The sequence below is a fragment of the Mesoplodon densirostris genome, chromosome 2 (genome assembly GCF_025265405.1).
Source record: "Mesoplodon densirostris isolate mMesDen1 chromosome 2, mMesDen1 primary haplotype, whole genome shotgun sequence".
Classification (NCBI taxonomy): domain Eukaryota; kingdom Metazoa; phylum Chordata; class Mammalia; order Artiodactyla; family Ziphiidae; genus Mesoplodon; species Mesoplodon densirostris.
Window position 1 is genome coordinate 144,011,472 of NC_082662.1, and position 142,958 is coordinate 144,154,429.

Below are 142,958 nucleotides of genomic sequence, written 5' to 3' on the forward strand. Positions count from 1 at the left end.
ATGCAAATGAGATCATGTCACACTCCTGCTTAAAATCCTTTGATGGCTATCCACTGCCTTCGGGATAAGGTTCAAACCTGTTAGCTTGGCTTATCACATCTTCATTACCCAGCCCCTCCAACACTCCAGTCCCATCTCTCGTCACTTCTCCAGTCACATCGTTTGCTCCAGTTATGCGGAACAACTTTATGTTCCCAAACAAGCCATTCTCTTACCTGCAGTACTTTCATTACTGCTTCCTCAGCCCATGTGGAAACTGTCTTGTCCCTAACTTGACTGGTAGACTGTTAGGCAACTTGAGGGAGTTTCCTTATTCACTGTGGTATTCCCAGTACCAAGCAGGCTCTGGCTCTTATTATCCCTTAATAACTTTATTGAACGAATTTAACTCTTATCCTTTATTTTGAAGAGAAAGCAAAAGGAAAACATTAATCAAATGAATTTAGGGTTGAAGATGTACATAGCAAGATTATCCCTGTATCCCCAAATCTGTAATGACCTGAAATCTTTCTAATAGCACTAATGCTTTTTATACCTTTAGAGGTTGGATTTGAGCAAATTCTAGCAATCACTGGCTAGGCGTTCGTCTGCTAATGACAGATTAGCTCAGTTACTAGTTTCAGCTTGCCTTCTTCTAGCCTCAAGACTACATTCAGTAAGGATGATAAATCTGCAGTACCAGGAATTAAGGTGAGCAGGATACAAAACCCAGGAAACAAAACATGGTATACAGTTGTTATTATTAAAAAGTAACTTTTGGGGGCTTCCCTGGTGGCGCAGTGGTTGGGAGTCCGCCTGCCGATGCAGGGGACACGGGTTCGTGCCCCGGTCCGGGAGGATCCCGCATGCCGCAGAGCGGCTGGGCCCGTGAGCCATGGCCACTGAGCCTGCGCGTCCGGAGCCTGTGCTCCGCAACGGGAGAGGCCACAACAGTGAGAGGCTCGCGTACAGCAACAACAACAAAAAAGTAACTTTTGGGACTTCCCTGGTGGTGCAGTGGTTAAGAATCTGCCTGCCAGTGCAGGGGACACGGGTTCGATCCCTGGTCCAGGAAGATCCCACATGCTGCAGAGCACCTAAGCCAATGTGCCACAATTACTGAGCCTGCGCTCTAGAGCCGTCAGCCACAACTACTGAGCCCACGTGCCTAAAGCCTGTGCTCCACAACTATAGAAGCCACCGCAATGAGAAGCCTGCGCACCGCAACGAAGAGTAGCCGCTGCTCGCCACAACTAGATGAAGCCGTGTGCAGCAACAAAGACCCAATGAAGCCAAAAAATAAATTTAAAAAAATAATAACTTTTTTTAAGAAGTCACAAAACATGGGAATGGTTGTGTGGACACAGAAGCTGGCCTCATCCTTGTCGCTAATGCTCCTTTTGCTTTTTTTGTTTTCATTTTTAAAATGCCATCCCTACTATTTCCACTCTCCCACCCCACCCCCAGGCCTCCTCATACAGGTGTATACTACCTATCTCTAGGGGGAGATCATTTGTATGGCAGCGTATAAAAGGTGCGCCCAAAAGTTGTGCGGTGAGCACCAATCTGTGACTACTATGTCACAGCCGTAAGCTCAGGACAACTGACCAGATGCTTTACCCACCTTAATGGCCTCAGCTACCAGGGAATGATCTTTTAAAAAGCAAGTGTGTATTTTGTGACAAGCCCTCAGTACCTTTCACACTAGTCCCAATTCAAAAACACAACAAAATAGAACCCTGCACTTGGCACCTCTTCATAAACTCAGTAGAGGCAAATCCATTGTCACCATTTGAAATCTCTTCAGTAGCAAAGAGGGTGGTGGACAGGTTGATATATTCATGGGTTCAGAAGAGTTTGGCAGTCTTGGGCCAAGAAGAGGGCTTGCCTTAAATCATTCTAGACATGCAGGTGCTACTGTATCTTCTCTAATTCTCAAGGGCTCTAGTGGGGGAAACTCGACAACTCGCTGCCTTAGCTCAATGCTAAAAATACTCTGCAAAATTTTGAGGTTTCCTTCAAGATTGGGAGCCTAAAAATGAAATACAGCAATTACTCTAATAGTTAACTGTGTGTATGTTGATTGGAGGTGGGGGGGATTAAAAGTTGTTGTTTTTGAGTACAATAACTTCTATTTATTCTCTTCATTCCTGTCAGACCAAAGACGATATAAAGACAGAAGACAAGATTTTGCTATATACAAAAACAATTACATATTTCCCCAATAATGACACCATGAAATGGCAAAATGAAAAATATTTAATACACAAAAAAGCACAACAGAATCAACAGATATTAAAAGCATTATATAGTGCAAACACCAAAAAGATACAGAGCTATTAACTTAGTGGTGCTTATAAAGATTAGGCAAGAACTCATGAAAATATCTCCTTTTCTCATTTGGTGGGCTGGTCACTATTCAGTTATTTTAAATTGCCTTTTTCTTCCCATTTTATGAAACCACATTTGCTACTCCTATTAATTATGACTACCTAATCAGATATGTTATTTGGAAAATTGCATGCTTTCTGTATACTGACTGCATTTTATGCCATCTACTCAAGTGCATGTAAGACAGAACTTTTTATACCAAGACCATAGCAAGGCAGTTGTAGCTACTAGCCAAATCTACACACTCACTTCTCTCAGAACCTAGAGGCAGAACTCTTCTAGACAAGAGCTCATGTCAAGCAAAGGATATCTGAGCTAGAGGCATGGGTAAAAGGAAGCAATATAGGCTCTGCTAGGCAGGCACAAAGGGGAGTTCGTGTTCAGCTTCCAGGACATGAGGTATTCTGAATATATACCCCAGAGCTTGGTCTACCAAAAGCGTAACAACTTCTAATATCTTATTCAAGGCAATTAGAGGTTCTATTGTGCTCCCACACTTAATCCCCACAACAAACTATGAGGTAGAAAGAGTAGTATGTGGACTCATTTTACAGATGAGAAAAATTGAGGCTTAAGAAGGTCAAGACTGGGACTCACCATGGTGGAATAATCTTACTCCTTATCTCTATCCAAGAGGCACTTAACAGCTCCTAGCTATAGACTAGGAGAGAGTTCTATTCAAGAGGCTGCCTTGCCAAGTGCTGAGGAAGCCAGAAACATTTCATTCCTCCTTTAAAACATGTTCTATAACTTTCTAAAGGGGGAAAGAAAAAACCAAAGGAGACATTTTGATTCGTTATGAAAAAGGAAGTGGAAAAAATGAGGCAAACTGTAGCGAACAAAATGTACACATTGCTATATTTAAAATGGATAACCAACATGGACCTACTGTATAGCACAGGGAACTCTGCTCAATGTCATGTGGCAGCCTGGATGGGAGGGGACTTTGAGGGAGAATGGGTACATGTGTATCTATGACTGAGTCACTTTGCTGTGCACCTGAAACTATCACAACTTTGTTAATGGCTATACTCCAATATAAAATAAAAAGTTTAAAAATAAATAAATAAAATGGATAACCAACAAAGACCTATTGTATAGCACAGGGAACTCTGCTCAGTATTATATAACAACCTAAATGGGAAAAGACTTTGAGAAAGAACAGATACATGTACAACTGAATCACTTTGCTGTACACCTGAAACACATTGTTAATCACTTATACTCCAAAATAAAAGAGTTAAAAATTAATAATAATCTTCCTGTAGGAAGAGGACAGGCTGACCTCAATTTCTAAATGCTGAGACAATAGGGGAACTAAATCCCCTGTTGCCCCATCATACACACAAATCCTCAACTACCATTGTTTTGTACTAGTTGGTAGTTCTGATGTCACATCTTTCCTTCTTATTGCTAGAATTTACCACCTAACTCTGCAAGAGAAACAATCCCCAGGACTGGCTGGAAAAGAGGAACCTTATCTAAAGATACTGTAGTTACAACCACCCAAGGGGTAATACAGAAGGCCTTTGGTATAAAAGCAATATCCAGAAGTAGATAATAACTTTGAACTCCAAGAAAAAAGAGCAACAGGATGGAAGGAAGGAAGGGGAAATGTCTGACATCAAAGTACTTACTGTTTAAAAAAAACACAAAAAACAAAAATGCCTTAGGATAAGAAATTAGATGCTCTAATAAACTGTTATAATAATGTCAATTTGCCAAATTACAGCAACTATTCGAGAAAGGAGTTGCTCTGACAGCACTATTTGGCCCTTTTTAGGATCCTTGACCCATCCTGCCCCAAGAAATGAGGAGTTCTACTTGCTGTGCCATGTTCCCAGAAGACATTTAATAAAGATCCTGAATGAAGGAAAACAATCTGAAGAAGCAGCATCTTGGATTTCAGATAAGCTACCAAGATATACTAACTACCTCTTTCTGCAGATACACTTCTTTCTCTGTAACATTTCAGTCATTGAAAAGGCTCTTGAAAGAAGTACAGTAAACCCAAGTGTAGGTTTATTATAATAAGTTCTTTAACAATGCCACATTCACCAATAGTAGAATTATTTGGGATTGCACGTTCATTGCATTAAAAGATCTCAAAATGCTAATAGGACATTCTCCCATAGGAGAGAAGAGATCTGTGGCTCTTAAAGAAAGAATATAGCAATGGCAAACAAGGAAAGCTCTATCAACAAAAAGGATATCTCAAGGCCATCTGAAAAACTGTCTTCAGATTAGGTCTGGGGAGCTATCTGAACCACTACCTCAGATAATCCTCATTTCCAGTTTAGCTTTAGGGTCCTCTATATTCCTCCTCAGTTAATCACAAATCTGGAAAATTCCAGCAAAGTAATCTCGGCATAGCGTATGGCAGTGCAAAATTTCAGACATTTGTAAACACTGTACATGCTACTTTTGGCACAGGGGAGAGCTTGCAGGTTCCTTTATCTTTGAAGTACAGATTGTAAACACAGCCAGTCCACAGACATTTTTAGCAAAAGCTTTAACAGTCTTGATAGTGTGTGCACACATGTACACCCATGAATGGAAGATCTGTCAAAATGAATTCTTTAGGACACGGGCCTGAATAATTTAAGCAGATATCTGGCTAAATGGAAAACAACAGATTCACAGTATCTAAAATCATACACTTTCAGAAGTTCATATAACTCTCTGTAGGAAAAAAATCAAACAGCTGGTTAACAGGTTTCCTCCTTTCTAAAGAAAACCAAGAGGTAACACTACAATAGCTTTGTAGAATGCGAGATCTTAACATTTACTAATTTCTCAGCGACTGTCAAAGGAGCCAACATTGCATCAAACTGACATTACAAAAGTTTACACATGATCCTGACCTTTAAAAATAAATTCTTACAAACAAAATAACGTCCCACAAAGCATTACATACATCTAAATATACATAAATTATTATTAAAACACAACTGAATATTTCAAATGCTTGGCAGTGATTCAATCTTATATTATACAACTTCATGGCAGTTTGGAAGCTGGTCTGGCTGGACACTGACCACTGTTCAAGCCTAGGATTGGGAACCTATGATATTCCATAGATGGACTGTGAAGAAATGCTTATCAGTTTAAAGCCTTGATCTACGATTTTTATAAAGTCTGATTTAAGTATTAAATACAAAAGCATACCAAATATTATAATTACGGTGCAAGTAAAATGAGCTAACAATAAGAGATGGAAGACATTTTTAGCTATAATCTAGAAATTCACTGCTTTTCTAAGGATTTGTCATTTCTGCACTGAACATTTTGTCTGGGATAACAGTGTCATAAATATTAATTTATATAACTAAAATAAGAAATTTGATGCTAATGTGGGATGATTTCATTAATCACAAGTCTATGGCGTGATGCAGCAGAAACAATAAACTCCACTGACACCTACTTTAACAGATCCTTTCCTCACAATTAAGATTTCAACCCAAGCATGGCTTACCTATAACTAGGAAGACCATAATAATTTCATGTCCAAAAGAAGACATTTGTGAATGAAAGGGGAGCAACAGAGATGAACTGGATAGGATGCTGAAAAATAGGGGTAAACTGGCACTGTCTCCAGAAAACCAGAGTACACAGTCACCCTAACTACAAAATAAATGGCAGTGTTTGGAAGTCAAGGGTTTCATCATTGCATAGCAGTAAACTATGAAGTCTTCAAATACAAACCATGTCTTGCTTATCTGTACCGCAGTGACATTGAAAAAAAGAACAAAATCAAAAACAGATCAAGAAGATGGCTTAGGGCTTCCCTGGTGGCGCAGTGGTTGAGAGTCCGCCTGCCAATGCGGGGGACACGGGTTCGTGCCCCGGTCTGGGAAGATCCCACATGCTGCGGAGTGGCTAGGCCCGTGAGCCATGGCTGCTGAGCCTGCGCATCCGGAGCCTGTGCTCCGCACCGGGAGAGGCCACAACAGTGAGAGGCCCGAGTAATGCAAAAAAAAAAAAAAAAAAAAAAAAGATGGCTTAAAGATTCTTGCGGGTAAAGAATTGCTCTGATAGTCCTACTTGGCCCTTTTTAGGATCCCTGACCCATCCTACCCCAAGAAGCAAGGAGTTCTACTTGCTGTGCTATGCTCCCAGATGACATTTAATAAAGATGCTGGATGACGGAAAACAATCTGCAGATGCAGCATCTTAGATTTCAGATAAGCTACCAAGAAACACTACCTACCTCTTTCTACAGATACACTTCTTTCTCTTTAATATTTCAGTCATTCAAAAGGCTCTTGATAGAAGTACAGTAAACCCAAGTGTACATTTATTGTAATACTTTCAGCTCAAATGCACAGCTTAAGATCTCCTAAGTAAAGTACTTACTGCTAATGGGGACAGTAAAAACCCAGGTGACCCAAGGGGAAAAGAAAGTAAGTAGAGTAACATAAAAGGATTCTGTGCTAGGCAAGGATGCACCAAATTAGCATCAAACATCTACACACAAACAAAAATTTAAAATTTTTTCTTAAGTTTTCTAAAAAACTGCAACTTTACAAGGAATCAGAGGGTACAAGTGCAGATCCCAGCTCTCCCTGCTCCTTGAGTTATCACTTGCAAAAGCAATTAACTGGCAAAAATAAAACAAAATCAAGGGCTATCAAACTATTATGAAGAGAGTAATGGCGGGGGGGAATTAGGGTAGAAAATTATTTAACTTTCTAAATATTTAGAGCATTTACCATAGTCTAACAAAACACTGAACAGTCTAACAAAACACTGAACTTGAAGAACTGGTTCTACTTACTGGGGTGAAAAAACCCTTGTCCCTAATGCCTGGAGAGAGCCAGAGACCTGAGTTTCATTCCCCAAGAAGAAAAAATCCTGGAGAAAAGAGTTCAGGTTCCTCTGCCATCTTTACTTGTCTTCTCAATGGGAGGAGTAACTTATCTGATTATATAAGAGAGCTTGACATTTACTGTGCCTTTTCTCTTTGGGGAGAAAGGGTTAAAGTCTCTGTTCTCTCTGAAGTCCTATTTTGGCTGCAACTCATATTCTCCAACAATATTTTAAGGTTATTAGTTGTTCCAAATTCAATAAGCACCACCATTTAACAAATAATTAGAAGGAAGCAAGTATGGTTTAAAGGTTTACTACAAGAGACAGATTCTAGTAATAGCTCTATCACTAGCTGTGACTTTCAGCAATCATTTATCCTTTCAGCCTCATGTGCAAAATAAAAGGGGTTGAGTAGATGAGTACATTCTGACTTTAAAGTTCTATGAGTTTAACAAAACTTCTCTAGAAATTAAATACAGTGCTAAACAAAGGGATCTTGTTCTACTTCTTGTACCTGAAAACACCCTTCCTTCTAGGGCACGGCAGGGCTTCCAAAAGTGTCGTTTGTGAACTTGCACCAGCTTCTCAGAAACACTTGTTCAAATGGAAATCCCTGGCCCAGACCTCAGGGATCAAAGAGTCTGTGTGTGCGCGCGCACTCCTGTGAGTGTATGCACGTGTGTGTGTTTGGGGCTGGGGGTTGAGATGGGCGTATAACAAGCAACACAGGTGATTCTTATGAGCCTTAACATTGATAATTCTAGGGCCTTGGTTTTCAAAATGACTACATTCATACCGGTACCCAGGCATATACCAAGATTTTTTCCACAGGGAAAGCAGACAAGAATATCTGTAAAGAAAACAACTTAAAGATCTTCAATTTCCACATGTATTATCCTAAGATTTACGTGATCAGATAAGGCCTCTTCAGAGCTATCATTTCTCTTTAATTACTTTCCTTTTCACAACTGCTATACTATTTTCAGAAGAAAGGCTGCCTCTCACCCATCTAAAATCTTACTATGGGGCATTGCCTCAGAATGTAAAAAAACCTCAGAGGCATCAAACAAAGACAAAAAACCCCTAGCGGACTCCCAAGAGACAGGAGGAAAGAGTAAAGCAAAGAGAGCTTTGGTTAAAAACTGTGTGCCTTATCTTTTTTAGAACTGTCGTTGAGAAGAGGTTGTGCCATAGATGTATATAATACATTTAACTGAATTAAAAATAAAGTCAAAAACTTTGACTGAAAATGAAATCTGATTTGGCTGATTAGTTTTATAATGAGGATAGGCTTTGTCAGTTTATATGACCTGACTTTTTCTATAAATTCAATCAGCTAAATCTACAGCTCCAAGGTTTGGGCAAAAATATCTTTAAAGGACATCTACAATATACTGGATGATACATCCTCTGTAAGTACTTAAATTTATTTTAAAAATTTAGAAGTCAAATTAAACATGTGCAAAAGGAAAACTAATCAAAGGTGAGAGCCATGAAATAGTGGAGCAACTGCCTGGAAAGTGGCACAAGAGAATATTCTGAGGTGACAGAAATGTCCTATTAGAAGGGAACACTTTGCTAATTATACCTCAATTTTTAAAGTATGCAAAAAGTCATATGTACTTTTTCAAAATTCTTTTTGAGGTACATTAGCAAAAATGTTTGCTACCACTGTTCTAGGCACTTTACAAAAATACTGGTTCCTGTGAACAATGCAACATAAAGTGATCTGCTTTATACATAAATTACTTATGTTTTTTCATTGTTAGCTTTAATATTTTTCTAATAGCCATCTTGGATTTTGAGGCCTAAGAACATTCCCTAACGGAAAAGAAGAGTAAGGAATAAAATTAACTAAAGAAATGATTAATCTTCAAGTAATTTGATAAATGAAAGAATGAATGTATTTCTATTTGTACTGGTAGTTGCTCCCTCCCAGATCCTCATTTTTTTTTTTTTAAATAACTTTCTTTTTTTGATATCTTTTTTTCTTTTTTAAAATATTTACTTATATTTTTGGATGCACCAGGTGGGAATCTTCGCTGTGGCATGCAGGATCTAGTTCTCCCACCAGGGATCAAACCAGGCCCCCTGCATTGGGAGCGTGGAGTCTTAACCACTGGACCACCAGGGAAGTGCCAGATCCTCATCTTTGAAGACAGAATGAAGTGATTAACTTCTCTTTTAATGTTAATGGTGTCTCCAAATTGATAATCTAGTTCGAAGGAACTTATTATCAAATTCCATATAAGTTTAGAAGCAAAAATATGTCCTAGAGTACAAATGTTTCCATGAATAAATGAAAGTATGAAATGGGTCACACTGAGTAGAGATGCTCAATACTGACATTTTGATACATGACCAGGCCCTGTTAATATTTGTCTGCAATTCACTGATTCAGCTATGCTATAAAAACCTTAATAACCAACTGAATCTCCTTCTTGCAAATAGGACATGAAGCTCCAGCCTTCTTTAATCTTCTGGCACAATGAAAACAAGTGACAAGATGGCCTGTCCTCCCATGAATTATGTTCCCGTCTCGTGGTCTTTTCTCACATAGACTACATGGCTTCAAGAGATTCTGGCAATCCTCCATGTTTTCTGTACCTGTTCTCTGCTCATAAAGGTTATCTGATTGTTCTCCCATGCTTGATATGGTCTCTTGGCTTTCAGAACTGTGAGCCAAATCCAAGAATTCCACTGAGTTGCAGGGACCAAAAAGTTTGGAGTTTTCTTCCTTTACAAATATATCTTTAGGTCTAACAACTGGAGCTGATATGGTTCTTCTGCAGTCAGGAACATCAATTCCTTCATTTTCTTGCTTCTCAGGTATGGCAGTGATATCAGACGTGGAGAGAGAATGGGTTAACTTAGAACAATCTGAATACCAATCCTTCCTCAAGGCCCAGCAACGAAAACAGTACCTCTTGCTTGGAGAGTTAAATTTCTTGCACTCAGTACACTGCCACTCATCCTACAAAGACAAGTGCAGCCAATTAATACTCACTCAGTGGAGAACATGATGCTGAGAAAAAGGGAAAGTAGGCCAAATTCTCATCATCTCACACTAAGCTAGTAAGAATCCAGACATTCCACACCAGTGGTCTAGCTTAGAACTTGAACAAAGTCTATAGCTACGTGTAAATAAGTCTTGAGAAGTTTTACAATGATAGTGACATAATTGCCATTTCAAGCCAAAATTTGATGTAGCTAATCTTTTTAAAAAAGTTAAATCATTTTAGCTTTCTATTTAGTCTGGGTAGAAATTACATCGTTTGCTTTTCCCCACTGCCTTCTTTTTAGGTCGTTTTTCTTTGTATAACTTACTCTTTTATTGAGCAAGAGGCTAAAGAATGAAGAAAAGATAATACTCTGTCATTCTTTCCTACTAATTAAGAAATGTTATAAAATTTGTCAAAAAGGAAGCTAAAATTAAAAAATGAAATTTGAAGACTACTACATTTACTCATGCTCTCTCACTGCTCTCAGGATCATAGGTAGCTAATTGTATGCCTAAATCACATTCTCTGAAAAATGAATGTTCTTGGCCTTGAACGCCAAGTAATTTTTTTCCTACTTCTCCATGTTCAAATTAGGAGATACCAGAGCTCAATGAATTTCAAATGCCTTTCTTAATTCAAAGGTAGCTACCTGGAACAAGTCAAGAGTATTTAATGTGGATAATTGCCTGGCTTTGACAGGATCAATGACTTGACACATGCTGACTTGATTACTTTCAGAATGAAGGCCAAGCACTTCAAGTTTAGAAGTCATAACTCAACTGCCTATACTGAGAGGCAGGGACACAACCATTTGTTAAACTGGGATGTTCTCCAGAGAGCCTCAGAACATTCTTGCCAGTTTAAGATCCTCAGATCTCATCTGAAATGCTATACAAATACCCAAACGAACTTCAAAGATTTGGAATTCATAATTGATGGTGTGTCACAGTCTAATTGGCATCACTTTTCTTTTTTAGTAGTACATAAAATAATAGAGCTTATTAAATTCCATGGCATCTCTGAATTGATGAAATATTGTCTATTTGCTTAATAGGTTTTCTGGGCCCAAGTAGCCTCAAAAGTCTGATTAAGATGGAAACACTTATCTCTGCTACTTGTATTATGGTCAAGAACACTTAATGGACCAATATATCCCACCTTATTACTTAGCTATGCACAAATAATTTGCAATGAATTACCATAATGGTTAGCAGTGGTGGGGTGTGAGCTAGGGGGAAGGATCAACACTAGAGACAACCTAAAATTTTTATAACCTTAAACAGCAAAATGTAAAATCCCCTCCTTATCCTTCCCCCCACCACACTTCTTCCCACAGTGAGTTAGCTGAGGGAAGTACTCAAAGGGAAATGGGGAACTAGCATGAAAAGAGAAAAGCAAGGTATACATTTGAATCTAAATCTGAGTTGCCAATTGGTGACAAATCCACACCTGCTATCTAACAGCTTAATACTCAATATTCATTTATCAGCCCTCCATTAATAGAAACCTGTGTGGAAATTAAGCCATTTTCCATTTGTTTCTATTTAAGAAAGCACTGAAAGTATTATACTTGACCAAGAATTTTAGATAGCTTATAGGCCTATCTTTGGGATTACAGAAAGGTGTTTAGTGGGAAAAGCAGTACAGGACTATTTTGAATAACTGTGTATCCACTGCATAATGTCCGAAGAGTTTTGAAAGCAGGGAGAAAGGCACACAGAGAGGCATTTAAGTCAACCCTTTTCAAGGCAGGGAGAGGATTAGATCAACTCATCCCCTTCTCTTCTCAAATTCCAATAAAAATCTAACAAGATGTAAAGAAACCAATACCTCTTAACACCTAGGAAAGGTAGATAGAAATGGGGGATATGGCATTCTTCAACACAAGTGAACTGCTGGAACATTAACATCTGAAGATGTGGGTGGTGTAAAACAGCTCTTTTACTAGAAACTCATACCTCAGAGGTAACTTCTATATCAGTATCATCACTTATGGACTTAGAGTCCTCAAAGTCATCATTTTTTCCCACTTCAATCACCTGAGAAAGCAAAGACATCTCATTAGCAAGGTTTACCTATTTTAGATGAGGTCATTACCTGAGAGCAAAAAAGACAGAAGAGCTTCAGTTTAAAACTCACATTCTTCTCCCAACACTAGCACTTAAAAAGGAGACAGCTTATATATGAGACATGATTCTGTACATACCTAGTTGACACTTCAGTAGAATAAAGCACCCAGAGGGGTTACCAAATATCTTTGGCATTCAGAAGAGAGAGGGTTCCCAAATTTATGCATTTAAATAAACAATATCAGAGTATAAATTACTGAATGGGGAAAATTTTTATCTTGAGAATCTATGTAGGCATTCACAAGAATAAAACAGGATTACATGAGAAAATGGAAGTAAAAAGCACCTTATAAAATGAGAAAATTAGATGTGAAGAATGAAAACAAAGTACCTTTTACTTTTCATATTCAAAAGTAAAACTAGTTATGTGATACTCTTGACTGTCCTATAAAAACATGCCCATGGACCAGGAAAAAAAGTCAAGAAATACGGGAAGTGTCTTTTAAATTAAAAAATTTTAAATTCTAAAAATTAAAATCCCAGTTTTGTGATCCAATGAATGGAATGAAACCAATTATGATACAATTATGAACCACTGTATAGCAACTTTCTCACAAAAGTTCAAGTATTTTAAGTCCCTTCTCTCTCTATAGAAGTTTCCAATGTCACCTCTGTCTTCATTCTAATCACTTGTACTCCCTCCTAATGCTACCAAAAAATAACTAGCTCAACAAAGACCAAGCATCTACCTGCCTCCCACAAACATATCAGGATATCCTTCAGGGACCCAAATTACTATGAAAAACCTTTAAATTAAAAGAATGACCCAATTTAGGTCTGGTTTTTGCAGTATTTATTCAATGGATATTTACTGTGAATCTCATCCGAGTCAGCACTGGACCTGCTGCCCAATACTTTTTGAGACTTGAGCATGTGCCTCTATGACTCTTTAACTTGGTGTGCTTACACCATGTGTACTATGAATTCTAACTCTCTTCCTTCCTCCTATTTAAACTCTAAAATATGTAGGAAGAGCTCATCTTTCTAGTTCCATTTAGGTATAAAGCAGGTATGGAAACTATTGAGAAGTCTAAGAAATAAAGATTTTTTTTTGCCCTACAGGATGTTGTGGCCATTGAGAACTTTGCCTTGTTAGCAAAGCAAGGTCTCCAGAAGAAAAAAGTCCACAATGAGATTAGACAAGCAGGAAAAGGGTACCTTATTGCTTCTAACAAACTAGGAGCTTTACCCATGAAGGCTTATCCTATTTTTAGGACAGGCTTAGTTAACTTAATGTAAATCTTGAAACTGGATATAGGAAAAGTATTAAAAAATAAAAAGGAGGGGATTACATGAGTCATTTGTTCTACAAAGCAGCACAGGGTCAGGTCACCAGATCCAAAAAGATTATACTATATGCGTGTAAATCCAATCAATGTGAAATTTTTCCACAACATACCTTTTTGTCTCTCACCTTCCCTACTTCTTCACTTGTTTGTTCAGGATCAGTAGCTTCAACTTTTATTCCAACACCAAACTGCTCTGATACTGACTCATTCAAAAACCACAGGTCATCTGTGGTGTCTGAAACAATGGCAGTACCTATATCCTAATATAAAGAAAACAAACATGAGTTTTTGTAGTCAGAGGTTTATTAGAGATGTTGAACCCAAGTAAATGAAGCCAAAACTCAATGTCCTCACACATCTCCAAAGAAGGCCTAGCCTTTCTTCTACAGATATGTATTCATTCAACAAATATCTACTTGGCAACTACTACGTATAAACCAATGGGTGGATATAAGAGCACCTGGCAAGGAATCTTCTATTTTAACAGTAAATCAGCCATTAACACCAGAGAAACAGCACTAAAGTGCTTAAAAGATAAAAACTCGTAGTTGCTCAACTAAATAGAATCTATCCCCTACACTCCGTTCTGAGGACCTAGAAAACTTCTATTAATTGTGACATATTCTTTCCTGTAATAGTCAGTGATGTTTACCAAAGAAATATGAGAAATACTGATGGTAACTCAAACCTCCTGTCTTCTTTCTGAACTTTTTTTTTTTATTTTGAGGTAAAGTTGGTATATAACACTTCTTTCTTAATTCTTAAACAACTTTAAATATAACTTTCTTTCTACATTCATCAACGGACATTTTATGACGTGTTTTCTACAATATTCATAAGAGGCAACTTATTATTTTGCCATTATTATACGTCCATTCACTTACTGAACAAATACTCACTAATTGCCTATTATGCGTCAGATACTGCCTATTGCTTCTATCTAGGCAACAGAATAGAGTGGTCAATAATACAAAAGCTCTGGACCTGTATTTCAATGGTGTCAAACAGACAACAGACACATAAACAAAATAAAATAATAGTTTTACAAAGTGAGAAGTAAAATGGAGAATATAAAAGAGCAGAATGGTGATAGCTTGAATTAGGCTGTGACAGTGAAAGTAATAAAAAATGGACAGTTAGATTTCAGGTATGTTTTAGAAAAAGAGTTGATAGCCTGAATGTGGTATATGAGAGAGAAAGAAATCAATGATATCCCTTGATACTTGGCTGGAATAACTGGGTGGAAGGCAGACTTATGAAAAAGGAAATGCTGAATAGGAGTGTTGGTTTAAAAAAAAAATCAAGAGTTCTGTTTTGAACATGTTAAATGTCAAATCATCTAAGTGTTGAGTAGGCAGCTGGATATGGAAGCTGGGCACTGAGGAGAGAGGTCAGCACTGAAGATACAGATTTGGGCAACACGTGCATAGAGATGGTACTTAAAAGTCATAGCACTGAATGGGAATTCTTAGAGGATGTAACGTATGGTTCGAGAGTAACCAAGAATGTTACTCTTTCAAAAGGAAAAAAAAGTTCCTCTTCAGATGTGAAATTCACCTGATTTGTCTGTAAGTCAGTTGAGCCATTACTTCTAGGTGTATAGTTATTTCTCAAGTTTCCTAAAAACCACCAAGGCAAGCCAGCTACATCCCACTCCTCAAACCCGAGGTCCAGTCTTGATGTCTCGTCTTGGGTTAAATTTGCTACCAAGTCTTCATCTACAAAAGTCAAATGAAAAGGATGGTAACTATGTACACAACACTTAAGAATCAAGACTCTCTTTATAATACTTACAATCTCTTGTGTAAGACAGGTAAAAAGAAATTCCTCTTCCCAGTAAGAAAGAATCAGAAGTCAAGTACCTCTCTCAGTGGCAGAGCCCAAATCTCCTTCCCCCCCGTTTTAGGCTCCATTAGCAAATAATGACACTAGAGATCATTATTCAAGGAATATAAACTCTGAAAGCATCCAAACAATGACATTGTTCTATTAATAAAAGGATTTCTAAATGGTCATTTATTGGCAATTTAAACATCCCTACCACTGTAATAACTAAAGAATGACTTGCTCTAGTACATGATACCTGACAATGGCTTGGTTCAGTGGACTGCAAGTGATGATGGCATAGTGGCCCAACCCTTGAGATAGAAACAAGGCGGTACAGACCATAATGGGCAATCACAAGGTTGCCAAGGCAGTCTCACTGGTACCACATATTTTTGGACATTTCTCAACAATTCATATGTTTTCATAGGTAACAACCACTATGAAGCACTGAACTCTAGGCTGTCCAAATAAATATATACGTATGCCCTTTCTGGATCAATAGGCTCTTTTGGAGTTAAGATATCTAAAATTTAGAAATACTGCAAATCCAAAACATATTAAGGGCCCACATGTTCTCAATAAAAGATCTCGTGTTATACATCTAGACGATATTCAAGGGAGTTACAAACATAAGTTTGTTGCTACCACATCAAATTCTTTTCCTTCTTTCCCGTGTCCCATCTTTTTCGTTGTGCTTTTACTCTTTTCCTACTTTCTTACTCTCCTCTACCTCTTCCCAATGCCCTAGGCATGCCAATGGCAACCAAAGGCGTTTAAATGTGCTAAGACACATACGGTTGAAAAAATGTCTGCAATAAATGGATCCCTGCCAAAACAAAAGGTTACCCTCTCTACTTACAAATTATATTGTTCTTGCCTATTAAAAGGCACACCTGTGCTCAGGGAAACTTCAACTATCTTTTTCTTACTCATTGCTGAAATTATGAGAAACCTAATTCCTGAGAGGGTGCCATATTAAAGTTATCTTCAACTATTCAAGCTCCATAACTTCTTGGGAAGGGAATGAAAAGAGGCCATTCTTTCCACATATAAATATTCTGTCCTTTCTACATGTACACCTCCCTGAAAATACTAAGCTATTTCTTCTCAAAATTTTCATCACAAACTTCATAGAGTCTCTTGAATTGGCTGTTCTTATATTCTAAACAGCCTTTTGAGTAGAAAATAAGCCAGGACCTGTATTTAAAGAAACAAAATTACACATTTAATACCATGCAGACTGCAATAAGCTCCAACATAACTAGATAGTCCAAAATTCAGTTTATATTCAAATGCAATTTGAAGAAGACAATCCAGCATGATAAACAGATTAAATTTGAATTTAATCATTTAAAATAATTTCAGCAGCATAATTTTCTGGGATGTTACTAGAGGTCTAACCTGCCAATTTTGCAAGTGTGAGTCAGGTACCTATACTAGAAACCATCGTGCCATAAAACACCTTTGAGGAATTTATGATTTTACATTATCTTTGCAGGAAAATTTTTAGGAAATGCTTTATAAAGTAGGGTTTGGGGAAAACTTCCAAAATGTTGACCAACTCACTTAACCTGACCATACTATATCTAATATGAATGGCAAAGATCTAATGACGACCATCCAAGGGCAAAGGAGGTACTAGGCTTCTTATGTCTCATTCTTGGCTGTGAGATATTAAGTATATTTTACCATCTTTGCAAACTTCAAAAAATCTATGAAAATTGGCCTTTGCCTCAAGAAGACAAATAAAAAGAAAAATTCTAACCAGATCAAATGTATAATAGGGATGCCAAGATTTAAAAAGCCAAGGCAGCTGAGTTACCAGGTGGCAAACTGATAAATGTGTGGCTATCTTCTGTTAGCATGCTAGCTAAAGGAAGGGTCTTGCTCCATCCAGTCATCACATGTTGCTAAAAAAGAACTACCACCTTCTTCAAAGTTAACAGTGGTGACTAGGGTAAAAAAAAAAAAAAAAGGTTTTCAGAAAAGAATGAAAAATAAGTATGACATATGCCCCCACTACTTCACATACAAAGAGACAGCATTACTATTTTTTGAGTTCTCTATAACGGTCTTAATTACTGCTAGTGCTTAATATGGATAGATGCCATTTCTAAAAGTCACCACTGGGACTTCCCTGCTGGTCCAGTGGTTAAGAATCTGCCTTGCAATGCAGGGGATGCTGGTTCGACCCCTGGTGGGGGAACTAAGATCCCAAATGCCGCAGGGCAACTAAGCCCGTGCGCTGCAACTACTGAGCCCACGTGCCACAACTACAGAGCCCACGAGCTCTGGAGCCTGCGCGCCACAACTACTGAACCTGCGCACTCTGGAGTTTGTGCACCACAACAAGAGAGCTCGCGTGCCACAACTAATAAGCCTGTGCACCACAACTAGAGAGAAGCCTGCGCACCGCAACAAAGAGCCCACACACCGCAATGAAAGATCCCGCGTGCTGCAACTAAGACCCAATGCAGCCAATAAATAAATAAATAAACATTAATAAAAAATAAAAGTCACCACCAAAAAAAAAAGAGAGAGAGAAACAGAGAGAAAAAAGAAAGGTCTACATAGCCTTAATCCAAAACTTACCTTCTCTAGAATTTCTGCATTTATGCTGTGAGGTAGGCAGTGCGGGAATATTGCCTTCTTCAGTTCTTTTCCTGGAATTGGAACCTTCCTCTACACTTTGCTGAAAAGAAGGGAAAGGTGTCTCTCAGTGCAGTAGAAATGACTGTGACCAGGGGATGTAGCAGTTCCATTCTGGCTCACCAGTTAGTGTGCGACACAATGGGTTACGCACAAGAAAGGAAAACTCTGGAGTTCACAACAGTCATCAAATAAAGGCAACCTCTCCTCAACCCACTGTGGGGAAAAAAAATCTGCACAAAAGGCCAAAATCTACTGTTAAAAACAGGCTATCAATATAAAGCCTCTAGCCTACACAAAATTAGGCATAATTCAGAAGAAAAACATATACCAAGATGATCAAAAAGTTTTCCCAGGTTTGGGGAAGCTTTAAGAAATGGCCTGACCTGAACTTAACTGCAACAAGCCTGTTAAAATTTAATAAAGCAATTTACTCAGACACCTACATACCTACACCATCACACACACAGGCACATACAAACCCTAAGAAAATGCAACTGGAAGAACTGAAGATCAGAAGTGCTACATCCCAAGGAAAGATTCAGAGACTGGAACTCTGTTATGGGCAGAACAGAGAAGGTTCACTCTGTCCCTAGTCTGTGAACTCCCAAGAACCTTTCCTGTTAAATTCTTACCGCATTCAGGGAAAGGTCTTGGGAGTCCAAGATCATAGGTACAGAGAAGGGGCCACTCTGTACAACAAAAGAAGTCACCGTGTGGTGATTTTACCTTCAGTTGGTCTTGACTTGGAATATCCATACTGTGATCCTGTGCGAGAGCGAGAGTCTGAGCAGCATCTGGATAGCAAGTAAAACAAAAGGAAAACCTTCCCTGGTAATAACCATTCTTTCCACACCAAAAGGACCTCAGCAAACAACCCTGGAGCCAGGTTTGGTCCCTAAAGATGATTCTGACCGGCCAAGGCTTTCATCCAAAAGGAAAGGAAAAATGAAAACTAATAAAAATGGCATAGATCAAGAGAGGCTATATTCAAAATATATTACCAAAATATAATCTGAAGAAAAATCAAAAATGACTAAAAAATGTTCTTCCATAGCACGCTTTCAAATTCAATACAGAAAGTGATTCCAAGCACAGAATAATGGAGAGTATTTTATCATCTATTCCTATAGGTGTATTTCCAAATTTGCCTAACTTGTTAACAATAAGAAAAAAAATTTGGCTTTTTAATTTAGTTTTTATTTTCAAGTGTTAAAGCTATACAGTATTATGAAATCTAAAAATCTGGGATTTTTCCCACTTGCTTTATGACACAATAGCATCCTCATGCATTCTAAGTGTCAATGATGATTTCACAGTTTAAATTCCCATCACCTGAATATAGATTAGTTTTTTTAATCAACCAGTCTTATTTTTCCCAGTTTCTATAAACATTTCCTAAGAAGGAAGAAGAAGCAGATAAAGTTTTTCTCAAGGCCAATAAAAAGAAGCAAAGGAAAGAATAACCTGAAAGAATTTCTTAGATAGAGAAAAACGTATTTCAAGCCCTTGAAAATTTTTCAAGCAGAAAAGAAGATGAAAACTTAGCTACAGGAAAAAAAAAGATGCAGAAAATTTAATAACCTGGATCACTCATTATATGAGGCTATTTGTAACTATATGCACCCAGGTAAGTCTACCATGGATTGGGTTCATCAGCTACTATCAGGTCCAGAAATAAGACACTTATGGAAAATGCCATCCTCATCCAATAAAGACTGCCAGAGAAAGAATACAGATCCTACAACTGGTCTGACAATTGAGCTGTTTGGCACAAAGCAAACACTTTCAAAACTGTAATTATAAAGAGCATTATTTCTAGAAGCATTTTTATAGATAAAATAGAGATACTGAGAGTTTCTTTCAAGAGCCAGCATTTTCTGACCACAGCAATCTTTCAAGATCAATTAATATACAATGCAGTGAAGCATTTCTTTAATAAAGTAATTTGATTACTATCATTTCTAGTTCTATGTACTACCTTAGGTTAAAACTATTTGAAGCAAAAAGAAATTATCGGAGAAAATTATAATGTACGAGGAAATTTTAAAATAGATACAAAATTTGTCATATATATTTCATTTTATTAAAATACATGTGGAAATTTGGAGAAATGATTTATAAAGAACCACCTTCATTTCTTCAATCGTCAAAATAAAAGGTTTATCTCATTTGCAAAGGTATAAGACAGTTGATATGGAAGGTGCTTTTCTCATTTGTCCTTTCAAATAAAACACATGCAACCCAATTTATGAAGATCAGCAGATGGTCAACCATAAGCACTAATTTAAGTTCAAGTCCAGAACAGACAACCACTCAAAATTACTTTGGGACAATTTCCTGGTTTTGATCACTGCACTAAGGTTATGTAAGATGTTACCATTTGGGGAATCTGGGTAAAGTGTATATGCAACTCTTTTTAATACCTTCATAACATTTTTGTAAGTGAAATTATTTCAAAGTGATAAAGAACAAAGAAAATGTTTCAAAGATTTAATGTTCAGATTTTTTAAATGTGTTAAAAAAATTAATTGAGGCAAATTCTGTTACAAGCAAGGGTTAAAGAGACATCAATGTGTGGCACAAAGGAAAGAGCAAGGACTGGACAGTCACAAATATCTGCTCTATCCCTTATCAGTGGCATCTCATCTTGGACAAGTTACTCATTCTATTAAAAAAAAAAAAAAAGCCCTTAGTTTCTTCACCTCCAGACCTTCCTCACAGGGTTGTTATGAGGATAAACTGAAATGTTTGCTACAGAAATGTTCACTTTAATATACGGCATGTTAAATTCTGCTGAGGAAGTGCAAGAAAGAAAATGAGAGAGAGAAAAAGTGAAAATTATACCCACTCTAGATATTCAGAGAACACATCAATCAGAAAGCAAATTTTAGTCAAAGAATAGATAAGCAAATATAAAATTATCTGTGTATTTCAAGCCTGTAGTGACTATCCCTGGAAAACCATACTATTTCACAAGTGACTGAATTTCAAAAAAACGCTGTATCATTTGCAAGGCCTTCCCTCTCAAACAGAAATTTACAGCTGGGTGAAGTGGGCAGGCAAATGGCTCAGTGAAACCAAGAGGCTTCAAAATTCACTGTAAGTTCAAACTCACATTTCAATATGAGAGCAAAGTCTCTTTGCTCTCACTTTAAAGAGTAAGTCTTTATTAGGAATGGATTTTTTTCAATCTATTTGTTTCAGTAAACTATTGAAAAATAACCTATCTAAAGGGATTATAAACTTGGGCTTTCTTCAAAGGACAATGTTACCTAAAATCTAATTTGAAACTCACAAAATGGCTTCATGTAGGAATGGAGAAAGAAGAAAGTTTCACTATTTGGAAATGAGTGAGAGGGTTACATTTTAGTTGTATCCAGTTTATTCGCTTATCTCTAACACACCATACTTCAGACCCCAAAGCAGCCAGTTTCCTGCACATAACTAATAAACTAAACTCAAAGGGTAGTATTTAAAAGATATAAAATCAAGCAAAAGGTTAGACAAATTGGCATTCAAATAACAGAAAGCTAAAACCTTTAGGTGAAAAGTTCCTGGGGGGATCTTTATAAGATGGATCAGGGTGACACCACATAAGCCCACAGAATCTTAACATCACTGAAAGAGGGATAGGTAGACCTTACAGGGCTCTGATGTGATGCAACAGATGTATAAAGCACCACCTATGAAACTTTCTCAACAGAACATTTAACCTTGAATCTATCCAAGCACTATTTGTTTACCAAAAACAGAAGAGATAGAGAAACATGTTAAACAACATCACAAGGATACAATCTGCAAACTAGAATGTGGGAAATTCTACAAGACAAATGATCTATTTCTTCAACAAATAAATGACATAACAAAAGGAGTGTTAAGTTTTATAGATTAAAAATACTTAACAGACATATCAGCCAAATGCAAAGTGTGGACTTTGTCTGGATCCTGATTTGAATAAGCCAAATGTAAAAAGACATTTCTGAAATAATGGGTTAATCATGCATGAACTGGCTATTGGATAGTATTATGGAGTTACTGTTTATTTTGTTTATTATTATTAATTTTGTTGGGTGTAATAATGGCATTGTAGTTGTGTTTGAAGGAAAAAAGTCCTTATCTGTTAGAGGTTTTTTAAAAGCCTGTGTAGATGAAGCAAATATGGCAAAACATTAATAATTACTACATCTAAGAGGTGGGCATTAATTATACTAATCTCTATTTTCACTATATTTGAAAATTTTCACAATGAAAAGTCAAATAGCACAGTAGTAACATTCTGTGTGACAGGTATCCCTCCCAGTCATGCCAAGACAGCATTCAATTTCCATCTTGATCCTCCTTGTTTTCCCATGATTTGCCCCCTTGAACTCAAAATTGTGATAAAGACTGAAGAAATATAATGAGACATACCTGTAGTAGCAGTAGCTAAAGTGACAAGATTCTTTCTTAGCATATCATAGAGAGGGCTGTCAAAGAGATAAAATTAAAAATTAATCCCATGGTTTTCCATTAACATGGCATCTCCCAACATTCTCTATAACATATGAAGAGGCAGAATTTTTCCCCCAGAATAGATTTTATTAAATTATTTAAGTATCAACATGTTAATACCCAAGCCCTTGTGTTACTCTGCCCCCATTTAAAAAAACTAATTTACGTTTTATTTCATAAGCTAACAGTAACCCAAGTGGGGAGATTTCCTTCAAGACGACTTCCTTCTAAGAATTAACTTTTACGTTTTATTGGGGAATGGAGGTGGGAGTCTTAGAAGAAACAGTCATCACAAAACTATAGAGAGAATGAGAACAATGACTTCTCAACTACTAATTAGCTTTTGACTAATTAGTCAATTGACTATGTAAGTTAATAACCATACACCCTGTGCAGCTGGAGAATGCCATGCAACAGGTCAGAATAGCTCTAATATGATTCTTATGAAGCCCATCGTTAACCTCAAACTGCCCAGCAATTCTACATTTCTCTCATCAGCTCACTCTTCCTCTCTCTATAACAACTGTTTCACAAAATCCTAATCCTGCCACATCAATCTCCCTCCTACCTAGGCCTTTACACATGATGTTCAATCTGCCAGAAGCTCTCCTTCAACCAGCTCCCTCTAACTGACTAATTATCCTTCAGCTCTCAACTCAAATATCACTTCCTCAAGGAACCTTTCTTCCACCCCTAAGATCCTAAATCCCATCCTCCAACACCGCCTCATGTACCTCTTTTATGTACCACTTATCATAATACAATTTGACCAGGTATCGATGTGCTAATTCAATTAAGATGGGGAAGAGTGTCTACTGTCTCACTCTACTCTTTAAGCTCCATAAAATTAGACACTGTGCTGCTCACTACTATGTTCTCAGTGCCTCACAATCACCTGATATATGTAGGCCCAACAAATATTTCGTGGACTAAAAGATTAAATAACCATTAATAACCTATGGAGATTAAGTGGTTAGGTACAAGCACCCCGAAAAGATAAACAAACCCTCACTCTTTTTACCTTGGATCTTTCACAGAGAAGCTCTGACGACCTAGTAGCTCTCCCAAAAGATCTCCACCACAATATACCATATGCTGCTCCTGCTGATCATAAAGCTGCTTCACCATTATATACTGGCCTAGGTAGTGCATGACCTACATGGGAATAACATACTATGAAGAGATCTGTCCAGCTGCTGCCCAAAACACAAATTGAATGAGGAGATAAGGTAAGTTAGTTTGCTAAAGAGCTAACATATAATGAACATGACTGTCAGTGCTTGTGTAAGGGGTCCTACAAAAGGACAGTTGCCCCCAATTACTCGATTCATCTACTTATTATCATTCTGGACACTATCAGACCCTTACTTTTTAGAATAAAAATGTACCAGTCTGATAATGAGAAAAAGTGGTGAATTTACTTAGTATCCCCTTAATGTTCTCACCAGTCCAAGTAAAGGCGTCTGTTCTATTACTAGAAGTAATAAACTTTAAATTTGCCTGGATCATAAAAATATTTTCCAAGTCCAGGGGCACATAACTACTATAGGCTTTGATGTATGATCACTTAAGTCTTTTTGGCAAATGAAGTACAATGGTAATAAGCCATCAGCACTGTAAGTGCATAAAACAGAATTTAAGTGTTTATCAAATAAAAATTTAGTCTACCTGACCTTTTTCACAGAGTTCACAAAATGGAAGGGAACACACACAAGTTCTTGATTCAAAATTTTTATGTTGTCCAATTTTCCTAATGTGATAGATTTTCCTCCAGCTGATAGATTTTTTTAAATTGCTTAATAGTTAAGTTCACTTAATGATAGTAGTAATTTTATCACAGATCACAAACGGACCAAAGCAGCTATCTTTATCTTTAGGCCCTGACTTCCCAAGAATTATTAGATATTTGCACAAAAATTTTCCCAATACTGTTTCCATTATATTGAAGCAATGATGCTCTTAGGCTCCCAGCCATCCCAGGCAGCATGTCCCAGTATTAATGGAGCTCTCATATCTAATCAAATATCTAGAGAAAAATAAGATGAGAAAGAACATCTACTATAAGAAAAAGGAGGACAGTTTGTTTGTTTGTTTTTGGCCATGCCATGTGGCATGCAGGATCTTAGTTCCTCAACCGGGATCGAACCTGTGCCCCCTGCATTGAGAGCGTGGAGTCTTAACCACTGGACCACCGGGGATGTCCTGGAAGTTTTATATTTATGTCTGTCCAACTTCCAGAAAAAAATAAATCCACTATAAGTATACAAAATAAGATCTTCAGAAACACTACCTCTGAATTTCTATATACTACTATTCTCATTATACCATACTGCCTCAATGCACATACTGATAACCAATATTTAAAAATAAAAAACTAGGAAATTCCTCTTTATGCACCAAGTAGTGTCAAGATTCATAATAAAGAGCTTACTGTGTAAACTGACTCCATCCAACATTTCCCCCCATAAAACATATGTAATTAACTCTGTCTTAATTCAGGCAAACTCTGCCATGCTACTGAAGGAGATAGCATAATGCATTATAACAACTTTATTGATATAAAAATCCACACTTTAATAACAGTTTGGAGAAAAGTCTTACCAGAATTTTAGATACAAAGTCCAAAATGACAAACTTAATTTAAAATGATAAAAGAAATATGAGTATTCTAGAAAATCTGAAATGCCTCCAGGTTTGTTTCCTTGAGAGGTAGAATGACTCAGGAGCATAGCATTGCTAACAGCTTTTATGAAAAGTCAAAAAGAAGCTTGAGAATTTTGTTTCCTCTGTTTAAGAAGGGTTCGATCTTCACCCTACTAAATCCAAGCAGTTCAAAGAGATTAACATTTTAATACTGAGTCTTTTCCACTTAAAGAATTCAATTTGTTTCTGTGTTAAAAGAAAACTTTAGAAACTAAATAAGTTATTTAAATGCATGTTTAAAATAACTCACAGTGCTCAAAAGAGTATTTGACAGATTTAAAATGAAAAACTACTGCATTTAATTCCTGCCTCACAGCATATCTTGTAAATCACAGACAGTGTCTTTTTTTTTTTTCATTTTTTTTTGGCCACACCATGCGGCTTGCTGGATCTTAGTTCCCCAACCAGGAATCGAACCCGTGCCCCCTGCAGTGGAAGCACAGAGTCCTAACTGCTGGACCGCCAGGGAAGTCCCTCGAGGGTCTTTAAAATAGAACAAAAGTTGCCTCTCCAGTACCACAGGAATAGAACTTCCTTTCTTAGGCCTGATTTCAGAACTATACATTCATAAGCTTCTATTATACTTCTCAGCTTTTCTTTAAGCTGAGAATTTTCTTTGATGGCTTACCTCTTTAACAGTGAACATTTCACCCTGTGCACCTGCTGCCTGCAAAATCTTCAGAAGTGGCAGTTTTGGTCGTACCTGATATAAACATAAAATAAATTTGCTATTTACATTTCAATTAGACTGGTTTCTGAACCCCAGGGGAAAAACAAATCTCCTTAAACTTTTTTTTTAACAAACCCTGGTTCATACTTAGCATCTAATAACTACAGAAGATCAGTTTATTACTTGTTAACTTCCTGAAAAATCACGTTTTCAAAAGACAACACATTCACACCCACTAGGATGGCTATAATAACAGGAAAAAAGGAAAGAAAAAAAATAACCAGTGTTGGCGAGGATGTAAAGAAACTGGAACCCTTGTGCACTGCTGGGGGGAATGTAAAATGGTGCAGCTACTGTGAAAAACGGTTTGGCAGTTACTCAAAGAGTTAAGCATAGAATTACCATATGACCCAGCAGTTCCACTCCTAGGTATATATCCAAAAGAACCGAAACCAGGGACTCAAACAAATACTTGTACACCACTGTTCATAGCAGCATTATTCATAATAGCCAAAAGATGGAAACAACCTAAATACCACTGACAGACGAATGGATAAACAAGATGTGGTATATACATACAAGGAATAGTGACTTTGTTTGCCATCTCTTGACTCTGATTATAGAGTCTGTCTTTAGTCACAGAATTTAATTTTTTTCATTTTATATGATCAAATTTGTCTCTCTCATCCTCTTACAGCCTCCTTGGTTTTGTCTTTTTTTTTTTAATATTTATTTATTTGGTTGCGCTGGTTGTGGCAGGCGGGCTACTTAGTTGTGGCATGCGAACTCTTCATTGCGGCATGCATATGGGATCTAGTTCCCTGACCAGGGATCAAACCTGGGCCCCCTGCATTGGGAGCATGGAGCCTTAGCCACTGCACCAGCAGGGAAGTCCCTCCTTGGTTTTGTCTTATTTAAAGTCTCTCTTATTCTAAAGTTTCAAAATACTTCCTAAATTTTCTTCTAATATTTTTTATCATTTCGCTTTTTACATTTAATTCTTTATCCCTCTGGAATTTGTTTTTGCACAAGGTTTGAGGTCTTCATTTGCTTCCTTTCAGGGATGGCCAATTACGTCAAAACCATTTATTACATAAGCCACATTTTCCCCCATCAAATCAAATTCCACCTTTATCATAAATTAAGGTACATAATATATATATGGTGCAATGTTTATGAAACCACAAAACAAAATTATGTATTTTATGTTACAGGAAAAGATCTGGAACGAGACACACCAAATTGATAATAGTGTTATCTCAGGGGGAAGGGACTTAGGCAGAAGAAGGGAGGAGATGGTCAAAGGAGTCTCTACAGATAAATACTTTATAAATACATGATAAAGATTAAATTTTTTATAAGAATACACTTACTATATTTACAATTTAAAACTGATTTTTAAAGAAAACAAACTATATACAATGAAGTGAGAAGGAAGACAAGTATATAACTTGGCCCCAAATCCTCCACTAGCCATCCATACCCTAAAACAGGATAGGTGTTTAAAATGTGCCATTTTGAGCAATCTGTAACCTCCAAATATTTATTTAATCAATGATCAATTCAAATTTATGAGCATTGATACTGTTTACTAGTTTCCCTAATATGACATTTAAAAAAGGAATCTTTTCTGTTCTGAATGAAATCCTACCGTCAGTGAAGTCAGTTACATGACCCAATTTAATTTTTTAAAAACTTAAAAGAAAAATAGAAATGCCTAAAAATAAGTTACCTGATTGGTTTGTTCTGGAGAGATCCTGCAAGCACTGTCAGATGTTGAACAATGGGCAGAGGTGGAAAATGTTGTCATTTTGGCAGTGGTGAAGTGAAGTCTGCTGATAAATCTAAAAGGAAAAAAATTGTAAAATCTCTTCTGAAGTAGAAAATTCTCTTTAGGATTTATAAAAAAAAGCAACCAGCAGAAGTAAAAGAAACACGTATATCACAGCACCCTACACAAGTGCAATATACCCATGCTGCGGTTCTTGTTACCCTTCTGGTCACTTTCTAGTTCAGATCCTGCAAAAAACTGAAGAGCTTCACTAAGAGTAAGAACCATCTATTCTTCCCTCAAGTGAAGCCTGCAAGAGAAACAGGTTCAGGCATGCTCCAACCTCTACACTGATGATAATGAGTAAACTGTTTTAGCTGAAAGTGAAATTTGCAAGCATTATCTCCCCCGTTCTCTGGTATCTCCTCCTCTCTTGGACAGTGCTCAAGAGCACCCCCTAGGAGACAGATGCAGGGCTGGGGGAATTACCAAGATTAAGTAATAGATTTAAAGACTCCAAGAGCACCAAGGAAAACCTCTGCAACATGTTGCAACATGTCTTGGCAAGAGACCACAGGAAAGTCAGAGTCAAAATATTCAGTATCAGTTAAAGCAGCTTTTAAAATGTGCCAAGCCCAAAGAGTAAATACCTAAATACCTATAAAGAGTAAATACCTAAATACCTATAAAATGGGTTAAACCAAGGTGGACATACATCATCAAAGGAAAGATATAGCATGAACTGAAATAAAGAGTAAGGTTTAATTAAAGTTCTTCACCTTTTAACTTTTGTCCTTAAAAAAAAAAAAGCTACAGAGAAGGAAAATAAATTTTTAAATAAACTTGAGTTTACCTTCAGAACTTTTTCTAGTAAAAAGGTGACAAAAGTCAGTGAAATTTATAAATAAAAAAATCAACAGAGTCTGGGGACTTCTCTGGCGGTTCAGTGATTAAGACTTCGCCTTCCAATGAGGGGGCTGTGGGTTCGATCCCTGGTCAGGGAGCTAAGATCCCACATGCCTCCCCATCAAAAATCCAAAACATAAAACAGAAGCAATATTGTAACAAATTCAATAAAGACTTAAAAAAAAAAAACTGGTCCACACTGTAAAAAAAAAAAAAAAAATCAACAGAGTCTGGTTTACAGATAACAAGATTCCTCACTCTTCTGAAAAGACTTATTAAGGACAACAAAGCATAAATTCAACCCTCCTTCTGAGATAGGAAGGGGGCAGGGCACAACTGTTAGGTAAACTGTTAGGTAAAACACTGACTGAAACCGCCCACCCTGGCCAAGCAAAGCAGTAACAATTTGCATGAGTTATTTTAGGACAGGAGATCCTTGGTAAGGAACTACCAAGCCACCACCAACCGGAATAATATGGGAAAGGTCAAAAGGAGAGAGGAGACGCCAGTCCACATGTCCTACTAACCTCTTAGAATCCTCCTCGCTGGAATCCATCTTGGCTGAGCAGTTGCGCGCCACCAAGAAAGGACCCTGAGTCAAAATGATTGGCCAACCCGGAAACTAATCCCATCACCATAAAACCCAAGACTGAAAGCCACTCGTGGCAGAGCAGTCCTCCTGGGTTCCCTTACCCTCCTACTCTGCCTGGGCGCCCCTTTCCAATGAAGTCTCTTGCTTTGTCAGCACGTGTGTCTCCTCAGACAATTCATTTCTGAGTGTTAGACAATAGCCCACTCTCGGGCCCTGAAAGGGGTCCCCCTTCCTGCAACACAACCTTTGAAACAATGACACAGCCTAAGAACATGACATAAACTGGTTAGAACCAACTAGATCCAAGATGGAGGACAAGTCGACTTCCACTAGACCTTGAGCCTCAGTATACACTCACTGTAACACATCAGCAAGCTAAATTACACCCCCACAGGTACCATGACAGTTCCAAGGCCGACCATAAAGGTCAGAAAGTAGGTGGTGGCCCAATTCCTGAAAATCCCCACCCCTTCCCCAAAATAGCTGGAATACTCCTCCCACTCATTAGCCTATGATATTACCCACCCCTATAAAAACTGACAACCCCATTCCCTGCTGCCTCTCTCACCTTCCGAGATGGCCCACACTCTCTCTACGGAGTGTGTTTCTCCCTGAATAAATCATCTTTCATTTTACTACGGCTTGCTCTTGAATTCTTTACTGCGCAAAGCCAAGAACCCATACTCGGACTTGCCTGAGACCTGGGACGTGACCATCCTCTCATGCCCCACTCTCTTTCCTGCAACACTTCTATCAGCTTCCCTTGCTACAAAATGGGAAGTCAAACAGGATACAAGCATAACTTATAGGGTTTTTTGGTAAATTTATTTATTTGTTTATTTTTTGGCTGCGCTGAGTCTTCGTTGCTACTCGTGGGCTTTCTCTAGTTGTGGCGAGCGGGGGCTACTCTTCGTTGCGGTGCGTGGGTTTCTCATTGTGGTGGCTTCTCTTGTTGTGGAGCACAGGCTCTAAGTGCTTGGGCTTCAGTAGTTGTGGCACACAGGCTCAGTAGTTGTGGCGCACGGGCTTAGTTGCTCTGTGGCATGTGGGATCTTCCTGGACCAGGGCTCGAACCTGTGTCCCCTGCACTGGCAGGCAGATTCTTAACCACTGTGCCACGAGGGAAGTCCCATAACTTGTCATTTTAAAGCAGCTAGCTTTTAACTGGCATTTCAAACCTTATTTTTAAAAAAACAAAAACAAAACTCATCTTGAGAACAAACCTATGGACACCAAGGGGGGAAAGCAGCAGGGGGGTGGGGGGGTGATGTGATGAATTGGGCGATTGGGATTGACATGTATACACTGATGTGTATAAAATTGATGACTAATAGAACCTGCTGTATAAAAACATAAATAAAATAAAATTCAAAAATTAAACAAAAACAAAAACAAAAAACATCTCATCTCCCTAAACCTGCTAGTGCTATAGTCTCCCCCATCTCATTAAATGGCAGCTCCACCCTTCCAGTTGCTCACGTCAATGACCGTGAAGCTATCTTCGATTCCTTTTTTTCCTCACACTTCACACCCAGTCTATGAATAAATTCTGAAGCTCTATCTTCAATATATATCCAAAATCAAAGCATTTCTCACTACCTCCGTTATCACTACACTAACCAAACTGCCCGTCTCTGAACTGCCTTAGCTCCTAAAGGTTTTCTTGCTTCCACCCTTGCCCCTCTGGCTCCTAACCTCCTCCTTTTGTCTTTGCTCAAAATGTCATTTTATCAATGAGGCCACACATTTTAAATGTGACTACACATTTTAAAAACTGCAACTCCCAACCCCCAGTATTCCCTATCTCCTTCCCTGCTTTATTCATCTTTTCTTCACTGTCCTTGTTACCAACCAACACACTATATACATTTTAATTTTTATCATGTAAAACATAAGCTGTAAGTGTAAATATTCTATTTATTTGTTCATTAATATAACCCCAGTGCCTAAACTGTCAATTATGTACATAGTAGAACAACAAGATGGATACAAATATTAATAACAGTTGGGACAGTTTCCAAAAATGGCCCCCAATAAACCACATCTCCCAACTGGCTACTCTACCGGACACCACACAAAAAGGCCACGTGGAGAGGCTGAGTCACCCAGCTGAGCTCAGCTTTCCAACCATACCCTCCAAAGTATCACACATCTTGGGACATTCCAGCCTCAGGTGACACCTAACTCCAGCTGCATGAGAGACTACAAGTGAGACCACCAGAACCAACGCATAGAATGGCATGTCCATCCCACAGAACTCAGCACATAGCATCATAAGAAATAAATGGCAAAGACTTATATAGAGCTTAATCTGTACCAGCACATATATTAATCCGTTTAATACTTAACTAATCCTATGATGTAGGCACTATTATTATCCTTACTTTATAAATGAAGCAAGAGAAGCACAGGGACATTATTTGCCCAAGATCACACAATTAGTAAACTGCTGAAGTCAAGATTTTAAACTCAGAACAGCTCTGAAGTCCCCACTTAGCAATATTTTTTTCCCATTAGACTTCAAGTACACAGAATTAATCACAATTCTTTCCTTCGATACACACTCTCATTGTTCATCCACACATGGCCCACTTTTACTTGAGTTTTCTTAGTAATGCAATAAACATCCACAAACTAGGACTCTGACAACAGTCTATATTTACCCATAAGATCCCCCTCCCATTCCCCTGCCTCCTCCCAACAATCATCCTGAATTCTGTTTTGATTTTCTTCCCTTCCTTTTTATGTACTTTACTCCACCAAAATGGAATCCTAAAAAGTACATATGTTCATTTTAGCTGCTTTTAACTCACAAAAAGAAGTATGTTGTATGTAACTTTAGGAATTTTTGTTTCACTAAAATAAATTCCTACTTTCGTGTCACTTGAGTTCCTTCATATAACATAAAGTTTACCATTTTTAAAAATTTTATTGAATAGTTGATTTACAATGTTGTGCTTAATTTCTGTTGCACAGTAAAGTGACTTGGTTATACATATATAAATTCTTTTTCATATTCTTTTCCATTATGGTTTATCACAGGATACTGAATACAGTTCCCTGTGCTATACAGTAGGACCTTGTTGTTTATCCATCCTACATATAATAATTTGCATCTGCTAATCCCAAACTCCCAGTCCTTCCCTTCCCTATCCCATTACCATTTTTAAATTTACAATTAAGTGACATGAAGTACATTCACAATGTTGTACACCATCACCACTATCCATCTCCAGAACTTTTTCATCACTGCAAACTGAAACTCTGTACTCATAAAACAATAACTCACTATCCCCTCTCTCCAGACCCTGGTAACCACTACCCTACTTTCTGTCTCTATGAATATGCCCATTCTAGGTACCTCATATAAATGAAATCATACAATATTTGTCCTCGTGTCTGGCTTATTTCATTTAGCATAATGTTTTCAATGTTCATCCATGTCATAGCATATTTTATGCTTTATTTACTTTGCTGTATATTTCCAGTGTGTAATGGACATTTGAGTTGTTTCTAGGCTTTCACTATCATGAATAGTACTATTAACGTTCTTCTACATGTGCCAAAAAGTATCTCGTGGGCATATCTACAAGACAGATTGCTGGGTTATGGCACATATGAATATTCAACTTTAGGATCTGACACCAAACTGTCCTCAAAGTGTTTGCACCAACTTATAATCCTATCAGCAATGTATAAGATACCCTGTGAATCTACCTCCTTTCCAACATCTGATGTCCTAAGACTTTTTAATTTTTCCCAATCAAATAGGTATGGGCTTGGTCTACAGTTCCCTGATCACTAATGATGCTATCTCTTTACATGCTTATCAGCCATATGTGTTCCCTCTTCTGTGAAATGTGTTGTCTTTTACACACTTTTCTAATTGATTTTGTTATACTTACTGATTTGTAATAGTTCTTTACATATTTTTAATATTAACCCTTTGTCAATTGGATGTCTTGCAAATATCTTCTCCCAATTTTTAATGTCCTTTCCATTTTCTAGAAGGTGGAAAAATCTTTTTGAGCAAAAGGTTAATTTTAATGAAGTCAAATTTATATTTATCAATCTTCTATTTTTTAGTCAATGATCTCTGCCTGGCTTAAACAATCTTTTACTCTCCAAGGTCTCATTTTCACCTAAACTTTCTACTAAGATTTGTGTGTGGGGGGGAGGGGGATGTCTACTAAAACTTTTTTTTTTACGTATTTTTTTTTCTTTAATTATTTGCACGCTTTGATACACACTTTTTTTTTTTTTTTTTTTGCGGTACGCGGGCCTCTCACCGTTGCGGCCTCTCCCATTGCGGAGCACAGGCTCCGGAAGCGCAGGCTCAGCGGCCATGGCTCACTGACCCGGCCCCTCCGCGGCATGTGGGATCCTCCCGGACCGGGGCACGAACCCATATCCCCTGCATCAGCAGGCGGACTCTCAACCACCGCGCCACCAGGGAAGCCCTCTACTAAAACTTTTAATTTTTTTTTTTTTTTTTTTTTGGCAGTACGCGGGTCTCTCACTGTTGTGGCCTCTCCCGTTGCGGAGCACAGGCTCTGGACGCGCAGGCCCAGCGGCCATAGCTCACGGGCCCAGCCACTCCGTGGCATGTGGGATCTTCCCGGACCGGGGCACGAACCCGCGTCCCCTGCATCGGCAGGCGGACTCTCAACCACTGCGCCACCAGGGAAGCCCTTAAATTTTTGTTTATGACATTTAAACCCTTAATCCGTCTATAGTTGACTTTTTTCTTTTTAGAGGTCAGTTTTATTCTTTTTCTATATGGATGGCCATTTTTTTTCCCAGCTCAATTTATTGAACATGACCTTGACTGACAGCCACCTTTGTTGTGTATCAACACGCATAAGTGTTTATGAGTTTTCTATTCTAGTCTACTGGTTTGATCTTCCTGTCTATACAATTTGACACTTTTTTTTAAATTTATTTTTTAAATTTTTTTGGCTGCGTTGGGTCTTCATTGCTGCACGCAGGCTTTTCTCTAGTTGCAGCAAGCGGGGGCTACTCTTTGTTGTGGTGCGCAGGCTTCTCACTGCAGTGGCTTCTCTTATTGCAGAGCACAGGCTTTAGGTGCGTGGGCTTCAAGTTGTGGCTCGCCATCTCTAAAGCACAGGCTCAGTAGTTGTGACTCACAGGCTTAGTTGCTCGGCAATATGTGGGATCTTCCCGGACCAGGGCTTGAACCTGTGTCCCCTGCGTTGGCAGGCAGATTCTTAACCACTGCTCCACCAGGGCAGCCCCTGACACTATCTTAATTCTTATATCTTATCAGGATTCTTGCTATCCCACAGGGCAAGTTTTCCCCTCCCGTTCCTTTTTAGAAGTGACCAGCTATTCTTGGGGCCTTAACTCTTCTATATAAAATTTAGCATCATCAAGTTCCATGAAAATCCCTGTTGGGATTATGAATGAAATTACATTTTATAGATCAAACTGTTTTTCAATTCATTAACATGACATATTCTTCTATGAAGATCTTATTTAATATCTCTTAGAAAAGTTGTACAATTTTCCATTTAGAGGTCTAGCACATTTGTGTTAGACTGATTTCTAAAGTTGATATTGATACTACTGTGATGCCTTCTCTTTCATTGTTTTTTTAGTGGTTTTTGCATACATACAGAAATACAAGTGACTTTCAATAATCTTAAATCCAGTCACCTGCTAAACTTACATAATTATTTTTAATAATTTGTCTGTGGATCCTTCTGTTTTCTATGTAAATGACCATATCACCTGCAGATAAAATTTTATTCCTTCCTTTCCAATTCTTGTGCCTCTAATTTCTTCTACTCGTCTTACATTACTGCTTAGGACTGTCAATACAATGTTGAGTACACACGGTATCAGGCATTTTTGTCTCTGATTTTAAAGGGACTGCTTCTAATGTTTCCCTACATAACATGTTTTCTCTATCTTTTTCTTATGGCTATTCTTTATCATTTTGGAAGGGTTCCTTTTGCTCCTCATTAAGAATATATCATGGGGACCTCCCTAGTGGCACAGTGGATAAGACCCCGAGTTCCCAATGCAGGGGGGTCAGGGTTTGATCCCTGGTCAGGGAACCAGATCCCATATACATGCTGCAACTAAGACTTCGAATGACACAACTAAGGAGCTCACCTGCCGCAACTAAGACCCAGTGCAACCAAATAAATAAATAAAGTTTTTTTTAATGTGGTTAAAAAAAAACTTAAAAAAAAAGAATATATCATGGGCATACACACTACTACATACAAAATAGATAACAAGGCCCTACTGTATAGCACAGGGAACTATACTCAGTATTTTGTAATAACCAGTAAGGGAAAAGAATCTGAAAAAGAATATATATATAACTGAATCACTGTGTTGTACACCTGAAACTAACACAACATTGTAAATCAACTATACTTCAACAAAATTTTTTCAAAAAAGGATTGTATCATGGAAGAGTGATTTAGAAAATGCTTTTTCTGCACCTATTAAAATGATCATGATTTTTTTGGTTTTTTAATCTATTAATGTGATAAATTTTGAATTTCACTTATGGATTTTCTAATATAGAAATCCTTGCACACCTGAGATAAATCCAACTTGGTTTTGGATATTATCCTTTTCTGCATACTGTTGGTTTTGATTTGCTAATATTTTGTTTAGGTTGTAAAGTCTCTACTAGCGAATGATATAAGTCTGTTATTTTCCACTGTCAAGTTTTTGTCTCATTTGGATGTCAGGGTTAGCTGGCAAATAATCCCTATTTGTCTACTGCCTGAAAAAAAATTCTGTAACAAAATTGAGATGTTGTAGTCTTTGAAAGATTTCTGACCTCACCTATAAAACTTATAAAACCCAGTGCTTTCTTCATGGAAAGATGAAGTATGTATGTATGTATGTATTTATGGCTGCGTTAGGTCTTCGCTGCTGTGCGCAGTCTTTCTCTAGCTGCAGCAAGCAAGGGCTACTCTTTGTTGTGGTGCATGGGCTTCTCATTGTGGTGGTTTCTCTTTGGTGCAGAGCACAGGCTCTAGGTGCGTGGGCTTCAGTAGTTGTGGCATGCGGGCTCAGCAGTTGTGGCTCACAGGCTCTAGAGTGCAGGCTCAGTAGTTGTGGCACACGGGCTTAGTTGCTCCATAGCATCCTGGAGCAGGACTCAAACCCGTGTCCCCTGCATTGGCAGGCAGATTCTTAACCACTGCGCCACCAGGGAAGTCCTGTGGGAAGATTTTTAATTGCTGCTTTAGCTTAGTAAATATTAGATTATTCAAGCTTTTTTCTTCTTCCATTTTGTCTAAGTCTTCAAAATTGCTGGCATATAGTTGATAGTATTCTTTTAATCTTTATTTAGTGTACAGTTGCATCCTTCTTTCCATTCGTGATATTGTTTAACGTATCTTATTACTTCTTCTACTTTAAAAAATTTATTCTGTTCATTTCCTGATTATTATAAATTAGACACTTAGTTTACTCCTTTTATAATTGAATATTTAAGGCTAAAAATTCCTTCCCCCTCCTACCCCAGCACTACTTTTTTATTAAGCTCATAGGTTTTGATACATAAAGTCTTCATTCTCATTCAGCTGTAGGTATTTTTAAATTTCCATAATTTATTTAATCCATGAATTATATAGCTATGCCTATGCATACTGTATTTCTCAAATGTATGTTTTTGTGATTAACCACTAATTTAGCAACACAGTGAGAAAGATCACCCTCTGCATAAAACTTGATCTTTGAAATTGTTACGGCTTTCACCATGGTCTAGTTGATGATCAATTCCATACTAAATGCGTGCAAAACTCTATGTTCATTAGGTTAAGCTTGTTGGTTTTTTTTTTTTTTTTTTTTTTTGCGGTATGCGGGCCTCTCACTGTTGTGGCCTCCCCCGTTGCGGAGCACAGGCTCCGGACGCGCAGGCTCAGCGGCCATGGCTCACGGGCCCAGCCGCTCCGCGGCATATGGGATCCTCCCAGACCGGGGCACGAACCCGTATCCCCTGCATCGGCAGGCGGACTCTCAACCACTTGCGCCACCAGGGAGGCCCAAGCTTGTTGGTTTTTTACAATCTTCTATTTCTACCAATTTGTCAGCTTGACATACAATTAATTAAGAGATGTAATGAAATCTCCCACCATGATGGTGGATTTCTCCATTGATCCCAGTGTAGTTCTACCAATCTCACTTCATCTGTTGTAAGGATTTTTAATCAGAGGCATTCATGCTTTAAACTGCTATATCTTCTTGGTGAGTGATTAATATATAGTGATTATAATTATGTAGTGTTTCTTTCCATCCCAATTAAGACATTCTGTCTTAAAGTATATTTTATCTTGTATTAGTATGGTCATGCCAACTTTCTTTTAGTTAGTACTTCCAGGTATGTATTTCCCCAGTCTTTTAATTTCAATTTTTGCGTGCCCTTGTAAAAAGCATATATCTGGATTTTGAGTTTTTTAATCCAATGTTTCAATTTTTATCTTTGGTGAATTTAGTCCATTTATTGTAATTGATATAAATCTGTCTCTATCATCTTTTTTCTTTCCTTTTTTCTTTTTAAGAACAAGTTTTGGAATTTCCAAAGAGTTCTTTTTTTTTTTTTAATATTTACTTATTATTTGGTTGCACTGGGCGGGCGCCTTAGTTGTGGCTCATCAGCTCTGTAGTTGCAGCACGTGGGCTCCTTTGTTGTGGCATGCAAACTCTTAGTTGTGGCACGCATGTGGGATCTAGTTCCCTGACCAGGGATGGAACCTGGGCTCCCTGCATTGGGAGCATGGAGTCTTAACCACTGTGCCACCAGGGAAGTCTCCCCCACTTTTTTTAAAAAAAATATTTATTTATTTATTTGGCTGCACCGGGTCTTAGTTGTGGAACTTGGGATCTTTCAGTTGTGGCATGCGGGATCTAGTTCCCTGACCAGAGATCGAACCCCGGCCCCTGCACTGGGAGCTCCGAGTCTTAACCGCTGGACCACCAGGGAAGTCCCTGTCTCTACCATCTGAATTTAGCATTCCAGTTTGTCCTAGTCTTCCTTTTACCTTTCTTAAAATTGTATCTCTGTCTCCCTGCTAATAAGATATGAACTTTAGCACGATATCACTTGGACTTTAAATTCTGGAGTAGATATCTTTTTCTCTCTCTTGAATTTTCCTTTTCTCTCTTTTTTTTTCCCCCTTTGGCCTTAGCCTTTACAACAATAAATGATAACAAGGTATCTGATTACCTTTATTTCATATATCTCTTGTAACATTTTCTGGATTTGAATCTCTCAGTACTTCACCTAGAACTGTCTTCAATGTGGGCCTTTAGGTGGCAATGCTTCCAATACTTCATATGCCTGAAAATATCTGTATCATCCCCTCCTATTTAAATAAATGTGGTTAGGTGTAAAACTCTAAGTTTCCCTACAAAACCCTAAAAACACTCTTTTGTCTTCTTGCATTTAGCAATGTTCTTCAAAACTCTGATGTCAATTCAATTTTTGCTCCTTTGTGTGTGATCTGTTCTTCCTGAGGCTCCTACAATTTTCTTTTGCTGTGATACACTTAAATTTCACTATAATGTGTCTAGAAGTGAGTTTTTCCTGACCTCTTATTTTTAGCACTCTAAGAAACCCTCCCATCTGGGGACTTTCTTTTTCCTTTTTAATTCTAAAAGAGAACAATTTTTCCATTATTTCTTCAATACTTCCTCCTTTTTATTTCTCTAAGATTCCTATTATTCAGATGTGAGTACCTCTACATCTATTCTCCTTCATTTATATATTTTTTTCTTTGTCCTTTTCTCCTTTGTTCTGGGAGATTTCCTCAATCTAGAATTCTAATTCATTCAATTGTATCCATTCTGTTACATCCATCTGATGTGATGTGCTTTATTTCAACCACTATATTTTTCAAGCCTACTATTTCTGCTTGGTTCTATCAGCCTCTGCTTATTCTTGTTTCAAGTTGTTAATATCCCTACTTCTTCTAGAATGATTATCAGTCTAACTTTAAACTTTTAAAAAATTTTATTTATTTTATTTATTTATTTTTGGCTGCATTGGGTCTTCGTTGCTGCGCGCAGGCTTTCTCTAGTTGCGGCGAGCAAGGGCTACTCATTGTGGTGGCTTCTCTTGTTGTGCAGCACGGGCTCTAGGCGCACGGGCTTCAGTAGTTGTAGCATGCAGGCTCAGTAGTTGTGGCACACAGGCTCAGTAGTCATGGCGCATGGGCTTAGCTGCTCCGCAGCATGTGGGAGCTTCCTGGACCAGGGCTCGAACCTGTGTCCCCTGCATTGGCAGGCAGATTCTTAACCACTAAGCCACCAGGGAAGCCCTAACTTTAAACTCTTGATCCATCTGTTCTATTATTTATGTTCCAATGAAGCCTATATATTGTTCTCCTCTTGAAATACCTGTTCTCTTCAACACTGTTATTTTTCCCTAGAGGACAGCAGCTATTCTGATAGGCAAAGCATAAGGGAAAAGACCAAATTCCAGCCAAAATCAGCCACAGGAAGCTGGAGTAAGGTAGGAAATGAACACTAAAGTAGAAAATCCCAAGCACCAGATAACCACAATCACTATCCATCCCATACAATCACTGCTCAGACCAAGGATTCACCTTTTGTTCCGCAGGGAGATACAGCATTATGATAGGGATTTGGGGAGACCTAAGAATTAAGAAGGTAACGGACAGGGCTTCCCTGGTGGCGCAGTGGTTGAGAGTCCACCTGCCGATGCAGGGAACACGGGTTCGTGCCCCGGTCTGGGAAGATCCCACATGCCGCGGAGCAGCTGGGCCCGTGAGCCATGGCTGCTGAGCCTGCACGTCCGGAGCCTGTGCTCCGCAACGGGAGAAGGCCACAACAGTGAGAGGCCCGCGTACCGCAAAAAAAAAAAAAGAAGGTAACGGACAGCGAAGTGACTGCCTAAAGTCAGTCATCACTTGTTTTTTTCCTCAACTCCTCCTCACAAGTATATGCTTCTGTAATGCCCTGATTTACTCTTAAGGAGAGCTGGACTAGGGCTGAGTCACAGCAAGTGTAGAAAAAGGTAATTCCAAGGTAATGAGGCAGAAGAGCAACTAGAGCAGTATTCCAATAGTTCCCTTCTTCCACAGTTTTATTCTCCTACAGCTATGCCTGGCTGACTCCTGTCCTAGGCCAAAGACCCACCCTCCTCCAACCCCCACCTCCACCCCACAAAGCAGTTCAAAAAAGTCCACATCACCCATTTGTTTCTCACAGTATTTTCCTTTTATAATCCCTCTAGGGATGATTTGAGAGAAAGGAGTCAGCAGTCATGCTAGTTCAGCATCTTAGTAGGAATAAGACTTGACCGCTTGGCAGCTCTGAAGAATTTAAACCTCAATAAGGGTTTAACATCTGGTAGAAAGTGTTGTGCCATTAAAAAGATACTGATATAAGGGCCATAGAAGTCCAGAGCAGGACAAATTACTTTTGATTGCAAGGCAGAGGAGGAATGAGAGGGAATGGCAATAGCAGTGGGAGGACTTTAAAATGGGAGAACACTGGAAAGAATAGGAGAGAAAAATATCATGAGGAAAGGAATTGTTCTCGGATATATGTGAGAAATGAAGTCAGTTGATGGGCTCTGAACCCAAAGCAAGATCTTGTCCCTTTTCCACCTGGAATCTGTTTTGAGTGCAACAGGGTTAGATACCGTTAGTCTCTCCTTAGTACAGAAAACTGAGGCTTAAAGAAGTCAAATAACTTGCCCAAGGCTAAAGCTTATTCTTTTACTTTCAGTTTCTCAAACCAGAAAGTTAGAGTCATCTTGATCTCTCCCTCTTCCCCCATTATCACATCATCAAACTTTATGGATTTTAACTCCTAAATCTTTCAAAACCATGCCCTCTCTTCATCTTCACCACCAATTCCCCAAATCAAAAAATTATTTCTTGCCTGTGTCACTGCAATAGACACTTAACTGTCTCTCTAACCCCACTTCAATCCAAACTCCACACTACAGCCAGAAGGATTAAAAAACCAAAATAAAATAAACAATCCTACCCTGCCAGGCGTTGCTCCACTGCTTGCTACTCTTCGAAAAATAAAGAGCCTAGGCCCTCAGCACCTTGCCAGTCTTTCCAACTTACACTGCTCTTCCCCACACTCCCTGCACCTCATACACACTGATCTTTTAGTTTCTCAAAGCGGGCCTTTGTACACATTGTTCCTTCATTTTGAACACAGTTCTGTACAAGACTGACTCATCCTAAACCTTCCAGTCTCCAGTTAAATGTCATCTCCTCAACAATCATTAATAGGTGTTAAAACCATATAAGTGAAAGATTGGGGGAAGGGGGGACTTAAAAACACATTGAGCAGGCTTACAGCATTTGACCCACTGACCAAATTTATCTCTAGAAAGAGCAGCATTCACACATCGTGTACTTCAACAGGAAGCACCCAGTACCTCCTATGAAGTATTCTTGGCCCCCCACCCCCAATCCAAATCTAATCAAGCTTCTAGATCTAACTAATATGTGTTTGTAGGGGGAAAAAATGGAGGGTGGAGGAATAAGTAAACAATACTAAAAGCAGGCAATTAGCCAAATCCAGAATGTAGGAAATTCTATAGGGTCTTGGGTGCAGCATTATTGTTGAAGTGGACAGACTGTTATAGAGACTTAAAAAACACAACCCTAATACAATGTGTGGACCTTGTTCAAGTCCTAATTCAAACAAGCCATCTGTAAAATGTAATTTTTTCCTAAACAATCAGGAAATTTTGAATTATGTACTAGGTATTAGATACTATTAAGAAGCTGTAAATGGTAGTAGAAAGGCACTGTGGTAAATTTTTTTTTAAATCCTAACCTGATAAGAGCTACATCCTGACATATTTAAAGGTAACTAAAATGACACATCTGTGAAACTTTAAAATATTTCATTAAAAAGGTGGGAGGGACTTCCCTGGTGCCACAGTGGTTGGGAGTCCACCTGCTGGTGCGGAGGACATGGGTTCGGGCCCTCGCCCGGGAGGATCCCACATGCCTCGGGGCAACTGAGCCCATGCACCGCAACGACTGAGCCCACGTGCCTAGAGCCCGTGCTCCTCAGCAGGAGAGGCCGCCGCAATGAGAATCCCATGCACCGCAACGAAGAGTAGCCCCCACTCGCCACAACTGGAGAAAGCCTGCACGCAGCAACGAAGACCCAATGCAGCCAAAAATTAAAAATAAATAAATAAATTAATTAATTAAAAATAATAATAATAAATAAAAAGGTGGGAAAATAGAAAAAACAATATTAAATTAAAACAAGAGGTTTTAATTACCTTATTGAATGGTACACAGCAAATGTGTAAGAAATGACAAAATTTCCATGTGTTTATCTATTGTATCTTGAAAAAACTAGTAATCTTGGAAATACTATTCCAGTTACCTCCTTGGTCAAGGCTTTTCTGACTCCCCAAAGGAAGCTGATGACACCAGAGCACCTCTATTAAAACACTCACAACATTATATTTATGTTTTTATGTGTGTCCCCTACTGGACTGAAATCACAGAGAGCAGGTACAGTCTTATACACCTCTCAATGATAACAGAAGAGTGGTTTTTACCCTACACTTAGTCCAAAAGACTCCTACACCTCATCTTCAAATCTCTATCTCTGAAGATAACTGTGACTTAAAGACTAATTAAAATAAAAGCTTCTTGTCAGAAGTCAGCAGAACTAATCATTCTTATCAATTCTTTAAAGCCCTAAGGACCTCTACTAAACACAAGTCTGATTGTCTTTCAACTAAATATGTAAAAGTAATAAAACCAACTGTTTTCTTTTAAAAAAAAGAAACTACCATTCAGATGTTGTTTTAGTTCTTACCAGGTCTGTTACACATCTAAAAAGGTGAAGTGTGTAGCAAGAGTATGCTCCAGCAGTTTGCAAAACAAACAATATGCTAGGAAACAACCTAAAAATCCATCAGTGGGGAGCTGGTTAAAGAAATTCATGTATAACCCTATAATTTAATACTACACAAGCCCTTAAAAGAAAATATTATATGTATACTTTATGGAAAGCTGTCCCTGATGTTATTTGAAAAATTTAAGGTACACAACAGTAGACACAAAATGACCCCACTGTTGTTTAAAAATGCGAATATGTGTGGAAAAAGTCAGGAAGGACACAATACCAAGCAGTTAAGGGTAGCTAGCTTGAGGAGGGGACAGGTTAGGGACACGTTAATGGACAATTAACTTTACACACTTCTGTACTGCGTGCTTTTTTTTTTCCTTTTTAACAACAGGCAAGTAGTATTTTAGTTTTTTTAAAAACTTTAAAATAAAAAATTGTGATCCTGACCGTACTGTGAAACAAAATATTCCGAAATAAATACTTCTAAACTAAATTAACTTTTCATAGCAGGAATCTATGAGGAGGGAGGGGACTAAACCCAAACTGAGATGTAGTAAAATTTAATACCAAAAGGTACCAAGTTATCTTTGATACTTGTTCCCCGTGCCCACATCCCAAAGCATGGAGCAGCTTCGTAACTAATAGATCTTCCCGGATGAAGAAAAACAGAAGCAGCATGTTCTCCGGGTGTCGCTTTAAAACAGTGGTTTTCAAACTTGAGGGTGTACAAGAATCAATTGAGAAATGTGCTGATTAAAATACATATTCCCGAGCCCCAGCTCCTGGTATTCGGTTAGGGGAAGTCTGGGTGTGGCCCCCAAATGAGCATTCTTCAAACAAGCATTCAAGTGCCTCTGAGACAGATGGTCCGCAGCCCTGAAGATTACTACCTTAAAATCTTGAAGACACCTCAAGGTCACTCTCTCCACCTCCCTCTTTCCCACCTTTCCTCCAAAGTGCCTCAGTCATCCTCATATTTTGCGTCCAATTAAGCATCGTCCATCTATTTCGATTTGGTTTGTAACTTGTTGGCCGACCTACATCACGTCACTCCACCTCCATTTTTGTCCTCTGCTGATTCGCATCTTATAACCCTTCCTCCACCAGCCCTTCTTCCGCCCTGTGCGACCGTCCCCACGCCGCCACCCACGCCTCTAGCTCCTCCCGTCGGCCACCCCGGCTCCGGGGCCTGCAGAACTGGCCGTGCCGCGCCCGCTCCCCACTCTCCACTTCCCACCCCCGGCCTCCCGGCACCCCGCCGACTAAACCCAAAAGCCACACCTTACGGCCTCTCCATTAGTCGCTCCCCCGCAGAGCCCGGGGGGGAGGGGGCGTCAGTCACAGGCCCTAAGGCCTCAGCAGCATTTTGAAACGGCGAGTAGTGAGGGCGCAACTTCCGGCCTCGCCAACCCATCTCCCATAAGAGCTTCCGGTGAGGCCTCCAGAAACCATAGATGGCCAACTGGATGGCTAGAGAGTCAGAAGGCTGAGCCGTCCCTACCATAGAGTAGGTCCAGTCCGGGGAAAGAGAGTCGCAGGTCCTGGACCACTAAGAGTTGTGAGGTTTCAACAGAGAACATTTGAGGAAATTGCAGGGTCTTGTGATATTCATAGACATGTCCTGGAAGATCAAAAAACAGGGAGGGGAGAAAGCTAAAAGCATAATCAGAGGCCACCTTTTCAGCTCTTCAGAAAGCTGAAAAGCCACTCTCTCTGTTTCTCAGTGTTAACTTATTCATTCTTACTCCCCAGAGGTAGCTGGAGCGGAGAAACAGCATCCTACTGTTGTCGCTAATTGGGTGAGAATAAGCCTAGTATACACACGAATCACTACAAGAAATACTAAAAGAGAGATGCAAAGGACAATGAGGTGGGGCTTGTTTGGATCACACAACCAGGTCATCTAGCCCGCTTTCTCCCAATACAAAAGTACCTTCAAACCTCTCAGGCAGGCTGTCTTCAACCTCTGCCAGTGCCAACTGGCATGACCTCCCACCAATACCTCATTTCGTTTATTTTAAGATGATTCTAGGTGTTAGAGGAATTTCTGGGCTGAAATACGTTATTTTGCCATTTCTCTTGGTTTCAGTTCCGCAGTTTGGAGAAGAGTAAGGCTTTATTCTTTCCAATATAAGTACTATTGGGTTTTTTTGAAGACAGTTATCATGTCCCATCTCTAACCCTCTCCTTTGTTTTTCTGCAGGCTGAAAATCCCCTCAGAACCTTCAACTATTTATTTGCCATGGCTTCAAGCCCCCTTGCCACCCTTCTGAACAAGTACATCTTTGTCCTATTTAAAATGTGGCTCCCAGAACCAGATATACACCCATGCAAAATAAAATGGGGCAATGACCTCTCTTAATTTGCACATTGCACCTTGCTCTATTTCTGGCATAACCTCCGACTTAGGTGGAGATCCAGAGTTCGGTAAATGAGCTGAAGAATTAATTCTTTTTTCACAGTTGCTCCCAGAGAGCTTTTTTGGGTGAACCACTGTCAACTATTTCTCCTCTCTTTTTCTGCAATTAATTTGAATCTTTGAAAAAATCCCAAACAGGAGTTTGTTTTCTATCTTTTAAATAGTACCTTGTTACTTTAGGTCCTTTCCTACTGTCTCCTGGACTCTTGGAATTGTGATCCTGTCATGCAATTCAGTTTGTCAACAAGTATTTGTTGAATATCTGCTGTGTGCCAAGCACCAGTGTAGAGGATTCTAAAACAAGTGACACCTGGAATCTGCCTAGAGGAGGCCTCAGACTGTCCAGGTAAAGAGAATGTGATAAATGCAATGATGAGCTGCAGTTAGCCTTGCCTGGAGAGTCAGGAGAGATTAGCTCTTTCACTTCTGCATTTTGCAAATTGTTGATTAACATATCTAACTTATTTTCATTTAAAGCCTTGGTAAATATGTTGAATAGGACATGATTAAGAATAGAGCTTTTCCCCTCATGGTTGACTCTGATTCATGATTAATTGTTCCTCTTCCAGGGTTATTCTTAAACCAATTATCCCACCTACTAGAGGTCAACATCTGGAAACATTCCTCTGACCTTTCCCAAGGAGTTCATAAAACCTCATTAAATGACTTGCTATCATGAAAACAAATCATAACTATAGTATTTCTTCTACCAGTCAAGTAATCTTCCCAAAAAAGAAAATGAAATTGGCTTAACAAGCTCATAACTGACTCAGTGATCACCGCTTCCTTCTCTAAGAACTGTGCTCACAAACCATTTATTCAATAAAGAAACAGGAAATCTGGGTTTAGTCTAGCTATTCTAGAAAGGAGAAAGTTACACAGGTCTTCAGTTTCCCGATCTGTAACATAAAATGGCTGAATCAGATGACTTTTCTAAGGCCCATTGCAGCTTTAAAGGAATTAGAAGCCAATGTTATTGGTCTAGAGCCTTTCTTAAAAGTTATAAGGAGTGGGCTTCCCTGGTGGTGCAGTGGCTGGGAATCTGCTTGCCAATGCAGGGGACACAGGTTCGACCCCTGGTCTGGGAAGATCCCACATGCCATGGGGCAACTGGACCCGTTCGCCCCAACTACTGAAGCCTGTGCACCTAGAGCCCGTTCTCCAAAACGAGAGAGGCCACCACAGTGAGAAGCCCGCGCACCGCAAAGAAAAGTAGCCCCCTCTCACCGCAGCTAGAGAAGGCCCTCATGCAGCAACAAAGACCCAATGCAGCCAAAAATAAATAAATTTAAAAAAAAGTTATAAGGAGTTACTTCAGACATACAAAAAGGTATAATGAAGAATATGATTTCCTTTTCCCCACCATTCTTCCTATAGAACAATACTTTACCTATACAAAAAAGTTCCCCGCAGTCCCTTCTCCGATGGCATCTCCCTCCTTCAACTGCAGAGGGAACCATTATCCTGAGTTTGGTACTTTCCCCTGCCATGCATTTCTTTAGACTTTTAGGTTATATACCTGTATATATTCCTTTCAAATATTTTATGCTTTAAAATTTTTTAAAATTTGTCTTCATGTTTGTCCCTCAGCACATTGTCTGTGTCCTAATCTCCTTTTCTCATAAGGACATCAGCCATATTGGATTAGGGCCCACCTGTATGACCTCATTTTCCCTTAATCATCTCTATAAAGAGCCTATTTGCAAATAGAGTGACATTCTGAGGTACTGGGGCTTAGAACTTCAACATATGAATTTTGAGAGGACACAATTCAGCCCCTAACAGTAATGAATGCACCACCATTTTTTTAATCCCATCTCTTCCTTTGACAAATATTTAGGTGTTTCCTATTGTTTGCTCTACAAACAATGCTGCTATCAACATTCTTGTATGTGTCTCCCTGTGTACTTTAGGGAGTAGAATTATTGGGTAATATACACATTACCAACTCAATTAGATCCTGATAAAGTGTTTCCAAGTGGTTGTAGAAGTATACACTCCTGAAAGGAGTGTTACAAGGTTTCTGTTGCTTCACATTTTCGCCAACACTTGTATAATAACCAAGTTTTAAAAAAATAGATGCGAAATGATTTCTCGTGGTGGTTTGATTTATGTGTCCATGATTATTAGTAAGTTTGAGTATTTTTTCATATTTATTGACTATTCATCTATAAATTGTCCATATCTTTTGCCCGTTTTTCTATTGGTTTGTCTTTTTCTTATTGATTTATGAGTTCCCTATATAATCTGGATATTACTCCTTCTTAATTATATGTATTACAAATAACATCTTCAAATCTATAGCTTGTTTTCACTTTTTGAATGTTGTCCTTTGAACAGAAGTTTTTTAATGAAGTCAAATTTATTCATTATTTTCTTTATTTTAGCTTATTTATTGTATATTATTTAAGAGGTTCTTTCCTGTCTATGAATCATAAAAACACTTTGTATATTTTCTTCTAAAAGTTCTAAATATTTGCTTTTCACATTTAAGCCTTTAACTCATTTGTGGTGAATTTTTGTGCATGTTGTAATGCAGAGATCTGATTTTACTTTTTCCATTACAAATTGAACAACAAATGTATGGCTCTATTATTGAATCTATAAACTGTGAGTCTATAGGTTCTTGAATTAATCTTTCCTTCCCATTTAACATAACCATTGAAGGTTTTGTAGAAGAATGAAGCCTTTAAGAATGAATAGGATTTCAAGAGGCAGAGGTGGGAGAAGTCGTTTGAAGAAATATGGCATAAATAATGAGGAGAGGGAGGAAGAATTAGAAGATTGTCTAAAAACCAGAGACAGAAAGAGTCTCCTTTGATTGAAATGTTGATTACTGTATAGAAGATTGGCACTGTATTGAATTACACTGTCCAATATAATAGCCACCAGGCACATGTGGTTTGAAATGTGGCTAGTCCTAATGGAGATGTGCTGTAAGTGTAAAATACACATCAGATTTCAAAGACTTAGTAGGAAAAACATAATGTAAAATATCTTAATAATATTTTGTATTGATTACATGTCAAAATAATATTTTGATATATTGAGTTGAATAAAGTATACAATTAATTTTACCTGCTTCTTTTTACTTTTTACTTTTTTAATGTGGATACTAGAAAATTTTAAATTGCATATGTGGTTTGCATTATATTTCTATTAAATGGTACTGGCATGGGGTGGATTTGCAGGCTGGATTTTGGATTTTGAATGCTGCTATAAAAAGTTCCATGTGTTGTTATTCAATAAGTAGCAGGGAAGAATCAAAGGGTTTTGAGCAAAGAAAGGTCAACCTAATATTCCTAATTTGATGACTCAACATCCCATCTACAGACAGCCACTTTTAGAAACCATTCTACCATTAGCCCTATGTGGATGATTAGCTCTTGTCATTTGATTCTTACAGAGAATACTTAATATGGTAGTCCTTGTTATTGTTTTTAATGTAACACGAATGGAACAAATCTAATGTGTGTTCCTTTGAGTGAGAAATTGGGACATTAATGAGTCAACATTTTAATAGCTCCCCATTGCTTAGGGGATAAAGTTATTCCTTTGCCCAAATTATTAATAACTCAATATTGTCAGCTTTCCAAATTCTCTACATCTCCCTCCACTCCAGTCAAACATATGTTAAGCCTTAAATCGTAGCAACGTTTTCTTAGGTCAGTCTCCCAAGGCAATAGAAATAAAAGCAAAAATTAACAAATGGGACCTTACAAGCTTTTGCTCAGCAAAGGAAACCATGAACAAACCAAAAAGACAGCCTACGGACTAGGAGAAAATATTTGCAAATGATGAGGCTGACAAGGGATTAAATTCCAAAATATACAAACAGCCCACACAGCTCAATAACAAAAAAAAACAACAACCCAATCAAAAAACAGGCAGAAGGGGCTTCCCTGGTGGGACAGTGATTAAGAATCCACCTGCCAATGTAGGGGACACGAGTTCGACCCCTGGGCTGGGAAGATCCCACATGCCACGGAGCAACTAACCCGTGCGCCATGACTACTGAGCCTGCGCTTTAAAGCCTGCGAGCCACAACTACTGAGCCCATTTGCCACAACTACTGAAGCCTGCGTGCCTAGAGCCCGTGGTCTGAAAAGCCCACGAACAAAGCCCACACACCACAAAGAAGACCCAGTGCAGCCATAAATAAATAAATTAAATAAATAAATTTATTTTTTTTTAAATGGGCAGAAGACCTAAATAGACATTTCTCCAAAGAAGACATACAGATGGCCAATAGGCACATGAAAAGATGCTCAGCTTCGCTAATTATTAGAGAAATGCAAATCAAAACTACAATGAGGGGGTTTCCCTGGTGGCGCAGTGGTTGAGAGTCCGCCTGCCGATGTAGGGGACACGGGTTCGTGCCCTGGTCCGGGAAGATCCCACATGCCACGGAGCGGCTGGGCCCATGAGCCATGGCCGCTGAGCCTGTGCGTCCGGAGCCTGTGCTCTGCAACGGAAGAGGCCACAGCAGTGAGAGGCCCGCGTACCGCAAAAAAAAAAAAAAAAAAAAAAAAAAAAACTACAATGAGGTATCACCTCACACCATTCAGAATGGCCATCATAAAAAGTCTACAAATAAATGCTGAAGAGGGTGTGGAGAAAAGGGAACCCTCCTACATTGTTATTGGGAATGTAAATTGGTGCAGCCACTATGGAAAACAGTATGGCAGTTCCTTAAAAAACTAAAAATAGAGTTGCCGTATGATCCAGCAATCCCACTCCTGGGCATATACCCAGAGAAAACTATAATTCGAAAAGAGACATGCACCCCAATGTTCATAGCAGCACTATTTACGGTAGCCAAGACATGAAAGCAACCTAAATGTCCATCGAGAGATGAATGGATAGAGAAGATGTGGTAAATATATACAATGGAATACTACTCAGCCATAAGAAGAATGAAATAATGTCATGGATGGAGAGACAAATATATGATATCATTTATATGCAGAATCTAAAATATGATAGAATGAACTTATTTACAAAACAGAAACAGACTCACAGACATAGAAAACAAACTTATGGTTACCAAAGGGGAAGGAGATTGGAGGGATAAATTAAGAGTTTGGGATTAGCAGATACAAACTACTATATGTAAAATAGATAAACAGCAAGATCCTAGTGTATAGCACTGGGATATTCAATATCCTGTAATAAACCATAATGGAAAAGAATATGAAAAAGTATGTGTGTGTGTATATATCTGAATTACTTTGCTGTATACCAAAAACTAACACAACATTGTAAATCAAGTATACTTCAATAAAAGGACAAATATGTGTTAAGCCTTATAGACAGTATGACTACAGTTAACAATTCTGTCCTACTTATTTGTATTGCTAAGAGAGTAGATCTTGAAAGTTCTATTACAAGAAAAAAAATTTTTTGTAACTGTGTGGTGACAGATGTTAACTAGACTTATTATGGTGATCATTTTGCAATGTATACAAATATCAAATCTTTAGGTTGTGCACCTGAAACATAATGTTAAATGTCAATTTTACCTCAATAAAAATTAATTTTTAAAAATATGTTAAACAATTGTTGAAGGTTGGGTAGTGTCAGAGAATGATAGAAAGAACAGAATCCATGCAGTCTGATCTTGTTATATCTTTGCTATTAACTCTTTATGTAACTTCATGAATGCTTATTACATGTCAGACACTATTCTAAGCAATTTATGTAAACTATCTTTTTCATTCTTGCAATCATTTTATTGTCCTGAGACAGAGAAATATCTTACTCAAGATCACAGAGTGGTAATAAGGATTCAAAAAGGGGCAGCTAACTTCAGAACCCAGGCTTTACGTAGAGCATTTATCCTTTCAGTTTTTCAGTGTACATATATGCACACTTTAAAAGTTTTTTAATTGACATATAGTTGATATACACTATTATATTAGTTTCAGGTGAACAACATAGTGATTCAGTGTTTTTAGAGGTTATACTCTGCTAAAAGTTATTAGAAAATAATGGCTATAATTTCCTGTGCTGTACAATATATCCTTGTTGCTTAAATTTTTTTATTTGAAATATTTCCTCACTGAACAATATTTTACTATTATTCCCAAGTTGTGTTCTTTTATATATGATTATTCCCAAGTTGTGTTCTTTTATATATGATTATTAATGGCTGCATATCATTCCTTATTAAGGCTGTACCATAATTTATATAGCCATTTATGTCATTTACAATTTTTTCTAATTAAAATGCTTTGACGTTCTCTCTTGTAATCAGGTCTTTTTGCACATCCCTGATTATTCCTTTAGGACAAATACTATGAGTGGAATTGCTGGACCAGAGCAATCACTTCTAAACCAGCTGGAATTAAGCAGATGGAATTAAGGCAAAGCAACATCAGCTAACGAAAACACTTTAATGTCTCACTCTAAGCCCCACCGAGGGTAATTCTCCGCGCCAACCCTATAGCAAAGGGCAGTGCTCAGATTACTGGTGGCTGTGGAACAGAAGAGCCTCCAATGCCAAGATCAATAAAATGTCTTTCTGCTGGCAATGTTCAGCTTTCCGCTCTGGTTTAGTAGGATTTCTGCCCTCAAGGCCATTGGGGGTGACCTACTCCAGGGTTTGCGTCATGTAAAATTACTTGGACTCCATTAAGGGACCTACAGGACAATCCCACTACCCCTCTGCAGGGTCCTTTCTCCCACTTTATACTACACAGTTCAATCCAATAGCTTCAGAACAGCACATCTGTATTCTCTCTTAGAGAGATTCATTTTTTGTTGTTATTGTCGGGTAGGTTTTAGAACTGATATCCACCCTATTATCAATAGCATAACAGATCTGGTGTCACTACAACTCTTCAAAAGTGACATACCTCGCCGTTCTGTTAATCCTGGACCTGTTAGAGAGGTTACAAATCAAAGAAGTCTACCTAATAATGGTTATTGGGCACATAAGTGTCTCGCAATTTTGAGTTAACTGGTAAGGCTGTTGAAAGGTGCATGATTTACGCCTTCTTGTTTTTCTTGGCGTATGAATACAGAGCTTTATTGGGCTTAAAACAGTTTCACAAAATGCCGGCGGAAGGAATCGATTACACAAGGTTCCTTCTTCTTCAATAAGACACTGTAGTACAAGCGCTTTTCGCGAGAGCCCGGATAGCTCAGTCGGTAGAGCATCAGACTTTTAATCTGAGGGTCCAGGGTTCAAGTCCCTGTTCGGGCGCTTAGATCTTATCGTTCTTTTCATTTTTGTTTTTGTTTTCTTTCTCAAGTACTAGAAACCTGAAGGAAAAAAAATTCCTTCCCGCTGGGAAACTACCATGCAAAACCTCCATACTCGCCAAGAAATTGAGTGATTTGGGGTAGTCGCTTTTTCTTCTCTGAGAATATGTTTATTTAGCATACTCCGAAATCAGTGAAAAATGAAATTGATTCGACTTAAGGTAGAAGTACGCTGTGGCATTTAGATTTTCGTATATGTAGTAAACTAAGAAAGGGACAAGAAAACAAAGAAACGCCCGAACAGGGACTTGAACCCTGGACCCTCAGATTAAAAGTCTGATGCTCTACCGACTGAGCTATCCGGGCACCTCTTGGAAATGCTCTCTCTTCTTTTTACTTGATAGAATTCTAATAAATTGCTTCTCAGATTAAATTTAGGTTTTGATTAGTATTAAAGTATTTTTTTCAGCAAGATGAAGAAAAACATTCACTTTTTTATATTTTTCTCCATTTACTTAATACATGTTTTCTTCAAGTTCTTTCATAGTTCGTGTTTTGTAAATTTCCAATATTTACTAAGCTCTCAAAACCAAGCGGTACTAAATTACAGAGATGGGCAACAAAGACGAACATTAAAAATTCAGACAGCTGCAACCTCTTTTTATTTCAATTCTTCTGTCTGCCATATATTACTTCCCTGATAGGACTTCTTAATTTTAGTTATAGTCTACTGAACCAGATTACAGTATTTTTCCCATATTGTTAATGAACAATATATTTCCCTTCACTAGATGATGTAGCTGTTAAACAAGCATTCCTTAGCACAAAAGAAGGAAAGATACATTTGATTCATGAATAGAGGAGCTAATATAGGAAAACAGAAGTGACTGTGGAAAGGCGGGTGTGAATTTAGATTGAGAGAAAGAGAGTTTAGACCTTTAATTTAGATTTTGATTCAATTTTTGCCTTTCTCCCTCTTCCCGACAAGTTTCAGTTTTCAAGTCAGACTCACAAGGTGAAGCCTTCTAAAGCAGTATAAGTGTGTACCAGTGGAAGCAACATGGAGTATTAAGAATAAAAATCTCCAGATCAGCCTAGTTTTTCCTAAAATCAACTTCATCAACCCTGACGCATAGGGTGTGGAACACAGGATTATGAAATTTCAAGACTGATAAGGGAATTCATTTTTGTTTCTGGGAACTTGAGGCTTCTGAACACAATGAACAAAATTGCCCAGCCTCAGTTGTAGGAGTTTGTTTCCTACAATTGTCTGATTCTTTTAGAACAAAGACTAACAAACTGTGTGATCCTAAACAGGCCTGGGTTTCCACATCTATAAAATGAGGGAAATTGATTAGATGACCTGTAAGATACCTTCTAAATCTAAAATTTTACTACTCTGTTACTTTTCCCACTGTGAATAAGATTAGAAGGAATAGACTCAAAATGCAACAGGAAAGAACAATTTAATTGAACAAACATTTATTGATCATCTGTTATGGCTTAGGTTCTGTGCTGGCTCTAGATAGAGTCAGAGATATATAGGACACAGATCCTGTTCACATGCTTTAAATGCAGTAATAAGAATTCAAGTGCAGGAAGTGGCAGGAGATGAGAATGGACAGAAAGGCAGTAGGTATAAAATGAGGACAGGGGTCCTTAAGTTTTCAGGATCGGAGTTGAGTTTCAACAAGTAACTGTCAGAGGTATGCAGAGGAGATTGTAATGAGCCAGACAGACATTTATTCAGACATTTCTTGAGCACTCATGTGTTAGATACAGAAAAACTTTTTGCTCCGTTTGTTTGAATGAGATGTGGAAATGTATTATACCTAACTTTTTGTTTGTTTGTTTGTTTGTTTTTTATACCTAACTTTTTTTTAAGAAAGGGAAATGGTGTCTGTCCAGTGTCCTAAAGGGGCAGAAGTAAAGTTTCTTTTTTCCTGCCCAATGGCTTTGTTACATCATATTGCCTTTCCTCCAGGATAATAAACCATTTGTTTAAATACACTGAGATTAACTCATGAATTGCTTATTGAGTACCTATTTCCACAGCAGTGAGCTAGACACAGTGGGAAGGAAAACAATAAGTCTGGAAGGAAAATGAGGAATGAAAATTGTGTTTAGGGGATGGTGAATGAATTAATCTGGCTGGAATGGAGGGAGGTAGAGAGGAAGTGAGGGGTTAGAGACAGGTGACGGGTTTATTTCAGGTGAAGGAGAATAATTTTATCATACAGGCAACGGCAAAGTTTGAAAGTCTAATTGAAATTTGACTTGTTAACATTGTAAAGTCCCACCTGAGGTAGCATGAACTGAATCTGCTTTTGCTATGTTGCATTACAAAACGCCACCAAGTAGTGCTCTCTTGTTCCTTTTTAGCATGAAATCTTCCTGGAGTGCTTCATCAAGCTTCTCATTCACATTGACAATTGAACTTATTTCTCCCACCAGAGGGCAGTCTAAACTCACAGATTCTATATTTGCGGAACCACGCCCCCCCCCCCGCACCCCTGCAAGCTAAATTTCTCCCACTAATTCTTAAAGCAACGCTCTTTGCTCTCCTACTCATCAGGCTCAACGGTCTTTGAAAATCGCCATCACCTCTGTATCAGAGCTGGGAAAGGGAGGAAGAAAGGGGTCCCCAAACCAATGCCTAATGTAACTGCCTACTCAGAGACCCAGTAGTTCACCATCACTGTATACAGTCTTCGAAGTCTGAGACCAGTACAAGGTACTGGGAGGATGAGTGGTACACAGAAGTTGTTCTGAAAAGTCTCCTTTTGTGGTTTTGGCCTAATAACTCCAAACTGAGAGCAGCCTGGGTTTCTGGTGGGCTCTCCAAGCTCTCTCCCACTACCCTCCTCTCTGAGAACACAGCAAGGCTAGCAACTCAAGGATCTCGCACAGCACCTAGAGCTCAGACACTGACTTCCTTGTCATTCCAAAGGGCATTTTCAGCCCTGCCCTCCTGGATGTCTCTGCTGCACTTGTGTCCCCATCCCTCTTTCCTGACACTTTCTCCTATCCTCCTTTCTGACACTCTGAGGTCTCATTTCTTCCTGCTATCAACCTGGCTATTTCTTCTTGATGATCTCTTTTGCAGGTCTCTTCCTTCTTCTATATGCCCACCTGGGTGATCTCATATATGCCCATAACCTTGTGGATCATCTATGAACTGAAGAGTCCAAAACTGATATCACTTGTCCACACCTCTACTTTCAATTTAGTTTCATAAATCCCAAGTCGGCTAGACATCCCCACCTAAACATTCTAGAGACACTGCAAATCCAACGTGTCCAAAATTAAAGTCATGGTTGCTCCCCCCACACCTGGGCCCTGTCTTACTACAGTCCCTCACGTAGTAAATGGCACCATCCACCACCAATTCCTAAGGCATCAAGTGGGGAGTAATTCTACATTCCTCCCCCTCTTTAATGATCCCTACATTCAATACATTATCAAATATTATTGATTTTTGACTTCCTGACTCTCTCTTGTATCTGTCTTTTCCTTTTCACCCCCCCGCCCCAGCTTTGAGATTCTCTGATCTTGCACTCTGAATGTAGACATGGCCTCCTTGTCGAGCTCCAAGCCAGTACTCCTAACCTAGCAGGATGCCAATGGCATACTCCAATTTGAAGAAACAGTTTACAAAGGGCTGGCAGGGTATAGGACAACCACAAGGAACAGTGTGCAGTACCCAGGGACCAGCAGGAAAAGGAGTTTCCACTCCCTGGCTTGAAAGTCAAAGGAAGGGAGCAAGTGATTATGTAAATGAAGAGAGAAGAGGAAAAGGAAGAGGGAGGGAGAGGGGCTGAGAGAGAGGAGGAAGCACCTGGAGGGAAGCTGTGATCTTTGGTTGAGGGTGGCAGCCAGCCCACAGTGAACCCAAAGAGAAAGATCCTGAGGAAGAAATATCCAGACCTTTTTGACCTCCCTCCTCCCACTATCCTGCGGTGGCTCCCCACTGGCCCACCCCTTCTAGGAAGCCAGAAGGCCAAGAGTGGATCTACAGGGGCAAAAGGAAGAAAGACATGCAGTGTGTCTTCCAAGTCCTCCTGTGTAATATGCACGTCACTGATCACATCACTCCCAGTCTACACCCTGGGTTCTCTGTCGCCTACAGGACAAACCTAAACTTTTTGATATGCCCTGGTTGCTCTTATAACACAAAACTTTATCCCTACCAAAATGCTTTATAAAGCCTTTAATATGATCCCCCAGTGACCCAGGCAGGCCTGTTTCCTGTTAGCTCTTCCCTGAAGACTCTTCACTCCAGCAAATTTGGAGCATTGGTGGCTCTATGCTACTCCGTTCTCTTAGGTTTCTGAGCTTAGCCTGATGACAGGCACACAGTAAGCTGTCACAAATATTTGTGTTGTGATCAAGCAGTGAATGAGTGAGTGAATGAATGCATGTTTTTATCCCCTGTGGCTCTTGAGGATCAGGAATAGCATCCTACAATAGCATGTAGACATCATGATACATGCAGAGCATGCTGCCTGCAGTCAATAAATGGTCCATTACATTCTTTCCTTTGATCTTCACAACAGCCCTGAGTGGTAAGCGAAGCTGATGGAACTGTTGATGCTCAGAGGGTGAATTGGACTACCCAAGGTCACGGCACCGTGGGTAGAAAAGAAACAGGAGCCTCTGTCACATCTCCTTTCATGAGCTTCTCCTCCCATTGTCTCATTCAAGGTTGCCTGCAATTAAGGGTCCTTTGCATTTGCCCAGATTTCACCTTATATGAGAACAGAACAATATCCCAAGAGATCCTTCTGAATCATGAACTCACTTTTTATTTTGCTTTCTTCCCCTACATAGGACTTCCTCTGGTTATTCAAATTCCCTTCCCAACAAACATTTATCCTCCTTTGAGCTCTGGAGTCTCTTCCAATTCTATAAGTCTATGAATCTAAGACTTGTGTTGGGTTTGTTGAAGTCTCATATTAGTGAAGAAATTTTAAAAGGCCCCTGATCTTTTTAAAAAGGCCTTTCCGACACCCTTAAAAAAAAAAAAAACCCACAAAACTCCAGTGAACCCAAAACCGGCTGGAATAATAGCTTTTAACAAATACTTAAAAGCTACTAGGGGCAGCTTTGCAGAGAAGCTGCAGAAGGGGCAGGTTTGCAGATGTTTCCCTGGGAACCCTGGCTGCAGAGTCCTGGGTATCTGATCAGAGGCTGGGAGTCTTGAGCCTTAGATACCTGAAGGGGACTGCAGGGGAGGGAGGCTGAGAACCAGGTGTTGATCATAGTCTGGCAAGAAAGAAAGAAGGAGGGCCCTGGGGGAGAACAAGATTCAAGTTTTGAGGAAAATGTACTTTGAGATCAGAGATGATAGTTATTATGCAAACCAAATGCAAATGAGGATCTGGCCAACTATTTGTTTCTTTGGGTGGAGCCCTTAAGAAAATTCTTCTAGAGACCACTGCTCAAACAAAGGTATTGAGTCAAAATTTTAAATATAACACACTATGAAAGATTTTTTCCCCCTGCGATAGTTGGGTTGGAGGACCTACTACCGCCGCTCCCCCCTCAGGTTGTAGATTGCTATTTTCTGGGGCTCGGGTCAGAAGACCCACTAGGGCGAATAGAAAAACGAATGAGTTTGAATGTGCAAAGCGCCGAGACAGCTTCCCCCAACCGCCCCCTCCATCCTCAAGGTAGTGTCTCTTTCCGGCATCTCTATTTTAATGATGGGGGGGAAATTCCGCAAACCGATAACTGGACCTCAAAACTCTGTCACTTCCAGTAGAATGATTTGGCATTCATCTGACACAGAGCAAAGGGGTCCCAGCAGAGAAAAGTAAAGACCATCTGCAAAAACCCTCACGCAAGTGGGAAGTGGAAATCTTGGCTCTTGGATTCCCGAAGCACAACTTGACGCCAGCGCTTTTCTCTTCCCCCACGCACTGAGAGGGGAGGGAGGGAAGGAGGGAGGGAGGGAGAGGAGGAGAGGAGAGGAGAGGAGAGCGGAGAGAGGAGAGGGGAGGGGAGGGAGGCAGAAGAGAGGAGAGGAGAGAGGAGAGAGGAGAGGAGAGGGGAGGGAAGGGAGGGAGGGAGGGGAGGGGAGGGGAGGGGAGGGAGGTCAGGGTTCCAGGACCCGCCCCATCCTCCCGCTCGCGGCGCAGTGGGCGCTGCGGGCTGGAGCCGCGGCTGGCGGCTGCCTGTCCGGGCCGGGTCTGGACGAGCCTCACGTCGCCGTGCAGTGCGCCGGGTCTCCGGGAGATGGCTTCTCCCCTCTCGCCCGCTGCTCCCGCTATTGTCTCACCTGGGGTTGCCTGACTGCGGGCTCGCTCACGCTCTCGGCCTAGAGGACTCCCCGCCCCCGTCTCCCCGCCGCTGCGAGCTGGTCCTCGCGCCCTCTCCTGCCTCTTTGCTGCCCCGGGAACCCCGGGGCCGGCGCCCGCCGCGTGCAGCCCGGAGGGGGAGCGGCCCGGGAGGAGGCGGTGCGCGGCCGCCTCGCGTGGGTGCCGGAGCCGCCCGGAGCCGTGGAGCCAGCAGCCCAGGTCGCCGAGCACACGACACGTCGGGTTTTGCAAGAAACCCGCAGTGAGCACAGGTAAGACGCGCACCCAGCCGGGAGCACCGGCCTGGGGTCTGCAGATTTCCCGCGGAGTGGAGCGAGCGGAGGTCAGGGGCTCTCCCTCCAACATGGCAACAGCCGAGGGGCAACAATGGAAGGAGCCGAAGGTTCCCGGTGGCGGGACGCAGACGCGGTGGGAACGGAGCTCCAGTCCCGGCGCCGAGCAGGTTGCCAGCCCCCACTGCTTGTCCGCTCCAGAGGTTTCGGGGCGTCTCGGACCCCGGGCACACTCTTCCCCACCCCTTTTCTTCTAAACACACTTCCTGGCTCCCAGCTGCTGCAAGGCGACCTGAACCAGCCAGTGGTTTTGGTATTTGTTTGTTTGTTTAAAATGAGAAATAAAAAGCAAAACCTGCCCTGGAGTGAGGGTGGTGGTGGGGTGCTTTCTCTTAGAGTGGGTGGAAAGTCAGCATCTAGCCTGGGAAATATATACATTTTTTTTTTAGCCAGATGGATAGTAGAATTGGCTTCTCCCTTATAAGGATACTGCAGCAAAAGGAGAAAGCTTGGGAGAGGGAGAGGGGCCCCCAGGCCTGAGTTCCGGAGCCTTGGGGGAGGCGCTGCTCTCCTGGCCTGTACTTGTCTCTCATTTTCAGCTCTGACATCGGTGGCTTTGATGCTAGGGAGCAATCGCAGCAGCAGGAAGCCCAAGGGAGGCTGCCAAGCTGGGGTGGGGTGGGGTAGGGTGGGAAGCCCAGGGGCTTGGCAGGTTCCTGGTTTGTGGGAAGAGGTTACCAAATGTATGAGGTTAGTGCACACACCCTAGCTGGCTGAGGGGCGTGTGTGAAGAATCTGCCATTGCTCGAACCCCTTCAGGCCAACCTTCTTTCTCTCCATCTCCAACCCCTTGTGGGGTCTTTGTGGCTTCCCTGCCCCCGTCCCACCAGTCGTACCTGGGGTGGAATCTCTATTATCTCGGCTGCCCTGATGTTTTTTCTCAATTCTATTGGAGAATTTTGTACCCTGTGCAGGCTGGACGCAGCATGGCCCAGATTCCTTAGCACACAACTACCCAGGGTCCCAGAAGTGGGCCAACATGCCCCTCCTTCTCTCTCTAAACTACCTGACTGTCTGGGTTGTGGCCAAACAGATGTAAGTAATTTGCACTGAATTCCAACCCTGTATCTGTCGCTGAATGAAAACTTACTGTATTGCTGCACTAGGCCTCGGAAAGATATTGGAAGAGAAATGGTCCAGGGCGTGGCAAACCTGATCCCCAAATACTCCTCCCTCCTCAGTTCTAGCTTTGGATCCCAGAACAGAGAGGTTATGATGCTTCAGAATTGAAGCTTCTTCAGAGCCTGGCGATCCCATCTGGGGTTGTGTCCATGGAAAAATTAAGTCGAGGCACAGTTTATAGCTCTGCCTGGCTGCCAGCGTCTGAGGAGATGGTGGCTCTGAGCCGGAACCCTGGACTGAAGCTGTGGCTGCTTCTCCTTTGGCCTTTGGGTGAGCCAAGGTTTGATTTCCATGGCTCTGAATTTACTGCTGAGTGTGCATGGGTGTGTGTGTCTGAATCTGATCAGGCTCTCAGCCCTGGCCAGAAGGGAGCTTGTCCATTTCCCTCTCCCTGGAAGCATTGGTGAGGGAGGCCCACAGGGTGTGCTGGGGTGAGGAAGGTTCAGTTTATCTGGGTCCTCAGGCTTTTCCCTGGGGTTCTCCTTTGGGATTGTCCTGGAATACCTGGAATACCTGTGCCCTTGGCCATGATGTAGTGGTGCTCTAGCAGATACCCCACACCCTTGTGGGCCTTTGGTCTCCTCTCTGTGGTTTCCCCACCCCACCTAGGCCTGGCCCTTTGCAGGCAACTCATGTGTATGGTCATTCAGCCTGGACAGCCCTGCTAGCCAGCAGGAGTAAAAATGAGGGATCTCTGTTCCCTTTGGGGGTTTGTAACTGACCATAAATTTCAGGCTCCTCCTGTTCCCAGGATGTGAACTTGGACGTGATAATGCGGAGTAGTAGAGAAAACAGTGGATGGGTTCAGCGTCAGGAGGCCTGGCTTCCTAGCTGTGTGAGCATCGACAACTTGTGAATTTAAGACTCAGTTTGCATATCTGTAAAATGGTGAAAAAAATACCCTTGGCTCGTAGGATTGTTTTAAGGATGAAATACACTGCTTACCATGAACTGAATAAAATCATGTATGCAAAAGCACTCTGAAAACCGCAGAGTACTATACAAATGTAGGTTATTCATCCTGAGTTTAGTCTCAGTAATGAGGGAGGGAAAGTTGGTGGGGATGGGGGGAGGGGTGGGAGGAAAGGGATATGAAATAGAGAATGTTCCAGAACCTTTCCTTTCTGACTAAGGGAAGAGTGATGTGACAAGGCCAAGGTAACTATTCTTTGGGTATTTCTCTTTAAAGGGTTGATAGAATGGGAACTGGGAGAGAAGGGAAATCTGCTTAATGATATTTGTAGGAAATCAGGGGGAGACATACACCCCCAAAGGCTGGCTACTGTCTATAGACAGGGTAGTACTGAGTTGGCAAATAATATAATAGCTGACACTTACTAATGTCAGCCAGCTAGTAAATGACAGAGAAGAGATTCAAAGCAGGCAATCCCACTCCAGACCCTGTGCTCATAACCTGGGTGCCACTCTCAGGGAGATATTGGGCCTTGGGAGAACAAAAAGGGGAAGCAGAGTTACAGAATTCATTCATACTGGATTCCTTGGTTTGAATGCTTGTGAAATGTCACCAGACTGGGACATACCTTAGATAACAGAAGCCCTGGAGGACAAATTTCCACCACCCAGCATAGTAGTTCCAGCGTAGTACCTCCTTAATTCTTGCATTTCCTATGATCACATATAGCTTTAGAACTGGGAAGTCATTTTCCTGCAAAGAAATGACTCTCCCAAGGTCACATGATTACTAACAATGCTGGAACTTGCCCCACAGATCACTTTACTACTAATGAAAGGACCTATCCTTTGGCACTTTAGAATGTACCTATCAGTGGCCTATCAGTTGACCCTATCGTTGTTGGGAAATTCTCTTCTCTGATGGTGATGGAATTCACTGTCCTCAAATCTCGATTTTGTTAAAGAGATTAAGGACACAGGACACCCGTGTTGGGGCAGAGGCTCTTGAGGTATGGAGAAGGAAGAGGAGAGGGGCTCCCAATAGCCCTAAGGCAGAATACAGAATCTATGACAAGGGATCTTTAGCAATTCATCTTTCCTCTTCTTGAGAACTTCCTGTAGTAGGTGTAGCCTTACCTAGCAGAGGCTTCATAGTGTTTCAGAGAGAAGCCAAAAATCATTTGCCTCTTTGGAAACTCTTTTTCCTTCCTCCTTAACTTTCACACCTGCCACTCTTCTTTCTCGAAAACATTGTTCAACTCCCTTCCTCCTGGACCTTTCTCTCTTAACCCTAGCCATCCCTAGTCACTGTGAGACTAATCTCCTGGGCAGCGGTTTCTTTTCTCCTTGGCAGTTCTTCCCGTCATGCTTTGTGCCTTCTTCTAATTCTCTGCCCCGTGGAGCCTGTCTTACAGGTTAGCTTCTCTTTCTGTATCCTCCCCACAGTGGAGGTGGGTGCCAGGCATGAGAGCTGTTCACACATGTTCCCCAGGCCCACCAGGAATAAGCTTGCATGGAGGCAACCTCTCCTGCCAAGTTTTTTCTCTCTTTCTCTCTTAGTCTACTTGGTACCCTTGACAGCAAACCAGAAGGCACAAAGTGAGGGGAAAAGAATAGAGAGCCAAAGAGATTCCATTTTGAGGAAATAGTACAGTTTGCTTTGCTAGGGCGAAGAAATAGATATGAGCTCTTCCCATCTCAGGTCCAAATTAACCTAGAACCCAGATAGGAGTAATGATGGAGCCCTGCCACTGTTGAGACATCTCTGAGAGCCCCACTTTTCTGAAAGCAGAGTGTCTGTCACATTCCTGACTTGCCATGCTGTTGTGTCTTCCAAAGGGTAAAAGAAGTTAAAGTACTAGGAGCACTATTACAGCGCATTTAATTCTGACCCAAAATGGAGAGATTTTTTGCAAATTGGATATTATGGGAACCTAGGAGGAGGCAACTATATTTTCCCCAAAGTATTATAACCAGGATGTCAGATTTTCACTTTAGGATTCAAGGAGGCAGATTGATTCCTTCCTTCCTCCTTTCCTTCCTTCCTCCTTTCCTTCCTTCCTTCCTTCCTTTCTTTTAAGAGAAAAGATGGATACAGTTCCCTGACAAGAGACTTTGAAAGATAGAGTGGTTCCAAAGGGTTGGCAATTCTCTGAAGTACAATTTTGATTATGCTGTTGTAGATGGTCCCAACAAGGAAGGCAAAAAGGAGCCACCTAAGGAAAAGTTCAACTACCGAGAAAGGCAAGAGCATGTGATAAAGAATAGCCACCAGCACTGAGTGTCTGTCTACCCGTAGCTTTTCAAATTTTATCTTAATTCCACACCGCCCCCCCCCAATCCTTGGAGGAAATGGATGATAATGAAATTGTCTCATCCCCATTTGCAGATGGGAGAACTGAGGTTAAGCTTAGGTTTAGATTCAAACCAAGATTAAGAAACACGGCTAAGATTGTACAACTAATGAAAGAAGAGCCAAAGTTTGAGTGTAGGTCAGGATACCTCTAGAACCTGTGTTCCTTCTGTGCTACACTGGAGGGACCTGTGAGGAAAAAGTGTCAACGAAGCCCAAGTTCTGCATGAGATGGGACTTCCCCAAGAGCCAGGTGACAGCAGCAAGTGTTCTTCTTAACGTCGTCTGTGGAAGAAATGATCACAAGGATAATGAAGGTCTGTCAGGTAATGTTTAAAAAGAGCTCATCCGTTGATTCAACAGATGTCTTGAGTGCTTACTTATGACTTTAGGTGCTTTCAGTGACTAGGACACACAGCCTTCCAGAACATATTGCTGGGCTGGGAACATAGACAAGTGAGTAGGCTGGGTGTAGGGGGTGGGGTAGTATGGGGTGCTTTGAGAACTCGTAAGCAGGGCATTTAGGGTGGTCAGACCCCCTGGAAGAAGTGAAATGTTAGCTGAGATCTGAACCATGAGTAGGCATTGGGGCGGGATGGGGGATGAAGCGAGTGGTGAAAGAGGTGGAGGGAAAGTAGTTTAATTTGGCCAGAGGCATTGAAGGAGTTTGCCTCTTACCTTTTATTCATCCATCCATCACCCGTTATGCATTGAATGTACGTGATGAACCTGACGCTCTCCTCAGTGCACAGCAGTGAAGAGGACAGACAAAATGAACTACCTGGAACAGTGCCTGATACATGGCAAGGGCTCAGTAAATGGTGGTGGTCACAATTATTTTATCCTCTTCCAATAGCAGGTTTGTGCTAAACCCTAGGGATATAAACTTGAGTTCAGTATGGCCCCTGACCTTGAGGTAACCACATTGTACTCCAAAAAATGCAAGTGAATGGATGAGTTTCTTTATGTAGTGCAGTAATTCCATAAGCTCAATATGAGTCACTTGTCCTGTGGCTGCCCCAAGAGTTGGTGTAATCTTTTTTTTTTTTTTTTTTTTTTTTTTTCCTGTACGTGGGCCTCTCACTGTTGTGGCCTCTCCCATTGCGGAGCACAGGCTCCGGACGCGCAGGCTCAGTGGCCGTGGCTCACGGTCCGAGCCTCTCCGTGGCATATGGGATCTTCCCGGACTGGGGCACGAACCCGCGTCCCCTGCATTGGCAGGCGGACTCCCAACCATTGCCCCACCAGGGAAGCCCGAGTTGCTGTAATCTTGGGTAGCATTTCATAAAAGTATAGAAGCTAGGACTAGAGTGCTTAATATTTTGGGGGTCTCTAAATTCTGAGAATCTAATAAATGCTATGGAGTATCGACCTGGAAAAACCAATGACAATTTTGCCTTCCTCATTCAGCTTCAGAATCTCTGATGCTACAACGGGGAAGTGATAACTCTTCTCTGGGTTGGTCAGACCACCCTCAGAACACAGTATTTAACAGCTCTGTGCCACGTGTAAAACATTGTATAGAGCATCGTGAGGAAGACAAAGATAAATAGGAGGTAATTTTTTTCTTAAGATTGATGGGCTTATATTTATACAGTGCTTTGTAACTATAAAGTACCTACATGGATAGGTTGTTTTCATTCTAATCACCAGTGGGGTAATACAAAACAGTATAAATGCAGTGGGATGCATTAAAAATTTTACAGATGTCCGAAAGAGAGCAAAGTCACTTTCAGTCGTAGGAGATGAAAGAAGGCTCTAATGTAAGAGCAGGTATTTGTAGAGGGCACTAGCATGAGTGAAGTTTTGTGGGAAAACATGGGGCCCTGGAGAATGGTTAATAACCATCAGCGTTTTGGGGGGCATGCAGGGGACTGGGCTGGGACTCAGTGTGGGAGGTCTTGGGTACCTGATAAGGAAGGGGAGAGACAACGTTTTTATTGGAAGAATGACATGATCAGAGCTGTACTGCAGGATTCCCTGGCACCGGAGTGCAGATACCTCAAGGAGTCAGCAGGGGTGACAGAGAGGCTAGCTAGGACGCTCTTCTAATGGTCAGGTAATAGAAAGGAATAATAATTTTTTGGTGCTTAAGATGTGCTTTCTAAAGGTTATTTCACTTAATGAAAGTAATCAGAATCTTGGAAAGGAATGGACCAATTTGAGAGAGGTTAGAACAGAAAGGCTGAGGGACTTTCTTCCCTGGAGGATTTTGGGAACGGACAAGATTGGTTGTGGTTCAGTCTGGAAAGAGCCCTTGAGTGGGGGTCTGAGACCTGCTTCCCGTTCCACTTCTGCCACTGACTACCTGTATGACTTCAGGCAAGTCATTTTTCCCCTGCGGTCTTTGGTTCTCTTATCTACAAAACTGTGGGTCTGGTTTTTAGGGTTTGTTTGCTTGCTTGCTTATTTATTTATTTGCTTGTTTTTTTCAGTGGCTTGAGACAGTGACACAGTGTGTTGGTGTCTGGGGAGAGCTTGGGGTGTACCAGAATGTCACCAATATCAGCTTGAACCTTTGATAAAATGCAGTATGCCTGGGTCTCCATGGCAGGATGGGAAAAAGACCTCAAACAGTTTTGGCCTCAAACAAGATTCAGTTTAACTTTTATTTATTTATTGTGATTTTAAATGTTATTTATTTTATTATTTGCTTATTGAAGTGTAGATGATTTACAACAATTTGACTCAGTATCTTTTACTACTTGTGTGACCTTGGGCAAATTACTCAGTTCCTTTTCTGTTTTCATAAAATAAGGATAATAATATGCACAGTTAAGGATTGTTACGAGGATTAAACAAGACAATACCTGGCACAAAATGCTGGGGTGGGTGGGGGAGGTCTGTTTCCTTCCTCCTGTTTCTGTGATGCTCGTATTCACTTAGCTTCCCTCTCTGTCCCCCCGCTACCCCAACCTACCTTCTCTTTCTTTTCACCAAAACAAAGTGTGATACCCTGACTCCAGGCACGACAGTGGACATATCCATGTAGTACTAATTTGACAGACTTTGTAATGGAGTTTACATACATTGCAATGGTATTTCAGCAAGGTAGCTAAGGATGGTTAGTTCCATTATGCCTGCACATTCAGTCACATTCTGGCTACTCTCATCCAGCTGCAGGCATGCAGCTAATCCCTGCTGAGAATGGCCTCTGACTATTGCTACCCTGGTAGACCCCGACTGAGGGTCACATGGGCAAGGGGCCCCATGTAGGTGGGGCTGGTGGGATGTGAGTGTGCTACACTGAGCAAGGTGGGCAGCTGGTCCACTCTTCTGCTGAGTGTCCCCATGCTGGGTATAGACTTGGGCTCTGTCTCCCTTGGGACCTTCCCATGTGAGTGGGGCATAGCAGATGGGAGAAAGGCATTAGGGCGTATACAGGGCAACACAGAAACTGACATGACCCCTCGTCTACTCCCCCATCCCCTAGGTCACTTCCTATTTAGAAAATAAATCTTCTTAACTCCTCCATGTGCAGAGATGCAGAACAGTTGTTTTAACACCATCCAAGGCAAATGTGTTGCTCTTGTGCCCCAGACACCGGTACCCCCATTTTAATCAGTCATGTCACCCACGCAGCATCAGAGTGTTTGGGAGACACTGAGAGAGTAAAAGAAGAAAGGACAGTTTGAAAGGGTTGACCAGGGAAGGTTTCTGAGGATCTTGAGTTGGGGTGGAAAGAGGAGAGAGAAAGCAGGAGGAAGAGAAAAGTGCCTCCAGCTGCATCCATGGCTTTTCAGGCCCTAAGAGTCAGGTGGGGCAGGCAATAGGACTGGGGAGTCTAGACCAGGGCACTGGAACTACCACTATGACAGGTCTAGGGAGTGACCAGGTTGAGGGGAACCTGTCTGGGATCCCCAGTGATCTAGCACTGTCAGGGTCACTGCCTTCTTCCCAGTCCCCCCATCTCAGTATCCCTTTCCCTGTGGTCTGGGGATCCTGGACACTGAGACCATCTCAAAGAGGATCTCATTTCTCAGTTCCCTCTTAGGGCCCTGCATCCTGAGTGGGGTTTCTCCTTTGACCTTGGTAAGAGAGAATCCGTGGTCTCTCTCCCCCAGGGTTCAGTGTCCTTGGCTGACTCGGAGCAGGACATCCTTCCGGCCTGCTACCAGGAAGAGTGGAGTGGAACTTCATGGCTACTGGGTGAGGCCAGGCTAACAGCAGCCAAGGCCAAGTATTGGGGGGTCAGTGACTTAAAGGGACAAGCTGCCTGATGGGTAGCGCTTGGGGGAATTGTGTCCTGGAGAGGGGCAAGAGATTCCTGGGGCTCAGGAACTGGGACCAGGGGAGGCCATGGACAGGCAAGGCCTATGCCAGAGATTCACCTCCCCTACCTTTTTTTTTTTTTTTTTTTTGCGGTACGCGGGCCTCTCACTGTTGTGGCCTTTCCCGTTGCGGAGCACAGGCTCCAGACGCGCAGGCTCAGCCGCCATGGCTCACGGGCCCAGCCGCTCCACGGCACGCGGGATCCTCCCAGACCAGAGCACGAACCTGTGTCCCCTGCATCGGCAGGCGGACTCTCAACCACTGAACCACCAGGGAAGCCCTCCCCTACCTTTTAATGGGTCATTTCTCCCAGTGCCACTAGAAATTTCCTTTACCACTTCCAGGTTCCCTTAGGTTGAGCACCCCTCTCCTCAGACTCTGCTTTTTAAATGCAAACGTCCCTGGGAGGGACTAACACTTTGGCCTCTTAACACCCCTGTGTAAATTAGTATCAGATGTTTGGTGGTGTTTTGTTTTTGTGTGTGTGTGTGTTTTTCTGGTCTGAAAGAAGAGGGCTACTTGAGAGCTGACACCCCTTTCTTTTCCCACCCTGGTTTGTGAGGACCCCAGGGCTTCTCCACTCTGCCCTGACCTAGGAAATAACACCTGTCCCTGAGGCTGTCCAGAAGCCAGGTGACCTTTGGGCAAAGGCCTTCCTGGGCTCTTGTGTCTGGAGTCTCCTTCCCTGGCATTTCCCTCCCCGGTGCTCTCCTTGCTGGCCCAGCCTGTCCCCGAATGCTGGAATGTGGACAGGGAAGGCCCAGAGCTGCCCCTGGAGCTTAGAGGTCTGTTTTCCTTTTTCTTCTGGTTCAACTTTCCGTCTACTCAGAGGCAAAAAATATACAAATCAATTTTCACTGCAAAGTAAAGGAGCTGTTACAGTGGAGGATTCCTGGACTGAATGTCAATATTATGACATAGTATGAGTGTGTTTCGTGTTTGGTAATTGCAATCATTGTTGCTTTTGTTGTGGTCATCCATTTACAATGCTTGGTGTCAGTTTATTTATCTCTTGTAAAAATAAAATACAGTGTGTGTGTGTGTGTGTGTGTGTGTGTGTGTGTGTGAGTTGTGGGAAAAAAATTATTAGATTTATAGATAGGATAAGATTTGTAGTCTGAACTTAAAAGCTTAAAGAAAAAAATACTTCATTATTTAAAAAAAAAACAAAAAAAGCAAAAAACCCCACAACTTTCTGTCTACTTTTCTCAGGCTTCTTTGCCAGTGGCACTAAGGCTGTTACCTCATGGTGACAGGTGACACCTGTCAGGTGACAGCTTCTTCTCCTGCCCTTAGGGAGCTAATGAGGGAGTGAGTCGGAGGGTGCGGGAAGGTGTGCAGTTTGTGTGATTACTGTGGCTTTGGGTCCCTGGGAGTGACTGCAGTCTATCAGGGATTTTCTTGACTTGGGGAGTTAGCAGTAACTGCAGATATTCTCATGTCAAGATTGCTAGTTTAGGGACTGTGGTGGGAGAGAGACAGTGGGCAGGGCTTGTGGACAGTGGCGCAGAGCCTCCCTACCAGGAGGGCGGGAAGGAGCTTGCCCTGGGCATGGTGTGGCGGCTGGTCTTTGCTCCTCCGAGGTTCCCATGGGTGACTGGCTCAGTCTTTTTCTGCTTGACTGCCTTTTACCCTCTTCCGAGCCAAGCAGGTGGCTGTCAGCTGCCCACACAGCCTGTCCTTGCCCCCTGGCACAGGCAGTGCCACTACACTGGGACTGCTGGCCCCACCTTCTCTACTCTGTAGAATTGTTCTGGGGACCAAGTCCCTCGGTCCTTCTCGTCCCAGGCTCTGGCACATCAGTGCCAAGTGTGTACTCATGGGATGGAGCGCAGGGCTGGGGCCATGGTTGTTTCTGAGGACCAGCACCAAGTAGCCTCCCCACACTGGTTCTGTGGGCCCTTCCCAACTCTGCCGTGGCTCCACCGTGAGACCCAGGGCAAAGTTGCTGACCCTTTGTGGGCCTCATTCTACTAGACAGTAGGACCCTGTCATGGAGAAGAGAGATTACCTTTTAGATGTCTAAGAAAGGTGCTACCAGAAAATAACCAAAGAATTGTTATAATTGAATGAATTGGAGACACTCCCTAAAGATCAGAGTGTTGATCCCCAGCAAAGATGTCATACTTTTGGAGGATGGTCTCACTGGCATTCTTCGGTAGACTCTGGTTAGTCTGATGCCTCTTTAGTTACCCTGAGATACATCCCCATCCCCTTGCAATGGGGTTGGGCTGTAATTTGAAGTCTGCTCAGGGCTGCCTCCTTCCTCCTTGCAGACTCTGATGGGTTAGCCCCACCTAGCTTGTGAGAGGACCTGGGGAGTCTGGACCTGAGCCGTGAGGTGGAGGACATTGCCTCTCATCTCTCCCCTCCAGTGAGTCCTCCAGGCAGAGCAGAGCCTTGCTGGCATTTTGGGTCCTCTCTTTGGTGCCCTGGCTGGACGGGAACAGCTGTGACCTGCTTTCTGGATTCTGCTTAATGGGCTGGCCTCGTCTAGCGAGTTTTCCCAGCCCACGAAGGGATCCTGGAGAACTGGATTCCAAAGGGCATGAGCCGGGGAAGCGGGACTGGAGATTCAGTTGGAGGTGACAGAGGCGACAGTCTGAGCCTTGCAGGAGCCCTTGGTTTGCAGCAAGCAAGTGGCACCGAGAAGGGCTGCTGTGTCCCCATGCCCTCCTCCACCCACTTTCTTACATCCTCCTCCCAGAGGGGCTTCCTTTATGCTTCAGGAGTCTGCAGGACCTTCAGAGAGGCTAAGGTTTCCTAGATGTTGCTGTTTGGAAATGTCAGGTTGTTTTTCTCATGTGGGTGGGCTGGTGTGAACTTTGCCTGTAAAGAAGTTTCCTCAGGAGTCCTCTCAACTGGAGGCCAAGATTATTAAGGGAAGGTCATCCTGGGAGCTCCTCCTTTCCACTGCCGTCCTGGCCACCGCCTTTCTCTGGAGGGTCGAGGAAACTGGAAGAGTAATTCTTAACCACCGTGCTCCTTGGAGGAAACCCGGCCGATCTGAATTAGAAGGCCTGGTTCTTGGGGCTGCGGTGGCTGAGGGCAGGGGGTGGAAAAAGCAGGAAGTGTGGACCAGACAGAGGGGAGATGTGGCTGTTCTGGCTTCTGGGATGGTTCCTGGCCAAGACCTTTCTTTCCTTTTTGCCAAACGTTCCATTCAGCTGATTGCCAGCTCCTGGTCCCGGTCCCTGCCATCTTAATCGCCAACTCTAGGAAGGAAAGTTTTGAGAGGAGCCACGAGCTGCCTCACCTCTTCCATCACTGACTCTCTTCGTACCCAGATCCCAAATCTACAGGGTGTGTGTTAGGAGCTGTGATCTCCAGGGATTCCGTGTGTGTGTGTGTGTGTGTGTGTGTGTGTGTGTGTGTGTGTGTGTGAACAGAACAGCTGCACAAATGGTTTCTGAGCCGGGACCGGGGACTCAGGACTCTGAATGCAAACCCAACTGATGTAACTGTGTCACACAGCCTCCTGTCCCTCTGCTCTCTTAGGACCCAGAGAGCCCTTTATTAACTCTTGTGTCCACTTTGGCTTCAATTGGTGGAGAGTCCAGGGTGGGCCCAGGAAAGAGAGAAATGGAAAGTAAGTTCCAGTAGCAAAACTGAACCAACATGGGGCTGCTTTAATTTGGCTGAGAGGATGCTAGAGAGGGGCTGTATGAGTGGGAAGAAAATGCAAGCAGTTATATTCAGTCTCCTCACATTCGGAATTAAGTGAGAACCACACAGAGAGAACATAGTTAAACAAGAGAAAGACTTTGTTGGTGAGTGTGACTCAGTGATGGGCCTGACATCAAAGAAGCTTGTAGAGCTGTATAAAACCTGTAAGTTTTCAATACGGAAGCAGGGATCAGCTGCACATCTGTTTGAGGCAGGGAGCTGACCTACTTGACTTATTGTTATACCTTCCTGCTGGAGGAGTCGTATTCCTGGCACAGGGCATGCTGACTTCCCTGTTGGAGCTGGGGCTGTGGGAGGGGAGAGGTGGAGCTGGGCAGCAGAGTGTGGAGTGAGGGGTGGGGGATGGGTACCTGGCTGCAAAACCAGTGGGATTTGGGGTCTGGGTAAGTGTGGGTGCTGGGGGTAGATAGGGGCAGGGTCCTCTCAGAAGAGAAAGCTCTGGGAGCCAAAGGGATTAAGTCCTTAACCCCTTGAACCATTCTGTCCTGAGAGGAGGTACTGAAGGTCTCTTCCTAGGGCAGTCCTAGAACTGAGTCATCTTCCCTTAGTAAAAACTACTAACAGGCTAGGGGCTTGAGACCCTCCATATTTTTCACCACCTTTCTCGATAGCTCTCTATTTCCCCTGCTCAGTGAAGATGGGTCAAGACGTGCAAGGTTCCCTGCTTTGTGCCCGAAAGGGGAGATTGAATTATTTATGATACATCTGTCACCTTTGTTAGACTGTAAGCTTCCTGGAATTGTGCCATGGTCATCTGAATACTTCTGGGTCTAGCATGGTACCTGGCACGTAGCTGGTACTCACCGCCCATTAGAATCCAGCTCTGTGGCTCAGGATTTGGGGAGATGACCGAGACCCATTAGTCTGTCCCAAGCAGGGTAGTTCTCATACGGTGCCCTCCAACAAGACAACAGGAAGCCCTCTCTACCACAGCTGGTGTCATCGCTGGGCCCTGGGGCCCCCCCCTTCTCTGGCACAGGCATGGAACAGAGCCAGCTCACTTAAGGGAGTGCCCTCTCCTTTGTCTCCATGCTCTGACTCTGAGCCATTGTGTGGCTCTGCCCTGACCCCCTTCCTCCCCCCGTGACCTCCAGCCATCTGTTGGCAGCTGTGTGGGCTGAGTTTGGTGCCGCCTAGACCCTGGCACCGACCTGCTTGGCCATAAGCATGCCCTCTTCCTTTACCAGCTGACTGCCTGGTGCTCTTTGGGGTTCCTTTCCCCAGTTCCGTCCTGTCTTCCTGGTAGTTCTGAAACCCTAGTCTTTGGTGTCAAACTTTGCTGCACATCTGAATTGCCTGAGGGGCTTTGAAATGTTCAGAATCCAGGGACTCACCCCACTGAATCAAACCCTCCAGGAGAGGGGCCAGGAATTTGTGTGTTTGAAGAACTTTCCAGATGATAATTACAAACATTCAAATGTGGACCCTTATTAGATAATATTATTGTTAAATAATAACAATTCCAATTTGACGTATTGTCAACGTTAAATTTAGCTGGTATGCTAACTGGCATTGTGTTTACATCGGAGAATGTCCTAGTTCTGTAGAGATTCAGGCTGAAGTATTTAGTAGAAGTGAAGTGTTTGCATCTTAACATTTGAAAATGTTAAGCAGAGAAGGAGAAAATGTGCTCAAATGTGGGGAAATGTTAACAATTAGTGCATGCAGGTGGTGAAAGGAATCTGGCTGAAAATGGTCTTTCAGGTGGTTTCCATCTTTCTTTCTGAGAGATGGATACTAAAAGAGAACACAGCTAGGGCCACCAAGGTGCACAACTCCAGCAGGCACCATTCTCTTTGTTGTGGTAGAGGGTGTCATTCATGTAGAGTACAGTGTGTGGGTGCTCCGTGGAGTTGTGCGACAGAGCGGTACTGGCCCCAGCTTCTCTTCCTGGATGAGCTGCAGAGTAGCAAAGACCCAGGCCCTAGTCCACCCCAACTCTTTCCTGGGACCTACATGGATATTTGCTTTTTTACAGAATCCCTAGTAACCCTTGAGGACTCAGGGAATAGAGAATTTGTCAACTCAGCAGAGCCTGGCAGGGAGGGAACTGAATTGGGGAAGAGAATAGGGGAGGCAAGAAACATGAGGCTCTGATTCCTAAAATACTTTGTGTATCCCCACCCCTCCTGGAAGATGAAATTCGGGGCTGAGTTCTTAGTGGAAGCCAGCTCCCTTTAGCTGCAGGTGGTTGGGATTGGTTGCTCCTGCCTTCCCTCTTTCCCTCTCTGCATTTCCCCTGTGCCTGGCTGCTGCCTTGAACCTTCACCCCACCTTAGGGGTGGCTCTTCCGGTCCTGGTGTCCTGGTCCTGCGGGGGATGCTGCTTGTCCTGCCTCCTCACCATGGATCCCTCAGCATCAGAACCAGCAGAGCACTGCACTTTTTGGAAGGCGCAGCTGCCGGTGTAGCCCTGGGTGCAAGATGGGCTGGGCCTCCTCTGCACAGCTGACAGACAGTCTGGTGGTGTCCTGGCCGGGAGCCAGGGGGCCGGTGGTTAGAGAGGGGTGGCTCAGCTTTCCGTGTTTGAATTCCAGTCTGGGAAGAGCCTTAGGAGCTGGGCCTGCTGGATCTCCCTCGGGTCTTTTTTTTTTTTTCCCCCTCAGCAGCACCGTGTGGCTTGTGGGATCTTAGTTCCTAGCTCAGGGATTGAACCCGGGCCCTCAGCAGTGAAACTGTGGAGTCCTAACCACTGGACCACCAGGGAATTCCCTCTCAGGCCTTTCTTCTCTTTCCTCCCAGGGCTGACTTTGGCGTCCTCTGAGAAATGTGACTGAAGGGAATCAATAGGTCAGAATCAAAGAATCCCAGGGCTGGAAGGCACTTTCTGTGGGGGTCTTGTCTATCTACCCACCTGCATTTACAGATGCCAAACCTGGTCCTGTTAGTTGAAACCCAGTCCTACCTTTGAAGGATCACCAGGGAAGGACACCACCTGCATCCTGATCACACATCTCTATGTCTGAGAATTCTTACCACCAGAAAGCTCTACCCTTATATCCCAGTTGAAGTACATTTTCCTCAGTGGAAATGAGGTGATTTTGGAACTTGAGGATCTTAGTGGGAGATGACAGATTCATACACATTTAATTTTATTTATTTATTTATTTTTTGCGGTACGTGGGCCTCTCACTGTTGTGGCCTCTTCCGTTGCGGAGCACAGGCTCCGGACGCGCAGGCTCAGCGGCCATGGCTCACGGGCCCAGCCGCTCCGCGGCATGTGGGATCTTCCCGGACCGGGGCACGAACCTGTGTCCCCTGCATCGGCAGGCGGACTCTCAACCACTGTGCCACCAGGGAAGCCCCATACACATTTAATTTTGAATAAAATTTTTCAAGATGGTATTTGAGGTATATACAGGTTGCTATTGGGAGCATGAAGGTGGGGCGCGTTGTTGGATCTGGAGGTTCAGAGAAGGCTTCTTGAAGAACTTGATGTCAGAGCAAAGTCTGAGCAGTTAGAATCACATAGGCAAAGAGCGTTGGCAGTTGGGAAGGGCGTGCCCTGGAGCAGGAAGGTACTGCACGAAATCACGGAGGTATCAAATGCGTGGTTCTGAATGGTTGCAGATGAGAGGGAGATGGGGGCTGGTGATAAAGGCCTTGTAAAGGAATCAAATAGAGAGCCTTTGAAGGGGTTTAAGCAGAGAGTGAGATGATCAGATTTACACTTTAGAAAGAGCCCTCTGACTGCTCTGGGGAGCAAGCTTTAAAGAAGGAAAGATTAGGAGGAGGAAGGACTGTTTGAAGGCTATTGTAATAGCCCAAGTGGGAGAAAATACGGGTTTAATTAGGGCAGCAGCGGTTAGCATAGAAGGAAGGACTCGATTTGGGAAGTATTAAGAGGAAAAGTTGGCAGGCCTTGGTGATTGGATATGGGGTGAAAAGGAAAGAGGAATCCAGGATGACTGTCGGGTTCCTAGCTTGGGTGACTGGACGGTGCCATTCACCCAGATGGGGGAGCAGGAAGGAGGAGAAGGTTGTGGGAAGGAAATAAGAAGGTGATAGTTCAGTTTTGGACATCTGGGGTTTGAGATATGGGTGGGCATATCAACTTGACGGGGGAGAGACACATTTGGAATCATCAACACGCACGTGATGTGAGTGGGAGAACAGATGACACTGACCAGTGGGGTTGTCACATTAACAGAGGCTGAGAATGGAGTCCTGAGCCAACACCAATATTTCAGGGGTGGACAAAGGAAGAGGAGGACAATGACAGAGGTGGAGAACACGAAAAAGTCGTGTCATGGAAGCCAGGGGGTGGAGGATGTAAGGAAGAAGGGAATGGTCTGAGAGCCAAGTGCAGCAGCAATGTCTGGGCAGATAGAAATGCCTGTGGAACTGGGTGGCCTGGGCATGGTTGTTGGGGCATTTTAGTGGAATGTTGGGGGCAGAAGTCAGATTACAGTGAGTTGAAGAGTAAATAAGGGAGAATTGAGAAACATCGTGTGTCTTCTGTGAAGCTTGACTGGGAAGGGAAGGAAGAACAGGGAGGGTATGAGCTGAAGGACAGAAAGGGAAGAGAGGGTGCTTAGAGTGTAGGGTTCTGGTTTTTGTTCCTTCTTCGTTTTCTTTTTAAGGCTAGAAGAAGCTTGATCGTGTTTATGTGCTGAAGAGAGAGACCCAGTTAAGGAGAAGAGGTGAAAGTACAGGAGAGGGAAGGGAAGTTGGTGGAGCATCATCCTGGAGGAGATCCAGTGTGTGGGGCAAGCGCTCTGGAGGCTCTGGAGGCTTCTACCTCAGTGGGAGGCGGGGACCTGCTTTCCCTGAGACCAAAAGGAAGAAGGGGAGGCCAGGGATTTCCCTGGTGGCACAGTGGTTAAGAATCCACCCACCAATATAGTGGACACCGGTTCGAGCCCTGATCTGGGAAGATCCCACATGCCGCGGAGCAGCTAAGCCCATGTGCCACAACTACTGAGCCCATGCGTCACAACTACTGAAGCCCATGTGCCTAGAGCATGCGCTCCACAGCAAGAGAAGCCACTGCAATGAGAAGCCCGCGCACTGCAACGAAGAGTAGCCCCCCGCTCGCCGCAACTAGAGAAAGCATGCGCGGCAATGAAGACCCAACGCAGCCAAAAAATAAATAAAATAAAGAAAAAAGAAAAAAAGGAAGGGAGGCCAAATGCAAGTGTGGTTAAGTTAGTAGGGAAGAGAGGCAGGAAGACGAGAGAGATTATTTCCAACGGCCTCGGTTTTTCTCTTCACAGTGGTGCCTGGCTAAGACCAGTGTTACTACTCTGCTTGTCCCAGCTTGGGGCTGAAAATACAGTTGTTCTCTGGATTAAAAGGCTTAATCTCAGTTCACCTTTGAGCATTTATCTTGTGTCTCCCATCGAAAGTACTAGGCCCTGTTTTTCCTGGGCCCCGTTTCCCAACTCTGGGCAGCCAAGTTCTGGGTATCTTCATCTGCGCATCCAATTCCTTTGAATTTTAAATAAGAAGACTCCCTCTTACCCTCTGTGGATAAAAAGTAATCTATAAGGAGCTGTTGAAGCCTGGAGAAACTCAGCAGGCAGAGAAATCAGCAGAGAGCAGCTTTGTTATGCCCTGAAGCTGGGCTTGGGCTATTCCATTATGGGGAAAATACTTCCTAAGACTCACTGAGCCAGGCTGTGCCTGATGGATGCACCAGGATCCTGGAAGGGCACCTCAGGTTAAGGAATACTCTTGTCCTAACTCGTTTGGGGTCTGATGGAACTTACCACCCACGAATCTATCTGAACTTTTTTCCTATTGATGCTTTCAATTTTCTAATCATGAGGAAGGACGTGCTTCATATGTTTGTTACCTGCTGGGTAACAGTACAATAAAATGAAGGATTTTTGATAATTTTATGAAATCGTGAACTTCGCAGCTGCTGGTGAGAAGGGTCAGAAACCACTTACTAAACAATCGCCTGCCCCAACCTAATCTGAAACACATACACACACAAGTCCATGGTTCTCAGCTTCGGCTACAGACTAGAATCTCCTGGGGAGTTTTAAAAAGTACCACTGCCCTACTGCAGACCAATTAAATCAGAATCTCTTGAGAGTACCTGGGCTTCAGTACTTTTAAAAAATTCCCCCAGTGTTTCTAATGTGCAGCCAGGGTTGAGAACCACTGGGCCAGCTAGCCTTGTTGTTGCAACTGTGCCTTCTGTGCCTTTTCACGTCACGGCTTCTAAAGGAAAAGGGTACCAACACTGGAGCGAATGAAGGGGCTGCTCGTGGCCAGAGGCAGCTGGCTGGCAGGTGGCAGGTGTTATCTGCCTGTCTGGCTTCCTAAGGGCTGAGGGAAATCAGTATTTCGGCACACCTGTACTCCATCAGGTGCCCGGGTCTCACCTGTTGGCAGGCTTTGTTTTATTGCTCATATTGGTGCATCTTGGGAGGATCTTAGTGCAGTCTGAGTAGCTGTTTCATAGGGCTTTGCTGTACTTTTCATTTATAGCTTTATTGAGGTATAGTTGACATATAATAAATTGTACATATTTAAAGTGTGCAACTTGATAAATTTTGACATATGTATATACCCATGAAACCACAATCAAGACAGTGAACATTTACCTCGTCCCCAAAGTGTCCTTGTGCTCCTTTGTAACCCTCTTTCCACCCCTTCCCAGAGAGCCACTGATCTGCTTTCTGTCACTGTAGATTAGTTTTCATTTTCCAGAATTTTATATAAATGGAATCCTACACATTCATACTCTTTTGTCTGACTTCTTTTACTCAACATAGTTACTTTGAGATTCATCCATGTTATTGCATATAGCAATAATTAATTCCTTTTTGTTGCTGAGTAGTATTCAGTTGCGTGGACGTATCATATTTTTTTTAATCCATTCACCTGCTGATGGACATTAGGTTGTCTCCAGTTTTTTGATGTTACAAATAAGACTGCTGTGGATATTCATGTACAAGTCTTTGTGTGGACATATACTTTCATTTTTCTTGGGTAAGTAATTAGAAGTGGGATGGTTGAGTCATATGGTAGGTGGATGTTTACCTTTTCAAGAAGCTGCCTATTTCCCAAAGTGGTTGTACCATTTAACATTTCCCACCAGCAGTGTGTGAGAGCTGTCCTCTTTACTTATTTTATTAAAAAATTTTTTTAATTGAAGTATAGTTGATTTACAATGTTGTGTTAATTTCTGCTATACAGCAAAGTGACTCAGTTATACATATATATATTCCTTTTCATATTCTTTTCCCTTATGGTTTATCACAGGATACTGATGATAGTTCCCTGTGCTATAACAGTAGGACCTTGTTGTTTATTCCTCCTATATGTAATAGTTTGCATCTGCTAATCCCAAACTCCCAAACCTCCCCCGACCTGCGCCCCCCTTGGCAACCACAAGTCTGTTTTCTATGTCTGGGAGTCTGTTTCTGTTTAATAGATATGTTCCTTTGTGTCATATTTTAGATTCCACATATAAGTGATATCATATGGTATTTGTCTTTCTCTGTCTGACTTACTTCGCTTAGTATGATAATCTCTAGGTCCATCCACGTTGGAGAGCTGTCCTCTTTAAATTGACTGAAGAGCCCTTATCTCCATCTTTTCCTCTTAGCTGATACAAGGTGCCTCCTTCTTTCTTCGGGGTACCTGTGAGCGAGATGAGGATGGGATTTAGGGACCAGAAATGGAAACATGTATAGATGAATGGACGGGTGGATGGATGTAATAGATAAACAAAGTTGTCTTGGTATCTCTTTTTTTCTCCATCTTTCTGTTTCTTTCCATCTGTTGTAGGCACTCAAGAAACAGGCAGTGGCCCGGATTATGTCACCCAGTCAGATTATTGGCACGTCTCTTTTTGTGACTGAATGATTGATATTTTTCCTCCTCACTTGCAGGTGCCCAGACACCATGCCACAACCCTGCAGAACTGACCTTGCCAGGAAGTAGAAGACTTCCTTGTTTCCTCTGTCCCCCATCCTCACCATGTCTTCGACTCAGGGCAGTGGGGATCACTGGAAGTCACTGGAGTCTGTGGGCATCAGCCGCAAAGAGCTGGCCATGGCCGAAGCCCTGCAGATGGAGTATGATGCTCTATCCCAGCTTCGGCACGACAAGGAGGAAAGCAGAGCCAAGCAGAACACAGACCCCTGTCTCATCAGCTGGGATGAGCCCGTCCTAGACTTCTACAGCAAGCCAGCGGGAAGGCGGAAGGACCTCAAGCTCTTACGTGGTCTTTCTGGCTCTGACCCTACCCTCAATTACAACTCGCTCTCCCCACAGGAAGGGCTGCCCAACCACTCTACCTCCCAGGGCTCCCAGCCTGGCCCAGATCCCTGGCCCAAAGGCTCCCTGGCCGGAGACTATCTCTACATTTTTGATGGTTCAGATGGGGGGCTCTCTTTGTCCCCAGGACCGGGGGACACAGATGACTCTTTTAAGAAACTGTCCCCACCTCCTCTGCCTCCCCGAGTCTCTATCTGGGACACTCCTCCCCTGCCTCCCAGAAAGGGGTCCCCCTCATCCTCCAAGATCTCCCAGCCCAATGACATCAACACTTTTTCTTTGGTCGAACAACCTCCAGGCAAACTGCTGGGGCATCGGCTCCTAGAAGAGGAAGAGGAGCTGGGAGGTGGCGGTCCAGGGCGCCTACTGGGGTCCATGGACTACGACGGTATCAATGATGCCATTACACGGCTCAACTTGAAGTCAACCTATGATGCAGAGATGCTGCGGGACGCCACCAGGGGCTGGAAGGAGGGCCGGGGACTCCTGAACTTTGGCAAGGACACTCCTGGAAAACCTGTGGCCCGGAGCAAGACCATGCCCCCTCAGGTGCCCCCCCGCACCTACACCTCCCGCTATGCCAACCGGAAAAATGGGACACCTGGCAAGAACCTCCAGATTTCTGCAGCTCCAGTGAGGACCTTATTGTGTTTCTTCTGTCCCCTTTCCCCTTGTCATTCAGAGATAGAGTCTCCCTTTCTTCTTTGCTGTCCAAATCACAGTCTGCTCCACACTCACCCCTTCAGTCCTCTCCTGCCCTCTGCTTCTGACATTGGGCCCCCCGGGCCGTGGTGGGGGAGGGAAGAGGGACACTAGTAGAGAAGGCTCCTTTTCAGGGTCAGTTTTGTGTATCTTGGCCAAATGGTCCTTCTGGAGGCAGGCGTTCTGGAAGGCCCACTTCGTGATATAAGGACAGAACTGGGGTGAGGGGAGACACTGTTCACTGCACGGCCGAATGGCCTTGTGCACTGGTGGGGGGGGGTTCCTTCTGCTTTCTGACTTTCTGCTCTGCCAAAAATGCTGCGTGGTGATGAGGTTCAGTCATGATACTAACCGATGTTTAGTGCTCACTAAGTCCCAGACCTGGTCCAGACCCCTCAGCAACGCTGCCTAATGATCCGCAGTGGCGCAGCCCTGTTCTGTCTCATCCCAAAGCTCCATTGTTCTCACTCGCTCGCTCGCTCTCTCTGCGTTACTCCCTCTGTCTCTCTCTCCCTCCCTTTGTCTCTCCCCCTCTGTCTCTCTCCTCCCTGTCCTTGTGGTGTGTGTGCTGGCGCGCACATCTCTCTCTCATTGTGATAAAATATACATACCATAAAATTTACTGTCTTAACCAACTGTGAGTATACAGTTCAGTGGCATTAAGTACATTCACACCATTGTGCAATCCTCACCATCATCCATCTGTTTTCCCAGTGAAAATGTTAAGAAAAACGTATGCAGTATGACAGTAATTATTTCACTTTTATCAGTATATAGTATAAAATAGCAAACTATCTGCCCAGAAGCATGGCGTAGGTTCCAGAGCAGCTTTGATCTTTTTCTGGTTTAAAAAGTGTCAGCAACATCTCCATGGGCGGGGCCTGAAGCCCGCTTTGTGTTTTGCACTTGGAAACCCTGAACCCCAGGGGAGTCGAGAGGCACCCCTGTGGCTGATGAGTTCTGTCCTAACAGCTTTCCACCTCATTCCCTCCCTGTTTCCTCCTTATTCCATTGTCTAAGGGACACTGGGGCTTTCCCACCTTGTGTCCCAGCAGTTGGGATCCTTCACAACTCTGGAAGAGCCACGTGGTCCTTCCTTCCTGTGCTTCGGCTAAGAGAGTCCCCCAGGGCAGAGGCAGCTCCTGGGTTAAGTCACAGCTCTAGAGCGCAGGGCTTTTTAAAGGACTTGCTCTGAGAGGTGGGGCTGTTCCTGCTATTTATAGGGACAGGGAGATTCTGTTCTGCACAGCTGGGCCTGCTTGCGCAGCGGCAGGCCACCCTGGTAGGTGGTCACCTCTGTGGCTCGCTCTCCTGCTTCCCCCCCACTCCCTCACCCTTCCCCCATCCCCTGTCTTGTTATCAGAGTTCTGGGAGGGAGCTTGGTCCAGAGTCTCCTTGAAGAAGCTAGGGCAAAGCAAAAAGCCCTTGCCAGTTCTTAGGGGGAAATGCGGCCTTGGTCTTCCCCACCCCAGCTTGGTGCAGGGGCTCATCCCACTGGGAGGGGGGGCCCCTCGGGCTCTCGACCTATACCACCGCCCCGCCTTCGCCGGGCTTCCAGCCGGAGGGACCCACCTTATCCCAGGCCTGTGGAGCCAGCTAAGGAAATGGTTGGCTCCAAATGCCAGCCTGGTACCCCTGCTGCCAGCCTCTGCCCCGCAGATCCCCCCAGCCAGCATCGGGCGATGCCATCGGGGCCTGCCAGCAGGGCAAACGTAAGTGGCTTTTGTTTTCTTATGGAGCCAGTGAGTGGTACTGAAAGGCATGAAAATGGCCCTCAGTCACCACTCTGTTCTCCACCCTCCTTGCCTTCCCCTCCTCTCGCTGTCTCTCTGTCTCTGTCTGTCTCTGTCGCTCTATCGCTCTCACTTTTGTGGGTTAGTTGCTGACAGTGGTACTATTGTTTTGACTGGGACACAGGCATGAACTTGGCAGAGCCAGGGCCTCCCATGCCAACTGCCCCCACGGCTACCCTCCCCTCTCTGCACCCCCTCCATGCTCACCCAGGGGAGCAAGGCCAATGAGAGAGGGTCACTCAGAGGAAGCAATCTGGATATTCAAATGAGGAGCTCAGTTGCTGCCATCTGCCCCGAGGGGGCGGGGAGGACAGGAGAATAGCCAGGGGGAGGCCGAGAGGTGAGGCGTTGCGTGTGTGCAGCCTGGCTCCCCGGAAGTAGCCGCCTTTACCGGATGCAGGCCGGCACTCCGTCTAGAGCTGTCGCCTCATTCCCTTGCGGTGGCCTCCCTGGTGGCTCTGGGCAGGCAGGCCGAAACCTGCCATGCACCAGCTCCTCCCTGCGGCCGTCCTGCAGGCCTGGTTCGAGGGCTGCTTTAGAACTCCTCATGGAAAAAAAAAAAAAGAAGAAGAACTCCTCATGGGTGCCTGAAAACAGCTCTGTGGTGGGAGACAGTTTGAGGTCTTGTCTGTGAGAATCCCCACCAGCACACACATGTTCTTGGACAGGAAGTGGGGCCCAGGCAGGCTTCCTGACATTCCAGCTGTTGGGGACCAGAAGACTTGAGAGCCCGGAGGAGCTAAGCCTTCTACCCGGTTCTTTCCTGCCCAGAAAGCTGCTTTGACGCTTTCTTCCTCAAGTGGTACTTACTGGGAAGGCACGTGTGTCTGAGTCATTGCCTCCACTCATGGTCTCTCGGTCTCTGAGTTGGGTCCCTGGGGCTTACTGTGGATGTGGAAGCTTTGCCCGGGGCTCAGCTTCCCTGGGGACTGTTTGGGCAACCCACTTGCTCTGGCCTCAGTGGTGGAACGGGGAGAAACAGCTGTCTGCTCAGCTCCGCTCCACGCCTCTGGGAGCATCCCCCAGAAAGCCAGCCCCATGGCCCAGCGTGCCGGGAACCACCTGACCTGCAGGGTTGAGCTTATTAGACACTGGCCTCTCGGGAAGGAGGTTCGGCCACACTCAGGTCCATCCCACCCAGGCTTCCAGACTCAGCTAAGGCGTCAAGTACTCTTTCAACTTGGCTCTTGGTCTGCCAGGATGGCAGATAAATATATTCCTGGATTTCCCACATTTTTTTTATGCGTCTTTCACTGGAAAGTCTTTACACCTAGAGTTTTAAGAGCTTAGGCCTAGGAGCCTGCGGGAAGGGGATGGCATGAGGGAAAAAGGCACTGAGTAAGTTGCTCTTCTCTTAAAGGTGGGCTCCCGGCCCCATGCCGTCGCCAATGGCCATGAGTTGTTTGAGGTCTCAGAGGAGAGAGATGAGGAAGTTGCTGCGTTCTGCCACATGCTGGATATGTAAGAGTTAAAGACTGGGGGGTTGGGGAGGGTTGCGGGCGCTGGGGAGGAGAGTCACCCCTTTCAGAACTTTCTAGGGAGGAAGAAGAGCCGTATTTAATACATCTCGGTTTACAACTATGGGATGCTTCCTGCAACCAGTATTTGCAGGCTTTTTGGAATCTTAGAAGTTTCACACTTTGGACAAAATTCAGGAAACCTCCATCTAACAGTCAAATTGTTCCAATCACTTCAGGCTCAGTTGCCTTTAGGAACAAACACACCCCAGATGGAGATAAGAGTGTAATCTTATCTGGAGCTAAAAGAGAAAGGAAGTGGAAAAGTTTTCCATGGAAAGCTGTGTGGTTTTAAAACTATCCTTAATGTTCAACTCAGCTTGGGCAACATTTTGCAACTGTAACAGATGTATCAAGAACAGGGTTTCCCCCAGCTGCTTCCCCACTGCCCCCATCCTGGCCCACAGACCCACGGGCTGAGTGGGGACGGAGGGGTCCTTGGGCCTCAGGACGGGAGGTGCCAGCAGGCCTCTTGTTGACCATTCTCTTCTGAAGGCACAGCGACGGTCCTTCTCCCTCTCTTCCTGCACAGCCTCCGATCTGGCTCTGACATCCAAGACTACTCCCTCACTGGGTATGTCTGGAGCACTGTCACCCCAAGCCCGGAGCACCTCGGGGATGAGGTTAACCTGAAGGTGACCGTGTTGTGTGACAGCCTGCGGGAGCCCCTCACTTTTACCTGCAACTGTAAGTTAGTGGGGAGTCGGTGTGAGCATCCCTAAAGGTGGGGCAGGGGTGACGGTGTTTTGACTGTGTGGAGTCTTTTGCCGTTGATTCCCAGCCCCAAACTGTGTGTTTGTCTGCTTTATCAGGGTGTTGATGGCTCTGGGGGACGGGATCAGGATGAGCCCCACCTGCCCCAGGGCCCACCCCCTCATTGCTTCCCCTGCCTCGCCCCTTGTAGGTTCCTCCACTGTAGACTTGCTCATCTACCAGACCCTGTGCTATACCCATGATGAACTGAGGGGTGTCGATGTGGGTGACTTCGTGCTAAAGCCCTGTGGGCTGGAGGAATTCCTGCAGAAGTGAGTGCACTGGTGGGGACAAGTGGGCAGGAAGTGGCACCTGCCTTCTAGGTAGTAGGATTATGAGGGGGCTTCACCGGGGTGGTGCTGGGCTCGAGGCCTGGGGCTGGCAGCTCCCTGCCAATCCCACAGTCAGGACTCCTGCTTTCTGGGCATACTGTCAGCCACGTCGTACTTCCCCCAGGAGCTCGGTCTTCCAGCGCGGTTGGCTGGCTTCCTGAGCCAAATCTGCTGTGGAAAGAGCTTGGAACTGGGATTAGACAAAGACTAAGTCGTATCTGCTTGCAGACTTCTGCGTGTGGAGGGATGTGTGTATGGGGGCGGGGGAACTGTGTGGGGTAGCTTCTCCCTCCCTAGATTATGTGTGGGGTCTTTATGGCCAAGGGCAGGAGGAGGACTGGGCAGAAGCGCCCTGTGGAACTAGCAGTAAAAAATCCCAGTTGCTTTCTCCTCCCCCTTCCCCTGCCGACAAGCCTTTCCCCCACTGGCATGTGCAGCTGGTTATCCTCCTTACCAAAGGCTCGCCTCCAGCTCCTCTACATCCAGTACCCTCTGCAGGGAGAAGCCTCCCTGGAAAGTCTGATGTGGACCAGTGGCAGCAATCCCCTTTCCACTGCCCTGGGACTCTGGGGTGCTGGGGTGGTGGGTAGGGGGATTGTACCCCTCAGGTGATACAGCTGTGTGGCAGGCTGTAGAGTCAGCCAGAGGGCAGCGGATAAGGAAATAAAGAGAGCTGCTTTCCTCCCTAAGCTTCCAGTTGCCTACTGACCATTACTACTGGCCACTTGGTGAAGCAGATCTCGGGAGTGGGGAAGGAGAGGCCGGTATCTCAGGTCTGAGGAGTGCACGATGAGGGCCACCACTTGCTCTTTCTCTTATATGCAGGTCTAGATGCCAGGATGGTTGATCTATGGCTAGAGCAGTTCTTGGCTGGTTTCTTTAACCTTAGGGATATTGTGGGCCCTTCCTGGCCTCTGCGCCCTCAACTGGAAAACTGACAGAAAAGAAGGGGGCAGGGCCCTACGTGGCGCAACTCCAGGGAGCACAGTTCAAATGTGTATCGCTCTCCCCTAGAGGAATAGAAGGGGCCCCAGGTTCAGGGGCTCCTGGCAAAGAGCACCTGCCACTGTTGTAAGGGAGCAAGGGGCATAATGGGTCACATCAACACAGCTGGTTTGGGTTCCAGCTGCCACTTGCTAGTTGTGGAGCTCTGACCCTCAGCTTCTTCTGTAAAATGTAGCAAGGGTTAAATATGAGAATAACCCAATGAGCAATCAGTAAATATTCCCGGGGAAGGACCAGTCCAAAGAGAGGATGCAGATTAGATGGATACTGTCATTTCCCTTGCAGCCCCCTAGTCCTTGAGCCCCCAAGTCCAGAGGTGGTAGATAAGCCGTCAGCTTCTGACATCTTGCCAAGACCCAGGTGGAGTGTTGCAGGCGAGGTGGAGAAGGATTGTTGGTCCTAGGGTCGTGCCTCTCCCACTCTCACTTGAATGCACACAGAGGAAGGCCTTCCACAGAGAAGGTCAAGCAAGTCCCTGGGGGACCTGTGTCCATCACTCTTGGTCCAGGAGCCCCCTCCTCCGCCAAGGCTCTTCTCTTCCCTCCCACGCAACAGAAAAGCCCAGACCCCTGAGCACAAGATGGCTGCCTTGGGTGGGGGTGGAAAGGACCCTCGGGGGGTTCCAGAAAGCTGCTAGCTCCCAGGAGGCCCTGTGTTCCCTACCCCTGCTTAGAAAAGGGGCTGACGCTGAGGGGGAGTGGCGGGTCCAGGATGCAGGCTGCTCTCAGATAAGAACCTTGAGACAGTCCCCGGGGAGGGTTGGGTTTCCTGCCACCTCCCCCCACCCCACGCACTCTTCCTTCCTCCCGGGGCACTCCCACCAGCCCCACCCCACAGCCCAGCCTCTCCCACCCCCAGGTTTTGGCTGCAGCTCAGGCTTAGCAGGTTGGGGTCTAAATCAGAGACTTGGCGCCTCCGGATGTGGAAAACCCGCTTACGTCCTAGCTGGACTGGACTGGCCTCCGGCCCAGGCACCTCTGTCGGCTTCTGCCCAGAGCCCTATGCTTTGCTCCTTTCCTCTCCATTTCTGGCCTAGATTCCCAGCTCTGCTGAGGAAGGAAGTCCCTTTCCGGCTTCTGTTACCCAGCTGCTGGGACATGGCCCAGGCCTGCAGTGCTGGCCTGCAAGTGGGACTTAGCCTGCCCCTTCTCCTCGGCTTCCTTTCTGACTAAGGTGTAATCTGGAGGGAGGAAGGGGCTGGATCACCGAGGGACTCCCTAAGCCCCCTTCTCTGAAACTTGGTTGGGGGGGGCAGGGGTCTCACCTGAGCAGTGGGAATAGCATGCTGGTAGTCTGTAGAGATTTACATTGTTATTCACAATCGCAGGACCCACAGAGGGAGGTGAGAAGCAGAACTTTGATGGGTTGGGGATAATAGACCTGGAATCTTGGTGGGTTTGGTTGGTTGGTCTCAGCACCCAGTTGGTAATGGTGGGGGATGTGAGACTTAGGATCACAGTGTTGGGGGGATAGTGTCACCCACTGAGCTCCACACCTGAGCCTGAGCACAGGCTGGCTTCTGTTGTGTCCTATGTGCCGAAGCCAAGAGGCTGGGGTTTAAACACTGCCCCTGAGAAATCTCTCTGTTCCCCACTCCCTCCAGAAGTTCCCACCCCTAGAGTGAATCAGTGATAATGGTAATAAATACCTAGGAAAGTCATTTTTTGTACAAACCAAGAGTTAAATGTAATAGGTGGCATTTCTTTAGACAGGCCTCTGTTTCTTTCCCCAAGCTCTACCATGACATCTCCCAAGAGCTAAGGTGGGGGTACATCACAGGTATACTCCCCCTTCACCTTTCCTCCCCCTTCCTCCTGTTTCTCTCTCCCTGAGGCTAAGGTATGCATTTCCCTTGAAAGTCCCAGTGAGTCCCCAGAATGCTAATGGCCTTGTCCCCCTGTCCCACCAGCAAGCACGCCCTGGGCAGCCACGAGTATATTCAGTACTGTCGAAAGTTTGACATCGACATTCGGCTACAGCTGATGGAGCAGAAAGCTGTACGCGGTGACCTGGCCCGGACGGTTCGTGTGTGGTGGGGAGGCTGATGGCCGCGTAGGGGTGGGGAGGTAGTGGGCAGAGGGTGATATGGAATACGTTGGGTGGACATGGAGTAGTAGCGCTGCGCTGTGATACAGGCACCACCCTTCTCTGAATAGGGCACTTCCTACACAGGTGAATGATGACCAGAGCCCCTCCACCTTGAACTACCTCATCCATCTGCAAGAGAGGCCAGTGAAGCAGACCATCAGCAGGTGAGAGTGGGTACCATCTTGGATGTGGCCCAAGCAGGAACCATGAGGGGACCCTAGCGGGTACCCTTGCTTGCCTTTATGCCAGGGCCAGGGGTTCTTGCAGTTGTTGGGGCCCAAGAGTCTTAGAGGAGAAGATCCCCACTTCAGGGTATGTTACATCTCTTCCCTCTGGTACTTTGCCACATCCTCCAGGTAGAAGGTGGCCAACCAGAAAGGACTTGCCGGCCTTCAGTCTTCATGGGACATAAGGGAAGAGTGGGAACCCCTTTAAACCAGAGTCTGATTCCTGAGCTGTGGAGAAGGAGGGAGAGGATGGGTCTTTCAGTACACTGGGTCTGTTCTGACATCTTCTATGACCTTTCCCTGTCCCCAACTCCCCAGGCAGGCCCTGAGTCTTCTGTTTGACACTTACCACAATGAGGTGGATGCCTTCCTGTTGGCTGATGTGAGTACAAATTCTGGGGCTGGCCCAGCTGCCCAAAGCTCCTCCCTTCCTCTCCTCCAGTCCTCCTGGGATCAGCTAACACTAAAGGGATCTGGAGTAGATACTGAAAATCTATTAGCAGAGCACTTTTCTTCGTTCCCCTAGCACATGGGCAAACCAAGACTGCCAGCTCTTGGGCAGCTGGCAAGTGTGTATAGAAGGGTTCTGCTCCTCTGTAGAAGTAGGTCAGGAACCGTGCCCTGATCCTATCTCTGGAGTAGGGCATCTTCAAAGCTAAGGGACATAGAGTTGTCACCCCGCTGCTGAACTGGAACGTGCACTGGAGTGTGCATCCTGTGAGCAAGGCCCAGGAACCTCTGATTTGAGAGGTTCTGATGTGCTGGTGTCACAGGTGGGAAACGGTCAGGAAGTGGAGGGTCCCAAAGGTAGGGAAGGGCCAGGACTCTCCTTACTTGGATTCACATGGAGTTTTAAGCCTCAAAACCATGAGAATAAACATTTGCTCCACATGTCGTGAAGTTGAAGAAAATCAGACGGTGATCTTCAAAAACAATCCCTGTCTCACTGATCCTGTTATAGTGGGCATCCTTTTGGGATGAGTTCAGCTTTGTATCTAGCTCAGCCCTCCACCGACTACCAGAATCCCTTCTCTAGCAGCCTCTGCTTGAAAATTTAGTGTGATGAGAGGGGAGTTCTCTGAACACCTTTTTTTGCACTGGTCTGGCCCTCTGTTAATGGCTACTGTGGATGGAGAAGCATAAGAATTGTCTTAGCCTTCAGGGAGCTTGTGTTCCTGCCAGAAAAATGGAATAGTAACGTAAAGCTATTAGTAGACAGAACAGGTTGGTAATGAGTTCATCAGAGGCTTTTGGAGAGTGATAGAGAGGGGGACTGTCCAGGGAAGGCTTGGGGAAGGAGGGTGGAGTTTAGCTGGTCTGTGATTTGCATTTACTTAGGTAATCAGGGTAGGACAGGTAAGGGGATTCCAAATGAGGAAACTGCAGGAGCCAAAGTGCAGAGGGCAGGACATGGCCATGGTCTGAGATGAGACCTATCTGGACATTCTTGACAGTAGTAGGAGAAACAAGGCTGTGTGGGCAAGTGGGCCCCCAGGGTGATCTCTTTGGTCCCCCTGCTAGTCCCTGTGGATTGATTTTATTAAAACTGCATGTCTCTGGGGGAGACCCTGCATGTGTTTGTATAGTATAAACAGACTGTAGCGGACAGAGGGAGGCTGGGAATAAGGGGAGGTTCAGGCAGGATGGCTGGAAGCGCTGGGGAACGTGGGCTTGGCTCTTTTAATTCAGCAGGAGCTGTGTGTGGTTCACTAACGCTGGATGTTTGAAAATAAAGCATGGATTCCACTGGTTACTCCTGAGGGTCATGAGCCGCTACTCCTCCCAGCCCATTCCTTCAACACTGTGGGTGCTGGAGGCTGAGTGCTAGCCTGCCAGCCTCACTGTGCCGCCTCCCACAGGGGGACTTTCCACTGAAGGCCGACAGGGTGGTACAGTCCGTCAAGGCCATCTGCAATGCCCTAGCCGCTGTGGAAACCCCTGAGATCACCAACGCTCTCAACCAGCTGCCCCCCTGCCCTTCCCGAATGAAGCCTAAAATTCAGAAGGTAACGGGGCCCAGAGCACTAGCGTGGGGAAGGAGGAGAGGAATATTCCCCGGAAACTAGGTGACTAGGTGTCCACTTACTAAAAGGCTCTTCTCTCAACCTCCGTCTTTTATGTTTGAACATTCAGTCACAGGGTTTTTGGGAAATAGATGCCAAGTCTGTCACCTCTTCCTGAGGATGAGAGTGGGCTAGGGTCTGCCCCTGGGACTGATTGCCGGGATCCCAGGCCAGCAGAGGCTTTGTTCACAGTCACTGAGGCACTGCCTGCCAGTTTTCGTACCCAGCAGGGTGCGAGACCAAAATCTGCCCCGAGCCGGGGATTTGGGACTCCGCGGTGAGGGCTGTGTGCTGTGCAGATGGGGCCAGCCAGCACGATAGGTGCTGTGATCTGTAGTGGGGTAGCCTGAGGGCTGGCGTGTTTCATTTGGGTGGACACGATGACTTTATCCTTGGTCTGGTTCACTGTCCCATCACACGAATCTGGTACAAACTGTTACTCTGTCCTCCCTGGGGAACCTCTGCTCCTCAAATTTCGGTCCAGTCTGGTCCAGATGAGCACAGCTGTGAAAAGCCCTTCTTCCAGCTGTGACGGAAAAGGCCATGGCCCTGAAGCTCCCCTCCCTCTCCTTCTTCCCCAATAGGATCCCACCGTCTTGGCTGTGAGGGAAAACCGAGGTAAGGGAGCTGCTCTCTTCATCCAGAAGGGGCGGCTGAAAACTGCAGTCTCTGCCCAGATTCCTTTTTCTCCCTGGCCCCCGTGATTTATGGGTCCAGGTCTGCCTCTGTGTGTGTATGTGTGTATGTGTTTTCCTATATGAGGCGTGGACGCAGCTGGAGAGCACATTTCTTTCCACAAAATGTTTTCTAGTTATTTTTACTAGTTATTCCTATGGTGTCCCTGGGAGATGGTGATGAGGCGGTGTAAGTGTGAGGGTAGGCGTGGTGGGGCAGAGTTAGCCCTGGGTTCCAGATGGAAAAACTTTCACTTGGGTAGGTTGTGAGCTCATAACCCCTGTGTTTCCAACTTTGAAGGGGCCTGGGGAGATGGTGATAAAGAATTTTTCCCTAGGATTCCCCCTTAAGTCTTTCAAGCAGAATGTTGCCCTACAAAGCTCATATCTCTAGGATTCTTGGTCAGTGATTCCGAATGTTTCAGATTTCGTGGACCAAAAAGCATTATTTTGGAGACCAACATAGAATGATCAGTTTTTATTTTACTAAGCAATGACTTCTTTGAAGTAACTGGTAACTATTATTCCCACTACTTCCTAAAAGAAAGGACATTTTACACTAAATGAGTAGCAATAAGTAAAAATAAGGACAATGTTTAAAATTGAGTGTCATTTTGTGAGAAGCTCATGACATGCTCCTGCTTTTTCCTCATTTCATCACAGATGGGTGCCTGCCATTTGGGGACTACTGTCCTAGGGTGTCCCATCTTAGCCAGTGCCATGACAACAAGATGGGGCTTGTTGAAGCCTCACTATTCTTCCTTCTGTCCCCTTCCTTTCACAGAGAAGGTCGTGGAAGCCCTGACAGCTGCCATCTTGGACCTGGTGGAGCTGTACTGCAACACGTTCAATGCAGACTTCCAGACAGCAGTGCACGGAAGCCGCAAGCATGATCTGGTCCAGGAGGCCTGCCATTTTTCTGGGCCCCTGGCCTTTACGGTCTATGCCACCCACCGCATCCCCATCATCTGGGCTACCAGGTGAGCACTGGGATGAATGGCCTATAGGGAGCAAGCTGAGTTAGACTTCAGATGGCTTTTTCTGTCTGCATGTGACCCCACTGTCCTAAATTTAGGCTCTGTGGCATTATGGTGCACTGTGGCTGAGGGGATGAGCCCACTGAGAGGGAGACTGACGTGGGCTGGGACATCCCAGAGGAGAGAGAAAAGGCAGCAGTGGTCAGATCTTGTCACTCCCTCTCAGTGATGGCTGCTTAGGCATCCCTGCCCCCTCCTATCCAAGGCCAGCTGATGGAGACGCTGCTGCGACAGATGGCCGCTTCCCAGATCTGAGTGCATGCCTCACGGCCAGTGACTGCACTCCCCTGCAGATGTACAATGGGAGGGGGCGGGGAGGTGGGAGATGACCCTTTGTCTGGAGTTCCCTAGGCCTGCAAGGGTGGGTGGAGGAGGACGTTAACTTGGTAATCCTGAGCTCCTCTCAGGGTCCCCCAGCATCCCAGGCCTGGGGGAATAGGCCTTTGGCTCCACCCGACCCCCGCCCCTCTCTTCCCAGACCCCCTCCCCCTCCCTTCCCCTTCTCTCTTTGTTCCTCACTTAATGTATTCCTCTGGGCGATTGGCGGAGAACAAAGGAGGCAGCCTGGGAAACCAGGGCCTTCTCTGACCTCTTCTGTCAGGCACCTGTCACGAGCCGCAGGGACTCCCATGTGTTGGCATTCATTTCAGCATATGTCGTTTTTCATCCCCCACGCTTCTCACCTGCGCATGCGCATGTGCGCAGGCGCACCCCCAGACACCCCATGGGCTGGAGCTGGTTCTAAGAAGGAGGCTGCATGGCTGCTTCCCAATAAAGAAGGGAGAAAAACCAAGGGCTCAGCATGGAACCTGAAACTGGGCAGAGAGATCCAGATCGAGTTGCTTTTCCCGGAGCACACTTCCGCAAATCCGATTTGGCTGTCCTGTCCCTTGACCCCATGTTCCAGTCCCACGGATCAAGAGTCTTACAGGGGAAATGGAGTTTGGCATAGTTCGGGTGACTGAGATGAGATCTGGGAGCTGAGTGTCCTGACCTACGCCCTTTCTCTTGTAGCTATGAAGAGTTCTACCTCTCCTGCTCCCTCAGCCATGGCGGCAAGGAGTTGTGCAGCCCCCTGCAGACCCGAAGGGTTCACTTCTCCAAGTACCTCTTCCACCTCATCATCTGGGACCAGCAGTAAGACCTCCCGCCAGGCTCCAGTGCCCACTGCAGACCCTCTCAGCCTCCTGAATGCCCAGATTAAACCAGGCTCTGTCACGAACCCTAACCAAACAAGCCATTCAGACTCTTGAGACTCCACTTCCCTAACTCTTAAATGGGGACAAGTGTAATTTCTACCTCTCAAGTTGTTATGAGTTTCCAATGAGAAGTATCCATAAAGGCTTGTTGTAAACCATGAAGGACCATATAAACATTAGTTTTAATAATAATTCATTGTTTTGATCTTGTCTCCCTTAAAAGGTTTAACTAGTCTGAGGGAGTCTCATCTCCCTTCTTCCTAAAGTTCCCATGGAAGAGGGAGACGGGACCATGCTTTCTCCCTTATAAATCTGGAAGGGCAGGCTGTCTAGAGGAAAGACTAATGGGCTTAGAGCTATAGGAATAAGGCTCTATTTCTAGCTCTGTCTCTAGTCGTATGTTCTCTCTGGCCTCTGTGGGCCTCAGTTTCTCAAACTGTAAAATGGGGACATTTGTTTAACTCAGAGGCAGCTGTAGCACTGAAATGAGGTAAGACAGGTTATAAATATAAACATGAGAACAAGCACAAGATAGCATTAACCACTGTTTATTAACAGTAATTTGCTGTCCGGAAGGTAGCCATCAGCCAAGCAAAACAGGAAGGAAATGGAGGCCAGGGTGCCTCGATGGTGACATTGTAGAAGTTTGTGTGCCTTGTGCCTTTTCTGTGCTGCTCCATCCTCCCTCCAGACAGAAAGCACCTTGTTTGCTCCCCGCAGCTTACTTTCCCAGACTGACTTATCTCTGAGTCCTTATGTGCAAAGCAGAACTGCAAATTCAGTATTTGGAGTGCAGATTAAAGAGATTGAGGAGGGTCCTTGGGGAGGCCAAGGATACCAAAATAGGTGGATGGAGAGTCCGTGGACATCCTGGGAGAGATGGGCCATGTTACAGACGGCCAGTGGGAGAGGCAGACCTTTTCTCCTGTCTTCACACGTTTATGATTCTTAGAGCAATAAAGGTGTAACTAAAGTCCTTTAATTAAACAATCACCAGAGCAGGAGAGACTCCTTGGAGGCCGAGGATGGCTGCATGAAACGGCTCCCACATTTCACCATCCCCTTGGGATTCTCTGGCCTCAATTACTATGTGTTTTACAGCTCTCCAGCCCAGGCAGACCTCACAATGAGCCTTAGACCCTTTCCCCACGGAGTATCAGAGGTGTGGAAGCAGCCCAGCATGTCCCACCTCAAGCTGCCTGCTCTGTGATCGCCTTCTACTCCCTGTCTGCATCTCTGCCTCAAATCCCATAGGGCTGCTATCCTCCCTAGAGCCTTGTGGAGGGTGTCACGTCAGCGCTGCCCCTCCAGAGGCCCCGTGGCACCTTCAGGATCAAGACCAAGGCATGTGGGAGGAGGCAGTGCAGTGCAGTCTTTGGGTGCCATCATCCTCTCCTTCTCACTGTAGGTGCAACCTTGGGCAGCTCATTCAACCCAAAATGGACATGGTCATAGGGCCTACGCTATAGGGTTGTTTGAGAGCAGTTGAGACATTGCAAGTAAAGTACTTGGCACAATACCTAGTACATGATAAATGCTTTCTTCTTTATCATCTTTGTTGTGTTCTGAGCTCTCTCAATTCGGGTTTCTCCGTTCCAAGTGGCTGACGCAGTGACTGACACATGGGGATGTTTGTGCATGAAAGCGCTAAATGTATATAGTTCCGTTCCAGTGCAGTAACCGCAGTGTCACATAGCAAAAAGCACCCAGTGTATACACACATCACACAAGTGAAGCCACGTCCCCCTTTTCACTGATGAGGAAGCTGAGGCACAGAGGTGTGAGTAGTTGCCCAAGGTTGTGAGAGGCAGAACCAGGACTGGAACCGGCACATCCCAGGAACGCTGCCCGGAGGAGTCAGCCCCTGTGATGCGCTGTTAAGGAATGGGTTGCAGAAGGGAGGAAGTTTAGGGCTACAGCTAACCTACTGGTTGTCCTGACTGACCCCAGGTGAAGGTCCGTGGGGGAGGTTTTAGAATACCAGATATACCCAAGGGCTGAGGAGAAGGAGCCTTGGTTGACGGTTTCAGCTAGAAAGGTTCCTCACTCTCTTTTTCTCTGGATGCCCAGCTGGAAGGCTCTTCAAGCTGAAAGGAAAGGGATCAGGACCAGCTCCGTCTCCTCTTTGCTGTGGGGTCAGCTGATTGTCTCCCTCCCTGTAGCAGCATGGGGTCAGCTAACTCTCAAAATAGGCCCAGCAGCCTCACTCGGCCACTCTAGCCAAGCCCTGGCCTGACATGTACGCTGGCTGCTGGCGGGGTCCTAATTATAGCTGTGGGCCCCCATGGTAGAGGCAGCTGGGACAGGGCAGGGCCCTGCCAGTCTGGCGGGAAGGAGGGAGTGCCTCACTTACGCGGAGATTCCCCTGGAGGAGTGAGGGGCAGCGGTGGAGGGAGGCTGCTTGATCATGAAACTGCTAACCTTGGGGGTGGCCGCCCTGCCTCTGTGCCCTCTGGCATAAAAGCTGCTGGGCCCTGGGCTGGCCAGAAGGGTGTAACAGTATGGACTTTGGCCCAGGGACAGCTTCCCCGAAAGGTAATGTGGGTCCTCCCTCTTCCCACAGCTCCCCTCCCCTCTCCACCCACCCCACCCCAGGCCCTTATCCTGAACTTGGAGGGAGTAGCCGGGTGTGATTCAGCCGTGGGAGCACGGGAGAGACCATCTGGGCTTGGGTACTGGCAAGGGCTTCGGTGTCAGTTCTTTGGGCCCTGCCAGTTTGCTTTCTCACCACCCAGGGACTTGGAGGAGCCCCTTCTTTTTATCCCTTTGGCTTTGAAAATGTTTCGGGGTGAGAACAAACTATTTGTGTCCAGTGGGTTAGGAGAAGAAGGGGACACGGGAGGACAGACAGGTGGGAGGGCCGTGGGGGAGGGTGCGCTGAAGGCAGAGATCATGCTGCTGCTTCCTGGCTGCTCTCAGCCGTAAGAGGTTGGGGAGGGTTGGGGATTGTTCAATGGAGAAGGATTGTCAAAAGGAGCAACTTCTCGGTGACTCTGCAGAAATCCTAAAACAAGGGAAGGAGTATGGCTGACGGTATGGGGCATGTAGACACCTGAACTCTAGGTGACTCTGGCCAAGTGAGTTCTGTCTGGTCACCGTGGGTAGCCTTAAAATCAGAGGATGTTTGTCTTACTCTACCAAGAGGCTGCAAAGACATATAGACTGTCCTCCTGCAGGCATCGAGTGGAGGTTTTGCCTGCAGTTTGGGATCTGTCCTGGTTCTGCAGGAAGGCTTACCCAGGGAGCATATCGGGAGGCCAAGTTCTCAGCCTCATCTTGACTTCCTGGGCCACCTGGCCCTGGAAGCCACAGGGGTGGCACTTCCTGATTTGGTTTCCTGTCCTCCCTAGGATCTGCTTCCCTGTGCAGGTGAACCGGTTGCCTCGGGAGACCCTGCTGTGTGCCACTCTCTATGCTCTGCCCATCCCCCCACCCGGGAGCTCCTCGGAGTCCAATAAGCAGCGGCGGGTGCCCGAAGCCCTGGGCTGGGTCACTGCTCCGCTCTTCAACTTCAGGCAGTATGTGGGCCCAGGGCAGCTTGGCCTTGGCAGGGAGGAGGGGATAGGGAGAGAGGCCTGGCCGCTGCGTGGGCCAATGCCCCTCGGGCAGGTTGGCCAGGTGGGGCTCACCGGCAGAGTCCATAGGGTCCCAGCCCTGGTGGAGAGGACCAAGGCACGGGACTGGTGGCCAGCACAATTGATGTAATCAAGAGCTACTGGGCAGGACTGGTGGGAGGGGGCATGGATATGCATGCTCAGGCAGCGTCATCTGGTCTTGTCATTGGAAGGAACTTAGAGGTCATCCAGTCCAGCTCTCTACATCATGAAGGCATCCCTGCCACCAGGTCACCCAGATCAGGGAGGGTGTGGTTAGCTTAGGAAGGCTTCCTGGAGGGGGTGGGTTTTTATAGGACTTGGAAGAAAGAGAAGGCCGTGGTCTGTGGGGAGAATGAGAGAGAGGAGTTGGGCAGTGGCTTCAAGCAGAAAAGGCAGAGTTTTGGATAGGGAGAGCGGGAGGAGAACCATCTCCTTAGCGACTGGGTTTGTTGGCTTATCCCACCTTCCATCCTCCTTAGAGTCCTGACCTGTGGCCGGAAGCTTCTGGGCTTATGGCCAGCAACACAGGAAAGCCCCAGTACCCGTTGGAGTGCACCTAATTTCCATCAGCCAGATAGTGTCATCCTGCAGGTGAGACCCCAGCCTCTCCCTCCCACCGACCCATCAGGACCACTCCAGAGTTGGCTCCATGTTTTCCCTTTGAGGTTTGGGCTGGGGCAGTAGGAGAAAGTGCGGAACTTGGCACGTGGGGTGATGAGACTGAAGCGACTAGGTGAACATGGTTAGACCCGGAGTGGGAGGGCAAGTTCTGCGGAAGCTACGTCCCATCTCCTTGAGGTTAACTGATTTCAAGGAGCCTGAAGGCAGGGTCTGAGACCCTTGCCAACCAGGGCTCAGCTCTTCAGAGTTCCTTGTATTGAACCCTAATATTACTAATCTGAGCCATCCCCTCTTGGGGCCCATGGGGAAGCCCTCCCCACAGCCACTCAGTGCTCTAGTGGGGTGGACCCATTCTCTGGGGACAGGAGGAGGAGCTGGTCAGGTCCGAGGTCTAGTTACCGTTTCTGGTTCCTTTTCTTATGGTCATGAGATGCTTTTGTACGGAATATGGAATATCAAAGTGCATACAGAATGAAAGCTCCAAGAGGCAGGCGTTTCTTTTTTTTTTTTGCGGTACGTGGGCCTCTCACTGTTGTGGCCTCTCCCGTTGCGGAGCACAGGCTCCGGATGCGCAGGCTCAGCGGCCATGGCTCACGGGCCATGGCTCATGGGCCCAGCCGCTCCGCGGCATGTGGGATCTTCCTGGACCGGGGCACGAACCCATGTCCCCTGCATCGGCAGGCGGACTCTCAACCACTGCACCACAAGGGAAGCCCGAGGCAGGCGTTTTTATCTGTCTTATTTACTACTCTGTGCCCAGGGCCCAGAACAATGCTCGGTACACATTAGGGTTCAATAAACATTTCTTCAAAGAAGGAATGTGGAACTCCCTTTGAGGACTGGCTCCCTGAGCTCTGACATCCATTTTAGAAGGATGAACATGGCAGCAGAGAGCAAGGGAACCCAGCATGGCAGGCTTCAGAGTTGGCAGAGCTCTCACCTGGCATGTGGTCCCACTTTTCATCAGGCAGTAGTGCCCTCCAAGACCACACTGAAGGCTCCCCAACCTGGGCGTGGAGGCTCCCAGTGGCTCAGCCTAATGATGCTTCTGTTCAGAGTTTGGCCTGGGGCCAGTCCCCTCACCTAGATGCATCTCAGCCCAACCTCTTCCTCACTTGACCGTTTTTCTTTCTCTCTCTTTGTTTCCTTCTCATTTTTCGCTGGAAGTTGTAGCTGGAAGGGACTTTAGCGATCACCAAGTCCAACAAGGTTATTTTACAGACAAAGAATCTGAGGGTAAGGGAGGGAGGAAGGGAGGCAGGAAGGCTGGTGGGTAAAAGAAGAGCTGGAGACCCAGGTAGGTGGCAGCCCCACCCAGCTTCCTGTTCTCTCTCCTCACTTCCCTGATGTCATCTCCCAGATTGACTTTCCCACCTCAGCCTTCGACATCAAGTTCACCAGCCCCGCTGGAGACAAGTTCAGCCCCCGCTATGAGTTTGGCAGCCTCCGGGAGGAAGACCAACACATGCTTAAAAGCATCATGCAGAAGGAGTCCCTGTACTGGTGAGGCCCAGGGCATCCCCCATGTGTGACTCGGGCCTCCACTAAGTCTCTCGAGTTCTAACTGACCTTCTCTTACCTCCCAGCAGTTCCCTGTCCTCCTGCTTTGGGAGTCGAGGTGGGATAGGGTGGGCACTGCTGCCTAGGCAGGAAGTGGTGGAGAGAGAGCTCTGCAGCCCCCAGACGTTTTTCATGAGCTGACCTTAGGCAAAGTGGAGAGCTCACAGTCAGGATATTAGATCCGGGAACACCCATCCCCACGATGGGGACTTGGCCCAGAATCAGCTTGCCAAGAGGACCAGAGCTTTGCCCCACCCCCAGATAAGCTGTGTACTATTTGCTGTCCACTGGGGCAGCTGGCCCCTATGCTTACCACCCTGCCCCCACCTCCTGCCCCTTCCACACCCACAGCCTTTGCATTTCTCTGGCCCTGTCACTTTCCAAAAAGGATCAGGTGTCAAGGCAAGCTGGCAGCTGTCAGGGGTAAGCGAGTCCAAGCTGATCTCATCCTTGGGGCTGCTTCTCTCACCAGGGTTGAAGAGGCTGGAGGAGCTGGTGGGGTCTGGGCTCCCCACCGGCCTGCTCTCTCCTATACTTCTCTGGCTCCTGCATGGCCCTTGCACGTGGCAGTTGGGGGAAATGAGAGAGATGGGGCTCATCTCCCTCGTGTCTCACCCAGGGCAGCCAGAATCACTGAGTGACTGCAGACCTCCCCTGCCCCCACTCCTCTGCTGACCCCTTGCTTCATTAGCCCCTCAGCTCCCTTCTCCCATTAGACACCTGATCTCAGGCAAGACCCAATTAGCTGCAGGTCCTATAAAACCTCCAGCTGGCCCCAGGAAGCCCCAGGAGGCCTCTCAGCTGCCCAGACCCTGAGCAGTGGGGACCACTGCCCTCTGGTGGCTCTACTTGGGAGTGATGTCCGAAGGGCATCCTCAGGAGGGGTAGCAAAATCGGTGCCCTTGGCCCCTGCATGCTGCCTTGGTGTGAGATGCCCCTGAGTCAAGGATCAAAGATGCAATTTGGACCCTGGCTCCCAGAGTTTGCTTCACACATTGCAATCGCTTAGGGATATTTTTAAAATTACCGATGCCTGCCTTCCCCAGACATTCTGACTTAATTGGTTTTGGGTGTAGCCTGGACAAGAGGCATTTACAAAGCTCCTCAGGTGATTGTAACATGCAGCAAAGGTTGGCAACTACTGAATTGGAGTGTGTAGCATTCTCTTGGAACGTGAGTACCTTACCCTCTGGCTGACTCTGTTGTCTCTCTCACCTCCCCCTACCACTTCCACCCCCAGGCTCACTGATGCTGACAAAAAGAGCCTGTGGGAGAAGCGGTATTACTGCCACTCGGAGGTGAGCTCACTCCCCCTGGTGCTCGCTAGCGCCCCCAGCTGGGAGTGGGCTTGCCTGCCCGACATCTACGCTCTCCTGAAGCAGTGGACCCACATGAACCACCAGGATGCCCTGGGGCTCCTGCATGCCACGTGAGTTGTAACACCCACCTTTCCTGACCACGTGTCCTTCCAGAAGCCAGGGCTTGGCACTGCCCATCACTGACCTGGCCAGCCCTGGGGAGAATGGTCAAGTGGGCATGGAAATTCAGGGCTTTTCCACTTCTCCTTTTCTCTTTCTTTATTTTATTCCACCCCCACCCCCCATGTTATATTATGAACATTTTTCAAACATACAACAAGACTGAGAATTTAATAGTGAACATCCATATTCCCACCACCTAAATTCTAACCATTCACATTTGTTATATTTGCTTTATTGTGTATATACTGTCCATCAATACATCTTATTTTTTTATGCATTTTGAAGTAAATTGAGACATCATAACTCCTTCCTAAATACTTTAGCAAGCATAACATTAACTAGAGCTCAATGTTTGTTTACGTTTTTTTCTTTTGAGACAAAGTTTACATATAAGTCAGTGCCCAAGGCTTATGTGTACATTTGCTGAGATTTGACATATGCACACACCTGTGTAACCCAAACCTTATCACTTAGTTCTGCTCTTACAGTCCTCTCTCCCTTCGTTCCTCTGGGGACACAGGCTCCCAGTCTCAAACCCCTAGATGGTACCCAATGTTCTTGGTTTATTTTCTACCACTCTTAGTAATTAAAATGTACCTGATCCACGTATTTTGCCTTCAGGACTTATTGAGGCAAAGGTTTTGCTAATCTCTGCTAAACTCATTCTGGCTAGGTGTACTGGCTTATATATAATTTCATGATCTCTGTTATTTGCCTGGCAAGCTTTGCATTAAAAGGATGGTACCAAGAAACGATAATGCTTTGACCCTCACGCGGGCTCTTTGATGGTGGGATTTCTGGCACAGTGGGAGTCAAGGAAGAGGTCTTTGGGAGTGGGGTTGAGGACTTTGTCCCATTTTCTTGAACTCATACAGGGAGTGAGAGTGGCTTCCATGGCCCAAGGCTGACTCTGACCGTGGGCCAGGGCCATTCTCAACGGTTGCAATCCAGAAAAGGTGCTTAAGACTCTTCTAGTGGCTTTGGCAGATTCTGGGAGTCATTGCCATTTGTTCACCCATGGCTCTGAGGCCCAGGTGTGAGGGTGCTTGCTCACTCCTGTGCCTTAGACCCTGTGGCTGGATTGTCAGGGTCCTGGGCTCTATTTTGCAGGTTCCCAGACCAGGAGGTGCGTCGTATGGCCGTTCAGTGGATTGGCTCCCTCTCTGATGCTGAGCTGTTGGACTACTTGCCCCAGCTCGTGCAGGTGGGTGAGCTGGCCTTCCCTCCAGTTCTGATGGTCCCACCCCCAGGACCCCAAGACAGACTGCATCCTGCAGGGATAGCAGTTGGTGTAGATTACAGGCAATCAACAAAGCCTCCTGTTCCCTGTCTCCTACACAGGCCTTAAAGTATGAGTGCTACCTGGACAGCCCCTTGGTGCGCTTCCTCCTGAAACGAGCTGTCTCTGACTTGAGAGTGACTCACTACTTCTTCTGGTAAAAACTGTGTGCAGGAAGAGGAGAGGTGGACACATCTCCTTCACTTGGGAGTGTTTTACTCTAAGCCTGCAAGGGTGGGGAGCTGAGCCATGTGGGTTGCAGTATGTGGCTGACTTACCAGGTGGCCTTGGGCCAGCACCTTTTCCTCAGGGGCTCTCAGCTCACCCGCATGTAAGCGCAGTGGGGATCATCCCTGGCCCTGCCCTCCACCCACGCATGGCAGAAATACAAGGAGAAACCAGATGCAGAAGGGCTCTGAGCCCTATTTAAAGACAGCATGGGCAGACTGAGATATGGCTGAACACCTCTGTATAAGTTTTGCATCCAGAGCCTGTTTGCCTTCCCAAGTTTGGGGTGGGTTTTCCAGGGAGTCGGAGCTGGGTCTGACCACTCCTCACCCCCCCTTGCCTGTTATCCTTTGAGTGTTCTGACTTCCTCCCTCCCTTTGCCTGGTAGGTTGCTGAAAGACGGCCTCAAGGACTCTCAGTTCAGCATCCGCTACCAGTATCTGCTGGCAGCCTTGCTGTGTTGCTGTGGCAAGGGGCTGAGAGAGGAGTTTAACCGCCAGTGCTGGCTTGTCAGTACCCTGGCCAAGCTGGCCCAGCAGGTCCGGGAGGCTGCCCCGTCTGCACGGCCGGTGAGTGGGGTGAGGCTGCCTCTACCCATTTCCAGTTCTGGGCCTCTGCAGCCAGTCATTAACTTCTTAGGCATCTTGACCAGCAGGATGGCACTTAACCATCTCTGGTGAGGGGCTGGAAAGAGGTGTCTCCCTAACCTACAGGCTACAAACTGACAGTCTGCAAGCTGGATACAGCCCACGGAATGTGTTCTCTTTGGCTTGCGAAGTATTAAAATTTTTATTTAACTGTTTACCTTAAAGGCTAAGCCCAGTTGTGTAAGTTGTTCACTGCACAAGAGCACCCAGCCAGGGAGATGCATGAGGGAAGGGATGTGGGAACAGATGTATATGTATGACTGATTCACTTTGTTATAAAGCAGAAACCAATTAAAAAAAAAAAAAAAAAAAAAAAAAAAAGAGTACCCAGCCAGAGGGGGGCAAGTGAGGGCTAAAATTCAGTCATACTTTGTTCACTGTGCTGTGAGCCACGGCTCAGGGCTGCTACCATCCAGAGGGCGCACCTTTATCTGTTTGCACAAAGGGGTTGTATTAGTCCAGTATTAGTGATCCTGGTTGCTAACACTGAAAAATTGGGAGACTGTGAAGTCTAGATGATTGGCTTTTTTGGCAACGGCCCGAGTGGCAACTCCTCCTTGGCCTGTAGCCCACCCTCTCAGTTCACCGTGGGCTGCTTTAAGCTATTCTGTCATCCACCCAGTCTCTATAGGTGTTTGGGCTGTGGCCCAGGCTGTGGTGTGGGTGGGGCAGTCTTCCTTCTTCACCTTCTCCAGGAGGTTGTCCACGTCTCTCGGGTGACTGTTTCCATGCCAACCACTACTGGCACCCGCCCCTGGGAGAGGCCTGGCTCTGAGTGGAGCTTATGGGTCCCTCACCTCACCCCTGCTCTCCTTTCCCCACCAGGGGATTCTCCGCACGGGCCTGGAGGAGGTGGGGCAGTTTTTTGCCCTCCATGGCTCCTGCCGCCTGCCGCTTAGCCCCAGTCTGCTGGTTAGGGGCATCGTGCCCAGGGTGAGTGACTGGTAGGTTTGGGGCTCTCGGAGTGGGGAGGGCTCAGTGGAAGCCAGGTCCTCACTGAGCTGGTTGTCGAGAGAGGTGCGGAAGAAAGGCATATGTGGGGCCTCCTGCCAACGCTAATGTGTATGGACTTTTACCCGACAGCTCTGCGGGGTGGAGGAACTGGGTTGGGGGCTGGGCAAGTGCCTCTGCTGACGGTGTCGGGGTTGAAGTCCAGGCTGGTGATCGAGCACACCCTCTGTGCCTGGCACTGTTCTAAGTGCTTTCCTTTGGCTATCACATTTCATCCTCACGACTCTTATGAAGTCGGTGCTGTTGTGAGCCCCATTTTACAGAGGAGTAAACTGAGTTATAGGTGGGACACACGACTTGCCAGAAGTCACACAACTAGTAAGTTGTGTGTGGAGTGAACTGAAGGGATGAGAGACCAGGCGCAGGAGCTGAAGTCATAACAAACTGAACCAGGGTGATGGCAGTAGGGAGGGAGGAAAGGAATATGGGCTCCGCAGAAATCTGGAAGAAACAATGAGCAGCAGCTGGTGGAGAGTTGGAGAGGCCGTTTTCCTTCCTGGGCCTGTGCCACCCTGACCCTCATCACTACCCTCTCTACTGTGGCAGGACTGTTCCTACTTCAACTCCAATGCAGTCCCCCTCAAGCTCTCCTTCCAAAATGTGGATCCGCTGGGCGAGAACATCCGTGTCATCTTCAAGGTGAGGACACTTCTCTCAAGCCTGGTGGAATGTAGATGGTAGAGAGAAGGAGAGGTGGGAATCCAAGGGTGGCAGAAGCAGCCTCAGGGCCATTCTCTTCCTGCTGGTCCACACTGATGCTGCCATTTTAGTGTGTGAAAGACTATCGGGTGAAAAAGGAAATAGATTAATTATGTGTGGCCCCAGAGGGCTAGGAACAGTGTTGGGATGCGTAAGGAGGTAACTGACAGCTCAATATCAGAAGCGCTTTCTAGAAGGCAGAGCTACCTCAGCAGTGGAATGGATAAGGTGCTGACCTGGCTGTCCCTGGAGTATTCAAGCTGAATGACTATGGCAGGCGTGCTGAAGAGGAAATTCATAAATCAGGTGCAGGTTGGACTTAGATGAATCTTAAGGTGCCTCTAACTGGTACATCCATGATTCTGAGGAATAAAGGATAGTCTCAGAGCGGACAATCCAGTGGGGGAAATGAAAGGCATGTGTGACTTAGTAACATATATTTGTTGTGTGTAAGTTCCAAATCCAAGGTGTAAACATTCAAGTTTTAAGGCTTTGATGGTCAGGAAGGCTGCATGAAGAAGAGGACCCTGACTTCAGTGTAAATGGGGACGTGGGGTTGGGGGAAGAGCTGGAACACCACACGGGCAAAATGTGGTTCCTGGCCCATCTCTGGTGTTTGACCGGGTGTGAGCAGGTCTGAGTGTGAGGTGGGAGAACTGAGCAGTCCCTGGTCACTAGTCTGGGCCAAGGTTGCCCTCCTGGGAGATCTGGGAGCTGGAGGAAGTGGGGGAGGTGGTTCCGGTCATTGTCTTCCTTCATCCAGTGTGGGGACGACCTTCGCCAGGACATGCTGACCCTGCAGATGATTCGCATCATGAGCAAGATCTGGGTCCAGGAGGGGCTGGACATGCGCATGGTCCTCTTCCGCTGCTTCTCCACTGGCCGTGGGAGAGGTCAGTAGGGAGTGGGCAGGGCTCTGACTGGGCAGCTGGCGTGGGGGGCATTCTTGCTTACTGCCCTTTTACCATTCCCTGACGAGAACTGTGTCCTTCTCCAGAAAAATGAAAAGGGCAAGATTATCCCATTAGCAGCTGTGGAATGGCATTAAAAAAAGAAGGCAGAGGAGAGAGACTATTATAAAGTAAAGCAGACTTGGAGACATAACCAAGCATACTGTGTAGACTTTGGATCCCAATTCTAACAAACCAACTGTAAACAGATACTTTTTGACACAGTTGGGGGAAATTTGCATGTAGACTGGGTTAGACGATCAAAGAATGGTTGTTGAATTTTTGGATGTGATAATGGCATGGTGGTTATGTCCTTGCTAGTTATACTTGAAATACTTATGAGTGAAATGACATGTATGGGATTTACTTAAAAGTACTCCAGCTGCGAATGGGGTAGTGGGAGGGTGGAAGAGAAGAGGGGGAAGCAGGGCTGGGTGAGTGAAATAGATGAAACAAGATTAGCAAAGTGTTGATAATTTTTGAAACTGGTTTTGTGTGAGTTCATGATACCATTTCTTTATTCTTATATGTATTTGAAAATCCCATAGTAAAAGTTAAAACAAAAAAGGATCATGGCTATGAGCTGGGGGGACCAAAGAGTCACAGCATGGAGTATGAAACCAGGGGAATGATCTTTCCCCTTATTATCAGACTTTGTCCAAATACCCTAGAGCTTAATTTACAGGGAAGCATCCAGCAAAGCTCTTGTAGTCCTCTCCTGACAGACGCCTTCTCTCTGCTCTGGAGAGTGACTTGATGTCTCCCCTCACAGGGATGGTAGAGATGATCCCCAACTCTGAGACCCTGCGCAAGATCCAGGTGGAGCACGGGGTGACCGGCTCCTTCAAGGACCGGCCCCTAGCCGACTGGCTGCAGAAGCACAACCCTGGGGAGGACGAGTACGAGAAGGTAGGATTGAAGCGTGGGGGTGAAGCTGGGGTGGGATGTGCGTGACTCTGGCACACTGTGTTCCCACAAGGCCCACACATGCACAGAGAAGACAGCTCAGCTGTATTGGGAGGAAAGAAACACTCTTGGTTGGCTGGTGCCTCCAGATGTCTAGAGGTGGGTCAAATGACTTTTGTAAGCTGACCAAGAACATCCCCTGGTATCCAACTGGGAAGCCTTCGCTGAGTTCCTCTGGCAGATTGAGTTTGGAGGAGGGGGCCCTCTTAGTCACGAACCTATTCAGGTCCTCCTGTGTCCTGAAAGGAGTCCAGTGGTGCTTTGCAGAACAAGAGTTGGAAGAGTCTTTAGAGATCATTTTATCCAACTCTTCTTTTCATAGACGTGAATTAAGACTCACTCATTTGTTCCCAGTTATGGAGCTGGTTTGTGACAAGCATATAACCAGAAGCCAGGATTGAGGATAGATATGAGACAGAGATGATAGAAAAGGTAGCTGACCTTCCTCAGGCGGGTCTGTACTGGGTGGTAGGGCCTTGGTGACCTGCTGTGTTCTGTGGCTGGTCCACAGCTTCATGGCTCTTGCCTCTGGGTTAATTAAGTTTAGGGGAAGGAATAAATCATAATAACCAAGCTCATAAGAGAATGGCCATAAATCAGAAGCGATCCATATACTAACTTATATTGATCAATGGCTTTTATCCCTGAAGGAGAACCTACGTGGGCAACCAAATTATAATCAGAATGTTGTTTAGTGAACATGTAATTAGATGATCTTCCGAGGCCTTAAATGTTTGCATTCCCCAGGGTTTAATTCCTGGCCTGCTGTGCTCTTTGTACTCTTCTCGTGCCAGCTCATCATCTCTTATTACTTTACCACCCACTTACTGATGACTTCCAAAGCCATTCCCTTTTCCCTCTCTCACCACCCGACTGCTGGACCTCTCCGCTTGTGTTTCACCTGTACGTCAAACTCAGTATAGGCAAAACCGAGCTTTCTGTCTCTCCTTGTCCTCTTGAAACCTGCTTTTTGTGTTTCTGGATGGTATGACTCTCTCTGTGCAGTCACCCAAGACAGAGCCATGAGTCTTCTTGATGTTTCCTTCTGCCTCTCCTCTGCTTTACCAAGCCCTGTTCCCCAGGTGTCTCTTGAATCTGTCCTCTTCTTACCATTTCTTTCAGCCATTTGCTTTCTGTCCCCTGAACTACTGGACTGCCTCTCCTCCTTCCATTACCATCCTCTGCTGGATTTCAGAGTCTTTTTTTTTTTTTTTGCGGTACGCGGGCCTCTCACTGTTGTGGCCTCTCCCGTTGCGGAGCACAGGCTCCGGACGTGCAGACTCAGCAGCCATGGCTCACGGGCCCAGCCGCTCCGCGGCATGTGGGATCCTCCCAGACCGGGGCACGAACCCGTGTCCCCTGCATCGGCAGGCGGACTCTCAACCACTGCGCCACCAGGGAAGCCCCCAGAGTCTTTTAAAATAAGGCGCAAACTGCTCATGTCACTCCTTTGCTCTCAATTCTTCAAAGGCTCCCTGTGTCCTAAAAGATGAGTCGGTCATCCACAGCATTGCCGCAAGGCCTTCAGTAATCCAGCCCTGCCTGCCCCTGTGATCTCATCCACTGCACCTCCCCATCTTATGATAATTTATGCTGTAGTTTAGGGAGCTACTTGCATTTCTTCAATACCTTTAGACGATAGTATTTCCTTTGCCTGGAAAGCCCTTTCTTCCCTTTCCCATCCCTCAAAACCCATCCCCTGTATGTTGTAAATGTTAAGGTCCTCTACCCTTGGAAAGGAGTGATATTGTTTCCTCCCTCCCTCAACCCTATATACTATGTATACTAACATGTAGTTTTCAGGTATTAAGCAGCCACCATACAGAAGCACTGTGCTTGGTGCTGGAATTATGATTACTCCTTGCCAATGTAATAAAGAGTCATAATAAATATTATAAAAGCTTGTACAACAAGAATACACACAGAGAGAAACTAACTCAGTGTCTCAATGGGGTTTTTTTTGTTTTTTTTTTTGCGGTACGCGGGCCTCTCACTGTTGTGGCCTCTCCCGTTGTGGAGCACAGGCTCCAGACACGCAGGCTCAGTGGCCATGTCTCACGGGCCCAGCTGCTCCGCGGCATGTGGGATCTCCCTGGACCGGGGCACGAACCCGTGTCCCCTGCATCGGCAGGCGGACTCTCAACCACTGCGCCACCAGGGAAGCCCTGTCTCAATGTTTAATATCAGTCTTTCAAAAATAGCTCTGAGCTCTTCTAGTCTTTCTGTTAGAATGATGCTGGTAGTTTCTTATGGTGCCTTGCAGGAGGAAAGAACTAGAGTTACTTGTCTCTTGGCCACCTACTCAGCAGAGTACCTCCATCCTATAAGTGAAACCCCTTAAATCAGGAGAGCTCTCTTTATACAGTGAGACTTCCTGCCAGTAAGCAGCCAACACCCTGCATAACTTAGGTGATGAGACTAGTTACTTACTCTGTGGCAGAGTACAGGCATATAGCTGCTTTGTGAGTCAAAATAGGATGCCTTTCAGGTAGAAAGAACATCTGTGACACGAAGACAGGTTGATGGAGATGGTTAAGACTGGGAGTTGATGGGTTATACTTATTGAGTGGTTTCTTTTCAATTATATATTTCCCTATCATAGAAATCTCTTTTTCTTCCAGAAGGTACATTCTGTGATTTCTTTACAAACTTTCTATTCTTAACTTCCTAGGGATTAGTCAGCTGGTTTAATTTAACAAGTAGCCAGGGGATTTCTGTGTGTAGCTAGTTTTGTTTTTTTTTTTTGCGGTACGCGGGCCTCTCACTCCTGTGGCCCCTCCCGTTGCGGAGCACAGGCTCCAGATGTGCAGGCTCAGTGGTCATGGCCCACGGGCCCAGCCACTCCGCGGCATGTGGGATCTTCCCAGACTGGGGCACAAACCCTTGTCCCCTGCATAGGCAGGCAGACTCTCAACCACTGCGCCACCAGGGAAGCCCTGTGTGTAGCTAGTTTTGAAGTAAGCCTGTGGAACAGCCAAGAGGCTGCTGAGAGATAAGATCCCTGGACCCTGGGAAAGTGAGAATACTAAGTTCTGAGTGAATGGTGCCTGTAGGGGCTCAATGGGGAGGAGTCAGTGCAGGCTGGTAAGATCTGGGAAAGGTATGGAGCTCAAGGAAGGTCCTTGAAGGCTGGGGGAAAGCTTGCAGAGGGAGGTGGGAAGGGCATGTGTTCTATGAAGATTTCTCTCATTCCCAACTTTGTCCATTCTTACTTGGCTGTGACAACTGTTGCCTCTGCTGATGAGTCTTTCTTGAGTTCTTGGGAATTCCAGAAACCTCACACAGAGGATTTAGAGGATGAAAGGTGTCTATTCACTAATTCCATACAGTTTTTACTGGAAAGACAGATAAGGGGGCAAATGCTGACCAGAAAAAATAAGGTAGATCCAACCCCTTACTCCCTCCCCTCCTGCTTTAAACTCAGAAATTGCTCTAACACATTTTACCAACTAGAGGTGTCTGATTTTCGAGTGTAAAACATCCCCTAGAAGTGTTAAGCTGCCTCAGCTCTTCCTTGGAGTGAAGTGACTAATTAGATTAGCATTCATCTGTTACCAAGAACAGTGGAAATGGGAGTCATACTGGGGGCAGGGAGAAGGACAGAAGAATTCTGAGCAGGGTCAGGAAGAGGCCCTTAAGTCAGCTGCCTCCTTGCTGTGCTTGAGTTAAGGTCACCACAAACAGTTGGGAAAGTTGTAAACATCAGTCTTCCCTGATTATGGGCTGGTCAAGTCTGGGCTCCCGGATCAGTGCACTGTCTTTCCAACCAGTTTCCCAAGGAGAAAGAAAGGTGCAGAAGGTGGTGAATTGCAGATAACGTGGTGGAGATATACTTATAAGCCTTCCATCTCCTTTTGCCCCATAAGATACAAGAGAAGTTTCCGTGTGCATCAGTGTGTAAGTATGTGATGAAGGCTGAACAGGCAGATGTGAGAGCTGTTGGACTCATGAGAGAGGGGCGGGGCTGGCTGAATTCAGTCTGGCTGTGCCCCTGGGGTCCCTCCACACCAGCTTTATGTCCCCTCCTCCCCTCTGCCTTCCTTCTCCCAGGCGGTAGAGAACTTCATCTATTCTTGTGCTGGCTGCTGTGTGGCCACGTACGTCTTGGGCATCTGTGACCGTCACAATGACAACATCATGCTGAAGACGACTGGCCACATGTTCCACATAGATTTTGGCCGTTTCCTGGGCCACGCCCAGATGTTCGGGAACATCAAGCGGTAAGTGGTCTCCTGAAGCCAGGATGTGCGTGTAGGCCAGGGAGGTCAGCGGAAATGGTTCGGAGCTGGAACACGAGCCCGTGATGGGAGGGCCCGCACTGCAGAGTGTGGTCCCTGGGCTGAGCAGCTTTGGAGAAGAGAAGACTGAGAAAGAGGTCAAGTCCTTTCAGGGCCTTGCAGAAGAGGGCAGGCACCAGCCATTGTCCCTCACTGCTGAGGACTGAGCAAAGGGAAATGAGCCCAAACCACAGCAAAACGGGATACAACTAGATATCCAGGGAAAATATCACTAGCTCACAGGCAAGGAACCAATGAAGGATGTGTTTGGGGATTTTTTAAGATTAAGGGAGGAAAAGAAAAACGAAAATGTTAGAGGAGCCACATCTATCCATTTCACACAGGTGTTGAGGGATGAGGAGAACCATCCCCTGACGCAGCCCACAAAATGGGCTTCCTCCTTCATGTTGACCTTCTACCTGTATGTTCCCCTTGGCCCAGGGACCGTGCCCCCTTTGTCTTCACCTCGGACATGGCGTATGTCATCAACGGGGGTGACAAGCCTTCCAGCCGCTTCCATGATTTTGTTGACCTTTGCTGCCAAGCCTACAACCTCATTCGCAAGCACACCCACCTCTTCCTCAACCTTCTGGGCCTGGTGAGGAGCTCCATCCCTTTCTGAACCCCTCCTTCTTATCATCTGGCACCATCTTTAAGACTCCCTTGTCTTGCTTCAAAGGATTTCTGGAGATCTACTTCTCTGAGCCCTAGGTAAAGGCAGGGCTCAGACCACCTGGGGACAATGGTGTCTGCAGGTATCTGACTTCCTGCTCCAGCCCCCCCAGTTCCTGTGGACTGCTAGCCACTGCCCACAGCATCTGCCTGCCACCCTCTAGAAGGGTTAGGGAGCCTAGCTGTAGAAAATCTTGCCTTATGGTAAGGAAGAAGCAAGAATTCCTTGTTGTTACAGGCACCCTCTCTTCTTCTTTGCTCTTCTAGATGTTGTCCTGTGGGATCCCTGAGCTCTCAGACCTAGAAGACCTCAAGTATGTGTATGATGCCCTGAGGCCTCAGGACACAGAGGCCAATGCAACTACCTACTTCACCAGGTAAAACTCTCCGTATGAAACAATGCTGCCCACTCTGGGTAGTTAATTTCCAGGCTGCCGGATTGGGAAGAGCAGGGCTAGGGAAACGGGAAAGGCTTAGCTCCAGTGGCAGAGCTTAGAGTTGACAATATAGGTCAGTCGTCCCAACTTTGCCTTTGACTTGGGTAAATTATTTTACTTCTCTCAGACTCAGTCTCCCGTCTGCACTTGGGTGCTGACCTTTATATAGAGGTATTGCGATCCCCTACTTGCATTCTCACCATGTCTCGGTCAAGGATTTTGTCTATGGGGCAATGTATAGTAGGGATTTTGTACTAGTTTCTAGCTCTCTGGATCAGAACCTTCCCCCTTGTCAAAACATGGAATTCCACGGTTCTGTTTTCCCATATTTGACGTTCTTAGACACACTTTGTGTGAAAGCAGGGAAGTGTCTGTATACTAATGTCTACTGTTTTGTCCATTTTATTATGCACCCTTTTTGGAACTTAGCGAGCTAAATTTTCTCTGTTGGGTCTAATACAGTACCTTTCCTTTTGAACTAAAATCTCTGGATTGAGCTTTGTCTGGTGAGGTTCCATTGTACTGAACCTTGAAACTCAGTTTGACAACAGTATTTAGACATTTACATGGTGAGCCCACGGTGGCGTCCCTAATTCCTTCCTACCTTGGTTTAACTGTCTTTGGCTCAGGTGGGCAGTGGGGGGAGATAAGACCCCCAGGTTCACAGAAATAAGCTGTATGCTGATCATTGTGTGCAATCATGCACTCTATGAGGATATCACACAGGGAAAATGATCTGATCTGAGCTGAGTATTAGTCTCAGGTGTCAGGGGATATTTCTCGAGATAGTTCTGCCAGGCAGTTGGGACTTGGGTGCGGGGTCACATCCTTTTCTTCCCATCCTCCTGCAGGTTGATTGAGTCCAGCCTCGGCAGTGTAGCCACAAAGCTCAATTTTTTCATTCATAACCTGGCTCAGATGAAGTTCACAGGCTCAGACGACCGGCTGACCCTTTCCTTTGCTCCCCGCACACACACTCTCAAGAGCTCTGGCCGCATCACTGATGTGTTTCTCTGCCGCCACGAGAAGATCTTCCACCCCAACAAAGGCTACGTAAGTGTCTTCTCCGATCTGACCCTCCCTTGCTCCCCACTGCCCCAGCTTGTTGGGGTTCTGACTGTTTCTTCCCTTCCACACTGTGGGCGCTGGAGTTGACTGAGCACCCTGTGCTGGGAGCAGTCACACACCCCTTCCTTCTCCACTGCCCAAGTGGCCTGCCTACAATCAGGGAGCTGAGTTGGATGGCTGTTCCCTCTGAGTCAAGGGTCTTGTGAAACAAGGATTCTTGTTAATCTTTGCTTTCATTTTGCTGCATATGTATATTATCTTTGTCTCCATTAGAGACATTTTTATCCTCTTCCTTCTGGAAAGCATAACTCCTCCAACACACATATGCGCACGTGCGCGCGCGCGCGCACACACACACACACACACACACACACACACTTCTGTCCCCTCACCTACCCCCTTCATTGGGTGTAGAGGGTTTGGCAGGGAGTATTCTCTAAGATTTGGATTTTGCAGATTTATGTGATAAAGGTGATGCGAGAGAATGCTCACGAGGCCACTTACATCCAGAGGACATTTGAGGAGTTCCAGGAATTACACAATAAGCTGCGGCTGCTCTTCCCTTCTTCCCTCCTGCCCAGGTAGCTGTTGCCTTTACTCTCTGCACTGAGGGATACTGGGGAGGGAGAGCGGATGGGGGCTGGGCAGGACTGCAGGAGTGAGATACTGCCCTTTGGAGAAAAGACCTATGTCCTTGGCTTTCTCCTCCTGGCAATGAGTTTGATGACAAGTGCTCCCCCTGCTTGTCATGCTCTTCTGAGGCTCTCAAGAGGTCTTCCTCCAGCCTTGAAAATAAGCTTGGGTCCACCTGCCAGGAAAGCAACCTGGGTCTAAAGGCAGGGGATTGACTGAATCTGAAGATTTTTCCAAGTTTCTAATCTTCTAAAGAGTAAAAGTATGTTTCAAATAGATAAACAAAATGCAGTGTATATACAAAATGGAATATTATTCTACTGTACGATTCCACTTACATGAAGCACTTAGAGTAGTCAAATTCATAGAAACAGAAAGTAGAATGGTGGTTGCCAGGGAGAGGGAGCAAATGGGGAGTTGTTTAATGGGTATAGAGTTTCAGTTTTGCAAGATGAAAAGGGTTCTGGAGATGGATGGTGGTGATGGTTGCACAACAATGTAAGTGTACTTAATTCTGAACTGCACACTTAAAAATGGTTAAGATGGGAGACTTCCCTGGCGGTCTAGTGGTTAAGACTTCCCCTTCCAATGCAGGGCCTGTGGGTTCGATCCCTTGTCAGGGAGCCAAGATCCCACATGGCTCGTGGCCAAAAACCAAAACAACCCCAAAAAACCATAAAACAGAAGTAATATTGTAACAAATTCAATAAAGACTTTAAAAATGGTCCATATCAAATATATATATATATTTTAAAAATGGTTAAGATGGTAAATTTTATGTTATGTGTATTTCACAACAATTTAAAAAAGCGATTTTTCAAGTGAATTTTTACCTTGATGGGGAAAACTGGGGGCTCCAGAGCCACTGAGGCACTTCTGGGGAGCTGTAGGACTCTGCTCAACAGTTTGGTTTTCTCATCCGGTGTCCTAGGAACTGTCTGGTGTGAGATGCTGCGTGTGTGTCCTTGGCACAGACCTGGGGAGCTGGGGGAGGCATGGAGTCAGGGAAAGGTCCTTGGGAATGGAGGCTGGTGAGAAATGCAGATCGGGTGACTGAAAATGCAAGTGAAATGTGACTAAATCCTGTTGCCTCTTCATTATCTTTCCCCATCTTCCCCCTCCTGCGTCGCCACTGCCCACCTGCCACTGCCCACCTGCCGTCCAGCTTCCCTAGTCGCTTTGTGATTGGCCGCTCACGGGGAGAGGCGATGGCGGAGCGGCGGAGGGAGGAGTTAAATGGCTACATCTGGCACTTGATCCACGCAGCCCCTGAGGTGGCCGAGGTGGGTGGCTGCCTCTGTTCCTGGCTGTCCCTGGCGCTGGTGGGGGGTGGGGGATGCGGACGGAAGCGGGTGGCAATCGTGGAGGGGACCTGGCTTTTCTGGGTCTGGAAGAGGTGGGTGGGTCGTGGCTCCAGCCCCACGGGACTATGCACAGAAATGCAGTGAAGCACAAACATGCAGCTGGGCACGCGGAGAGACATGTCCGTGTTACGTGCCTGTAGTGAGAAAGAGCCTGAGGAAATGGAAGGTTTTGAGCAGGTTGAGTGTGTGTATCCGCCTAGATTTTTCTTTAAACAAATGGTACTATAATGGGCATAAAGACAAATACAGTCATCCGGAGTCCCATCAGCCTAAAAAACCATCTAACCCCACTTACATGTTTCCTTCCTATTTATCCATATATAAATGTGACTTTTACAGTTTTATAGCGGTCATAGCTTAGATATAATGCTATATTCTGTTCTTTTTTCACTTAAGTGTTTATAGTAAGCATAACTTTAAATATGTGTACCAAATTAATACACCAACTTGCAATACCATAATCTCTTTAACCATTCGCTTCTTGAAAGATATTTAGATCATTCCCCTCCCCCCTTTTTTCACTATTAATGCTAGAGTGGGTATTTTCACACATTTTAGTTTTTGTTTTTGTTTTCCCTAATTGCTTAGTAAACATTCTCAAAAGTAGGATTCATGGTCTTTGTCCAAGGCTGGGTCAGGCATTAGTTCCCTGACCAGGGATTGAACCCTGGCCTGCCAGCAGTGAAACGCCAAGTCCTACCCACTGGACTGCCTGGGAATTCCAAGAACAGACTGCTTTTGACCTGATGTGACCTACTTTTATTTGATTTTTTTTCTTTTTTTTAAACTTTTGTATTATGAGAACTTTCAAAACATATAGGAAAATAGAGAAACAGTATAATGAATGCCTATATATCCATCACTTAAACAGTTGTTATTTTGACATGTTTGAGTCATCTATTTTTTATGAAATATTTTAAAGTAGATCACAGACATCGTGACTTCTACCCCTAAGTACTTACTATGCATCTCTAAAAAACAAGGACATAATCTTACATAACTACACTGTCATTATATCACCCAAAACATAGTCCATATTCAAAATGTCCCTGTCATCTCCAAAATTCTTTTAACAGTTGGTTTGTTTGAGCCATGACCCAAACAAGAACTGCATATTACATTTGCTTGTCACATTTCATAGGTCTCTTTTAATGTGGAACAGTCCTTTTCCTTTTTTCACTGGGCCATTGTCTTACGGAGGAATGACCCTGTTTTCTGATTCCATTCCAGTGTGATTTGGTGTACACCTTCTTCCACCCCCTGTCCCGGGATGAGAAGGCTGCGGGCACCAGCCTGGCTCCCAAGTCCTCAGGTACAGTGCCTTCTCTGTGACATTTCTGCCAACCTCTCTGAACCATTCCCAAAGGTCATTTTTCCTGCCCCTGCCTCTTCCCAGTTCTCTTTCCTTGACTTGTCTCTGTTCCTTTGCTTACTGGCTAGAGAATCTGGTTTCCCACTCAGGCTGTGGGTCCACAGCTCCTTGAGCAGATTCCCCAGGGACTGGATATCCTTACACACTGGAATTGGATAGACACCCCCAACCCAACTCTGAGTCATGTTCGTGGATGCCACTTGGCAGATCCCCGATGGGGGTATCAGGACTCTGATGTGGAGTTACTGGCAGGGGGTCAGAAGAAAACAGAAACGTCTGCCTGGCACCAGACGGGGACAGGGCTGGCCTCATGACCTTTCTTAGTTTCCTTTGTCCCTACAGATGGCACATGGGCCCGGCCGGTCGGGAAGGTTGGGGGAGAGGTGAAGCTGTCCATCTCCTACAAAAACAACAAACTCTTCATCATGGTGATGCATATTCGGGGCTTGGTAAGTGCATACACAGTCCTCATTTGGATCTTTATCTTTCTTCTGGTACTTTTCTGACTGATCAGACCTTTTCTGCCCCCCTCTCGTGAGAGTAACCACAAAGATTACTGAATGAATACCCAATGGGCCTGCTACCATGCTAGGCCTATGGTATGACCAAGCAATACTAGACACAGCTTCTTACTACCTGTGGTCTTTGGCAAGTAGCCCAATTACTCTTAGCCTCGTTAAAATGAGGATAATGTTAGTACCTATCTCATAGGGTTGTTATAGGGATTAAATGAGATAATGCATGTAGAGCACTTGACATAGTGCCTTGTATTATTATTATGGTGATTATTATAAGGGAGAGGCCCAAGGGGCTTATTTCCTGGTTATAGAGGTAAGGCAGCCATGTGACATCCTTCAAGCATAATCAAGGCAGAGTATAATCACTACATTTTTGGTATGATTCTAAGAACCTTGTGAGTGGAAGGGGAAGGGAACTCTTACTGAATACTGCAATGTGCTGGCCTTTTGCAGGTTGGGGCATTAGTATGTAGCAGGAGGTACATGAACTTTGGAATCAGAGAGATCTGGGTTTCACTCTTACCGAATCATTCATTCATTTTATTCAACAACTCTTCATCAACTGCCTACTATGTGCCAGGCACTCATACATTAGCTCTGGATACAAGGGTAAACAAATAAAATCCCTGCCCTCAGGGAGCTTACATTCTAGTAGGAAGAGGCAGACAGACAAATAGTTAAGTTAAATATATGGCAAGTCAGATAGTGGTAAGTGCTCTGGCGAGAAATAAAGAAGAGAAAGAATACTGGGGTGGAATGAAGCTAGCAGCAATTTTGCAGAGTGACCAGGGAAACCCTCATTGATGAGGAGGTATTTGGGCAAAGGTGGAAGGAGGTGAGGGAGGGAGCCATGCACATACATCTGAGGGAGGATTGCTCCAGGCAGACGGAGAAGTTAAACCCAAAAGCCCTAGTCAGGAGCCTGCTTGGGGCATGTCAGGAACCACAGGAGGAGGCCAGTGTGGCTGAAGCCCCTGCAGCAGAGGGGAGAATAGCAGATGGTGAGGTTGGAGAGGGCAGACCAGAGCCTTGGTCCCACAGTCAGGAGTGTGGCTTCTCCGTGAGTTAGATGGGAGCCCTTGGAGGGTTTTGCGCAGAGGCGTGACAAGATCTGACTTAAGTTTTAAAAGGATCAGGCTGAGTGAATCACTAATTGGCTGACCTTGAACAAGCAACTTAGTCTCTCTGACTCATTTCTCTACCTCTTAGGGGTTACTTGGATCAAAATAGACAAAAGATATTGGGCAGAGATATCTGGGGACATGATGGTTCATTCAGAACAGACCAAGTTATGGCATGCCCTGAGCATTCGTATACAAAGTATAGACTGGATATCATAGGCAATCTGATTGATGTTTTAGGAGGACACCTAACGTTACCATGGTAGGTGTTTCTAGCAGAATGCAATGAGCTGGGAAACATAAATTATTGTGCATTGCAAGAAGCTAGGGTCTGGATCAGGGAGGGATCACAGGAATGGTGATAGAGAGACAGATAGAAAAACCTTCATCTTTTTTTTTTTGGTTTTCATTCCCTTTGTAGCAACTGCTCCAGGATGGGAATGATCCCGACCCCTATGTCAAGATTTACCTCCTTCCTGACCCTCAGAAAACCACTAAGAAGAAAACCAAAGTGGCCCGGAAAACCTGCAACCCCACCTACAATGAGATGGTATGTGGAGAAGGTGCTGGGTGGGGCTGGGGTTGGCCGACTGTGCCAGTTTGCTAATAAAGTTGTATTGGGACGTGGCCATTACTATTCATTTAAGTCTTGTCTGTGGCTGCTTTCATGTTGTAGCGGCTGGGTTGAGTCATCCTGACATAGATCAGAATGTATGGCCTATAAAGCCTAAAATACTTCCTGTTTGGCCCTTTATGTAAAAAAGTTTGCTGACACTTAGGGTAGGGACTCCACAGCTGGGGCATGGTCCGTGGGGAGGAAGAGCCTGCTGGTCCTTTGCTGATAATGAGCTGTGACCCAATGACAAGCCTTCAGTTGCTTGAGCTCTGAGCTAAGAGCAGGGGTCTTTATTTTTTTTTATTTTTTATTTACTTATTTGGCTGTGCCAGGTCTTAGTTGCAGTTGCAGCATGCATGTGGGATCTAGCTCCCTGACCAGGGGTCGAACCTGGGCCCCCTGCATTGGGAGTGTGGAGTCTTATCCACTGCGCCACCAGGGAAGTCCCCCCAAGAGCAGGGTTCTTTAAAGCTTCCCTTGGGTTGCTTTATGCTTTCTCTGTTCCCTCCGGCTCTGTCTGGTTGGGGAGGTAAAGTGGTCTCAGCCAGATCAGATCACACCACCACAGACTTAAGCATCTCCCCCTTCCATGTTCCCTGTCTCACTACTTCCCTTTCTTCCCAATTTTGCATTTGCAGCTGGTATATGATGGAATCCCCAAGGGAGACCTGCAGCAGCGGGAGCTACAGCTGAGTGTGCTGAGTGAGCAAGGATTCTGGGAGAACGTTCTGCTGGGGGAGGTGCACATCCGCCTGCGAGAGCTGGACCTGGCCCAGGAGAAGACCGGCTGGTTCGCACTGGGATCTTGAAGTCATGAGACTTTATGAGCCCAGCGGAGCCGTGGCCCAGGACCCCAGGCTCATGGCAGAAACGGGGGAGAGGACTCTCCCTGTTTGACTTGTCCCTTCCTTGTGTAGGGGCAGGGCCCTCGGTGGGGCTTCCCTCTGTCCCGGCGGATCGGGCCTTCGTGGTAGGAGGCAAGGAGAGTAAAGATGCTCTCTGCTATCCGCTCCTCTGCAGACTGCATTTAGGTTGGTTGTGATGAGCAGCCCCTTGGAGGCTGTGAGGGTGCAGCAAAGTTTTAAGTTTACCTTGTGTCAAGGGAGCAATGCCTGGTTTGAGGTGTGTGGGGTGGGCTGTAGAAGTAGCATTTGGGGGGAGGGTGGGTGGATATTTTTATTTTTATTTTTAAAAAATGAAATAGTAACGTTGTCCTAACTGGACAGGAAGCCTTGTGAGAAGGGACTCACATGTGCCTCAGAAGGCAAAAGAGGAATTGGACTTTTTGTATGATTGAGGTTCTTATTGGACTTTTCCCTAGGATTTTGTTTGTTTGTTGTTTTTGCATTTCTATCTATAGGAATTATTTGGGGAGGGGCCCAGTGGGCCCTCAGTTAGTGCCCTCCGTCTCTGAGGCAGGTCGGGAGGGACAAGGAGGGCTGCATGTGCTGGACTGAGGCCTGCGCCACTGGGCCTTTCTGATTTTGCCTCCAAAGGAGAGCGATGTGATACCTACGTGTGTAAGGAAGGGCCTTCCGTATGGAGGTCTGCAGAGGACCTGTGTTCAGGGACCTGGGCTCTTTTGGGGGGAGTTTTTCCTCTCGTCTTCCCCTATTTTGCTAGGACTTGCCCTGAATACTGTCTTCTACCCCTCCATTCAGCTCTTCTAGGGGTCATCTGGTCCCTATGAATACGCCTGGGTGCTCCCCCATAGGTCTCTCCCTTCATTTTTCTCTGGTGGGATAAACTGCTGCCTTGGCCCTTAGGTTTGGTTTCACCCCAGGGTGTCTTGGCCCTAGGAATGGGCCTCTAGGCTGCAGGTGCCAGCGTGGCTGGCTGTTGGGTGGTTTCTGGGAAGCTTTCCTCGTCACCCACCACTCCTTTTGTTTTGCTGCTTTTCTCCCAAACTCCATTTCTGTCACATTTTTTTAATAAGAATTTCTCTCATTCTATGGGGCCATAAACCTATTTTGTCTGGAGCCAAAGGGATGCCCCAGCTGAAGAAAAGGGGTGCGGGTGGGGGATCCCATCAAAACTGTTGTTTTTTCCAGTGATTTTCTTTGGTTCTGAGGAGGCTGGATTGAGATGAGCTGGAAGGGAGAGACTGGGTCTCTGATCTCTTAATACTCTTCATTCCCTACCAAATGGATTTGAAATTCACTCGTGCGCTTTACTCCGAAAGGTTGTCTTCCTTGAAAAAAGGAGAGACTTTGAATTTGATATTAACTTTCTAAATTGGCTGGTTGTGCCCAGTGATTGGGGAATGGAGTTAAGTGGGGATACGATGTGGACTGTCCCTCCCCAGCTCCAAGGATCAGAAATTCCCCCTTTCGCTGACTCATTCCATAACTGGAGAAAGAAGCTCCATTCATTGAAGCCACAGAGCAGCAAGGAAGTTTAAACTTTTAAATTAAAACTGTCAAGGATAAAGCTGGCTGCTGTGGGCAGGGGTTAGGGGAGTGGAGAACAGAGGTGGAACTTCTCTAGATGAATGGACCAGAGATGTGTTACTGGCTTTTTGCCTGTAGCTCATTTTACTTTGACCCTCTATGCCCCTGTTAAAGAGGTCTGTGTACTGTACCCACTTCCCAGACATCCTTTATCTCCTACTTTCTCTGGAATTGTATTTTCTAATAAATGATGTTTAGAAAAACAAAACTATCATTTTCAAGATTTGTTGATGTTTAAACGTTTAGATTAAAACATCTGACATACAAGATGAAGATAATAATGATAGTAGTGTTGTCTCTACAAGTGGTAACTTTTATACGCACTGGTGTGGTGCACCTGGCATTTCACACGCGTCAGCTAAATCTTTCCTTAAAACAACTTGATCAGGTGAGTATTATCATCCCTGGTTTACAGATGGAGAAACTGAAGCCCAGAGAGATTAAGTAATTTGCTTAAGGACATAGCCAGTCGGCCTTGGCTCTAGAATTTGAACCCAGGTTTATTTGACTCTTGAGTGTTTTAATATACATGATGTCATTTTTCATTGCAACTACCCTGGAAAGTAGACATGGCTCATTTGTTAATTCTGTCGACAAACTTTTACTGTGCTTACCAGTGCTACCTGGTGGCATGCCTCCATTCATAAAGAATACAGACCTTGGAGCTGGGCCCTGGGCCCTGTACCAGGTAACCGGCTGTGGGTTACAAAGATAAATTAAGATAGTTCTCTGCATTTGAGAAGTTTACTGCCTAGTGATATTTAACCAACCCCATTTCATAAGAGAAGAAACAACCCCTGAGATGCCATGCAACGATTACGTTGTTAGAGCAGAGCTGTAGCCCAGAACTGAACCCCAAATGGAAGCTGGAGGTGACATGACCCTTGTTCAAGCAGTTTACCCAGAAGTTTTCAAAACTCTCCAGTGTGGAGTCATATTTCATGCTGGGAAGTTTTGTGGGGCTTCCAAGGGACTTTTAGTAATAACAGTAGTAAGTGATAACCTACCTGCTGTGTTTCTAAGTGGTTTTGAGGTGTCACTGCAGTTCTGGGCAAGTCCCAATGGACCTTTTAAAAGTTAGAACTTGAAACCGGCAAGAGTCTTAGTTAAGGAAATTTCTTGGCCAAATGGGGTAGAAATCTGAACCACCCAGAGGGAGTGGGAATGAGAGAGCTGGGGAGTTGGGGGAGAGGGGATGCCCAGGGAGAAGAGAAACAAAAGAAGCCCAGGAGACTGGATTTTCTGCGTTTAAACAGAGGTGGTAAAAATGAAGTAACTGGACTTGTTAGGATTTGGGAGCTAAGGGTTAGACTGGACTTGAAAAGTCAAAAGCAAGGCAACATTTTAAGTTGGGAGGTAATTCTGGTGCCTGGGACTTGTCTGAGGTGTCTGTCCACAACACTAACGGCCTTCTCTGGGTCAAGTGAGTACCAGGCACTGTGCCTACTAAGATGACAAAGGTGTGGATCCCGTCCTCAAGGAGCTCAGAGTCCAGCTAGGGAAGCAGACATGGAAACAAATGATTACAGTGCTGTGTCTCAGGGACAAAGGTGGAAAAGGGGAGGGGTGGGCAGGTGGAATGGGAGCTATTTGAACTGAGTTCCATCAGAACTCTGGATTTCATTCTTAGTATGATGGGGATGCCATTACAAGGTTTTGAGAAAGGGACTGCAGCACTCTAATTTATGTTTTCAAAGGTCATTTTGGCTGCTGTTTGAAGCAAGAATGGAAGCAGTAGTCTAGGAGGGGAATGAGAGTAGCATGGGGATAGTGAAAGGTAGTTAAATTCTGGATATATTTTGAAGGTAGAGCTGACAGGATTTGCTGTTGGATTGGATGTGGGGTTGAGGCAAAGAGGAATTGAGGATGACTCCTAAGTTTAGGGCCTTGGCAACTGGGCAAAAATGACTGTAGGGGCATTATGGGATGGGGAAGATGGGCTTGGTGGATCACAATTAAGAGTTTTGATCATGATAAGTTTGAGATGTCTGGACATCCAAGTAGAGAAGTAGGAGGATGGAATCTGAAACCCAGTGGAGGGGTCAGTCTGGAGTTTAGAAGTGGAGGTCAGCATTTAGTTGGCATTTAGTGCCATGGAACTGGATGAGATCACCTAGGTTAGAGAGGCTAAAAAAAAAAGACACAGGTGACTGAGCTCTGATACAGGTCAACATTTAGAGGAAGAGGAGGAGTCACTGAAATTGTAGGGAAACCAAGGGAATGGTGTCATGGGAGTCTAAAGAAAAGTATTGTCAATATCCTAGGGCTGCTGTAACAAAGAACCACAGACTGGGTGGCTTAAACAACAGTCTCACAGTTCTGGAGGCCAGAAGTCCAAGATCAAGGTGTCAACAGGGTTGGTTCCTTCTGAGAGTTGAGAAGGAGAATCTGTTCCATGCCTTCTCCTAGCTTCTGGTGGTTTGCTGGCAATCTTTTGCATTCCTTGGCTTGTAAGTACATCATCCCAGTCTCTGCCTTCATGTTCACACAGAGTTCTCCCTGTGTGTGCGCATGTGTCCAAATTTCCCCTTTGTGTTAAGACATAGTCATGCTGGATTAGGGCCCACCGTAATGACCTCATTTTAATTTACAAAGACCGTATTTCTAAATAAGGTCACATTCGTAGGTACTGGGGGATTAAGACTTCAATATCTTTTAGGGGAGTGCACATCAACCCACAAGTCAGAGAAATGGATTTGGCAAAATGTTCTTAGTGATCTTCATAAGAGCTGTTTTAATGAGTGTTGGGGATGAAAGCCACATTGGAGTAGCCTGACGACAGAATAGGTGTGGAGAAAGTGGAGACTGTGAGAACAGACAACTCTTGAGAAATTTTTGCTGTAGTGGTGTAGAAACTCGGAGGTGCAGGAGAGGTTTTCTTTTTTTTGTTTTTTGTTTGTTTGCTTGTTTGTTTTAAGATAGGTGATATTAACCCATGTTAATGTGAGTGTTCCACCAGCTTAATGAATAAACATTGTGAAACTGTCTCAGTATAGGAGATGCAAAGCTGCTAAGGAACTATCTAGGGGGACTTCCCTGGCGGTCCAGTGGTTAAGATTCTGCGCTTGCACTGCAGGGGGGTGCAGGTTCGGTCCCTGGTCTGGAAACTAAGATCCCACATGACGTGCTGCCAAAAAAAAAAAAAAAAAGGGAACTATCCAGGAATGCCCGGCATGGATGAAATTTGTCATTACAAATAGGAAGTGAGTCAGCATGTCTGAGTGCTTTTCTCCAGCAATGGCTAGCTGCAAGGGGGTAGGCTCAGAATAAGTGGATAGTTGGGTTTCACTAGGGTTGGGGTTTTGCCAGAGAATATTGGTGTAGAGCACAAGAATGAAGGGTCTTTGCAAGGGGGTAGTTTTCATACTGAACCATGGAATTCATGCTTGGGTAAGGAGGGAAGTGAAGGAGGGTGATGAATCACAAAAAAAGTGGTAATGGCAATGGTTTGGAGGTTTGGGGGGATGGGGGGCAGTGATAAGTACCTGAATAGGGATTCCAAGGCAGCGAGCTGGAAAGATAGGAGGTGGTTTCCGGAGTGTGGGATACTTGGAAAAAGATTTTGGAGGTGGTACTGACTGAAAAATGAAGTGAAAAGGTATACACCCTATACCTCAGGTCCTGCAAAATCTTTAAAAATAAACTTAATTAGCTGAGGTTTAAATTATCTTCTGCCAAAGTGCCAGTCAGCTGGACCGTCTAAAGACTTCTTGTCTTCACCAGCACGCACACAGCCCTGGCAACACAGCGCTATCTCTGCGAACAGAACTGCCCTCCCTCTGCTGCCTGGTTGATAGCGGGCTGCAGGAGATGGTTCACACTTTAGTTTCCTGCAGAGACTGACAAGGCAAAGTCACATATTCTTAGTTTTCCAGTACTTTATGATTGCATTTTTTCCCTTTAGAGCAACTTCCAAGGTAAGGAAGATAAAAAGTATGTATCCAATGACTAGATGGGGAAGGAAAGGCCCATTCAAGATGTTTTAAGGAATATTTGGGGGGAGGCTCATGGTGTTAGTGATAAATTTGAGAGTGGAATGTAAAAGTCTTGGCCACAAGGAAGATGCTATTATTTTAAAGTATTATTACGCTTCCATTCATTCAACAAACTGGCACTTATTATGTGCCAGTCAACATGCTAGGTCAGTGGTTCCTAAACTTTTTGGTCTCAGGACCCCTTCCTTTATACACTCTTAAGAATTGTTGAGGACCCCAAAGAACTTTTGCTTATGTAAATTATATCTATGGATAATTATTGTTTTAGAACTCAAACCTGAGGAATTTAAAAAATATTTATTAATTAAAAAATAATAAACCCATTACATGTTAACATAAATAACACTTTTTTTTTTTTTTTTTTTGCAGTACGTGGACCTCTCACTGTGTGGCCTCTCCCATTGTGGAGAACAGGCTCCGGATGCGCAGGCTCAGCAGCCATGGCTCACGGGCCCAGCTGCTCCACGGCATGTGGGATCTTCCCGGACCGGGGCACGAACCCGTGTCCCCTGCATCAGCAGGCAGACTCTCAACCGCTGCGCCACCAGGGAAGCCCCAACATAAATAACACTCTTAATGAAAAAATATTTTTTTCAAAACAAAAAAGTCTAGCAAGAAGAGTGGCATTGTTTACATTTTTTTCCAAATGTCTTTAATATCTGGCTTTATAAAAGACATCTAGGATCTCATATCTGCTTTTGCATTCAGTCTGTTGCCAGATCCCACATCCTCTAGAAGGTACATGTCCACTGTATACTCATGAGAAAATGAGAGTTAAAAAGGAAAATCGGCTTCCCTGGTGGCACAGTGGTTAAGAATCTGCCTGCCAATGCAGGGGACATGGGTTCGAGCCCTGGTCCTGGAAGATCCCACATGCCGCGGAGCAACTAAGCCTGTGTGCCACAACTACGGAGCCTGTGCTCTAGAGCCCACGAGCCACAACGACTGAGCCTGCATGCCACAACTACTGAGCCCGTGTGCCTAGAGCCCGTGCTCCACCACAAGAGAAGCCACAGCAATGAGAAGCCGCGCACCGCAACGAAGACCCAACACAGCCAAAAATAAAAACAAATAAATTAATTAATTTATAAAATAAAAGGAAAATAGCAGCTTAGTATTATCATGAAAATATTTTTGACCTTGAGGATCCTCTGAAAGGGTCTTAAAATGGGATCCCCAGGGGTGCCCAGACCATACTTTGGGAACTACTGGCATACAGCCCTCAAGGAGCTGAGACCAGCAAGAGAGAAGAACATTTACAGGGATATATAGTGTAGTGCTCTAATAGAGTATAACAATATAATTCTGACTGGGAAGGTCAGCAAAGACTTCAAGAAGGTGTTGCCATTTGAGTTGGACCTTGAAGCATGAGTAGGTATATAACAGAGGAGGTGATGTCTTTCTTGGCTGAGGAACAGCGTGAATAGTGGCATGAAACAAGCCCAGTGTTCCTAGAGTATAACCTGCATGAAGGGAAGTTACTGAAGAGAAGGCTGGAAAAGTATAGTGGCAGGACAGACTGTACAGAGCCTTTATTCTGCAGGTGATGTAAAACAATTGTTAGCTGCTACATAACAAATATTAGCTGATGTTTGTGCCCCTACTCTATCGAGGGTAGGCACGATATTAGGCATTTAGTTCACTTACCAACCCACTGAAGCTTTGAGTGTTTAATTTGCATACTTGGATCTCTTGGTCTATTATTAAACTGACTCCTACTATTAATACATTTTTTCTGAAGTTCTGAAGTTCTTAGGATTGTAAATGAGATATTTCCAGAGATACGGATAATAAGATAAAAAGGGGTTAACCACAGAAATCGAGGACCTCTTAGTTTCCTAGAAAGAAGGCTGTTCTCTGAACAGTCCCAACAAAGAGAAGCAGCTGGCCGCCTCTTGGCTGCTAAAAGATCTTACTGCTGTCCCCAGTGCTCAAAACTGCTACACTCCCTCGGTAACAGATACTTGACTTCAGAGGTGTCGATTAAAAAGTTTTTTTTTTTTTTTTTTTTTTTAATTTATTTATTTATTTATGGCTGTGTTGGCTCTTCGTTTCTGTGAGAGGGCTTTCTCTAGTTGCGGCAAGTGGGGGCCACTCCTCATGGCGGTGCGCGGGCCTCTCACAATCGCGGCCTCTCTTGTGGAGCACAGGCTCCAGGCGCGCAGGCTCAGTAATTGTGGCTCACGGGGCCAGCCGCCCCGCGGCATGTGGGATCCTCCCAGACCAGGGCTTGAACCCATGGCCCCTGCATTGGCAGGCAGATTCTCAACCACTGCGCCACCAGGGAAGCCCTAAAAAGTTTTAGCAGAAATAAAGAAATGGACTAAGACCAAACTCACAAGAGAGAATCAAATGTAGCAACTAAGATTATGAGACATAATTTTTTCAAAGGATAATGGTCTGTGCTTCCTTCTTTGGGTGTTGTATCCTGTGGTTCTGTGGGCTCAGGATACAAATATGACTTGAATATGACTTGAATGGGAAGTATAAAAGAGAGTAAACAGTTCTGGGGGCTCCGTTTCTTTCTTTCTCTGTGACTCAGTTTGCTCCACCGAGGGAACTGTCTAACAGGGACACCACCTGAGAAACATGAGTTCACTTTTTTATGAGACATATGTGGGTTGGATGCTGAAAGACCTCAAAGCTAGATCCTAGGTAGAGCTAAACTGTTGGTTAGAAACCCTAAAACCGAGGGGGCAGGAATGCATAATGATTCATTTTTCACTTAAGACTTATTAATCACTCCACATTACTAGTGTTAACACCAGATATGTATCTACACAGCGTTTCCCAACTTTTATTATACTAAGATCTTAGGTTGATGATCTACTTAGCACTCAACAACACTGGAAACCCAGTGTTGTATAGATATATGCAAGTCTAAGATATCTGTATACACTTGGGTGTGTATTAGGCCATTAAAAGGCTTCCAGGGAATTCTCCACCTCTTTAAGCCGCTCCCTTTGGCCCAAAGGGCAGGGAGGAGGGGCTGGAGGGGGGTTGGAGGGGGGCGGTTTCCTAGGCGACCGCCGAGCAGCAAGTGCGCACGCGTAGAGCCTGGGCCTGGCTGATGCAATCTCCCTCGTGCGAGCTGCGTCTACCGAGAGTAAGGAAGCCGACAGGGACCTGAGCGAGGCCAATCAGCGGCCACAAGGAAGAGTGCGGAAAGGCCCGCCCGCCTGATCCTGCGAGTGACGTTCGGCCGCCCTGAGCGGGTGGCGTAGCCGTCCGCCATCCTTCGTCTCGTCCGCTTGCCTGGAGGCTTCCTGCCTCGGCGCTGGCTCTGCGGCCATTTTGAGCTTCGCTTCAACCCGCCCGCCGGCCCAGCCCTTCCGGGGTCGCTTAGCTGAGGGGCTTTTCCACGGTCAGTCTCTCCTGGCAAGTCGCCGCCGCCGCCGCCGCGGAAGGGCTCCTATCCATGGTGGAGAGGGCTGGAGAGGACTAGGACACCTCCATTCCGCCAGGATGGATGTCGCCTCGGCCGCCGCGTCCTTTGCCTGCCGTTCCGGACTGTGGTCTGCCGCCCGCGGCCGAAGCCGCTCTCCTCTGTGGCTCTTCTGTTGGCCCGGGGATCGGCCTGGGGCATCAACTCCGCCACTGGGCAAGGCTGAGACTCTGTAGGCCTTTTGGAGTCCCTCCCGGCCGCCCGCCGCTGAGCTCCGCGTTCCTCCCTGAGAGACTTGCCGAGAACGCGGAGATGGAGCCGGCAGCAGACGGATCGCGGGAACGGGCTGCCCCGCGGGCGGACTCCCGGTTCCGGCTGCCCTTCTTCTTCCCTCGGCGCTCGCGACCAGGCACTGCCCAGTTCCCCGCACCTCCTGCCCCGGAACACTCCGGGGATTTCAAACTGGCTTCTTGTCCCCCGCCTGAGGCTCGGCGCAGCTCGTGGATGCAGCTGCTTTCCCAACTCTTCGCGCCGCTCCCCGGCTTGTTTCAGAAGCTGCTGATCTGGAGCCAGCTTTTCGGTGGGATGAGTCCGACCAGATGGCTAGATTTTGCTGGAGGCTACAGCGTACTGAGAGCCCTGAGGGCCCGGGAGGAACCCGACCCCCCCACGGCGCCGAAATCTCTGAGTTCGCTGCGGCTCGACCCCTCGGCTGACGCGGCCGCCGTTCCCCTCAACTGGCTAGAGGAGGGCATCCATTGTCAGTGCTCGTCCCCAGATCTAGAATTGGAACTTAAAGCCAAGGGAGGAACTTTGGACTCCGCAGCCCACGCTTTTCTCCTAGAGCAGCAGCTGTGGGGAGTGGAGCTCCAAGCCAATCTGTTCTCCGGCCGGGAACTTGGCCCTTCGCCCTCCGGGCCTCTCAACATTCAGCGCTTAAGCAATGCCAGCGTCGTCTCCTATTTGCTGCACCCCTCCTATCTGGACTGCCTGCCCCGGGTAGAGCTGAGCTATCAGAGCAGCGTTGGAAGTGGCGAGCTGGTCGATTTCCAGGCGCTGAGCCCAGAGAGCGGCTGCCTGGATGAGGTCCCGTCTCATCCCCAGCCGCTCAACGCGGAGATGGCTTGCGTCTCGTTGCAGGGATGTGCACCTCTCTCTAGAGAAGGGCTGCCCGAAATCCACCATCTTCGCATGAAGCGGCTGGAATTCCTTCAGCAGGCCAGCAAGGGCCAAGCGTTACCCACCCCTGACCAAGATCATGGCTACCACAGCCTGGAGGAGGAGCACAGCCTGCTCCGGATGGATCTGAAGCACCGCAGAGATAGTGCAACACAGTGTGTTCCCGCTGCTGGGGCCGTTCCCGGCACCGCTCAGGAGCCCACTGAGGAGAAAATAGAATTGTTGACTAAAGAGGTTCCCCTTGCTTTGGAAAGACAGGGCACCTCGGAAGACTGTCTATCTTGTGAGGTTCCTACGGAGCAGGAGCCTGGAGAGGACCAAATAAGTGTAGTTGACTCCTCAGACATAGACGATGACCTTCCCATTTCTGCCAGACCAGCCTGTAGCAACAAATTGATAGATTACATTTTGGGAGGTGCAGCCAGTGACCTGGAAACAAGTTCTGATTCAGGTGAGGATTGGGATGACGACGCTGAGGATGATGGTTTTGATAGCGATAGCTCACTCTCAGAATCAGACCTTGAACAAGACTCAGAAGGGCTCCACCTTTGGAACTCTTTCTATAGTGTCGATCCTTATAATCCCCAAAACTTCACAGCAACAATTCAGACTGCTGCCAAAATTCTTCCCAGAGACCCTTCTGACTCAGAGACGGATTTGTCTGACAAGTCTAATTTAGAAAATCCTCCCCGGACTGCAAGCCTTCCTGAGTCTCCTGACCATAATTCTGGAGCAGAAGATGACTGGGAATCTAGTGCAGATGAAGCAGAGAGTCTCAAACTGTGGAACTCTTTCTGTAATTCCGATGACCCCTACAACCTTCTAAATTTTAAGGCTCCTTTTCAAACATCAGGGAAAAATTGGAAAGGCTGTCTAGACTCAGAGAGGCCGTCTGAGTCTATTGTGGCCATTTCTGAGTGTCACACCTTACTTTCCTGTAAGGTGAAACTGTCAGGGAGCCGAGAAAGTGAATGTCCAGACTTGGTACAGGGTGGGGTTCTTTCTGGAGGAAGACACACACATATCCAGAGAAAAAAGGTTTGTTTCTTTCTTTTAACATGCCTGATAATTTGTATTGCCTGTTCTGATGTGGTTAAGGATATCAGCATGACTTTCCTGGAGGCATAATAGTGCATATTTTTGAGGAAGGACTGCAAGCTCATATACTTGGATTGAGAAATGAGCCTCCCCCCCCCACACACCCTCCACTTCCCTCATTAGAGTGTTGTATCTGTCTGAATTGAAGGTGCCATTGTATAGATGTTAGCTCGAAGGTGCTGTTTTCTTTTGGACTGGCAGCTCTGGGCTGTTTTCCTCCAAGCTTCAACTTTTCACTTTTTTTTTTAAGAAACAAAAATTAAACCTTGTGTGTACACGATTTAATTCTAGAGATTGAGAAGGTCCTATTATAGCCATAGAGTTTTAAATGGTAATAAATGTGGTGTTTGCAGACACTTAGTGTTGCAGTTACATGATAACAGTGTCTTCATTCCTGTCCATTAGAACCCAAAGGGATGATGGTACCAAGTAGCAAGTCATATTTGTCTGGTTGTTTGCCATGAAAGAAAATACTAATTTCAGTATTAAAAACTTTTGGACATTTGGGATTTTGGTTGACAGTCAAAAACAATACAGAAAACAGTGTTGCCTTTTCTTGAGAAAGCAGTACTAGTTATCATTGGCCAGCTACAGGTTAATAATCATTTGTAACAATGATGATCACTTATTTGGTTTTCTTGAGTAGTTGCTTCCTGTTCCCAGGCTAGTCTTAAAACTTCATGGAGCATTTTATTTTACTCTTTCAACACATTGTCAAGTTAACCTTATTCTGGGAGTCTTTTGAATTGCTTTTTTTTTTTCTCTATTGTTTATTCAGCTGAAGTTATTAATTGGAGAGTGATCCCCCCAAATACACAGGGTATCTTTTATTGTGAAGGGAAAGTTTCTTCAGTTACCTTTACTTATATTTGGAAAGAGAAAAGTGTAGGTAAATTATTATTATTATTATTATTTTTTTTTTTTTGCGGTATGCGGGCCTCTCACTGTTGTGGCCTCTCCCATTGCGGAGCACAGGCTCCGGACGCGCGGGCTCAGCAGCCATGGCTCACGGGCCCAGCCGCTCCAGGGCATGTGGGATCTTCCCGGACCGGGGCACGAACCCGTGTCCCCTGCATCGGCAGGCGGACTCTCAACCACTGCGCCACCAGGGAAGCCCGGTAAATTATTATTGACCTCAGATTCTGCAGCATCAAAATTTCAAGTGGAAAGAACCATCCACTGGCTCCAAATGACCAGCTTAATACTTTGAAACTCTTCCAGGGGTAGAAAATGTCCCTAAATGGTGGTAATCTTATGTCTTAGCCGTAGAAGCAGAATAAGGCATATTAAAAATTAAATTTCAGTTTACACTTTTGTAAATGCTGTCATCAAAGAGTTATCCTCTATATTTTTAAAGGGTCCCTGACAAAATGACCTATTTAGTGAATAGATAAGAAGCGAAATGGGACAATGGAACGAGCACTTGGCACCTGGAGACCTTTGTTCCCCACCCCTGAGTAGTTAGGGCCAAGAGATTTGGGAAGACAGCCAGAGCTAGGAAGTAACTTGACCTCTCATGGCTTTGATTCACTTATTTATCTTATGGAAGTAATAATAATAATAACTATTGTATGAATTATTGTACGGTTTAAATGAGGTGAGTAGATAAAACTCAGTTAGTTGCCTTGCCTTTAAAATGGTAGCTCTTGGGCTTCCCTGGTGGCGCAGTGGTTGAGAGTCCGCCTGCCGATGCAGGGGACACGGGTTCGTGCCCCGGTCTGGGAGGAGCCCACGTGCCGCGGAGCGGCTGGGCCCGTGAGCCTTGGCCGCTGAGCCTGCGCGTCCGGAGCCTGTGCTCCGCGGCGGGAGAGGCCGCTAGCAGTGGGAGGCCCGCATACCGCAAAAAAAAAAAAAAAAAAAAAAATTGTAAAATGGTAGCTCTTTATTGTTCAGGGACCTCAGGCCAATCTCATGCCTCATTTTAGCTTGCTCACTGAATAAGACTGAGATGAGTCAAGTAGATGTGTCTCAACTATTACTATGAACTAGAAGCAACATTTATAAAAGATTATGTCTGCGATATGGTAAAATTATTTATAACCTTTGACTACATGCCATTCTTTAGGTATATGGGAATAATGGATAGTGCCTACTTCTTAGAATGAGGCTTTCAGATCTGGGAGTTTAAAATGCTTTGTGTCATGGCATAACATTGTGCAGATTGTGGAGCCAGACTCAGGGTTTGAGTCCTTATTGCACCCATAGAAGCTGTGTGATTTGGACAGGTCGGTTAACCTACCTACCTTGATTTCCTTATCTGTACAATGGAGATGATAGTAATACATACCCTGTAGGGTGGATATGATGATTAAGTGAGATAAAAATTGCTAAGTACTTTGAAAAGAGCCTGGCATATGATAACCACTATATAAATGTTTGTTGTTATTTATCTTGGTGACACAATGAGTAACACTAGAATGCAATAACTTTTAAGGTATTACATACCTACTAATTGTCCTCGGGGGCATTCCTTGGCGTGATGTAAAGGGAATGCAAGTAGTAGGTCACAGTGGGATTAGCTGATGTAACTATTGAACGTATTTTAAAACAAGTTTTTACTTTTGGTGTTTGATATCTTAAAAAGAAACTTCTATATTAGAAATTAAGTAGGGATTAAAAGGGACTGTCACTCTATGTGATGATGTATATTGTAATATTCTCAATTTCATGTATATTTAGTGATAGAATATTGAGGAGGAATACAAAGAGAGTTTTTTATCTTAACTACAGTCTCTCTTATAGTAACCTAACTTTAAAGATATGTTAATTTTGCTGCAGTTTGTTTACTAAGTAACTCTCTTATTACAAAAGTAATAAGAATAATACTACATATTTATGATTCAAGAATTGGAAAGCACTGAAAAGTGAAATTTTTTTTGGAAAAAGGAAGAATAGAAATAAGTGACGATCTTGTTAAAGCTTTTGTGTTGTAATAAAAGCATTGACTCCAGGAATATATTTCTGAAATATTTTGTTTGGAAACATTTGTCATTTGGAAGAGTATCACAGAATTGATTTCCCTAAAGATTTAAAAAAAGTAAAGATTAATAACATAAGGAGAATTTCACTGACCCATCTAGATTCATTTTTAACACCAAAACCAGGAGGGGGTAGTCTGGGGTTGACCGGATAATGGATGCGGGATGGGACTATGTGTGTGTGTTGTGTGTTGTGTGAAAGAGAGAGAGAAGGAGAAAGAGAAAGGAATTAAAGGGACATTTGCCCACTGCTTTATTCAGGTGCCATCTAGTCAGTTAGAACCCTTCCTTCTTTCCTCCCTCCCTCCCTTCCTTCCTTCCTTTTGCTTCTGTTATATTTGAGATTAAAATTAGTCTATATCTTTATAGGTAACCTTCCTTGAAGAAGTTACTGAGTATTATATAAGTGGTGATGAGGATCGAAAAGGACCATGGGAAGAATTTGCACGGGATGGATGCAGGTTCCAGAAACGAATTCAAGAAACAGAAGACGCTATTGGATACTGCTTGACATTTGAGCACAGAGAAAAAATGTTTAATAGACTCCAGGAAATGTGCTTCAAAGGACTTAATGTTTTCGAGCAATGTTAAGATGATGTGACAGCCTCTGGCCTTAGCAGACACTACCTCTTACTTGAGAGGTTTCTTTTAAAAATAAAAATTGGCAGCTGTCCTTTGACTTTTTTCTTGGAGGATATGCAACTTGGATCCAGTGACCTAGTTTAATATATTTTTTTTGCAACATATCCCACTCAGAAATGTACAGGTTTGAAGCCAAGCCCTGAAAATGAAGGATGAGATGGTGTGATTTCTAATCCTCCTTTTTTGTTTAGTTGGATTTGTTTTTGAATGTTGTTTGCTTGCTGAAGTGAAAAGGGGACCTCTTAAGGTGTAATTTTGCACTTTGAAAACTTATTTTCTTGGGAAACAATATTTATAGGGTTTGAAGCCCATTTTTCATTCTAATTTAAATTACGTGTACCTGTCTAAAAACTTTGGGCTCTTTTTTCCCCCTGAACATTCTGAAATTAATGGGCTGTTATGTTTTCTCTCTTTTTTTTTTTTTTATTCCAGTAATTTGGCCCTTCTACTTCAAGGCTAAGAAAATAATCTTGTATATACTACCAACTTAAAGTACATTATCTTGTGTCATTGTGGTTTTTTTTCTTTCTTTCTAAAAATGACTGGTTGAAAATGTGTGGTGGGTTTTTATTTCTAGATTAAGCTCTACCTAGGATATTTCCAAGGACTGCCACAAAACCTATATGTGCAGTACTTTCTGTTACTTTGGGAAAGCTGCATATTTCTTCCAAATTTTAACATCTGATATACTTAATTTCTGTGCAAACTCTTTTTTGAAGAAGGTTCTGTATATGTTATTATAGTTCCCACTTGGGTGGTTCTTTGTGTCTTCAATAGGTAGAAATTGTTGTAAAAGACTCCAGAAGTAATAATTGCATCATAGTTGCTTTTAAATTTAAAAGCTTAGAATTTTCCTAGGAAGAAGATAGGAGACATCTCAGAGCAATTTGGTCTTGTTGTATGTGCTCTCAAAAGAAAACCAGTGTTATTAATATGCCTCAGCACCGTCACTTTTAAAACCTGTCAGGATGGCACTGCGCAGTTCTTAATTTTCCAGTTTGAAATGTAAAATGTAGACATCAGTCAATATCCAAGTTTACTGTGTTCTTTTTTTTTTTTTTTTTCCAGACCAGGGCATGAACCCGTGTCCCCTACATCGGCAGGCGGAGTCCCAACTACTGCGCCACCAGGGAAGCCCTGTGTTCTCCTTTTTTAATAGAGAAGTAATGGCAAGGCCTATAGTTTCAGGAAAGAACTATAGATTTAACAAATAGAAAGTCTTAATATCTTCAGCCCAAAGTTTACTTTTTGTTTTTTTTTCCACTTGAAAAAAGCCGATATCTTTAATAAACAAAAGTGACAAGGTTCATTTTCCAAAGCAAACTACAAGCAGAAAAAAAAAAAAAAGAAACTAAAGAAATGAGATTTTCCAGGTTTACCTTGACAAAAGTTTACTTTTGAATCAAGGTTTTTGCAGTGACTGATTGTGTTGGGTTTATTTAGCTAGTTCTACATGGTGTGCATTTGTTAGGTTGAGGGAATGTTAACCAACTCCTTAATGGTCTATTTTTGTTTCATGTGCCTCCTGTCACAGGTAATGGAAAACATGAATAGAATAGATGACCTCTAAATTTTGAACTTGTTTCAGAGTGGGGACAGATTTTTCATCAGAAGTGCTTGCAGGGTTACTACCTCAGTTTATAATCTACCTGGTCATTATTTTATTTGTTTGGTTTGCTCTAAGAACTGCCTCTAGTGTTAATATGTATATATATATGTGTATATATATATATTCATACGTAAACACACTGAGAGTACAAGTAAAAGTCAGATTTTTGCAGAGCCCTTCTTCAATGTGGTTTGTGCCCCTGCATTTTAGGTAATCACAGGGAATGCATTTATAGAGTCTGGTATAACAACATGGAAATAAGCTAAGTTTCAAACACCAGCTGTGTCAGTTGGAAAGAAGGTGTCACTTGCCTTGAAAAGAAAACTTTGAAAATGTGTAGGCATTCTTTTAAAACCAGACTGAAGTATACTGTTTTCAGAGAGTTGTGTTTTGTGTTTCTGAAATCTTGCACCTCTGCATATATGAAAATAATGGGATATCTTTACATTTACTGGATTTTGGAGCATTGTTCCCTTGAGATTCCAACCTCACTACCAAATACGTAAAAGCTTGGTGAAGAGTTCTCCCATTTACTACCCTCCTTTGAAAGAAGTGATCAGGCGGTGATAAGGACAAAAGGGACCATTTTAAAGTCGGACAAGGGAAGAAACAATTCTTACCAGTTTCATTCCGATTCTAGTTGTTAGAACAAAGTTAAACCTTCAGTCTTAAAATCCTTGGAAGTTTTAACTGAACATTTTACATACCTAAAAGTCTTGCGATGGTGCTTTAAGTACCAATGTAGCATATGAAAGGCTTTGTACAGACAAGTAAAATTTCCTTTTCTGAGTGTACAAATGTGATAACACCATCACGTCATCTTTAACTTGAAATCAAAACTATCAGATTTTATTTTTTTATTAATTAAGGAAGGTGAAGTTAGGGGACTAGAAGACATCTAAATTGGCTTCTACAGATCCAATGATTTAAATGTAACCAGTTTGTTGGGACTTTATAGCTAAAATTATATTTGTGTATATAACTGTTAGCTAATCTGTAAATTGTAATAAATATATTTGCAATTTTTAAATGTTACAAGATATTTTCGTTCAATTTTATATTGTATTTTACATTATTTTCAGTATTCCTGAGCAGGATTTCCAGAATTAAATCAGGTGTTTTTGTAGAAGCACTGTAAACTTCAAAGGTGCTGCACAAATTTATGTGGTTTAAAAAGGTTGTGACATGGAAATTACACCACAACTAACTGAAGCGGAAGGAATGGTAAGGGGGTAAATATTATAATTGTAAACCACATTTTGGTATTAGAAAAAAGAATTTAGTTCTTAGCGTATGAAATGCCCTTCTTAGAGAATGGGGGTTTGATTCTAAAATTGGCCCCAGCTATGTATTTCTTCTGCAAAGAAAACAGTAAAATTGTGGGCTTCCCTAGTGGCGCAGTGGTTAAGAATCCGCCTGCCAATGCAGGGGACACGAATTCAAGCCCTGGGCCGGGAAGATCCCCCATGCCACGGAGCAACTGAGCCCATGCGCCACAACTACTGAGGCCCTCATGCCTAGAGCCCGTGCTCCACAATGAGAGAAGCCACCGCAATGAGAAGCCCGCGCACCGCAATGAAGACCCAATACAGCCAAAAATAAAAACAAATTATTTTTTAAAAAAAAACAGTAAAATAAACTATTCACAGAAGCAGTAAATTCATATTCTGGGATTAGCATAGTGTTTCTACCAAGTAAGGGAATTCGGTTTCTTTATTTTGTGCATTGTTATTAATGATAACCATGGTATTTGTAAGTCATGATGTTATGATATTGAATAAATGTGATGGTAACATCAGAAAAAAAAACTTCTTATCCTGAAAAAAAGATATTTGGGCTATAGCAAGCCTGTTCATGGACTAAGGCATAATAGCATTCTTAATTTGGGCATTTGGATCTTCCAAGCTAATGAAAAATTATTAAAGGTGTATTTCTGAACTAGAAGGAAAGAAATTAACATTTACTTGCAGATAAATCAATGTTTAGTACAGATTGAGTTGATGGCCCAGGTTATCCTTCTATTACCATCTTGGGCTTAATTTAAGCATTTTTGGCTATGTCTCCCCAGGAAGGGGAGAAAATATAATAATAGTCATGTTTACACCAAGCCAGATTTATTGTTATGACTATCCTGATATCCCTATAGAAGTTGTGCTGTGTTTCTTTTTTGTTCTACTTTAATAGAAAGTTTAAAGCAAATATTTAATTGCTGACCTCAGAAATTTTGATAATTACAGATTTGGGAGTTTGTTGGTCTCATTTGGAGACTTCCTTTGGACCTTTTAAAAATAAAAATGGAAATATCTTCATTTTTATCTCATTTATAAAAGTAATACAGAGATATAAAGACATCCTGGTACATTCTAAAGAGTAAGTATGTTGCTCAGCATACCTCTTTGAGCTAAGACTTAATTTCTTTTTATGTGCATGAAGAGGTTTTGATGTTTCTTCATTCAACTGATTATGACACGAATGTTGGCTATTTGGAATATACCTACATTGTTTCTTAGGATTCTTATGGGCTTAGTTGAATGCTTTGGTCAATACAAAAAAATAGTCTTTTTCTCCCTGGATTTGCTCCATTGAGACTAAGTTTTTATTGGTTAATTATGACTTTAAAATACGAAGGCAGCATGATATCAAGCTCTGCAAAAATAGGTGTAATAAATAGGATAAATAGATCTAACCCTGCTCACTTTGAGGATTCATACAAGACCTATAATGCTTTCAATTAATACATATTAGTGACAGTTTTGACAGCAGGGAAGTTAGAAATAATTTTACACGTGGAATGGAGAACACGGTGGAGGTGGTAGTACTGTGTAACAATTTGAGTCACATCATTGTTTCACCATTGGCCAACTCCTTAATTTCACCAGGGAAAGATAGGGAAAACTAGATTTATGGAAAGTGGGTTGCTTGACCCAGGGAGAGGATACCCTGGAGATCTAATGAGAACATAGGTCTAGAAAGCTGAACTATAAGCGAAGATGCTTTGGAGCGATTTTTCAGGTTTTGTTCTTTAGTCCATTACCCCTCCCTTTGTCTCAGTACTATCCTTTTCTCCCACTTTCCTCCTGCCTTTGTTTGCTGAACATTTTATTTTCACTACTGTTTCATAGATCCCTACCTAGAAGAAGAGGGATGAGGACTTTCACAGCAAAAGAACAGCACAGTTGCCAGAGGTGTGTTCATTAGCGATACTATCCATCAAGAAGACACTGCACATTTCCCCACCAAAATGCTAGGTTAATACATACACTGAGACTGGATTAACTTTAAGAAATATCCCGAAGATGTTTAGGGTCAAAGAAAGAGGTGGTACTAAAGCTGGATTATGCTGCTTTGAGGTAAGCCTGTTTTTCTTAATGGGCTTCACACATTGGCTTTGAAGGCAGAAACCAGAGAGAAGTCCCAAAAGAATTTTGAAAAAGGCTCATCTAGATATATGTTCTGGAATGGTTGTTTTTTTTTTTTTTTTTTTTTTTGCTGTACGCGGGCCTCTCACTGCTGTGGCCTCTCCCGTTGCGGAGCACAGGCTCCGGACACACAGGCTCGGCGGCCATGGCTCGCGGGCCCAGCCGCTCCGCGGCATGTGGGATCTTCCGGGATCGGGGCACGAACCCGTGTCCCCTGCATCGGCAGGCGGACTCTCAACCACTGCGCCACCAGGGAAGCCCTGGAATGGTTGTTTTTAAAAACAAATTTCATCATGAGAAGACTGTTTGGATCTCAAACATCATCTCCAAGAGACCTCTGACCACCCTACCCTCCAACCCCTTTTCCCCACTATCTTTACCTTTTAAAATTATATTCACAGCCTAGGACTGTTGCTGGCACGTTATAGTCAACAGATATTTGTTGAATGAATTAATAACTTTTCCTAAAGTGAGTTCCCATATAGCCTTTACTGAGAGTTCATCAACACAGCCATGTCTGATTAGAATCCAATGTGCCTCAGCTGTAGATGATACGGAATCACAGAACTGAAGGGTCCTTAGGGAGAAGCTGTAGTAAGCTCTAAATTTGTAGAATGTAATTACAAATTTCAATTGTAATTGAAATTTGTGCTTAGGGATACCGCATCAATTAATTTGAGTGTCATTAACAAGGTGCATGTTAATTTATGAAGTTAATGTGTGAGCAAATCAGCTGAGACCTTTCTTTTCCAGAATTAAAGAGTACCAAAGTATTGTACTAGAGTACCAAAGTATTTTTCCCACCACACCAGAAGTTTCAGTTCCACTCCTTTTTCGGCAGGTTGGCTTTGAGTTTCTAGAGATTCACTGTTGATTCCACCAGATGGCGTGACTTGCCATCTCGGAGTGCCTGACAGATTTCTTTAATTACTAATCTGATGGCTGTTGCTTGCTTGGAGGTCATTCCCTTGGTGTATAAACAAGATGGCAACTGCCCTGCTGTGCCTATTCTAGGCCTGCCTGGCCCATTGTGACTCCACCTTTTAGTGGTAACTACCCATCAATGGGGGCTGTTCCTTATGGGAGAACCAAGATTTGTATTTGAACACAAATAAATGGAGTTGATTCTTCCTGATTTACATGGAGGAATAATGAAATGAATATGACGATTTAGGAGATTGGAGGTGAGATATAGGAGGCTGATGTATGGATATTTGCTGGGGTTGTGTATTAGGGTTTTTCTAGTTAGGGTTTTATCTCACTTAACTATTTGTTCAGCATTCAGTTTTCTATTGCATTCCTGTGCATCAGGGCAGTCATTGTCAATGAGAGGAGAGAGGGTGCCGCATCGCTCGGAGCATGGGGACTCACTGTGCCTGATTACAGAATTATGCATGCAACTGGCGTGGAAAGAGGAAAAGAGCCTCAAGAACTATTGGTCTGGGGTTTGTGCTGGTGTTACCTGTTTCCCTCTTGGAGCTAGTAGCCAAGGCCAGGTGGATATCCAGGACTGCTCTTTTTTTTTTTTTTTTTTGCGCCGTACGCGGGCCTCTCACTGCTGTGGCCTCTCCCGTTGCGGAGCACAGACTCCGGACGCGCAGGCTCAGCGGCCATGGCTCACGGGCCCATCCGCTGCACGGCATGTGGGATCCTCCCGAACCGGGGGCACGAACCCCCGTCCCCTGCATCGGCAGGCGGACTCCCAACCACCACGCCACCAGGGAAGCCCCAGGACTGCTCTTTGGTAGGTTTGGTATTGGCTCCAAGGGGCTGCTCCGATCTGCTTCCAGGTGTGCAGAATGGAGGCCATTACATGTTTGCATACAATTTTCCTGTGCCTGCAGTGACTTTTCACAATTTTCCTGTGCCTGCAGTGACCTTTCAACTGTATTATTGTGGTGCTTTTCCTTTCTTTTGTTTCTGAGTAGGGAGGGTAGGCATGTTTTTGCACTTTCAGGAATTTACATGGGAGTTTTTTACTTCTGTTTGCCATATTTTCTAGATATTCACCTCTGAACAGATTCCCTTCCCCAGGACAACCTACTGAAAGTCACAGCTTGATTGGCCTGGGGGGTGTAACCCAGTACTGCCTGAGAGATGGCAATACTTTTAGAATAATACTGAATTACAGAAGAAAAGTCCTGCTGGGAAGTCATAGGGTTGAAGCAGGTGCATATTCTTGCAATTAATTTCCCAGGTTGTTCTAGATGGGATGACAGTTACATTAGCTAATGTCCCTTCTTTTTCCCTTTTTCTCATTCAGTCATTAAAAAATTAAATTTATTTAAACTAAACAAAAACAACAACAACGGTTCACCCATTTCTCCCACCCCCACCCCCACTTAGTCTCTGGCAAAAACCAATCAGTTATCTGTATCTTTGAGCTTGTTTTTGTTTGTCCAGTTGTTGTTGTTTTAGATTCCACATATAAGAGAGAGTATACGATATTTGTCTTTGTCTGACTTATTTCATTTAGCTCAGTGCCCGAGAGGTCCACCCAGGTTGTCACAAATAGCAAGATTTCATTCTTTCCAGTGTCCCTTTTTACCCCTTTCATTTGGCATAGACCCCCCTCAGGCTCCTTTGGGAATATTTACGTTCTGTCATCAGGTTTCATCTACCCTTTAAAGGCTTCCCTGCTGACTCCACCTCTATATCCTCAGAGCTCATTATTGTGTTTTTCAGTATTACAGCACCCTGTACATGTTCTTATCACTGTTCATCACATTGAATTCTAATTGTGTTTGCAATTCCATTTCTTCCTGTAGATTGTCACCTCTTTGGTGGAGGGGTCCTCAGCACAGGGACCAGAATGCCTTAGGTGCATACTTTTCTTAGGTGTATACTTTTCTTTAACTCAAGTGACAATTTCCAGAGCCTCCTTCTTCCAATGAATAGGTTTCCCTACCCCACACAATAGTTGAAATTTATTAATTCAAATTAATTTAATTGCTTTTGTTTCAAAGAAGCAAATAAATGTGTGAAAAGTAGTGTAATCTAATGTAAACATTTTTATTTTTAGTACTTGAGATATCCTTGAGAAGCTAATATTGCTAGTGATGACTTTACACCTAAGGTTTTAAATCAGTTGATGTTATGTCTTCATTACTGATCTTTCAAGTGATAGCATGAGGCTTACTGAAATTAGATCAGTGTTATGAAAGGCACTTCTTCATTAGGCAGGGCATCATTCGTATCCAATTTTCCTGGTTAAGAACTTCTTTTTTTGCAATCAGCCTATTGAGGTATAATTTACATATAATAAAATTCACCAATTTTAAGTGTAAAATTCAGTGAGTTTTGAGAAATGTGTCATGTAAACACTACCACAGTAAAAATATAAAGCATTTCCATCACTCCAGAAAGTTCCCTCATGATCATTTCTATTCAACCACCTCCCCAACCTCCAGCTTTTTGCAGCCATTGATCTGCTTTTTATCACTGTTTCACCTTTTCTGGAATTTTGTAAAAATGGTATCATACATACAGTATGTACCTTTTTGTGTCTGGCTTCTCTTATCCAATGTAATGCTTTGAGATTCATCTGTGCTGCTGAGTATATCAGCAGTCCATTCTTTTTTGCTGCTGAGTAGTATTCCATTGTATGATTATGCCACGATTTATTTATTCGATCACTAGTAGATAGACAGTTGATTTGTTTCAGTTTGTGGTTATGGTGATTAAGGCTGCTATGAACATTTGCATATAAGTGTTTCTGTGGACATACATTTTCACTCCTTTTGGATAAATTCAAGAATGATATTGC

At 44.5% G+C, this 142,958-nt stretch overlaps 3 protein-coding genes and 2 non-coding genes across 10 annotated transcripts; 3 read left to right on the forward strand and 2 right to left on the reverse strand.

Moving 5' to 3' along the window:
• Positions 1-2,258: 2,258 nt before the first annotated feature.
• On the reverse strand, positions 2,259-44,448 carry MDM4 (MDM4 regulator of p53). Of its 5 annotated transcripts, XM_060091081.1 has the most exons (11): positions 44,353-44,448; positions 27,675-27,786; positions 25,901-25,975; positions 23,591-23,724; positions 22,489-22,544; positions 18,805-18,872; positions 18,019-18,118; positions 15,157-15,317; positions 13,710-13,859; positions 12,140-12,220; positions 2,259-10,153 (listed from the first exon to the last, which is right to left on the reverse strand). In XM_060091081.1, the coding sequence occupies exons 2-11, from the start codon at positions 27,750-27,752 to the stop codon at positions 9,581-9,583; spliced, it is 1,476 nt and encodes a 491-aa protein (XP_059947064.1). In that variant the 5' UTR covers positions 27,753-27,786; positions 44,353-44,448; the 3' UTR covers positions 2,259-9,580. The 5 variants fall into 5 exon arrangements, with proteins under 5 accessions (XP_059947064.1, XP_059947065.1, XP_059947067.1 ...); XM_060091082.1 differs by lacking the exons at positions 25,901-25,975; positions 27,675-27,786; positions 44,353-44,448 and having other exon boundaries at positions 18,805-18,843; positions 23,591-23,621; XM_060091084.1 differs by lacking the exons at positions 2,259-10,153; positions 12,140-12,220; positions 13,710-13,859 and having other exon boundaries at positions 15,231-15,317; positions 18,805-18,843.
• An 8,176-nt stretch (positions 44,449-52,624) lies between these two features.
• Positions 52,625-52,697, forward strand: TRNAK-UUU (transfer RNA lysine (anticodon UUU)). Its single transcript has one exon. It is a non-coding gene; the product is annotated as a tRNA-Lys (tRNA).
• A 292-nt stretch (positions 52,698-52,989) lies between these two features.
• TRNAK-UUU (transfer RNA lysine (anticodon UUU)) lies at positions 52,990-53,062 on the reverse strand. The gene has a single exon. It is a non-coding gene; the product is annotated as a tRNA-Lys (tRNA).
• Positions 53,063-79,631: 26,569 nt separating this feature from the next.
• On the forward strand, positions 79,632-119,246 carry PIK3C2B (phosphatidylinositol-4-phosphate 3-kinase catalytic subunit type 2 beta). Of its 2 annotated transcripts, XM_060088448.1 has the most exons (33): positions 79,632-80,564; positions 83,787-83,887; positions 84,476-84,630; positions 84,848-84,968; positions 87,943-88,054; positions 88,206-88,285; positions 88,667-88,730; positions 90,208-90,354; positions 90,996-91,029; positions 91,870-92,065; positions 93,137-93,259; positions 96,672-96,839; positions 97,397-97,508; positions 98,899-99,041; positions 100,339-100,396; positions 100,481-100,527; positions 101,690-101,783; positions 101,921-102,015; positions 102,475-102,655; positions 103,559-103,666; positions 104,291-104,383; positions 105,207-105,336; positions 106,166-106,302; positions 110,410-110,579; positions 111,078-111,234; positions 111,576-111,685; positions 112,597-112,798; positions 113,270-113,394; positions 114,612-114,729; positions 116,041-116,122; positions 116,525-116,631; positions 118,243-118,371; positions 119,076-119,246. In XM_060088448.1, exons 1-33 carry the CDS (start codon positions 79,632-79,634, stop codon positions 119,244-119,246), a joined length of 4,803 nt encoding a protein of 1,600 aa, XP_059944431.1. The 2 variants fall into 2 exon arrangements, with proteins under 2 accessions (XP_059944431.1, XP_059944430.1); XM_060088447.1 differs by having other exon boundaries at positions 100,339-100,527.
• Positions 119,247-127,979: 8,733 nt separating this feature from the next.
• Positions 127,980-134,201, forward strand: PPP1R15B (protein phosphatase 1 regulatory subunit 15B). Its single transcript, XM_060091086.1, has 2 exons — positions 127,980-130,484; positions 133,892-134,201. Exons 1-2 carry the CDS (start codon positions 128,352-128,354, stop codon positions 134,111-134,113), a joined length of 2,355 nt encoding a protein of 784 aa, XP_059947069.1. The 5' UTR covers positions 127,980-128,351; the 3' UTR covers positions 134,114-134,201.
• The last annotated feature ends 8,757 nt before the right edge of the window (positions 134,202-142,958 follow it).

Excerpts from the sequence above, each read along its gene's own strand:
- PIK3C2B (XM_060088447.1), top strand. The coding sequence starts at position 79,632 with ATGTCTTCGACTCAGGGCAGTGGGGATCACTGGAAGTCACTGGAGTCT. Across the intron at positions 110,580-111,077 it reads ATGTTCGGGAACATCAAGCG|GGACCGTGCCCCCTTTGTCT; the intron begins GTAAGTGGTCTC and ends CCCTTGGCCCAG. Across the intron at positions 118,372-119,075 it reads ACCCCACCTACAATGAGATG|CTGGTATATGATGGAATCCC; the intron begins GTATGTGGAGAA and ends TTGCATTTGCAG.
- MDM4 (XM_060091081.1), bottom strand. The coding sequence starts at position 27,752 with ATGACAACATTTTCCACCTCTGCCCATTGTTCAACATCTGACAGTGCT. Across the intron at positions 18,873-22,488 it reads TTTAGCTACTGCTACTACAG|ATGCTGCTCAGACTCTCGCT; the intron begins GTATGTCTCATT and ends CTTGCTATCCAG. Across the intron at positions 10,154-12,139 it reads ATATAGAAGTTACCTCTGAG|GATGAGTGGCAGTGTACTGA; the intron begins GTATGAGTTTCT and ends TTGTCTTTGTAG.
- PPP1R15B (XM_060091086.1), top strand. The coding sequence starts at position 128,352 with ATGTCGCCTCGGCCGCCGCGTCCTTTGCCTGCCGTTCCGGACTGTGGT. Across the intron at positions 130,485-133,891 it reads CACATATCCAGAGAAAAAAG|GTAACCTTCCTTGAAGAAGT; the intron begins GTTTGTTTCTTT and ends ATATCTTTATAG.